At 37.0% G+C, this 144,179-nt stretch overlaps 2 protein-coding genes across 2 annotated transcripts; one reads left to right on the forward strand and one right to left on the reverse strand.

The window, feature by feature from the left end:
* Window positions 1–6,895: 6,895 nt before the first annotated feature.
* Window positions 6,896–31,565, reverse strand: AP5M1 (adaptor related protein complex 5 subunit mu 1). Its single transcript, XM_082649103.1, has 9 exons — window positions 31,213–31,565; window positions 24,115–24,760; window positions 19,241–19,468; window positions 18,522–18,661; window positions 17,711–17,796; window positions 17,502–17,620; window positions 14,545–14,641; window positions 12,025–12,103; window positions 6,896–9,918 (listed from the first exon to the last, which is right to left on the reverse strand). The coding sequence occupies exons 1-9, from the start codon at window positions 31,284–31,286 to the stop codon at window positions 9,900–9,902; spliced, it is 1,488 nt and encodes a 495-aa protein (XP_082505229.1). The 5' UTR covers window positions 31,287–31,565; the 3' UTR covers window positions 6,896–9,899.
* Window positions 31,566–31,759: 194 nt separating this feature from the next.
* EXOC5 (exocyst complex component 5) lies at window positions 31,760–79,543 on the forward strand. Its single transcript, XM_082647963.1, has 18 exons — window positions 31,760–31,994; window positions 42,234–42,328; window positions 42,954–43,101; window positions 44,073–44,267; window positions 47,884–47,948; window positions 50,212–50,240; window positions 53,609–53,718; window positions 54,227–54,271; window positions 54,376–54,516; window positions 55,504–55,586; window positions 56,908–57,117; window positions 58,411–58,558; window positions 68,657–68,765; window positions 72,283–72,403; window positions 73,637–73,723; window positions 75,947–76,055; window positions 76,252–76,467; window positions 77,103–79,543. The coding sequence occupies exons 1-18, from the start codon at window positions 31,968–31,970 to the stop codon at window positions 77,289–77,291; spliced, it is 2,127 nt and encodes a 708-aa protein (XP_082504089.1). The 5' UTR covers window positions 31,760–31,967; the 3' UTR covers window positions 77,292–79,543.
* Window positions 79,544–144,179: the final 64,636 nt, after the last annotated feature.

Genomic DNA, 144,179 nt, shown 5'->3' on the forward strand with positions numbered 1-144,179 from the left:
TTTTCAAAAAGGCTCAAGGTAACTTTTGTGTACCCATTTGAGCTTCAACTTTTCTGTTGCCAAATAGTACCTGAACTATTATTTACTCTATATTTTGCCTTATATGTATTCATTTAAAATTTATCAATAGAGGAAAATTTATACTATTAAAAATGTACAACCAGCATGTTTGCTAGAAATAGAAACATAAAGAGAAATAACTATTAATAGCTGTGAGTTTATGTGGCCTCTAGGAAGCTCTCAGGCACCATCAACTGGGCATCCCGAGGGAAGCCTCTGGTGCAGGACTGGGAAGTTAGGAAGCTCCTCCCTCCCTGGGTGTGGGGAGTGGTCCTCAACACGAGTTTCCTGAGGGTCACACACAGGCCTCGATGGTTTTATCATGCCATTCACTTTTCCACTTTCAGATATCAGACAGTCTTCGCGTTGTGGTAGGGACTCAGGCCTAGAGAAGATGAAGGAGTATGTCCACTGCTATTAGAAATCTGTAGCTGCAGCTCAGAGTACTTTATTCAATAGAACTAATTTGGGCAAAAGTGCTGGTAGAATAAAAAAACAAAATGTTCCTATTCTGTTAAAAGAGAACAAATTATTTTCAACTCTTTTTAGCATTACTAAGATTTAAGTGCCCTGATCCAAAACTTCAGATGTCTAGGAAGCTAAATTTGACGATTCAAATGTTTCATTAAATCAATAAATCAAGCAATCTGCGTTTTTTTTTTTTTTTGCAGGGGGCGGGGATCGCGGGGTTCGCGGGCCTCTCACTGCTGTGGCCTCTCCCGTTGCGGAGCACAGGCTCCGGACGCGCAGGCTCAGCGGCCATGGCTCACGGGCCCAACCGCTCCACGGCATGTGGGATCTTCCCAGACCGGGGCACGAACCCATGTCCCCTGCATTGGCAGGCGGACTCTCAACCACTGCGCCACCAGGGAAGCCCAAGCAATCTGCCATTTAAAAAAATTATGTTGTCAATTAAATCACTTTTTTCTATTATTTTTAAGAAAAAAATTTCAAGAAAATTCAAGAGATAAGAGTTGGTACTTAAAGCATTTCTTTCTTTCAGATTGTAAATTCTGGGAAAGCAAGCACTTTGTTTAATCTTTACCTTTAATCTTTACCTTTTTTTCCCTAGAGTCTAGTACCATATATTACATAATAAATAATGTGTCAGAATATTCTGAATGTATTTATTTCCTTACCAGGTTTAATCAGTTGTTCATCTTATGAAGAAATGATTCCCACACGTAGCAATTAGTTATGAATGGTACAGACTTAATCTTGGACATTATAAAGAAAAGCCTTCCAGAAGTTAATTGAGCTCTGTTAATAGTTTGTGGGTTATTACTGCATTTGTTCAATGTTCCTGTGGATGAATTTTATTTTCGCTCAATCCCACTTTTGGCAGAATATGACTGTTAGGTCACCTTATAATATGTGAGTTTTGCGTAAATGTCTTTCCATGAATAATGATGAATTGTTAAACTTTAGCAAACTTTATATAAACACTTAAACCCACTCAGTTCTACGGCCATTTTATTAACTCCCAAAGACCCATTCAAGCAATGGAGTAGGCATTCCTGCAATACAATATACAGCTGAACATTCAAAACCAAGGCCAAATGGACAATTCATATAATTTTGATAGTCTGAAGGCATAACCGTCTAATAACTAGTTGCATGAAAAGGCCATTTTTAATCTTTGATGTAGAAGGGAATGAACACTAATCAAATACCTATGTACTAAGAACTTTGTATCATTCAATGCTCACAATACCCTATGAAGCTTTGAGGAAAGAGAAGACCACAGACGTTAAGTAATTTATCCAAGACCACCCAGCTTGTAAATGGCAGAGCTGGGATTTGAAATCAGGCCTGTATGACTTCAAAGATTATATATTTCCTCTACATCATTCTGCCTTTATGATAAATGGAAATTTTCAAAATAATCACTTGGAATTCTTGGATACTGGCAACTCTACTTCATCAGTATATGGGACTCACCGAAAGCTGTGACTTTATGAGGTGAGGGGAGTCATAGCATACCAGGTCATATTATATTGAACAAAACGAGGATTGACTCTGGTGAATAGTGGGGAGCTCACAAAGCCATTGTAGAGTAAGTTCCAGAAGGGAATTTCTAAGATGAGAGTGCCAAATGCTTTAGGGTTTACGGAAGCATAACTGCAAAGAATGTGTCCTATGATGGGTAACAACTGCAGGCCTCCACTGTTGCTAGTCTAACAGGTTGAGCCAAAACGCTGCACACTGTGTCTGAAGAGCAGTATCACAGACGGTGACAAACCCTCCAAATAGTGTTAGAGATGGCAATCACAGGGTAGAAACCACCTGTGCTGAATGTGAATGGAACTACTGTTTGCCCAATGGACTTTTTATACACACATGCAAAACCATAATCACTCGACATCATTGATTTGTCTCAGGTGGGAGGACAATCTGCTTTATTTCATATTTAACATTTCATTGTGTTAGTGAAGCAAGGCTAAGCTTCTGTTTCTAGTGGCACTGGGAATACAAAGATGCAAAGATGAATGTCATTGTCCTCAAGGAGTTCAAAATATTGGTGAGGAAAGTGGGGTAAAGTTTGCAAACTAATACATAAGAGCAGTGCTCTAGAGCTTGCATTTTTGTTTTACTTACACACATATGCACAGTCTTGTATATATGTATGTATATATATACTCAAATGAAACAAGGTTAAGAATGTATTCCACAGTTCTACTGGATGTGAACTAAAAAATTTAGTTTTTTAATTTACCTGTCCATTGACAGATGAATGGATAAAGAAGATGTGGCACATGGGCTTCCCTGGTGGCGCAGTGGTTGAGAGTCTGCCTGCCGATGCGGGGTACACGGATTCGTGCCCCGGTCCGGGAAGATTCCACATGCCGCAGAGCGGCTGGGCCCGTGGGCCATGGCCGCTGAGCCTGCGCGTCCGGAGCCTGTGCTCCGCAACGGGAGGCCACAGCCACAGCAGTGAGAGGCCCGCGTACCGCAAAAAAAAAAAAAAAAGAAGATGTGGCACATATATACAATGGAATATTACTCAGCCATAAAAAGAAATAGAATTGAGTTATTTGTAGTGAGGTGGATGGACCTAGAGTCTGTCATACAGGGTGAAGTAAGTCAGAAAGAAAAAACAAATTCTGTATGCTAACACATACACATGGAATCTAAAACAAAAAACAAAAAAACAACGGTACTGATGAACCTAGTGGCAGGTCAGGAATAAAGACGAAGACACAGATGGACTTGAGGACACGGCGGGAGGGGGAAGCTGGGGCAAAGTGACAGTAGCATCAAAATATATACACTACCAAATGTAAAACAGATAGCTAGTGGGAAGCAGCTGCATAGCACAGGGAGCTCAGCTCGGTGCTTTGCCAAGGACCTAGAGGGGTGGAATAAGGAGGGTGGAAGGGAGGCTCAAGAGGGAGGGGATATGGGGATAATTGTATGCATATAGCTGATTCACTTTGTTGTACAACAGAAACTAACACAGTATTGTGAAGCAAGTATACTCCAATAAAGATCTATTAAAAAAATAAAAATGCTAAAAAGCTATGACTTTTTAGACCATGGCATTTTAGATTGGCATTAACTCTGCTTCATGACTTCTTGCATTATCCACTTGCAGTGGGTAATGACAAAAATACAGAAGTTATATTATAAATAAATATCTGGGTGTACCAAAAAAAAATTTAGTTTATCAACTGACTGAGTACAACGTATATTAGCATATCAACAAATTATATAACAGCTCTTCACTTATATATTTTCTGTATAATCCTATTTATACATCATTACATTTTCTTCATTGATAATGCAGAGGTAAGTCTCATACGAGCACATGTGAACATTCATTCAAAATTAGCAAGGAAGGGAGGCAGAGAGGGGAGACAGAGTGTGTGAGTGTATATTTGAGTCTTTAGGAATGCGTTAGTATGTCTGTATATTAAGGTGGAAATTAAATATAGTAATTCCTTTAGAAGTTTATATTTATCTAAATATCAAACATCTGGAAGCAAAAAATATTCCCTTGCAATGTATATACTTACTATATTAGATGTTTCTGGGTTTCTGGGATTTTCTTTTTGGAGAGACAGACCTCCAGGCATATGACATTGTCCCTGGGATGCCCTTCTTTCCTTTGTCTGCCTGGTGAACGTCAACCATCACACCTCTTTGGACAATTTCTGTACAAACAATATATAGAAGTAGTCTTCCATATTACAGTGCTAACACATTGCAGGAGTTATTATGTACCATTCAAAATCAGGTACTATTTTTTGTCTAGTTCTGGAATGGTATATAATAGGAGCACAGTAAAAGTTTAATATTAATTATGAGTTTTTATTGACTAAACTAAGTTCTCAATTTCAACTGGATTACTCAGCAGTTTTTAAATCCAAATCATATGTTATGTTCAACTTTGTTTAGGCCTTTAACATTAAATTAAATGACTTACTATTTTAGTATGAGGGAAATACTTTAATTATGGGCCTGAAGCCACTTATATTCTCCTTAGTTAAAAAGTCCTCTTGCTGCTACCAGTTAACAAGCTGTAGGCATTATTAACCACTTCTCCCGGTGATTTCCTTAGCAAAAGTGGAGTTAGAAGCTTGGCATTTGCTTTATTTTAGATTCAAAAAAACTTTTTTAAGATTATGAACAAAGACTGAAGTTCCTTAGAAAAATGTTAAATAAGATATTCATTTTAAATATAAAATATCCAGGTTAACGCAAATGAAATATTTTTTATCAATTATTTCTATACTTTATATGATGCTCTGTAAATACTACAGAAATGGTAAATAATAAAATATCTGGCAAAGAGGTTCTCAAGAGCCTGTAGCATAGGCTAATAATCTTTGCTAAGTGTGATAGAAAGATTTTTAGGCTGAAATACAGAAGACTGACAACTGGTCATCTTGGTGAATCTAAGAAGACAATTCTTCAAAAATTACTTAATTCATAAGAGATTACAGAATACTGAATTGTATTCAGTAACACCTGCAAGGGACCAAGTAAAATATGGTATTTAAACCCCTATTAAACACTACACTTCCAAAATATAAAAGTGATTTAGATTGTTCATTTTCCACAGATGAAAGCTAAAATTCTGAATTTTTAATTATTGACTTTCCCCCAATTTTAGCAGTACATATAATACTTATTAAATTTTTAAATGTCAGATTGGTATGCCTGCTTCCAATTGCTGTCTTGTTTAATTCTCAACTTTTTCTTATTAAGTAGCTCAAGATAAATGTAGCTCAAAAAAGCTCTCATAATTATCAAGCTATTTTTCCAATGCACATATTATATATTCAATTACACACTCAAGTAATTTCACAATTGTTTTCATTTAAAAAATTATTTTCAGTTGATTATTTCTTATGCATTGTAGATTCTGGGAGGAAAGTTACATAAAGCATTTGAAAATAATTCAAAGGTGTATTCAAGTGAATGAGGTTTTTTTTTTAATAGGATACTTTTCCTAGTGATAATAATCTTTAAAAGAGAAAGTATTAATACCTCAATATTTTGAAGTAAGATAGCTCAGAAACACAAGTTAAATGCTATTTATTTACTTTTCTAAAATGTACAAATGACTCATTTTTATTATCACTCATGCACTGTAATAGCTGGGAGAACAGCAGGTTGCTTGAAGATGTAACAAATATTCTTTGAACACTTCAATAAACAGAATGTAAACATTCACTTTAATAATGTTTCCTTTGTTAATGCAAAACTGAGTGCATTTTTTCCTTGTCTCTGGTTGAGTCATGACTAGCTGAGTAGCAACAGCAGAGCGCTGAAAGAATTTTTCAACAGCAATTTGCTTGTTCTAATTTACTTTTCAAGGTTGATGATCAGGATCATTATGTGGCTTGCAGAACTATTTCTATTAACTTGATCCAGTCATTCCTCTTGTTCTCATCATATTTAGTTGCCCTGGCAGCTTTAAGTGAATCAGAAGTGCCACTGGTGCTCCAGTTCTATAGTTTCATATACAAAATGAATTCCTATATCCTTTAGAAACAAATCTGTCATACTCATTGAGAAAGTATGGGTTCTTTGAAATGAGTGACTCAGATACGAAACCTTTGCCTTTTGTTCTTCAAATAGAAATACTCTTTCTGGTTAGTGGACCTATGCAACAATAATACCAAAGCATTATCTGTTCAACCTTAACTTTGTTTAAAGAAATTCTAAGTAGCCTCGTGTTTTGAGCTTGAACACAATCATCACTCATCAACAAGATTAAGAAATAAAACTCATGTAATTTTTAAAATTTACATGATGCATACTGGAAAAGGCTTATTTTATTTCAATGTATAATATTCTAATAATGTAATGGGAAATAATCAAGTTATTCTCCTCATTTTCAATAAATTTCAAAATCGCTGAATGTTTTCCCAATCTGCTTTCTGTGAGGGAATGTGTATTACTATAGTTCTAACATTTAAAGAGTGCCAGCTAAGTGATTTGGAAAATTCAATGGTATTACATTCTTCACACTAAACAAAACTATAAAACTGGCAAAGAAAAGAAACTCTTACTTCAATCACTGGCAAATTAACAAAGTTAACAATATAAGTAAAATGGATCACACTTACCAGGCTTTGCTTCTAAAAGGGAAAAATCACAGGGTTTAAAAATATAGTCATTAGTTATCTCTTTATATAACCTGCAGAGGGCACTAAAGTCCCTTGAAAGAAAAAGTAAAAAATTTAAGAGGGATAACAATAATTTTTCATTTTTATTTATTAGTAGTATGTTAACTAAATAACCTTTTTTTTTTCCACAGAAACTATCATTTAAAGAGAAGACATTTAAAGGAAACATAGTTTGATTTTAAATGTTTAATGGAGTATTAAGATATACAAATTTTCACGTCCTACTGGAAGAACAATTCAGCAGGTGGTTTCCACCCCAGGGCATCCGTCACTATGTAAATGCTGTGCATCATATATTAACACCACACTACCAACAATTACACAGATTGGCCAGGGCCTGAGAAAAGTCAACCTGGACCTCAAAGTAACCTGCTTACAAAGCAGTAAATTAGTAATACAGATAAGGCATTGCATTGCTCCAGGCTATATACAGACGATAATGTTATCATATCCATAAAACAGTTGTTGAAAAAAAACCTAGAAGCTAGCTGAAAAGCTTTCAACTCATAAGAGTTTTAACCATTTTATAAGAGTAACCTCAAGAGTTCTTTGGTAATATTCATTTTATGCACCTCCTCATTACTACTGACTAACATTGTGTTTGCAGGGAGGACATTTGAATATTTAACTTTAAATATTCTTCTTCCTCTGACATAATGAAATATTTCATAGGGAAACCCACCAAGTTGTACACACTAACATAAAACATTATATAAATACCCACACACATACATCTATGCTTTACATAAATATATTTTCTCTGATAGCATATTTCAAGATATATTGCAACATTTTATTAACTAAAAATTTACTGCACAGAGTAAGTTAATTATTAAAAATACTAGTTTCTTAGCAACATGGCCAGGGGATCCTGCCTTCCATCTTATATTTTTTCTGATCCTCAATTTTACCATGGTTAAGTAACTTGCTATCAAAAGATATTTAGAAACATTTTGGTTACTAAATTCAAACTAGAGATGTTCATTTGGCATAAACATAAGTTAGATATGCATTTATTTGAGTCACTGTTTCAATTTAGAAATTGGATCACAAAAAGTTTGAGCCAAAAAAAAGGTATAAGAAAATTATCCAAATACATAACTTGCAAACTGATACTAGAATAATGAACAATTACAAAGCATTAAAAAATGCTGTCTATAATAATAAAACTAGTCAAGAAACACATCTTACAATTTTATTCTTCAAATATTGTGCAAAATTTCATAGAATGTTTCAAACTTTAAAGTTATGGAGGAAGAGTACCCGGTTAAATGAGAAAAAGGCAGAAAAAAATAGTAAACAGTACTGTCGAAATGGTTATTTTGATAACTTAAAATAATCAGTTTGAAGTATTTTTGTAATGGTACTTTTATGAAAAAAATCTTGATTCATCATGGGAACAAAACAAGCTCTTTTTCAAGAAAGGACAAAGTTAAATAAAGCTTTGAAATCACAAGTCTTATGAATAATTGTGTACTGCGACATGTTTTCCCAAATTGGATTTCTTTACCACATACCATGACATTTTTTAATGGAGGCGGATGGGGAGAAACTGTGCAGTTGAATAAAATAGAAGCATTTTCTCAGCGTAAGTTGTAGCTTTGATTTTTGGGCTATCTCAGGGCCAATAAATATACACTCTAGTATATGAAACAAAACTAGAAGATATACTTAAACTGTAGTCTTTGTTTCTTCAAAGCCTATGTTTTCTAAAATCATTGTTAGGCAAAGTAAAAAGAAATGTTTGTTCTATTACATAAGAACTAAACTTCATTTGGTATTCAATTGACTTTCTAACTTAGCAGACAGGACTTTTACATCTTCAAATACTGAAAATAAATTGCATTCTTGGCCCTTGCTTTAAAAGGTTATAGAGAATAAACGCACACCCTGGTAGTGTTCTAGTGATCTCCCTAATCTCAGTTGCACTTTGTCAGAACGAGGTAACTGGTAGTTAAGTGAAATACCCTAGATCAAAGGGGGATTAATCACCAACTGAATCCTTGCTGAATAAACCTGTCATTCAAGAAAATTATTTCCACTGAACTTAGCAGAGGATTGAAGGTATTTGCATAACAGGGACCTACGTACTTCAGCCAGGTTAAAAGGTTCAGAATTCATCCCATGTTTAGCTTTTTGCCTCCTTTTCCTTTCAGCAGCCTGGTACAATGGTTTCTAATCTGATAATACAGCTAACTATCTAAATGATGTCAGAACAGGAAAGTATTGCAAAGTTTGGATGAGGGATGGATCAATTTCACTTTCAGTAACTCCTAAATCTGATTTGTTGGAATTTAAGATGTAATCCTAAAAAAGTCCCTTAAACCTGAGAACTGTTTATTAACATCCCTTTTCTGACCTTTGTCTTAGAAACAACCATTCTGCTGTGGCAGCGGTCCCTGCAGAGACTCTGGATGATAACTCGACCTACCTTCCTCCCAGGGGTGGTGCAGGAGTCCATGAATATCTATAAAGGATTCTGAAATACTATAATAAAAACTAGAAGAAAAATACTAGTAGTTGTTCTATGTATTAAATTGTGCTTTGAAATATCTTAAATCATACAATGTATATATAAAACCACAATTTTAACTCACTGAAAATATTGAGTTGGTGTGAAAAAATTAATTTTGTAAGACTAATGCTTAATTAAAAATTTTTAAAAAAATTTAAGAATTCCTGATAAGGCTATTTACTTCAAACCTGACATTTGAATCAATTATTTAAAAAGTAAAAGGTAAAAAATGCCCACCACTGTAAGGGGATTGTCTTACACTGTTAAGGGTACAGCTGACTTTAAAAAGTTTGAGTACATTTTCAGAAATGTAACACTTTTTGTACATTTTGGATCTACTGAAGAATAATTACCCATATGATAGACATCAGATTTCATAATCATATTTTGGCACTAAAGGGAATTTAGCAATTTTGCATCCAGCGGTCTGACACCATCCAAACCTTTAACTGGAAGTAGGTGCTCATATTCAGTGCAAACACACAGCATCTTTCAAGTTAAAAAATGCAAAGAATAGTTATCAAAGAAAATGAATAAAATCCATAGCGAGATAATATTTTAGAAAATGATTGAAGTTTTAACCCAAGAAAGGACTCTTAGAGTGTCTTATAGCTTAGAATAAGAACATGTCAATCACGATTAAGCTTCTGGAATTGGAATCCCTTTGAAATGCAGCTGTTTCTTCTTTAATTGTGGCAGCGGACTCTGAAGAAAAGAAAGGTCCAGCCTTAAAGATGAGTAAGGAATACAAAATAGCTCAGGATTAGTTGTGGAGTTCAAAGGTCGCTAATTACACTAAGGAGTTCCCAGACACAGAGAAAACATTAAACAGGTCACCTACCAAACGGGAAACAGACTTTGTCTTCAGAAATTATCCTGAAGTGACAGGTTTCTAGACAAAATCAAAGCATCACAGTGTGCCCAGCTGATCTCAACAGGATGAAAACATGAGTTAGTTTTAGTTCTGTAGCGTTATGTTAGAATGCAATGGCAACAGATGGCATCAGGTTCCCCATTGTCCCTACACTTTTCCAGTACTCCTTAGATTTTCCTCAGGTTTCTAGAAATGTCAGATCAAAGATTCATTGGTTTTTACGACTGCTTATAAAGTTTTGCCTAGGGGATTATTATACTGAATCTCAGCCTACTCACTAGATAAATGCCTCTTCCCTATTTTAGTATACTTTGCTAAACACTTATACAATCAAGATGTACAAATGGCTCCGTTAATATAAGTGAAATGTTAAGCTTTCCTTGAGTTTAAGAGAGATCAAAAAACTTAAAGGGAATGATTTTTTTCTTTTTTCAAAAGGAACGTTTTTACTACTGATTATCTATGATTAACCTAGAATAACAAGCTAAAGTCCTGGTCTGGAAGTTACTCTGTTTTCTTCATTACTTGGGATAATTTTGAACATAGAACATTATGCCATGATAATGTCTTGCAGAAAATGAGTTTATGAGTAGGATTGACCTTAATTTTAAAAAATTACATTTCAAATCCTAAATTTCTATGCAATCTCCTTTCAAACTACCATAGCTCTCTTTCAAGAAGTTAGCAGCTTTTTCTAAGCTTTTCCTTAAGAGACTCATAAAAAAAAGAAACCAAGATATAATTTAATTGAATATTAATCTGTAATGCGTATTTTTTTTATATAACTCTTCTAATTCTGTTCTGTAAAAAGAAACTTGACATGGAATAGGTTTTGAGGTTCTTGAGATTTCATCTTTTCTTGAATGGTCATTTAAAGTCCAACTTGACAATGAACTACTTTGAAAACAGAATGTGACAAATAATTGTAAAGACAGGTAGACTGTATGACTGGATGGTTCCTGAAGAAACCCAGAGCATGCCAATAAGGAAGCAAGGGTGACAAATTTAAAGAAAATGTGCTACATGAAACTGAAATAAGATTTAAGTGATACTCTCTACCCATAAAATAGCTTTTGATTTTTACCTGAATTCATTCATTAATGAATTATAATAAAACAGGAAAAGACCGTTATTGTATCTAAATTTATATTTAAAAATTTGGCTGCAGATATTCAGTAATCACAAAACACTATGCTCATCTTCTGAAGGTATCCCACTCCTCTTAATATGCTTACTAACAAAATGTTATTGTGGCAGATTAATAAGCTTGCCTGAAAAGTAACTCCAGAACAGAGATAAACAAAATAGAATTATGCAGATTCTTTATTAGTCAGTAGGATAGTTCTGATTAAAAACAGGTTACTATTTAAACAATTTTCTTTCATTTTCATCAGCTGTTTTCTCAAGAGATTTACAAAGTTGTTTCTAATGTGGTCTATGGTATTCTGTAACAACACATCGTACTAGCACTTAGCACTTAGGTTTGGAAGAGCAAATAGTTTTTTATCTTGCACGTCATCTACAATCTATTGGGAGTAGCTGCCTGCAGCTCTGCACTGAGGAGCCTAAGCCCATATCCAGGAAGGCTCAGTGGAGAAAGAGGACTGTGACTGATTAGCCATGTCTGCCACAGGGGCAGGAAGAAACATGTATGGCAGGGTAACCCAAGACTAGTCTACAATAAGCTGAAAGTGAATGACTACATTTTATGCTCTGAAATCATACTTGAGTAAAATCAAAGGGTAATGAAATTGGATACATTAGTCTTTAAAATGTTCTTTCACACTAGATCAGACTAAAAACATTGAACAAGAGCATTTTGTAATTAAATCAATGATTTTCACTCATAGGTTATATGCATACACCTTAAAAATAAAAGACTGTGATTTAATTTATGTTACTATTGTATAAATCCCATTTAAACATGAGACAATTACAGTAATAATGATCCATATGTTACTGGAGCAGGAGCTTTAGAATTCCAGATGTAATAGTCAGAAGAAATTAGTTTCCGGTCTAAAAAAAAAAAATGATAAGATTATATTATCTTAAAAATTCAATGAGAAAGCAAAGTCATGATATTTAAAATTGTGGAACACAATTATTTCAAGGAAGGCAATACTTTGAGATATCCATTTCAATTCAATTTTTATCAAGGCATTATTATAACTTTCACCACTTTAAAAATATGGCTTCATTAAATACATGAATAATCCACCTTTTAGCTTATACATGCCAAAATCCCTCATGCCAAATCTGCTAATTTTTTTCTCACATCTTCCCTAAATTCTTTTTATTATAGACCATTACTTCAGCTACAAAAACATTAAAAATAGTTTTATTGTTACCCTTCTGTAACCTCTTCACTACAGTTCTGATTCTGATCTTGCTATTCTTTATGCATTCAAAGTTTCAGAGATGGAAATACACACCCAACTTTCTAGTAACGTTTTAAAAAGGTTGCTTCAGTGGTTTCTCATTGTTCTGATCAAATTTAAGGTTTCTGTTTTAAGAGCTTTGGACAAATGAAAACCTCTTTAAAGTTTTCTGATATGTAAAACTGAGATGATAATGCTCATTTGGAGCTACACATGTGTAAGTTCTTATTCCATACATCTCTATGTATCCAATTCTGCCTTTTATACCTTCTTCATAATGAAAAGGATAGAGGTAGGATGTATTACTGCATTGCCTTTTTGTTGTTGTTTGTTCAGTTTGAGAACCTAGTAACATTGAGAGGCAACATAGCATATTGGTTAAGACATTGAGAGGCAACATAGCATACTGGTTAAGTGGTCAGGGTCTAGAGACAGACTGCTTGGCTTTGAGTCCAGTTCTGCCATTTACTAGCTATGTGACCCTACTCTCTCTGTTCCGTCAACATCCTCATCTGTAAAATGGAGATAACAACACTTACGTAGGGTGCTGTAAGGATTAATGAGTTAGCACACATTACATACTCAGAACTGTGCCTGGCACATAGTAAGCAGTAAACATCAGCTATTATTATTTAAATTAAGATTATTAGCATTATTAAACTATTTTCAGAACTAAGTTGTATATTATGAATATAGATTTTATTGTCAAGATGATGGCAAAATAAAGGTTTTTACATAGTTGCACGAAGTGATAGTTATGCTCTGAAACTAATAGAAGAAGGAAATAAAAGATTGGTCATAATTATGCATTTAAAGTGACCTCTTTCATTCATATATTAAGAAGCAGGTGAATTACTGAAACATCCCATTCTGTATTATAATCTCTGAAAATTACTACAATATGTTTAGTTAATATTAATAAGATACAATATTTTAAACATTATCTAAAGAGACAACATATTTCCCATAGACAACCTAAAATACTGGTCTGTTTGCATTTAGACAAAACTGCTGGTTTGTCCAAACTAACAACTGTATTGTGCCTTCATTTAAAAAAAAAAAAAAAAAGCATTATGAAGACTCTTCCATATACATGAATTTCTCTAAAAAGCAATGAAAAAATGATGTAGGAGAAAGCACAGGGATGTATGGAGGTAAAGAATATGGCTTATTCTGGTTATATTACATAGAATATATTATTGCCATTCACAGGTAATTCCTTAGAATTCAGTAGTTCTGAGTTCTGTAATTCTTTAGAAACTTTCAAGTACAAAGTCTTGTCTTATCCTTCCTAGGGACCCTAACCCTTAGTTTAAGAAATACTTACCTAAATAGCTTTATTCCCCTTAATATATGAGGCAAAAATGTTGCTGCTTACGTTTATCTAACTCTACCTCATTCTAGCTACTTTTTTGTTCTATGCCACATATCTATATTTGATCTGAATTAAATAATTTTGAATTCATCTACAAATTGCTCTGTTTCCCCTCCCTATATTTCCATTTGTACTATATGTGTGTGTGTGTGTGTATACACACACACACACACACACACATTTCTCTTACCCTCCTTTTGGTAAAACAGAGTACTAAATAATGCTCATTGACTACAACATTTGCTAAAAATATTTAAAATTTTAAGTAATAATCATACTTAACATTTATTGAATCCATCCCACATGCTAAGCATTAATGCTAAGTGCATGGTTGATATGATTTTATTTAAACCTCCTAACAACCCTGAGGTAAATACTACTACTAATTCCGTTTTATATATGAGGAAACTAAATAAGAAGTTCACTAACTTGCCCAGAAGTAAATTATAAGCAGAGCAAAGCAAATCCAACTTTAGACTAGAGCCCACCTCTATGTCAATCCTTGCTCATCCAGACCACTTTACAAATAGGAGAAGGCAGAGGGCAATGTACATAAACTGTTACACAGGATGGATTAGGCCAGAATTTTTATAAATCGGTATTATTCTCTGATCTTTTTCTGTCATATTTTAATTTTATCTTAGTTAATAATAACATAACACCACTTTAGTTACCTTAAGTTAGTTTGAATCTGTACAACTTACATGTACTTATTTTTGGTTTTCCTGATGCAAAAACTTGAACTGAATGCTGATCCGCATAACACCCAGTGAGTGTATAATCTAAGATCCTAAAATGAAGCTAGAACAAGAAGAGAAATGTACCAAATTAAGGTGATTATTTGGTAAAAATGATGGTCACATTTTTTTCCCTTGACACAAGTTTAGGAATTTATTTCACAGAGTTCACAAAATAAAAATCACAAATAATACTGTGTGTGTTTGCGTGCGAGTGCACATGTTCACACATATATACTCACCTTTCCCTTCTGCATTAGGGTCGTTTCTTTGTAAGGCTGCCATTATGAAGTGCTTAACACATACCAGGCCCTTCACTAATATAAACTCTAATCTGCACTGCAAGGTATCCCTATTTTACACATGAGGGAACTGAGGTTCAGAGATGGAAACACTTAGCGTCCCAGTAGGTAAGTAGTAGAGCTGGCATTTGAACTCAGACCTGCCTGACTACAAAAGCTGGTGCTCCTTCCCCTATGGTGTTTGGTGTTCTGTATGTTCTCTCCTATCTCTAAGGCTATGTGGCTGTGATAGATTTCAGATCATAATTCTTTTATACACCTTTTAGCAGAACACAATAAAATAATTACTAAAACAGAAACACCAGTTTATCTGGTGTTTGGAGGGAATGAAACGCTCTGCTTAATTTTTCAGAAAACTAAAATTTAACTTTTACATAACTAACCTTTCTAAAATGTAATGAATGAATGTAAGTTCCTGGATTTAATTGATAATGTGGTGATATCAGTATAAATGCCAATTAATATATTGGGCTATAATAGAGAGGGCCATTAGTACCTTCTCTGAAGGCATAGTGTTGGGCTGTCTCTGAGCCACAATGATATTCACATGAACCATGAAAGGTCTATTCTTACAGAACTCCTGCCTCCTTTTGCTGTGATTCTCATCTTTGCTGCTAAAAGCTTTTGATTTGGCAATATCCTGATAGCTTTTCTATACTTTTTTTCTTCCTTCTCCCTTCCCTGCAAATTTCTCTCTTTTCCTATCTTTCTCCTTTTGATTGCCAAACTAACTGATCACAGGCATAGATGTAATTTTCAGATCTTCTCAGCAATTTCTTCCCTATTGCAACTCAAATTATCTAATAGTAAAGGGCTTTTGCTTGCTTGTTTGGTATAATTCTGGATGCTGGAAGTTATGACAAGGTTGATTTCCACACAACTAGATATTATAAAAATAAATCTATTCATTGAACACAAATACGTACTACACGCTTTTGATGCGGCTATAACTGGTTAGGTGATGAAAATGAATAAAAGAGTCATAATCCCTACCTTTGAAAAACATATAGTATAGTAACATCTCACTTTTTTTTCTGAAAAACATCTGGAAGAGGGAATTTCTATAATAATCATTGAAACAAAGCTCATGGACATAGTTGAAGCCAATACAGAAGAAATGAATATCACTAGTGTACTTCTGACTTCACTACCATTTCCCCTAGTTGCTTTTACATATAGATTTCAATCTCTCTTTGATTTCTTTGATACTACTCTATTTAGGTTTTCCTGCTACCTTTCTGATCGCATTTTCACTTTCCCTCACTGATTCTTTTGAACCTTCCTCCTATTTTCTCTTATCTTTTTCTGACCTTATTCATTTCTACTGCCTCAACTATTTCTTCTCCATGGATAACTCCTAGATCCTAAGAACAGTTGAGCTTTCTCTTGAGAATCAAGCTTTGGGTTTTAAGCCACCTACTGGACACCTATACTGGGGTAAATTGCTATTACCAGCAACATATGTGATATGAAGCCCACTCCCTCCCAAATTTCTCCACATTTCTTCTAAGATACAGAACTTTCTTCTAAGTATGTACATCCATTCATCAAATATTTATGCGCTAGGTACTGAACTAGATGTTGGGAATAAAACAATGAATGAATGAGATTCACACAGTCTTTGCCCTCCTGGAGCTTCAAGTCTGGTCTAAGTCACAATTTTTTAATGACATCATCTTTGACTTAAAACTATTTCTTATCTTTCTACTTAATTACTGAGATTAAAGGCTATACCTTTATCACAGCTCTATTCCTTTTTCTCCCTTCCTTTCTCTTTCTGTGACACTACACTAGTTCAGCATTATTAACTTACTACCTTTCAGATGAAATACTAATATAGCTAAAAAATAGTTTCTTTGTCTCTAGTTTTTTTCTTCACTCACCTTCCTCACATCCATTTCAGATTGATCCTCATAAAGTATCGCTTTCTGGAGGACCACTCCCGTACTCAAAGAAAGTATAACATTTTCTAACAAAGCAATGAAAGCCAGATTCAAATTCTCTACAATCCAGACCTAGATCACTTATTCAGACTTCTGTGTGACTACTGTTTCTAGCACTGGTTCCTAAACATGCCTTGTTATCCTTCATTCCTGTGATTAAGTCATTTCTTCACCTATACAAACGAGAGTTAATATTCAAGGCTTCATATCGATGCTTACCTGAGCCTCAGAGTTTTGCCTAAACTCCATCTCTACTACAAAGCTTTCCTTGATCACTTTGGTTGGAAGTGCTCAGTCTTTTTTTTGAAAGACCAAAAGCAGTCAGTCCTGATCAGTTACTGACATGCATCATTGAAAAATCCCTAGAGGGCAAAGACTACATCTTACATTCTTTTTACACAAATCTAAAATGTGATATCTAAGAGCTGTGTAGAACTAGGTTAAGTTGAGGTATTTAGGTTTTACATAATTCTTTCACCTTAAAAATTTTAAAGTATTAAGTGAAATAGAAAGTGATTACTAAACAAAAAGAATCTTACTAAAATCTAACAGAGGACTTAGACAAAAAGAACAGAACTCCAAAAACAAAAAAATGTTAAGAAACATTAAAAATCAATTATATGCAATTTGGAACAAAAGGAAAGGCTTCTAATGTAGTGAGCCATATAAATATATTTACCTTTAAATACGCTGTGCCTCCAATGCAAATCTGGTCAAATGGCTGCTTTTCATGGCTCTTGGCTCCAAAAGTTACAGTTCCAGAAAGACTAATTTCCATTGATTTTGGGAACTTCTGTCCTAAAAACAGAAATACATCAATCAACTATTATAAATTAAATAGATTCTACAGCAAATGAATGAAAAAAAAATAAACAAAACCTAGTTTACCAATATTCCAGATCAATAAGCTTTTCTCTCGAAATACTTCAAGCTGGCCAAAACTAACTTTGTATTCCACATGTGTGACTGGACCTCTTTAAAAAAGAAATGGACAAAATGGAAAGAAAAAAATAATCATAGATATAACAGTTTAAAGAGATTTAAGTCAAATCTTGCTACTGTTACTTAATACAAGGACAACATAAAAGCAGATCTGTATTCAAGTTTGCAGAATAGAGTAGAATAAATAATGAATATTATATCTCAGAAAACACAGAAACACAATAAACATTTTTTTAGTGATGCTATACATTTCATTATTAATTCTAAAGATAACTACAAAGTCATGCAGAATGTATTAATACAGGCACATAGATTGACGTAACATTAAAACTGTGATTTTACTATATATTTATGTATCCTTTGAAAAGAACTATTCTGTAGGACAAACTTAAAAGTAGAACTGATAAGGAAGTAATCTTATGATATTAATTCACCAGGTTTTCTAGTTGGGCTTGATCTGTATGTTGAGTACAGAAAATTGTTAGAAATAAAGCCAGTAGTAAAATAAACCCTGAAGAAGCTACACTGGCTGAAGTTTATAATTTACTAGCAAGTAGTTTAACCAGAAAAATGACGATATTTAAAAATAAAGAGATTATTTTTATGACAATGTTTTGGTTAAGAATCAGCATACATTTGAATAACATAAAATTTTTAGATCTTAAAAATAAGGTAAAAACCAAGACAATTTATTATAGGGCAGTGGGAATGTACTAAAGAAGGCAGAGATCATGGCATTATGTTACTTTATTCCTACCTGTTGTAAAAAGGTATACGAGCTTCACAGAATTCAAAACTATTTTTCACACTTTCATGAAGTTTTAAATTAACTGTTATTTTTAGTTGTACTTCTTCCTCTTTTACTTGATAAAAACCCAAAATTGGTGGCACAGGGACCTGGAAACAAACATAAACACATTTTTATATAATTCTCAGGTTAATGGGTCTAAAATATCAGTGGTGATGGAGAAAAAAGCCTTGCAGTAATATAGTCATTACATACAGATATGACTTTAATGACTAATGGGTTACTCCAAGTTATTTTGATAATAGATGATGAAGCTACATTCCTTCTAAGGTCAGGGATTCTTGCATCTCTTTCTATTTCCAGAGGTGAGAAAGGTGCCTTACAGAGGTGTGTGATACATTCTTTTTCCTACTCCTGCTTGTTCAGATTCCCTTCCTCCAGGGTCTCTATAACCTGCAACACAGAACGTGCACTAGACATACTGATCACTGACACCCGCCCACAGTTTCTGCTGCCCTGCTTGTATCTTGACTCCCCAACCCTCCCAGATCAGCAGTAGCTTAATGGGTCATCAATAACTGATCGGAGCGAAACAATCTGAATCTTCTGGTAAATAACTCATGAAAAGTTCTTGTTTGGACCAAAAGTTCTTGTTTGGATGATTTGCTCACAACAGAATTCATAAATATGAAGATTAGCAAAGTCCCAACTTCTCCAAGGTTGTTTACCTGAGAAGTGTAGTAGCATAAGTTGAATGACTCTAAAGGTGGAGTGAGTGGAAATTTGTAAGGCCCACTAAATGCAGAATCATCTGCTGCATCAATGCTACTAGAAGTCAGAATGGCAGAGTCGAGAGATGTCACACAAGGATGAACCAGAATATCCTGAAGTGGAGATCCATTGGTGGGGAGACTCAAGCTGATGGTAACATTTGGCATACTTCCTTCTAAATCACACTGCAACACAAACAAACAGATATTACCAAGATTTTTGAAGCATACATCTTTTGAATGAGGCCTTTCTTAATTTATCTGAGTCACTTTCCACAACTTAATTCACTTTTCTCTCAAGGTATTATTCTCATTGCTTTCTGTGTTCTGGTTAATGATTCTATCATGCTCTCAGACACCCAAGCCAGAGACCAGGAGAGCCTTCCTAGAGCCCTCTGCTTACATTTAAAACCCTTAAAAAGCAACTTTTCTTCATTCCTGTTACACTGGTACAGGCCCTTACAATTTCTGTCATAGCCCTCTAAGTGTATCTAGACTCACTTTCCTCTAATCAATCCATCCTTCATCAATGCTAGAGCTATCTTAATAAAACATAATTCTAATTATATTGTATCCATGTCAAAACCTCTCAATAGTTCCCCCTCAGTTTTGTATTACTTTTAAAGCCTTTTGCTGTTTGGTTCCCATCTACATCTTTAATCATTTTCTACCCTGCAAGTAATGCTGGAGACACATTGGGGACTGTCAGAGGATCAGAGACTTATTCTCCCAGCTCCTCTTATCCGTGAGTAAGCCCTCATTCCTATACTAAACACCTTTACTCCCATAAATCTGTAGTGGCTCTTTTTCTGACCCAGCCAGACTGATATACCTTACTTGGGTATGTGCTGGGGGCCGGGGGGGGGGGGGGGCGGCGGTGGGCGGTCAGGCTCTTCCTTTATAACTCAAACTTGACATTTACCTCTATTAAAGCACCCAATTACAACTGTCCAATTGAGGCATATAAGGCTTACTGATAAGTTTTGTTTGGCTAGACTTGTACAATATTTTAAGAGTTGGTGGAACTCAGTAGGTATAATGCTTAGCTCCAAATGCAAGCAGCTAGTTCCACTATCATATACATAGTCTGCATTATGCATTAACTGCCCGCTCTCTAGAGGTGAGATCAAATGTCTGTGCCCCTGTTTGTTTCCTTCTTTAAGCTTTAAGTTTTTGAAAGCAAGAATTATTATATTTTTCTTTGTATCTCTAGTGCCCAGTACATTGCTAAGTATAAGAGATACTCCAGGGACTTCCCTTGTGGTGAAGTGGTTAAGAATCCGCCTGCCAATGCAGGGGACATGAGTTCGAGCCCTGGTCTGGGAAGGTCCCACATGCCGCGGAGCAACTAAGCCCGTGTGGCACAACTACTGAGCCTGCACTCTAGAGCTCGTGAGACACAACTACTGAAGCCCACAAGCCATGACTACTGAAGCCCGCGTGCCACAACTACTGAAGCCCGCACGCCTAGAGCTCGTGCTCCACAACAACAGAAGCCACCGTGAGGAGAAGCCCACGCACCGCAACGAAGAGTAGGTCCCGCCCTCTGCAACAAGAGAAAGCCCATGTGCAGCAACAAAGACCCAACGCAGCCAGAGATACTCCAATAATGTTTGCTGAATGGATATCTTTTTATAATTATGAACCGTACCTTTGGTTCGCAATTTTAATAGGAAATGTTTTATATTTTTAATCTACCACTTGACATATGTGTGAATTCATGAATATATCTGCTGTATAATGCAAGCATTTAGAGAGCAGGCAGGCATTATGAACAGTACCATGTATAATTAGTGACTTATAAAGGTCTTTCAGTGATAGTTAGAATAACGTCAATCCCATTTGATAATAAAAATGCCAAATAACTACTATGAAACTTAAGAACATTTTAGTATTTTCAACTTTAAATCATCTGCTACTTCACTCTCTATATGTGGATAGCAAGAATTAAAGAAAAAAGTTTTATTTTTTGGCAGATATTTATGGAGATAATATATGAACAAATATTAGTAGCAAATAGTATCAACATTTTAAAATATTCGGTTTATACTTATTATCCTCTAACACTCTAACATAATTAAAGGAATCAGAGAAACAGCAACCATTATGGAAATAACCAAGAAATTATCTGCTGTCTAGGCATCTGAAATACCAGAGCACTAGCCATTCACTACGGGATGAGGACATCCATTCTAGAAGAAATCTGTATACTACCTTTTAAACCAATCTGGCATATGTAGATCTGGACTTTTAATTAGGAATTATACAAACAGAAGCAACCTAGGTCCTTATCTAATTTTAAAAATGAGAAAAGAGGGCTTCCCTGGTGGCGAAGTGGTTGAGAGTCCGCCTGCTGATGCAGGGGACAGGGGTTCGTGCCCCGGTCTGGGAAGATCCCACCTGCCGTGGAGTGGCTAGGCCCATGAGCCATGGCCGCTGAGCCTGCGCGTCCGGAGCCTGTGCTCCGCAACGGGAGAGGCCACAACAGTGAGAGGCCCGCGTACCGCAAAAAAAAAAAAAAAAAAAGAGAAAAGATTGAAAAAATTGTGTAAGTCTTCCAAAGAGACAGAGAAATTAGTGGTGGAATGAGGATTAGAACTTCAGTCCACTGGCTTTTGGTTCACCAGGTTTCCTACTAGGATTGAGATAAAATGAAGATAATTATTTCCATTTACAATAGGCTTCATAATAAAACTCCTTTAAATACTTTAAAAATGGTTTGGCTAACAGTTATACTATTTACATACAACCCTAAAGAAACATTTAGTTCATGAGTTTCAGTATACCCTCACTATTTTTATTTTTAGAAAAAAGTTTTTTAAAGATGAAAGTTTCCCATAATGATCATTTGTATTAGACCAAGAATAGGAGCCAATCTAAAATTCCCAGAAGCAATAAACTAGGGTCAGCCTATCAATGAGCTGAGATATTTAAATAGCATAATATTAATTAGTATTAAATTATATATAACATATTCCCTGTTCATTACTACAGAATGAAAAACAGAGACAGTGAATTTTCCTACTTGTATTTTACAGAACTTACAAGAAACGTAGATTCAACTGCTTTAAGAGGTATGAATGACATAATCTGTAAACACCTTAATTTTGGAGACATTTATGATAATTATTTCTATTAAAATTAATAACTGGAATGTATTTTTTTCTTTTTTCGGTACGCAGGCCTCTCACTGTTGTGGCCTCTCCCGTTGCGGAGCACAGGCTCTGGATGCGCAGGCTCAGCGGCCATGGCTCACGGGCCCAGCCGCTCCGCGGCATGTGGGATCTTCCCGGACCGGGGCACGAACCCGTGTCCCCTGCATCGGCAGGCGGACTCTCAACCACTGTGTCACCAAGGAAGCCCTGGAATGTATTTTTGATCGTAATAGAAGTGAGTTTAAAACAGGCACATAAATTTTTAGGTCACTTTAAGGTTAAAAAGGAAAAAAAAAGACCCAATTTGTCTGCCAGGACTCTTCTCATTCTCTGTTCTTGAAATCTACTTTTATCTATTGGATTTGCAGTTAACTACTCAACATTGATATGATATATAAAAAGTTTATATTAATAAGTGCAGAAAATAAAGGAAGATAACAGAAAAACAGACACCTGAGAATATTAATATGTACTTGTAGACATTCTCTTGGAGGGGCTCTATTTTTGATCATTATTGAATGTGGCACTGATCACTGCTAACTGTATTGTTATTTTCATTGCTTTTTCCTATTACCTAACCTTAAACCACAGAACCCTATATTAACCTAGTGACTTGTTTAAATAAAACGTGAGCCCTTGAAAATGGCTTCAGATATTAAGTCAGAGATTTGTCAATTTCACCCCCTCTAGGAAAAATGGAAAGTAGGTATGGTGACTTTAAAATATTTTCACAAATTCTCTGACCCTACTCTTTTCAAAAGATGGAGTCTCATCCCACTCCCCTTGAACGTGGACCAGACAAAGTGACCTGCTTCTGATGAACAGAAAGTGGCAGAAGTGATACTATGTGACCTTTCAGCCTAGGTAATAAAAAGAATAGCTTTCACTTGTGCCTCATGTGGCTGGCTGTCTGTATGATCATTTGATCAAAGGGAAGGCAGTCACCAAGTTGTGAGAATATTCTTAAGCAGCCTGTTGAGAAGTCCACATGGAAAGAAACTGAGGTCTCCTACCAATAATCAGCACCAACTTGCCAGCCATGTGACTGAGTCACCTTGCAAGTAGAACTTCCAGCTCCAGTCATACCTTCAGGTGACTATAGCCCCAGCTGAACTCTTGACTGTGACAGACTTCCACACTAGAAGTTCCCAGCTAAGTTGCTCTTGAAGTCCTGACCTACAGAAACTACGAGTATAATAAATGTTTATTGGTTGTGGTAACAGGTCAATTCATTACACAGCAATGCAGTCGACCCTTGAACAATGCGAGGGTTAGGGGCACTGACCCTCTGTTCAGTCAAAATCCATGTATAAACTTTACAGTCAGCACTCTGTGTCCGAGGTTCCGCATCTGTGGATTTAGCCAACTGTAGATTCAGCCAACTGCAGATACTATAGTACCGAATGCAGTATGTATTTAGTGAAAAAAAGCCACGTAGAAGTAGACCCACGCAGTTCAAATCTGTATTGTTCAAGGGTCAAATGCATATAGCCAGTATAATTAGTAAGAAATGCAAAAAGATAACATTATAAAATTTCACGTGAACATAACATTTAATGACTGCTGTTTATAAGAATCAAGAATGTCACATTATGATGTAAAATAAGGTCGGCAAATTTTACTTTTCTCCATAAATGTTAAGTGCTATGATAAAACAAGTACCAGAGAAAATCTCACCTTGCAAGTGACAACTCCAATGACTTGCCATGTATCTGCTATATCCTGTTTATCATATTGCATGGATTTTACCTTTTCAGTGATAGAAATAGAAACCTGTGGTTTTCCTTTGTATGTTCCAGCTTTCCAGGTCGGCTGTTTTTGTGGATGAGTAACAGAAGCAAAATTAATACTATCCAATGAATTCTGTAAGTTGGCATCTAACAAAGTGCCAAAGGGACAAGCCTGTAGAAGCAAGTCAGGCAACTGGCTCAATTTTGTATTTAGCTCACTGTCATTTTTTTGACCTGAGTAAAGAAAACCCTGTACCCCAAAAAGAAGTTCAAAGCCTTGTGAAATTCCACTAATGCTAATTAATGGTGGACGAGGGGATAAAGTTTGTTCAACCAGTGGAACACAAGCGTATATCATGCCATTCTTCATGAAAGCAACAACTGGCCAGAGATCTTCACCTCCTATCGGGAGTGCATAAATGGATGTTTTATTGATGTGTGAACAGCTATCACGACTCTCCGAAAAGTGCTTATCATCACGCAATAATCTCAGTTCGAAAAGCAGTGCTTTAAGGAAGGGACCATCTTCAGGAACAGGCACATAACTTGCTCCATTGAAGACTTTGGCTCTTTTTTCAACAGTTGGATACCGTCTGTATTAATGGAAACAAAACCATAATTAATTCCTGCAAGTAAAATAAAACTGCAAGTTCAAAACCTAAAAACAAACACAAAACATAGGCAAACACTAATAACAACAAAACACACAATAACAAATACACACACCAACAAACAAAAACCACAACCAAAAAAATATTATATTACATGTTAAATTCTTTCTAAAACAATTACCTGTTGTGTACTTGATATATCTCAAATGATAAAGTATCATTATCTATTATCTAAAAAAATTCAATTTAGTTAATTTTTTAAATAGGTATCATAGAGTACCTGGTTCTAATTCAAAATCCTAGCCTTTGGCCGCTCAGATTCACACTTAAGCAAGGTGTGTATACCTGTATACATTTTAGGCATCTATAAGGACTTTTTTTTCTTTCTTATCTTTTTAAAAAAAATTTATTTTATTTCCTCCTTTCCTTTGTTTTTTAATCACAAGGAACATCTTTCTCCCCACTCAATCCTACCTCCAGGAGTAACCACTGCCAAGGGTTTACTGTTTCATCCTTCTAGAGGGTTTTCAATGCTTTTAAAGCATAAACATAAACACACTGTCATTTTAAAAAAACAGAATGATACATTTTGCAGTGAAACTTACTTTTTACACTTTCCAAGTTAGGTCATGTAAAGCTACAGCTGCACAGTATTCCATTGGGTTAAGGACCTGCAATCTATCTGGACCCCCATTGGTAGAAACATCACTTCTTTTGTTGTTACAGATAAGGCTGCAAAGAAGATTTTCTTGTCTTGTCTTTCCTTTCCCCTTCCTCCCTCTCCTCCCACCCCCACTTTCTAATTGAGGTATAATTTAGATATAACATTATATCATTAGGTTGTTCAAAAAGTTCATTTGTTTTTTTCCATAAGGTGGCTCTAGTAGTGCTTAGTTGTCTTTAACTTCAGTGTTCATTTAAAAAAAAAATCAAAATTGGAGAATTTCTGTGTGGCCATTTTAATATTGAAAAAGAAAGAAAAAGCAACATTTTTAGCATATTATGCTTTATTATTTCAAGAAAGGTAAAAACACAATTAAAACGCAAAAAACAAGATTTGTGCAGTGTATGGAGAAGGTGCTGTGACTGATAGAACGTGTCAAAAATGGTTTGCAAAGTTTCATGCTAGAGATTTCCTGCTGGACGATGCTCCACCATTGGGTAGACCAGTTGAAGTGGATAGCAATCAAATCGAGACATTAACGGAGAACAGTCAATGTTATAGCACACTGGAGACAGCCGACATACTCAAAATATCCAAATCAAGTCTTGAAAATCATTTGTACCAGCTTGGTAATGTTAATCGCTTTGGTATTTGGGTTCCACGTAATTTAAGTGAAAAAAACCTTCTTGACCGTATTTCCGCATGCGATTCTCTACTGAAACATATCAAAAACGTTCTGTATTTGAAACAAATTGTGATGGGTGATGAAAAGTTGATACTGTACAATAGTGTGGAATGGAAGAGATCGTGGGGCAACTGAAATGAACCACCACCAGCCACACCAAAGGCCGGTCTTCATGCAAAGAAGGTGATGTTATATATAGTGGGACTGGAAGGGAGTCCTCTATTATGAGCTCCTTCTGGAAAACCAAACAATTAATTCCAACAAGTACTGTTCCCAATTAGACCAACTGAAAGCAGCACTCCACAAAAAGCATCCAGAATTAGTCAACAGAAAACGCATAATCTTCCATCAGGATAACGCAAGACCGCGTGTTTCTTTGATGACCAGGAAAAAACTGTTATAGCTTGGCTGGGAAGTTCCGATTCATCCGCCGTATTCACCAGACATTTCCAGGATTTCCATTTATTTCCGTCTTTACAAAATTCTCTTAATGGAAAAAATTTAAATTCCCTGGAAGACTGTAAAAGGCTCCTGGAACAGTTCTTTGCTCAAAAAGATAAAAAGTTTTGGGAAGATGGAATTATGAAGCTGCTTGAAAAATGGCAGAAGGTAGTGGAACAAAACAGTGAATACCTTGTTCAATAAAGTTCTTGGTGAAAATGAAAAATGTGTCTTTTATTTTTACTTAAAAACCTAAGGAACTTTTTGGCCAACCCAATAGTTTCAGGTATGTAACATAATGATTTGATATTTGTATACATTGCAAAATGATCACCACTGTAAGTCTAGTTAACATCTATCACCTTACATAGTTACAAAATTTTTTTTTTTTTGTGATGAAAACTTTTAAGACTTCCTGTTGGGGCTTCCTTGGTGGTGCAGTGGTTAAGAACCTGCCTGCTAATACAGGGGACACAGATTTGAACCCTGGTCTGGGAAGATCCCACATGCCGCAGAGCAACTAAGCCCGTGTGCCAGAACTACTGAGCCTGCGCTCTAGAGCCCGGGAGCCAGAACTACTGAGCCTACGCACCACAACTACTGAAGCCCGCGCGCTTACAGCCCGTGCTCCACAACAAGGGAAGCCACCACAACGAGAAGCCCGTGCACCGCAATGAAGAGTAGCCGCAATGAAGTGCGCGCAGCAACGAAGAACCAACACAGCCAAAAATAAATAAATTAAATAAATTTAAAAAAAAAGACTTCCTGTCTTAGCAACTTCCAAATATGCAATACAGTATAATTCAACTATAGTCACCATGCTGTATATTACATCCCTATGACTTATTTATTTTATAACTGAAAGAGTATACCTTTTGACCCTCTTCATAAATTTCTCCCACCCCACCACAGGACTTTTTTTTCTGATTCCATCTTAGTAGAGTATGATGGAAAAAAGTGGTTCAATTTAATCCTCCACATTGTGGGTTCACTAGAATCCTGAGTACACTTGGTACCCTGAGTCTTCTTGCCAACCCCTACAAAAACATGTAAGAGCATCTTAGTAATAGTGGTTTATCTCTATGGACCTGGAAGATACTATGAGGTAACAAAAAGAATAAAATGAATAATCTTTTATGGTTTGCATGCTCTATCCTGAACAGTAAGTTACTAATTCATCCTTTTTTTGGGGAAACAGAAATTTACAAAAATGTTAGATCACATCTTCTTAATTAAAAAAGTACTTTCCCAATTCCTTATCTCTCCACTCCAAAGTCCACAACAAAGTCATTTATTTGCTATTAACTTCTGTGTAAATTGCCTAACTTCCCTAAGTCTGTCTTCTTATTTGTAAAATAAGGGAGTGGCTAAAGAACATATAAGCAATTCTCATCAAGAATCAAGAACAGACCTAGCCAAATAATGTTTTTCTACTAATTCACTAATACTACTAATAATTCTAAAAAAGAAAAATAAGAATGTATTCAAAGTTATCCATGTATTAGTGAACCTCATTCATTTACATTCTGATGCATTTTCTTGATTGAGGAAAGGGAAGAATTAGCTAGCCCTCCAGTAATGGCCTAGCAGGTGAATGCCACTTCTTCCTCTTAGTCTTTGGATAAGGATAGTTAAAAACTCTGGACTGAACTCTAGCCCAGACTATTATCCTCTAGAGGATAATTCAAGTTCTCTTAAGTGTAAGAATTTCATGATTGAAATTGCAAAAATAAGTTTGTCTGGGATCTTATTACAGAATGTCTCAATATATGTTCAATAAATACTTTGCCGGATGACTCAACCTGTCATTTCAGAGTTATTCTAGGCCTTTTCTAAAACAGGACTTGAACTTTAAATGGCCCTGCAACTATAGGGAACAATACCAACCTAAGCTAGACTTAAGCTGGTACTGTTACTATCTATCCAGACAGCAAATCTCTAAACCAGAATCTAAATCAAGTTCTGTTGTGGGGAAAAAGTAGCTAGATAGAGGAAAGATCATTTGCATTCTTAAATCTTAAGTGATGGCCATCACCCTTTGGCAAATATGTGGATAAAAGGCCAGTGCATATCTGTTTAGCTCTAACTCTGGCCCCAGGAGGTCAGAAAACAGAAAAAAAAATAAAACCTAACTAATTCGTTCAATGATACAGGATTAAATAAGTGGCAGATGAATTATCTGAACCCAAGTTGCTGCCTTCATAGAGATGTTGAAAAGTCCACCCAAACAAAAAGAATTTTTCTTTTGAAATATTCTAAGCACAGTGGGAAAGAACTCTGAAAACAAGCACAACTTCTTCAAGAAACTTATTATTGTACACAGTACAAAAATCTTACCTCTACGAAATATTAAAATAAGCTACAAAGCCACAGATATAAATACACTATGGTACTGGCAAAGAACAAAGTAATAGAACTGAGACAGACCAATGTTTATATGGGAGACATAATAAACTACTACCAACAGGCCCAGAAATCAATGAAAAAAATACATACTGTTTGGAAGATGATGTCAGGAAAACTGCCCCACAGCATAGAGAAAAACAAAATGAGAATACTACTTAACACCACATCCAGAGATGGACTACAGACGGATTAAAGGCCTAAATATAATAGAGAAAATGATAAAGTCAAGAGGAAATAATGTAGTAAGATATCTTCGGGAAATAAAGGTAGGAAAAGACTTCAACAAATTCCCCCAAAGGGCTAACTACTTTGACTGCAACAAAACTAGGGATTTCTGTTTAACCGAGGGTAATGAAAAGTTAATTGACAATGACAATAAGTTAAGATAAAATATCTATAATAGCTAAAAATGACATAGGACTAATATCAAGATTACGCAATGAACTCCTACAAGTTAACAGGAAAAAACCAGCAACTCTTGCAGAAAAAAACAGACAACTGATATATACAGGCAATTCACATAAGAGGAAACCCAAAGGCCATTGCTACACAGAGAAATGCAAATGAAAGTAAGGTATTCTTTACACCAGTACTGGCAAATAGTGGAGTAAGTGTTAGGAAAGAATAGATACTGCTGATGAGAGTCTAGACTGGTCAAAGAATTCTGAGGAGCTAATTATTGGTAATATTTAGTCAAAATCAGTATAGATATGCCCCCATGTAACTGTCTGAGGTTATCTACTGCAGCACCGTTTTGATAGCTGAGTCGGGGGCAATCTGGGAGATCATCACCAGGGGAAGGGGAGATGTAAAATGTGACAGATGTAAACCATGGAGTACTACAGAGCAAGTAGATTCAATGGCCTAGATCTGCACTATCCAGTATAGTAGCTGCTAGCCATACATGGCTATTTAAACTTAAAATGAAACACAATTAAAAACTGAGTTCCTCAGTTACAATAACCACATTTCAAAAACTCAACAGCTACATGTGGCCAGTAGCTGCAATATTAGACAGTATAGATTTAGAACATCTCCCATTTCCATCACTGAAGAAAATTCTACTGGACAGTGCTGCCCTAGATGAACACAAAGTAAACTGGATGTTTCCTAAAAATAGTGCTGAGAAATCTGACAAGCGTAAGAAAAGGGAATGACATCTATAGCACACTTAATTGTATAATTTGAAAAATACATACACAAACACACAAACAAAAGGATAAAGATACCAAAGGGAATATATAAGTAAAGCAGGAGTACCTAGGATGGATGGACCAATAAGGCTGATGAACCATATTGAAGATTATTAACCTCCTGAGGTACAACAAGAAGAACAACAAATGTAAGCCAGGTATCCCAGAGAAAATGGTAAACTCCAAGGCTGGATGCCTTCAGTAACAAAAATTGTTAAGGTAGGAAAGAGGGAATTTTTCATATCCACATTGCCTACCACTTTTCCTTAAAATTACACTCATCTTTGTCAGCCTCAATCTGGATTCAGAACTAGCTACTTCACTATAGAGCTTTTCTCAGGGAAGAATGAATGTTTGCAAGAAAGAACTGTCCACCACTGAGAACAAAAGGTGAAACAGATCACTCAATTGCCACCCATATTTTACAGTGAGTTACTGTATATTCTCTTCACAGAGCTAGTTTGATAAAACGCGGCAAATTCTAAAAGTGGAACCAGATCAGCTCACACCATTTTAAAAAAGTGAATTCAGTTTAATTTTTTGTACTTTTTCAATTTTCTTCAACAATTAGGAACTTTAAAGTAAACTATCTGAGAATTTCTGGGAATGAAAAGTAATTATAAGCTGAAAGTAACAGCCTGATACTGCTCAGCAAGAACTTTCCATAAAAATGAGTTAAAATGTCCTTGAATGATTTTTTTTTTCCTTGAATGATTTTTATTAAAGTAGAAAAATGTGAAACATGTTTATTGCTCAGGAAGTTTCCTTTCCTTTCGTCATCTCTACATCAATCTTACGTAGGTGGAGTTACGATACAGTAACATTAATATAAGAAAATACATAATACTTAAAATGTGCCAGGCATCAACTCATTTAATTCTCACAACACTATGAGGCAGTATTATTACAATCTCCACTTAACAGATGAAACAAATGTTAAGTAACTTGCCCAGGTGTCGGACCAGGGATACACAGCATCACAAAACTATGCTACACCATCCATCTGTCCGATCCATCACGCCTGAGGATTTAGATTTGCGTTTACCTGGAGAATCTGACGGTGCCACAAAGTGGACTTCCCGGTTCGTGGCTTATGAGCCACACTGCCCGCTGGGCCATGATAAGCCACTAAGACATCAGCTCTTCGCTAAGGTGGCCACCGAAGAAGAGCGCAGACCGGCTTTCTCAGGCGTTTTCTTTTACCAGAAGCCCCGAGGCTCACGCAACTAGAGCCACATTCTGCCCCACCACAGACAGGTCGGGCTCAGCAGAGAAGCTAACTCCTTCAGGTGAAGTCACTAAAACCTCTGAGTCCGCGCTGGACAACACACGCCACAAAAAGTTCTGTGAATCCGCCCTTAAAACCTCCGGAAATCTATTTCTCCCCACCAACCCTGCTACTTTCTTCCCCTCGAGTCCACTTCCGGGACGGTAGCCCGCAAGGATCATGATGCCTCACTCGCCCGCGCGGGGAGCCTCTTCGCGGTTCGCCCGCTGCTCTTCCCCCTCGCCGGCCCCTCCCAACAGCCACCCGGGCGCGCGCAGCTCCACTTCCGGCGTACGAGGCGGTGACAATGGGAGCGGCGCGGGCGGCGCCGGGAGGCAGCTGACAGGCGTCTGCGGCTTCGCTTCATGGCCGCTTTCCCGCCCCGCCTGGGCTCTGCGGGGAGCGGGGCGGCCCGCGGCGGCCGGGAGCCGGAGCTGGCGAGCCGAGCAGAGACCTGTGCGCGGCGCCGCTGAGGCGCAGCATGTGAAGAAGAGACGGCATCCAGTACGAGGCGAGCCTCTCAGCCGGCCGGGATGGCCACGACGGCCGAGCTGTTCGAGGTGGGTCTCCGCAGCTCTTCAGGGAGTGGCGGGCCCGGGGTGCGAGCAGCGAGGTGGGCGGGCAGAGGAGCGGGCGTTCGCGGCTGCGGGAGCAGCCCTGGGGAAGGAAGGTGAGAAGGGGAAGGGGTGGGGTGGTGGCTCCCGTGTCGGCGCGGGCGGAGCGTGAAAGGGGGGAGGGGTGGCTTGGGGACCGGGGTGGGGAGGTGGGCAGGGGAGCAATCCCGGAGTCCCAGCGGAGGAGCATTGGTTTTGTCCGCACGGCTGGAAGGGAGCCTCGGGGTTTGGGCGTTGGAAGATGAACTCGGGATGAGAGTTCGGAAGGGCTGACTTGGGGCGCGGAAAGAGGATCCTGATCCAGGTCTGGCGAGCCCCGTCTTGTCGCCTGGATCCCCGCGTGATATTCTAGGCCCCCCCCCCCCCGCCTTGAGATTGGGACGACTAGGCGCTTTTGGTGGTTGAGTAATGACTACGTTAGCCAGTGTTGGAAGCGGCGCTCACTTGCCTACCAGTTTACCCTTCCATTTGAAAAGGCTGTAGTATTTTTTACGACGATAAAGGCCTACTAAGCCCTTTCCGACTGAAGGAAGTCAAAACTAAAATTAACATTTGTGTTCGGGTCTTGAGGAATTGAAGTGTATTATAACCCCCCTCAGCTCGGTGCTTTGTGACCACCTAGAGGGGTGGGATAGGGAGGGTGGGAGGGAGACGCAAGAGGGAGGGGATATGGGGATGTATGTATATGTATAGCTGATTCACTTTATTATACAACAGCAACTAACACACTGTTGTAAAGCAATTACACTCCAATAAAGATGTAAAAAAATAAAAAGAATCCTTACGCGTGAGACAGTGAGATTCTAATGTGTTTCTTGGACCGTTTTCAGTCTCTAAAACTTAAAATTCAGTTTAGGGGAATCCTGTGTGAGAATCTGTGATGCTTGAGGTAATAGAATAGGAAAATTTTAATTAGACCACCTAACAACGTGTAAGGGATCTTCTTTTGTGACAGAAATGAAAACTGAGATGTGAAGGAAGGGGAAGGAAGAACCTTTTTGATGTGTGCTTGTGTTTCATATTGAATAATAAAAGTGTAAGAAATAATTAAGAAGACTGAAGTTGACAATAGACAATTTCTCCATAAGTGAAAATTGGATCCTTTTTTCTGCGTGAGATTCAGCAGGTTTTGTTTGGTTTTTTTTGGCTTAAAATTTGAATGCCACAGTTTCTATAACAACTGGGAACTTTTCATTTGTTAGCTAACTATATTTTGGGTTTCTATCAGCTTTTGGATAGATAATGCATTTATTGAGGAATAGTACATGCCATTTTTATAATAAGTTGTAATAAGATAGTAATTTATGAGTGAAGAAATATAATTGTAAGAAAGAATTGGGAAATATTAATTACATTTCCTCGGATTTAAGTGTAGGGATATATTTTACATTAATTTCTCTTAACTCCAAAATTGTGCCATCTGTTTATTGATTGACACAGGAGCAGGGAGACATTCTTTTTGCTACAAGCTTTTACTGTGTGTTCCTGAGCAAGATACTAAGTAATTCTGTAGTTCCTTGTTTTATTTTCACATTTTTGTAAAGGTAGAAAACAATTTATGAACTTGAAGCCTTTAATATAATGAAATATGGGACCAGCCAGCTATTAATAGAAAACTGTTATTTTGTCATACAGTTCAGAAGGCCTTTGGGCTTATGGATCCTGCTTGACATTCCCAGTTGTCTTTTTTTTCTTTGAATGTTTGATCCCATGAGTCCACATATACTTCCTTGAAAATATATTTGATTTCTGTTTCCCCTGCCCCCACCACGGGGGAAGGAGAGGAGGTAGAGAAATATCTGTAGTATATTTAGCTTTCTAGGGTCTTGCCATTTAGTAAAGTAGTTAAACTAAATTAGGGTTTAAGTTAACTCAGTGACTCCAGTTATGATAGCAGGTAATATTCACTTACCAGTGATGATAGAGACAGACTAGTCCTGTGTCCACAGCGTTCATAGAACGACCTTGAACATGCTTATGGATCTTAACTCATGTGACTTTCTCTTTCCTGACCATATGTAGTATGTTGTTTCATCAAAATTAAAAGCGTATTACCTTAGGGACTTTCCTGGTGGTGCAGTGGTTGAGAATCTGCCTGCCAATGCAGGGGACACGGGTTCAAGCCCTGGTCCGGGAAGATCCCACATGCTGTGGAGCAACTAAGCCCGTGCGCCACAACTACTGAGCCTGCGCATCTGGAGCCTGTGCTCCGCAACAAGAGAAGCCACCGCAGTGAGAAGCCCTTGCACTGCAACGAAGAGTAGCCCCCGCTCGCCGCAGCTAGAGAAAGCCCGCGTGCAGCAACGAAGACCCAAGGCAGCCAAAAATAAATAAATAAATAAATAAAATTTTTTAAAAAGCATATTACTTTAATAGTTACAATTAAAGGTAAATAGTCATGATTAAGAAGTGTATTTATCTTTTCATCCCTACAGTGGATTCTACTCTTGAATAAGTTTTCATCCCTAAGTGAAAAGTTGGTCTCTTGCTTTAGAGGGAGAAGGAAAAAAAGAAAACAAAAACCAAACTTCGTTTGTCACCGCCATTTCCTGTTGCTTTTGCCTTAGGACCTAGGTTGTAGGAAAGTCAGGAGTTCTTCTCTTGCTTCCCTTTCCTAGTCACAGCTGGAGAACTGTGGAAAACAGAGGTCAGGATGTAGTCAAGGATATTTAGTTTTTGCATCCTGGCTTTAATGCACCAATAAACTGAGTTGTGTTTTAATTTTTTCACATTGAAAAACAAGTTAAATCAATACAAAATTATGTTTTGAATCCATGAAATTTCATAAGTGTTAATCCTGTTTCTTTTAAAATCTTATTGGTCCTGTGAGACTTCCTTTTTAACAAACACCTTCATACAACAAAATCAAACTACCGGATATTTCCTCAATTGACAGAAATAGTTTAAAAGTTCTGTCTGCAGTGTTTCTAAATGATCACCTCAGGTTGGACATTCTAAACAGGAATTCCTATGTGGTTTGGATTATGTCCTCTTTATAAAAAGTGGCGGAGATAGTAAATTTTTTCTTTGTTGTCATAAGTATTCCTCTCTTTTCACTGCACTACTGAGAACATTGTACTCCCTTCTCACTTGCTATTTTTCTCTCCTGTCATTCTTCTGGAGACAATGATTATTCTTCTGCTTGGGCAAGCTACCTTTATGGGAAAGTTCTTTGTTAAGTAGGGTCCGTTACCCATTCATTCAACAACTATTTGTTGAGTACCTACTAAGTTAATGAGGCTGCATGTCTCAAAGGGTGTGCTGTATACATATTAATCCTATGAGATGTGCTGCAAAAAACCCAAATGGTTCAGAGCCCAAGGAAGTTTGGGGTATGGGCATGCTTTGTTTCATTAGAGATTTACAATATACCTTAGTATGTTAAATATTCTAAGAAGTTCATTTCCCAAACTTCTTTGACCATGAGCCTGTTTTACTTTCTACTGTTAGTTTTGTGAATTCTATGGAACATACTTTGCAAAATGTTGAATTATATATAGAACTCGCCCTTACTGTTAAATAAGGGAAGAGAAGATAGATATATAACTATATATATATATGTATAAAGCAGACAAGACGATAAAAGTCCAGATATAAAGGGAGGTAACTGTAGACCCCAGAGACAAGGGAAGAGTTCATTTTAGCTGAAATATATAGCATGCATGAAGAAGAAGAGTGCTATGTAAGGTAATCGGGGTTTAATTGTAGAGGTCCTAAATGCCAGGATTAGGAATTTGATTTTTTTTTTCTTTCTTGTAAACGTAGATGCCTTGATAATAGTGTTTGAGGTCATGTAATTTGAGTGTGGTGACAATGGCTATTTGACTTCCAGATTAGAATTTGAATAGCTAAGAACACGTTTGTGTAAAAACATATTTATGTCTCTTAGATTTACAAACTAAGTAACAAAAGCTATTTAAACAGACTTATTGAAAAAGACTTATTCTCTTGTTCAATTAACTATTTAAATATGCTTAATGAACATGAGATATACAAGTAAGGACCACTCCTTTACCTTCAGGGTGCTGAAATGCTACTTGTTTTAGACATATTAGCTATTAAACAAGTGTTTGTGGAACCTCGCCACCAATTACAGTATCATGTATATGAGAAAATGTATTCATTCAGTAAACATTTAGCTTACCTTACTTTACCTACCCTAGGCCAGAAATCCTTCCAGGTCCTGGAGTTAAAGATGGTTTGAGTTAAAAATCTAGTTGGGGGAGTCAAAGAAAAAAAAAAGAACTCTTTCTTCTCTCAACATTCTACCACTACTCTCAGTATTACTTCATTTCTGACACCAGATGTGTGGGGATTTTCTTCCACAACAATTCAGTTCAATTTTCCAATAGACACTGACTGGGTGTCCTACAATTCACTCTAATTCTGATACTGTTTACCTGGAGTTAGCATCAGATCCCACAAGTTAAGGGCTCAGTCCCACAAAAATGCCTCCAGTTCAGATACCAATTGCAGTCCAGGTTGTCACCTGTGTTTCTGACTGACAGCTACAAATTGGAGGGTCTCATGACCCCCTCTTAGAGATTCAGTAATTTGCTAGAACGGCTCACAGAACTCAGGAAAACAGTTTGCTAACTAGATTACTGGTTTATTATAAAAAGCTAAAACTCAGGAACAACCAGATGGAAGAGGTACATAAGACAAGATATGGGGAAGGAGTGCAGCACTTCCCTTCTCTTGGGTGCTGCCACCCTTCCAGCACCTTGATGTGTTCAGCAACCTGGAAGCTCTCTGAACCCCACACTTTAGGGATTTTTATGGAGGTCTCATCATGTAGGGATAATCATTAACTCAATCTCTAGCCCTTCTCCCCTTCCCAGAGTATAAGGGGTGAGGCTGAAAGTTCCAGGCTTCTAATCATGCTTATCTTTCTGGTGACCAGTCCCCATACAGGAGCCCACCAAGAGTTGCTTTAGTAGGACAAAAGATGCTCCTATTACCCAGGAGATTCCAAGGGATTTAGGAGTTCTGTGTAAACCACTCCTATCACCTTTGTCACTCCGGAAATTACAAGAGTTTTAGGAGGTCTGTGTGAGGAGCCAGGATTGAAGACCACTGGAACAAAAGATGCTCCTAGTACGCTTATCACTTAGTCCCTTAGTTGTCTTGTGTGTGCTTTCTTTCTACCTTTCCATGGGTAGGATGAATCCCATTTTGCTAGTCTGAAACGAAACGAAACGTTTGTAGTGCTTTTCAAAAGAATCAATGTTCAATAAATGTAATTCATTTAAATCCACCATGAAACACATAGTCTCATGAAAATCAAATCAAATGTGGTTAAAAGGAGAGCGAAATGTGATAAAATTCATTTAGTTCCAGTGCCAGAATTGCATAAAGTTCATATTTGGTTTCTGGTAGAATCTTGGATTTATAACACCATAGAATGCCTATTTTTTTATTTCTGGAGTGGAGGGTGGTGGTCCTGCCTTTTTGGTTTTGGATCTATGAAGCAAGTTTTGATTTTCAAGATCCTGTGCAGGGGATTTGGCCGTGGCCCCGATAACAAGTGGTTTGATTTATTGTGCATCTATGGTGTGCTCAACATTGTTCTATTGACCACAGCTGGAAAGCAAGAGAAGTGTATGACAAATCCTGACTTTGCTTTCAATTTAATTGTGGAGAAGAGAAAAACTTACAAATGTTACTATAAAACAATAAATGACAAAATGGCAGTAATATATTGTTTTGTGTTGGCATTTGAATTTTTAAGCCTCATAGGGGTTAAGAGTAAAGCAATCAGTGGAGATCATCTAGGGAAAGAACCTTTTCCCCATAAGTATCCTTGTAGGTTGAGTTACCTGGTCACAGGTAAGGAAGCAGAAGTAGCATGGGTTTGAAAAGAAGACTAGAGGAGGCTGCTGGTAGTGTACCTGTTCATTTTGGGGTGCAAAGAAATTTGATTAGGTAGTGTAATATAAGAACTTCAAGGGCAGACTTAAGAGTGTAAACTTCATAGTTTAGGAATTGCATAGGGAAGTTTCTGACTAAAAGGGAATATAGTGTTTTAAAGATTAGTTTGGCAGTGGTCTGCACAATGAATTTAAGAAAAGCACCTTATATAGGAAGTACTTGAACCCACCTGTTAGTTGGTTTAGTAGGACACAGAAATACTTCTCTCTGAAATCCTCTGAGCCTTATTTTTATTTTTATGCGGTACGCAGGCCTCTCACTGTTGTGGGCTCTCCCGTTGCGGAGCACAGGCTCCGGACGCGCAGGCTCAGCGGCTATGGCTCACGGACCCAGCCGCTCTGCGGCATGTGGGATCCTCCCGGACCGGGGCACGAACCCGTGTCCCCTGCATCAGCAGGCGGACTGTCAAACACTGTGCCACCAGGGAAGCCCTGAGCCTTATTTTTTAATCCAAGCAAGCGAAAATATTATAGGTTCTTTGAGTTTGTGGGTGGCTGTAACATATTTTATTGAATCTATTTTTGGGAAAGCTACTATAAGAAAATATAAACGGTTGGATTTTCTCAAGGAAACAATGTTAAATTAGGGATTTATTTTCCTGTCCAAGGGCTTGAGGTCTTAATTTTTAATAGAAATGACCACAAACTCCAAGTTTTTATTACAATTGGTAGCATTTGTAAAGAATAGGAAATCAGCTTAATAGATCAACACAGTAATCAATTATGTAAAGTTGAATTTAATATGATAGTATCTTTGTAGTACACACTTAGATTTTTGTTTTTGTTTTGGCTGTTTGCTTTTAATTACTACAGAAAAATAGAGATTAAGATATACCTTTGTCAGGTTCACGAAATTCTAAAAGATTTTTGGGGTAATAGTTTACAGGTATCTTTGAGAATCCTCTTAGGAGGACTTGGTCATTTGGAGGTCTTGGAGAATTTGTTAATTTGACTATCTTTTTCTCATTGTAAATGCCTTTGCAGCAATGCTAAGTATTAGAAAGTAAATTATTGGGATTTATTTGGTTTTATAAGCAGCAAAGGTTTTGTTTTGTTTTTTGGAACTTCCATTCCATTGGAATCAGTAGTTGATTTATCTTAAACCCTTGTTGATAGTTTGATTGCTTCTGCAGATGAAACCTGAACTTTGCTTCCAGGATGCTGTTGTCTCCTAAGTTTTCCTCCTGCTTTACTGGTCCCCCTTACTTTGTCTTTTGTTGGATCCCTTTCCTCCTCCTATCTCCACATGTTGGCATGCCCTTCTTCCTCCTAGATGATCTCATCCTGTTCTGAGGTTTTAAGTAACTCCAAGATTATGTCTAATGCCAGTTTCTTCCCTGTAATGCAAACTTATTTTTCTGACTCTGTCTTCTGCATATTCACTTGTATATCTAATTGGCATCTTCAACATATCATATGCAGAATAGAACTCTTACATCCCTACTCCCTTTTCCATCTCTTTCCCCAGTCTCACTAAATGGCACCATTTACCATTCATACAGTTGTTCAGGCTGCAGACGTCTATGAGTAATCATGATTCCTTTTTAAAATTTCTCCCACATCCAATTCATCAGCACTTTGTATGAGTACAGTCTTCAAAATGTCATGAACCGGGCCACATCACAGTACCCCCTCTACTGCCACTTTCATCAGAGTCATTAGCATCTCTTGACTAGACTAGTACAGTGTTGCAGGTTTTCCCAGAGAAGCAGACTTTGAGACAGAGTTTAGTGTGCAGAATATTTATTAGAAAGTACGCTTGGAATAAACACATGTGAAAGGACAGGGTAGAGAAGCAAGATTGGGCCTTAGGAGAAGTAGCAGTACAATGCTGGCCCAGTGACAATGGTGATGATCCCTGTGGGAAGATCTGGAACTAAAATTACGTATCAGAGTTGTTCTGCTTTTTACCAAAGTGGTCAGGCCTTTATATCCCCATCTTATTTAGTCATTGGATATAGACCACATTGAGAAAAGTATGACATTGAGTGAGGTGGCTCTCTGCAGCTGAATGGATCCCTGAAAATACTGCCAGGTGAAGGTTCTGTGCTGACAGCACTGCTAGCAGTTAGAGCAAGACTCTTCTTGAAGGGAGATCTGGATGACACGTGTCCACCGCAGATCACCCCTGTGCCACTAGACTCTATGTCTTCACATACATTTGGGGGGTACCTCCTCTAGACTCCAGTTGGGGTTCTTATCCTGGAGGAAAATTAGAAGGTGGTTAGTGGGATGAACTATGGCCCCTACTGTTGCATGTGGTCTCAGGTTGCAACTTGATATCACTTTCCATTTTTTACTCTCCATTCTAACTCCCTCTCACCTTCAGCTAGTATGTCTGCTGCTTTAGGTGGCTTAACTGGTTGCCATACTCTTCTTAGGCCGGGGCTGCGCACATGTCCGTGTACTTTCAGAATTGGTCAAGGGAGTATCACAAGATCCTTACAAGGAGATCTGTGTGTCAAACATATTGTTCCCTGCCCCCTCTGTATAGTAGCCACCCTGCCTCCCTCTGATGATGTCAGTTGCCCTGCCAAAGATGGTCACTCCTCTTCTTGTTTTTTATTCGCTGGATAAAAGCAGCCAAATGCCCAGGCAGCACTTGCAGTTATAGGTTATTGGGACTCTTAATTATGTTCCCATACAAAAGTATTCCCCCTTTGGAGATTAAGACCTCTAACCCTGTAGACCTTAGAATTGCAGGAATAGCAAGAACAAATTGGGAGTCATGATGAGCAGGGCCACTTCTGATTTTATTCCTTGTTCCCAGGCTCATGTGTTTTTTCTGTTGGGGACACAGCATCATATAAAGGTTTTCAATTCAGAATGTATACTGCATTTTGGCGGATAGTGCTCCATCTTTATAGAGTATTGTCTCTGAACTGGTAGTTCAGTTATACCTTCAGCAGACTCTTCCAGTGCTCTATCAGACTGGCAGCTTCTGGGTGGTATGGTTTATGATATGACCAGTTGATTCCATGGTCACCCCCTTTGCTGTTAAATGGGTCCCATGGTCTGATATGTGAGATCCTATGCCAGGAGAACAAACACTTCCTCTGAGGGTAGGCAAACTCAATTTGGAATGTTTCTATTCCTGTTAGAATGAATGACTCTTCCAGCATGGAAAAAGCCCAGTGTAGTCAACTTGCTACCACATGGCTGATTAGCCTACTTGAAGGATGGGGCTGTTTTAGGAGCTCAGAGTTGGTCTCTGTCACTCTTAAACTAGATCTTTGGCTTTGACACTAGATGGATCAGCCTTGCTTGTGGCACACAGGCTTCAGTAGTTGTGGCTCGCGGGCTCTAAATGCGGGCTTCAGTAGTTGTGGCTCACGGGCTCTAGAGCACAGGCTCAGTAGTTGTGGCGCACGGGCTTAGTTGTTCTGTGGCATATGGGATCTTCCCCGACCAGGGCTCAAACCTGTGTGCCCTGCATTGGCAGCCAGACTCTTAACCACGGCGCCACCAGGGAAGTCCTATCCTGCTTTTTTAATATCAGATATTATACATGAGCATTTTTTTCTCATTTCATTAAATTTTTTTACAACATGATTTTAATAGGAAAATAATTGTTTTATCCTGTAAGTTTACTATAATTTTTCAATAATGATTTTGTTGAATATTTGTGTAATAATTTTTCAGAGTTATATATAATACAAAAATTTTGTGTTCATATCTGCTTTTTCCCTTAGAATTTTAAAAGTAGAATTACTGGGGTTAAAGGGTATGAGCATTTGTAGTACTTTGATGTTACCAAAATGTTACCTACTGTCCTCCAAAAATACTGTACCTTTTAACATTTCTAACAATAATGAGAGTGAATTTTAGCTTACCCTCTCTTGTATGCATATTATAATTAAGGAAAAAGAAAAACTTTGTCAGTTTGTGAGGCAAAAAGAAGAAAAAAAAAGTGATAACTTGACCTTATTTGATTACTAGTGAAGCTGTATATATTTCATGTTTCTTGGCCATTTTTATTTCTTCTATAAATTGTTTGTGTCCCTTGCTCATTTTTCCTTTGGTATGTTCCTGCTCATAATACTCTTTAATATTTTAATATACTAATTTTCATTAAGTAATTTGTTTATTGAAGATTTTTTAAATTGAAAAAGCCTGTACATTTTAATAATACAGATATATTTAATTAGTAATTTAATTTTAAGTTCTCACATGGTACAAACTGTTTCATATTTGTAAGCAGTATTAAGTCATGGCCTGTGAAACTTTTTAAAGGAACATTTATTTTGTAAACTAGGAGCCTTTTGTGGCAGATGAGTATATTGAACGTCTTGTATGGAGAACCCCAGGAGGAGGCTCTAGAGGGGGACCTGAAGCTTTTGATCCTAAAAGGTGAAGTAAAAAATTTTGTTTCATAGACCCAATCTAGTACAAATTTGTATCTGGAATAGAGGTGACTGTTGGAATTCCTTTCAACATTCATGTAAAGGGAGTTAACAACTGGCCAATAAAAAGAAGAAGCATTAGAAGTTTGAGATTTATTTTTTTCCTTTTATGTTTCTTTTATTTTAGAGAAGGACTTTAAATGATATGAGGGAAGGGATTTTATTGCATTATGAGAATTTAATATTTTCTCCAATTAGTAATAAATTAGAAATGGCTGGCTATACCTCTAAAATAAAACATGTTGAATATGTTGTTTTAAGTATCGTAAATTGGGGGAACAAAAATTCACCATACCCTGGAATGCACAGTATTATTTTTATATAGTACGATTTACCTTTTTAACTATTTCTATAAAATTGGTTTCAATTCTGGGGGTTAATGGAGATTCCATATGAGGTTTTCATTTATGTCAGAGATAATCCCTAACAGGATGCTGAAGAGAAAATTAACATGTTCATCCTTACCTCAAGGAATGCTCACTAATACTTTATTTACAATTATAAGTGAACTGGTCACTTCCTAGTGATCAGTTATAGATGGATTGATACATATTCTAATTTTCCTTTGTTAGATTATTAGAAGAATTTGTAAATCATATTCAAGAACTCCAGATAATGGATGAAAGGATTCAAAGGAAAGTAGAGAAACTAGAGCAACAGTGTCAGAAAGAAGCTAAGGAATTTGCCAGGAAGGTACAAGATCTCCAGAAAAGCAATCAGGTAAACAGTTAGTTAAATAATGAGTAGTTTATACAGGCTTTAATATCTTTATTTCCTTTCAGTTTTCAGTTTTTTAAAAAAATCTAATGCAACAGAATTGTTGAGGTTTCTTTATACTGCTCCCATCTCATGGGATAAAATGTTAATGAATTGTTATCAGGCACTCTTGGTGCACTTGCTTGCCTACTGAGTGTTGGTTTGGGATCACAGTACTCCCTTAGGATGGGGTGGTATCCATTACAGTGTGGTCCTTGCTTTCTCTTTAACAGTGCAAACTTTTAAGAATGATAATTCAGTAGACCTGTATTTTTAGGGGATCATGATTAGCTTGGATATTTAGGTATTTATTTGCATTCTCATTTAATCATAAAGCAAAATAATAATACCAGACCAACTATTGCCTGGATGAAGTTTTTCCCTAGAGGAAACCTGGTCTGGGAAGCTTCACAAAAGTCATGAGGTATATACCCTAATGAGAATGCTGGTGTAACTGGGAAAAGCATGTGCAGAACTCTTCCTCAGTCCATTTGGGAGTAAAACTAGATCTCTAGACTGACTCTGGGGTAAGTAGGCCAAGCTTCTTAGCCATTCTTAGGCCCTAAACTTAATCTGGAACCTCTGAACCTCTTTCACAGCCTGGACCTGATGTGGAACTTGATTGCCCTTTGTAAATGTAGTTAGAAGAGCATGTTTAGCATTGCTGCCTCCCAGGGGCTGTTTGTTCTTTAGTGTTAGGGGTTAGAAAGCTGATTTCTGCTCAGATTTCATATATTTAGATTCCTTCACTTAAGCATGTATAACTGTTAGAAAATAATAAAGTCAGTAATTTACATAAGATAATGTGTTTTTAAGTAGTTAAGGTGATAGATTCCAAATACTTCTAATGCAGATTCCCCTTGGTAATAATGATAGTATTTGTAGTTAATCTGGGTTCTCTGATTGTATTTTATGCTTGTTCACATTTTTCCTAGGTTGCCTTCCAACATTTCCAGGAACTAGATGAGCACATCAGCTATGTAGCAACCAAGGTCTGTCACCTTGGAGACCAGTTGGAGGGGGTAAACACACCCAGACAACGGGCAGTAGAGGCTCAGAAATTGATGAAATACTTTAATGAATTTCTAGATGGAGAATTGAAATCTGATGTTTTTACAAATTCTGAAAAGGTGAGCACTGTCAGAAGGATAAAAGCAAATTATAGCATTAATAACAATGCCCTAATTATGAACTGCAGTTATTACTTTCCAGAGTCAGACTTCAAATCACTGAGTAGGTGACTTATTAAAAGTTTTTATTCTGAAATGTACACTTATCTACAGATTACTAATCAACTATATATATTCAGATTTTTAGTTGGATTGCCTGGCCTTTTTGTTTATGAAATTTGTATCGTTTAGAAATGTTGAGGTAACTATTTTAATAAATATTTCTTTCTCATAATTGACTTTTAATATTAACAGAATTTGATAGGCACATTCCATTGGGTGAGGGGGTGGGCTGACCTAAATCATTGACAAGCTGAAGTATCTTTCTGTGCAAGGAATTCAGAGCTTCTAGTTTTTGTTACTTGTTACAAAGAATTAAAACATACTTTGGATCAAAGAGAATAGAAAAATCTGAATTAATTGTTCATGTTAATCTTTTTCATAGCACTAGTCACTTAATCCTGGTCTAAGGTTGCATGGTGTTGGCTGCTCTACAATCTTGGAAGAGGTTATTTAGCTCACTTTCTTCCCCTCGGGGGAAAAAATCAAAATGCATGAAAAAATAGACATTCTTATGGATGGTATATGCACATAGTGACATTGTCCACTAATACGTTGAATACAGTCTTCCAGAATTTTTCTGAGTGTACTCCATGGGATATCTCAGATAGTGAAATTTTAAAAACTAAGTAGTACTGAAGTTCACTTTGAATTAAGCAACACATTTTTTTGTGAGTAGGAACTATATAGGGGTATAGAATTTATAAGTTTTAGAGATCTTTAAAAGGAATGGTTACATATGTAGAGATAACTCCTCTAAAGAAAAGGCAGTATTTTAAATAATGAGTTTCAGGAATTATATTTGTAATATAAAGTAGAACTGATAAGATTAACATCAAGAACATTATCATACTTAAACACTTGTAAAATACTGGCAATATCTAGCTTTTATATATTCACGTGATTTTTATGTATAATAGTGTATACACACACACACACACACACACACACATACACACACACGGCTTGAACACTGAACTGTTTTTCAGGATACCTTATGGAATGCTTTTATTTTATGTTTCCTAAATATAAACATACATATTTCTAATGTATTATGAAAGTACATATTTATACATATAAAAAATTTATATATATATAACGGTATATAATTCAAGTCTTATGCCTTGGGTTACCTTGGATTATACCTTTTGGACTGTAGAGTATATTTATGTTTTGTTATAAAGAAAATGCCGATATTTTACCCAGTGTGAGTTGGTCTGTTTATTTGATGCAGCTCAAGGCAGCCATTTAGAACCTAGAGAAAAATAAATATTTTAAAATTGAATGATTACACATATTTTTATCCTGATTTGTATTGCTTGTAATGTTTTGCATAATGAAATTATGTTTTTTACACTTTTCTTTAAACATTTTAATTATCAAGTAATTGTGTAGTTCATGGTATTACTATTGTCTCTTAATTTTTAAGATTTTGATTGAAAGAAGAAGAAAAAATCTTCATATTCTTGCTACTTCATTCACTTGGTCGTTAGCTGTCTGTAATTTTTGAAGAGCAAGTAGAGCTAACAGTGCTTAAGCTACTTCCTCTTATTTTCTCTCCTTTGCTTCACTCTCTACCATATCCCATTTTCTTTCATCTTTTTCCTTTTTTCTTATACTCTAGTCCTCTTTTCCCAATTGTCTTGTTTTTCTCTCATATCTCCCATAAGTTTTGGGTTACTGTTGAATCATTACTTTTGGCCTGGTACTATCACAGTTAACTACACTTAGGAACATCATATATGGTATTAGATTGCTAATTATTAGATAAACTTCTAAGTATCTCAATTTCTGCGCTGTGTGCCAGCCACCTTCCCAATGGAAAGAAAAGGAAAATCACCCATGTAGTTAGGGAGGTGTGTGATTTTGGAAGGAATTAGAATGCGAAAAGATAACAACCATCTTTTTCCTTTTTCTTCCTGCTCCAAAGTCATTTTTGCTTTTTTTAAATCTTTGCTTCTCAGAATCTTCTAATTTTCTTCTCTGGGAAAAAAAACCCATTTTATGACCATAGTATATATTCCCTCTTACCTCTGTCATTACAGAGTATGTTAGTTGTTTGTCTTCTTAGCATCACAACTTAATGTTCTTCATGTAGATAATGCCTGATGGCCCTGATTATCTTTAACCTGTTAGCATGGGTGGTCTCTCACCTTACCCTAACATCAGTAGCAGATATAAGCAAGTTATTAGATTGTGGTTTTGAAAGCTTCTGTACTTTTATAGTGTATTTCAACTGATGGATGACCTTAAGAGCTACTTGTGCTTGAAACAATTTTTATAAAATAATTACCTATGGGAATTCCATAAAATCAAGTGTTATTTACTCTGCTGTACTTCTTACTATATTAAGTGAAGTTTGCAAACACTTCCATCTCTTGAAACAACAAGAACAAACTCCTGATAGGAACATAAAACATGTATGTAGGTCCTTTCTGAAGGGAGTATCGGTGAGGAGAAAAGGGTGGACATTGCTAGTATAACCAAATGGCATGGTGAAAAGAGATAATGCAGTGGTATCTGTGCCCATGTTCAGTAGAATAGAGTGAACATCTGGTAACTGAAAATGACAGTGACATGCTGACTAGGAGAGAAGAGATAACTGAAGCAGAAATGCTATCTGTATTCACTATTGTTGGGCAAAACAACAATATCGTTTGGTCCTGCTTTTGTTTTCCATAGTTGCTTGCCAGACTTCACACGAGTACTCGGTTAGAAAGATCTTTGTTAATGTTCTCAGCTCTTCCTTCACGTTTGTATGAGTCTCTCTCTTCTTTTTTTTTTTAGTGTAAAAGAAAGTGAATGATCATAAAATCATTTACTTAAAGGTGTGCCAAAATAAAACTCAATACTTACTTGAAATTTGTTTTAAAAAGTAAACATTATATAACTCCCCTATACATTTAGTGTGAATAAGCACAAATGTCTGCATTTTAAGAATTTTGGACCCCTTGCCTAAATCCTTCAGTTCCACAACTTGAATAAGTACAAACATTTCTTTACCATATTACATTCTAGAAACTTCATATTAAACGTAATCTTTGCTTTTATAACAAGTTTTATAACTTGATATGTTCATTAAATGACAGGCATTTTGTTGTTATTTTCTTCACTTAAAATGGGATTTATACAGCAGTATGATCTGAATTTTTATAAATCTTGTTTATCATTTCACAAACTCAGAAGATACTTAAACTTGCTTTCAGCAATCAGTGATTTGAATTTATTCGGAGTAAACTTGAACTGCAGGTTTCTTTGGGAAGGGATTGTGGCATTATAAAATCACAAGATTTCAGTACAATAATGACAAATATTTATGTTTTATTGTCTCATTATTGGTGATACCCCAGATGTATTCCTGTTGCTCATAAGATTTTATTTGTTGTGTTTTTTAAAGAAAATTGTTTGGGTGAGGGTCTGTGGGCATACATAGAAGAATATTACTATTTTTAAATATAAAATTATTTTTTGATATGTATAAAGGTTTTGTAAAATTATTGCTTTTGTTTTTTAATAGATAAAGGAGGCAGCAGACATCATTCAGAAGTTGCACCTAATTGCCCAAGAGTTACCTTTTGATAGGCAAGTTTATTTCTCAAGAGCTAATTTGGGTATATGGTGTAGTGTATAGAATAAAATTGTACTTTTTCCTGTATGATTTTGCTCATTAATTCAACAAGAACTTATTGAGGACTGCCTTTGTACAGGTACAGTATGTAATAGCTGATTGAAAAAAATGTGGTATCTTAACAACTAAATTTAATGATATATCTTGAAATAATTTCAGTCTTATGTTTTTCTTTTGAAAAAAATTGATGGAGAATTTTGAAATTGGAGTAAGATTTTGAATTTTCTTTTTTTTTTGGACTTTGATCAACAGACTAGAAGGGGACAGAGAAAGCTTAAACATGGGTCTCTTGAGCTCCTTTTTCTTCTGTCTACATGAGAATTCTTAAGCTTTTAGGGGTCTTGGACACCTTTGAAAAGCTGGTGAAAGCTATGAAATTTCCTTAAAAAAATCAGGTACACAGGCCGTTGTATACAATTTCATGGAGTTTTAGACCCTTTAGCCTATCTGTAGGCTCCTTCCTAGGGACTTCAGGTTAAGAAGTCCTGTTTTAGATCCAAGGCCCTGGGGCCATTGCTAAGTTAGGTATTAATGGTTTCATCCTAAAAGAACTTCACTGAGAAGGAAATTCTTTCATGATTTCCTTTAGTTCATGGAATGTCAGACTCTATAATAAAATCTTGTTAACAGTGGTTCTCCCATTTAAATATCTGGAAAAAATGTCTTCCCTTTTAACAGATAATATACGTATTTTATTCTTTTGGTAATACTTGAAAATCCTGAGGTACAGGTAGAATGTAAATGTATTGCTATACTTAAAGCTTGTCCATTATGTCCCAAACATAGAGTGAAAGTGAATTCCCTACCCCCAAATATATCTTATTTTACTCTGAACTTTGTATCATCATAAAGGATTAGCAGTAATCATCATCTGTCATTTAGCTATTATTAATAATTTCATACTTGTCCAGCATTATGAGCAATGATTTTTAATGTCACCCACAAAAAACCTCTCTTTAACTTTATTTCAGAGTTAAACGATTTTCTTAAATGGGTAAAATGTGTGGCTCACAATAACTGCATCATAATTGTTGGCTTCATCTGTCTCCCACCCCTACAAACACAGAGGCATATACTCATCTTCTCCTGCTTCTCAATTACATGCTTCTCTTACAGTTTTGTTTTAGCCTATCAGGCCTTAGAATTGAATATATAGCCTAATCAAGTTTAATTTTTTCACAAAGATCAGTATGACCTATCATACTTTGTGATCCACTGTGACTTTGATATCAATTTTGTATAGATCTTTAAATTATTAGCTTCTTCATCTGTCTTTGGCATCTCTTTTGCCAGCCACTGTCCTGTCTCTTCAAACTAATCACATAAGATCTCTCAACATTAATTTTCCATGTTGTGCATTCCCCCTGGATACTTATGATTTGAAAAAAGTTCTAGTGTATGGTAGTGTATGATATTTTAGTTTTTGAATTTGCAGAGGTTGAATGCTAGGCACATTGCTGGGTCCTCTTTATGGCTTCTATTTTATTTTTCTAGTTTTAAAATAACTCATTTGTATATGCTTATTTTATAGTTGTTTTTCTTTAAGTAACAATAGTGGAACGTCATATGAGGAAATCCCAGCTGAGGGGAAAACACAAATACCAAGTGAATTTAAAATGCCAGTGAATATGAGTAGGGACAGTAACCCAGTTGTTGGGGCTTTCTGGGTTGTTAATGCCTCATACAGAATTCCTCCCTTTAAAAGGGAATTGGTGGGACTTCCCTGGTACTTCAGTGGTTAAGACTTCGCCTTCTAATGCAGGGGGTGCAGGTTTGATCCCTGGTTGGAGCTAAAGATCCCACATGGCTCTGGGCCAAAAAACCAAAACATAGAAGCAATATTATAGCAAATTCAATAAAGACTTTAAAAAAAATGGTCCACATCAAAAAATAAATTAAAAAATTTAAAAAACGGTGTGGGGGAATTGGTTGTTCAATGTGAATTTCCTCAGTGAGAACCAGAGACCCCATCTGGATTGCCCACATTCAGTTTTGTTACATGGCATGCTTCCTACTATCAGTACTCTCTCACCTCTGGCTTTGTCTTTCCCTCCCCTCCCTCCCTCCCCCTGCTTCCTTCCTTTTTTTTCTGACAATATTTAGTATAGAGGGTTCCTATGTACCCCAAAAACCAGTTTCCCCTTTTATTAACATCTTAAATTACTATGGTACATTTGTCACAAATAATGAACCTCATCATTGGTTTTTATCTTTCAGATTTTCAGAAGTTAAATCCAAAATTGCAAGTAAGTGGGGTTCTATTTATTTAACTGTTTTGGATAGGTAATCAAACTACTTGTATAAAAAAAAGAAAATAGTAAAAGAAGAGAGTGGGAACAATGTCATCCTCCCACCCCATCCCTGAGTTTGATTCCTTTTCCTTGAAACAATTGTTATCAATTTCTTGAGTATTCTTCCAGAATATTCTATGGATATACAAGCATAAGACATAGATCATGTATATAATGTGTAGAATTTAGTTCTGCTGTCCGCATTTATTTTAAAATAATTGGTGGCATGCTATACAAATAGCTTCCATACCTTGTGTTCTTGGCATACTATACAAATAGCTTCCATACCTTGTGTTTTTAATTTAACAATGTATCTTGGGGATTGTTTTTGTATTCATACATACAGACCTAATGTAGGTTCTCTTTTTTTAAAGCTAGCTCGTAATGACCATTTCGGTACCTATTTAACTTCTTACATGATAGCTTGATTCTTGATCTTTGGATTGTATTTTAAGCAGATCATTCTGAATTTCTTTAAAATCTGCTATATTTACAGGCTCCCGTGGTAGTCTAAGTCACTGTTTTGGGAAGTCATTGAAGTTCAGAGACCACCTGTTTTCCCAAAAGTGTACCGTAATAGCCTCAAGAATGTAGTGAATCAAATACCACATATTGTCTTAAGGTGTACCTTGGTATTGAATCTGCCATTGTAGTAAAGGCATCTGAACTCTAGTAAAGTGTTTTATAATTCTGCTCACCCTTTCCATAAATTCAGGTTTAAGATTTTTCCTGTCTCTTGCTATCACAAATGACATCCAGAAGGCTTTTCCCAGGCAGCTGCTTTTTTTTTTTTTAACATCTTTATTGGAGTATAATTGCTTTACAATGGTGTGTTAAGTTTCTGCTTTATAACAAAGTGAATCAGCTATACATATACACATATCCCCATATCTCTTGCCTATTGCGTCTCCTTCCCACCCTCCCTATCCCACCCCTCTAGGTGGTCACAGAGGACTGAACTTATCTCCCTGTGCTATGCAGCTGCTTCCCACTAGCTATCTGTTTTACATTTGGTACTGTATATATGTCAGTGTTACTCTCTCACTTCATCCCAACTTAACCTTGCCCCTCCCCATGTCCTCAAGTCCATTCTCTATGCCTGTGTCTTTATTCCTGTCCTGCCCCTAGGTTCATCAGAACCATTTTTTTTTTTTTTTAGCTTCCACAGATACGTGTTAGCATACAGTATTTGTTTTTCTCTTTCAGACTTAATTCACTCTGTATGACTGACTCTAGGTCCATCCACCTCACTACAAATAACTCAATTTCGTTTCTTTTTATGGCTGAGTAATATTCCATTGTATATATGTGCCACATCTTTATCCACTCATCTCTTGATGGACACTTAGGTTGCTTCCATGTCCTGGCTATTGTAAACAGAGCTGCAATGAACACTGTGGTACATGACTCTTTGAATTACGGTTTTCTCAGGGTATATGCCCAGTAGTAGGATTGCTGGGTAGTATGGTAGTTCTATTTTTAGTTTTTTAAGGAACCTCCATACTGTTCTCCATAGTGGCTGTACCAATTCACATTCCCACCAGCAGTGCAAGAGGGTTCCCTTTTCTCCACACCCTCTCTAGCATTTATTGTTTGTAGATTTTTTGATGATGGCCATTCTGACTGGTGTGAGGTGATACCTCATTGTAGTCTTGATTTGCATTTCTCTAATGATTAGTGATGTTGAGCATCCTTTCATGTGTTTGTTGGCAATCTGTATATCCTCTTTGGAGAAATGTCTATTTAGGTCTTCTACCCATTTTGGGATTGGGTTGTTTGTTTTTTTGATATTGAGCTGCTTGTAAATTTTGGAGATGAATCCTTTGTCAGTCGCTTCATTTGCAAATATTTTCTCCCATTCTGAGGATTGTCTTTTTGTCTTGTTTATGGTTTCCTTTGTTGTGCAAAAGCTTTTAAGTTTCATTAGGTCCCATTTGTTTATTTTTGTTTTTATTTCCATTTCTCTAGGAGGTGGGTCAAAAAGGATCTTGCTGTGATTTATGTCATAGAGTGTTCTGCCTATGTTTTCCTCTAAGAGTTTTATAGTGTCTGGCCTTACATTTAGGTGTTTAGTCCAGTTTGAGTTTATTTTTGTGTATGGTGTTAGGGAGTGTTCTAATTTCATTCTTTTACATGTAGCTGTCCAGTTTTCCCAGCACCACTTATTGAAGAGGCTGTCTTTTCTCCACTGTATATTCTTGTCTTCTTTATCAAAAATAAGGTGACCATATGTGCGTGGGTTTATCTCTGGGCTGTCTATCCTGTTCCATTGATCTATATTTCTGTTTTTGTGCCAGTACCATACCGCCTTGATTACTGTAGCTTTGTAGCATAGTCTGAAGCCTGGGAGCCTGATTCCTCCAGCTCTGTTTTTCTTTCTCAAGATTGCTTTTGCTATTCGGGGTCTTTTGTGTTTCCATACAAATTGTGAAATTTTTTGTTCTAGTTCTGTGAAAAATGCCATTGGTAGTTTGATAGGGATTGCATTGAATCTGTAGATTGCTTTGGGTAGTATAGTCATTTTCACATTGTTGATTCTTGCAATCCAAGAACATGGTATATGTCTCCAGTTGTTTGTATCATCTTTAGTTTCTTTCATCAGTGTCTTATAGTTTTCTGCATACAGGTCTTTTGTCTCGCTAGGTAGGTTTATTCCTAGGTATTTTATTCTTTTTGTTGCATTGGTAAATGGATATGTTTCCTTAATTTCTCTTTTAGATTTTTCATCATTAGTGTATAGGAATGCGAGAGATTTCTGTGCATTAATTTTGTATCCTGCTACTTTACCAGATTCATTGATTAGCTCTAGTAGTTTTCTGGTAACATCTTTAGGATTCTCTATGTATAGTATCATGTCATCTGCAAACAGTGACAGCTTTACTACTTCTTTTCTGATTTGGAATCCTTTTATTTCTTTTTCTTCTCTGATTGCTCTGGCTAAAACTTCCAAAACTATGTTGAATAGTGGTGGGTGTGGACAACCTTGTCTTGTTCCTGATCTTAGAGGAAATGGTTTCAGTTTTTCACCATTGAGAACGATATTGCCAGCCAGCTGCTTTTTTACATAGCAGTGATAAATGGCAGTCACACTGTAGGAGCTCACCTGTTTTACCAGTTGGGAAGATTTTTTGGTTTTGAAAATACATATTTATATACCACAGTATATTGCCGGGTTTTGATCCACTACCTATAATCTCATATCGTTTTTGCAATTCTTTTAAAAGAAAACTAGATTCCTAGTCATTATCTTTATAAAGAAACCATATACTCATAAAAACTTGGATACTTTGTCTCATTGTAGCTGAATGACTTTCTATTTTTAGGTAAATACCATGACTTAGAATGCCAACTGATACAGGAGTTTACTGGTGCTCAAAGAAGAGGTGAAATCTCCAGAATGAGAGAAGTAGCAGCTGTTTTACTCCATTTTAAGGTAAATAGTAAAAGTTTAAAATGCAGATTAGTCTTAAAGAGTACAGAGGTTATATGAATTCTATATATTATAGTCTCTGTTTTTCCCCAGTTGTATGAGTCACTGATAATTTTCATTATTTGGAATAATTTGAATGTACATTTGTATCTTTCTCCAGAAATGATATTAAATTTTAGGTAATATTATTTAAATAAGGATCTTATATTCAATAATATTAATATTTTATCACTGAATTTTTATGTAGTTTGACATAGAAAATCGTATTGTCTGCCTTCTGGGTATTTAATGTATTTTTTTTTTCAGTCAAACATTTGATGAAATAATTCAAAAGCAAGAAGGATTGACTTTAAGTTTGGAATATAGGAACCAGAGAGTAGCTATTACCGTTGGCCATTTATTGAGGCATAGACATAGCTTTATTACATATAATACCTCTTTTATTGACATTGTTGTTATTATTGTTATAATTGAACCAAAAGAGTGATATGTATTTCTTTCTTTTTCCTAGGGTTATTCCCATTGTGTTGATGTTTATATAAAGCAGTGCCAGGAGGTAACATAACAGTACACTTTATTGTATTTTATTTTATGCTAATTTGTATTTTTAAAAAGCATTTTAAAATTATATATTCAATGTAAATTTCCTCTGCTGTTTAGGGTGCTTACTTGAGAAATGATATATTTGAAGACGCAGCAATACTCTGTCAACGGGTGAACAAACAAGTTGGAGATATCTTTAGTAATCCAGAAACAGTGCTGGCTAAACTTATTCAAAATGTATTTGAAATCAAACTACAGGTAATTTTAAACAATGACTAAGTACTTAAGGCAATATGTGATTTTTTTCCTCTATGTTTTAAAAGTTTTTAAAGTTTAGTTTGTATAATATCCTTAGGCATAGTAATCCACTTATTAAGTGTAGGAGAAAGGAATGACAGTGTCATGCTTTAAAAAAAAAAATGTTTTGTTGTTTACTAAGAAAAAAGGTGCTAATCACTCAGTGTCATCAGAGGATGTGTTTGAAATTACATATGTATCAGGTTGTGTGGTAGGTTAGCCTCAGTTTTAATTTTTATTGGTTTCTTACCTTAACCAATAGATGGCATTTTGAAATTGAACAGGAATTACAAGCTCAATCTGTAGAATTTTTTATAATATGGTACTAAGATTAAAAGAAAACAGGAATTTCATTTACAACCTTGACTTCCATAGCTCTGTACTTTAAGGCAACATTTCCTAAACTATGTTTACCAATGGATTGAGCAACATTAAATAAGTGTTGTCTTTACAACACAATTCAAGACTTTTAATAGCCTTTAAAGATACTAATATGTATTGTGATTCTCTAGAAGTGGAGATGTAATGTACAGCATTTCCCAATTTTACAGTAGTGTCTCAAAGGACACTAGTGTTACTTACACTACAGTTTGGGAAAAGCTGCTTTAAGGAATTGACCATATTGATATAGCTTCAGGTTTTGTTTTTTGGGATTTTTTTTTTTTTCCCCAATGTACCCATGAGGCAGGATAGGCAGATTTCAAAAGACAAGGTATTTGAGATTCTTAATGCTTATTCCCAACACTGATAAGATGTATGAGTAAATATGAGAAGCAGTAAAAATTAAAAACCTATTTTTTTTATATTGGTCTCTTTTCTATGCATTGCCTTTTCCACTGGATTTTAAGTTAGAACAGTTCAAGAATGTGGAGTAATTCTAGAGAAAAAAATATTGACTATATAATTTAATATTTACTTAATTGACAGAATGTTGACTTTTTGTTTTAGAGCTTTGTGAAAGACCAGTTAGAAGAATGTAGGAAGTCCGATGCAGAGCAGTATCTCAAAAGTCTCTACGATTTATATACAAGGTATATTTTTAATTATTAGAAAATAGTAATATCTCACATTTTCTTTTTTTCAAATAGAAAATGGGGAAGTATTCAGGTATTTTTGAATAACAGTTTGTCAGATAGCAATATACCTTTTAGCATTAAATACTCGGCTGTATAGACTAGTATTGTACAAGAGCAGCATTCTTAGCATGTTAACTTAAGGAATTGGATATTATGCTTTATATTAATGTACTTTAATGAAATACAAAACCTTGTTTAAGACTTGAGAATTTTGTTTCTGATTTTAATTGTAAGCTAGTTCATTATTCTTTAATTCTTTTCTTTAAGAACTAGTATTATTACATTTATCTTCAGTTAAAACTTTAAAAGTTGAGAAAGGGAGTGACAAACTCTCTTTTAAATTTATTTATTTTATTTTTATTTATTTTTGGCTGTGTTGGGTCTTTGTTGCTGCGTGCAGGCTTTCTCTAGTTGCGGCGAATGGGGGCTGTTCTTTGTTGTGGTGCCCGGGCTTCTCGTTGCAGTGGCTTCTCTTGTTGTGGAGCACGGGCTCTAGAGCGCAGGCTCAGTAGTTGTGGTGCATGGGCTTATTTGCTTTGCGGCATGTGGGATCTTTCCGGACCAGGGCTCAAACGCGTGTCCCCTGCATTGGCAGGCGGATTCTTAACCACTGCGCCACCAGGGAAGCCCCCAGAGTGACAAACTCTTATATGACAATTTCAGACTTAAGTCTGATGTGAAAATTTGTCTTGTGCTTTTGTAAATGGCAGTGTTATACTTTGTAGAAGCTTCATGTGGAGTTTTTTTTCCAACTCTATTGCTTTTCTTTATTGTCATCGCTTTGAGAAGAGGGTTTTCAAAAGTAACTATAATCAGGAAGTCCATCTCAGCAACAGCACTATTGTGAACCTATCTTCAACAGTGAGAAACAGAAAATTAGAGGAAAGTCCAGGGACAAAGACTAAAGAGAATGAACAGCGCATAGACTTCTCAATATTTTGACTTTGGTACCATATCATGAATGTGGCATACTTGAAGCCATTCTGCCACTGTTGCCATTTCTAGTCTGGTTGGTTGCCTTAGTTTCCTCTCCTGAGTCATCTCTAGGAGTTTATGGTAGTTTTCAAAACCATGATGTTGTTTGTAATATTCATTCTACTTAATATATATAACCCTGTACAGTCGCTGTCTGCATCCTGAGTAACCTCCCAGGGTTTAAGAAACAGTGGTGTAACATAAGTTATTAAAAAGTCACGTTATAAAAATATGTATTTCTTAAATATTGTTACTATACCTAAAGATACATTCATCTTTTTTCTCCCTTTTGCATGAAAAGAACCACAAATCTTTCCAGCAAGTTGATGGAGTTTAACTTAGGTACTGATAAACAGACTTTCTTGTCTAAGCTTATCAAGTCCATTTTCATTTCCTATTTGGAGAACTATATTGAAGTGGAGACTGGATATTTGAAAAGCAGAAGTGCTATGATCCTACAGCGCTATTATGATTCAAAAAACCATCAAAAGAGATCGATTGGCACAGGAGGGTAAGTGTTTTTGTTAAATGTTATAGTTAAAACTAAAGATATTAAAAGCTATTATATTTGGACAAACTTGTGAAATATTGATAGTCATTAGAATTTTCTGTGAAGAATTTTTTTAATTCAGTTTGTTTACACCATTCATCAAATCCTGTCCTTCAAGCCACATGTTGAAATGTTCCTACATAACATTATTAAAATGTAAAGCAGAATACTAGTACCGTAAAGAGTTCCTCCCTCGCGCCCTTCCTGCCTGCCTTCCTTCCTTCCTTTTTTTAGACTGAGTAAATTATTCCAGGTTATTGACTAGGAAGCACATTGTTTTATTGCTGCTACTGCAGGTGTGGTTAAAAAAAAAATGCAGATCACAATTTTGTACCCTGAGCTTTTTCATGACTTGGGCATAAAATTATTTAAGTAATACATTAAAACGTGAATGTACTTACCTACTAGAATAAAATTAAATGATTTGCTGTAAGAACTGGTGGCAACTCAGTTATCTAGATCTCAACTATCTGGAATTGAGTTGATTTTTGGATGAATCAGAATGACTTCTGTGGAGCCATATAATCAGAGTTGACAGTTCACATAATGCACACCCAAATCATTTTCTTGTTTCCCAGTTTGTCATATATTAAATAATGATCATGGAGAGATTATAATTAGGAATAAGAAGTGACATCTCAAAGACAGTAGCAAGTAAAAGAGAAAACCTAAAAAACAATCATAAGAATTTTTTGAAAAATTAGTTCACAGTCTGGAGCTATATATTCTAGGACCAAAAAATAAAGTAATTTTCTAAAGATACTATCATGTAATAAAAGTTCTTAATGACCCTCAGTCATTGAGAAAAGCTAAATTATGTTTAATAATAATGAAATGTACAGTATGTTTAAAGGGTTAATATGTTTAAAAATCTTTAAAATTTTAAAGTTTGTTTTAAGCAGGACCATTTAGTTATCTGGAATATTAACTTATTTGGAAAAGCCCACTTCCCAAGGAAACCAGACAAGGAGTTTTGGGCTACTGAGTGAGAATTGTAGAGTTGAAAGAGACTTTAGAGATAATAACTCCAAATCTACTCATTTTTCAGACGAACATCTTCTGTTTAGAGATTAATGCTTGCTTCACTTTACAGAACTACTTACTGAAATTAGAAGTTTTAGGTTTCCTGGCTGTTGGTCTATTTTTCTTTCTTCTTTCTTTTTCTTAGTTCATGTATACTAAGTTTGAGAGTATTTGAAATTGAAATATATGTATAGTAGTGTTCTTTTTTCATTTGTTGGTATTATGCACTAGTATTCAAGATTTGAAAGAGAGAATTAGACAGCGTACCAACTTACCACTGGGACCAAGTATCGATACTCATGGAGAGACTTTCCTATCCCAAGAAGTGGTGGTTAATCTTTTACAAGAAACCAAGCAAGCCTTTGAAAGATGTCATAGGGTAAGAGTAATTGTAAATTTATTTTATTTGTATATAGTTGTGTATTTTAATTTTTCTCTGGTTAGGAACAATTGTTTATTGTAATAAAAAAATAGGATTTTTGCTTGGGGAACAGAATTATTTTATTTATTTATTTTTTTAAAGATTTATTTTATTTATTTTTGGCTGAGTTGGGTCTTTGTTGCTGCATGCGGGCTTTCTCTAGTTGCAGCGAGCGGGGGCTACTCTTCATTGCTGAGCCAGGGCTTCTCATTGCGGTGGCTTCTCTTGCTGCGGAGCATGGGCTCTAGGCGCGTGGGCTTCAGTAGTTGTGGCTCACGGGCTCTAGAGCGCAGGCTCAGAAGTTGTGGCGCACGGGCTTAGTTGCTCCGCGGCATGTGGGATCTTCCCGGACAAGGGCTCGAACCCGTGTCCCCTGCATTGGCAGGCGGATTCTTAACCACTGCGCCACCAGGGAAGCCCGGAACAGAATTATTTTTAAGTTATTTAGAAGTATATTTTAACATAATTTTAAAATTGAGCGTGTCAAATTTTCCTTAGTGAGATATTAAATCAAGATATGAAAGGGAAAGTTAGACCTATCTTATAAAGAAATAGAGCATTAGGGAGAGAAGGACGTTTAAGAACACAGATATCAAAGGAAAGGAAAAGTTGACTCCATTAAAATTTAGAATTTCTGGGCTTCCCTGGTGGCGCAGTGGTTGAGAGTCCGCCTGCTGATGCAGGGGACACGGGTTCGTGCCCCGGTCCGGGAAAATCCCACATGCCGCGGAGCGGCTGGGCCCGTGAGCCATGGCCGCTGAGCCTGCACGTCTGGAGCCTGTGCTCCGCAACGGGAGAGGCCACAACAGCGAGAGGCCCACTTACCGCAAAAAAAAAAAAATTAGAATTTTTTCCACAAACATACTTTAACAAAGTAACAAATAAGTCACAGCCTCTGAGAAGGTATTTGCAACCAATATGACTAGCAGAAGATTTTTTTTTTTTTAAATGTTGAGCCTTCTTTTAATTTTTAATTTTTACTTTTGGCTGCGTTGGGTCTTCATTTCTGTGCAAGGGCTTACTCTAGTTGTGGCAAGCGGGGGCCACTCTTCATCGCTGTGCTCAGGCCTCTCACTGTCGTGGCCTCTCTTGTTGCAGAGCACAGGCTGCAGACACGCAGGCTAAGTAGTTGTGGCTCACGGGCCTAGTTGCTCCGCGGCATGTGGGATTCTCCCAGACCAGGGCAGGAACCCGTGTACCCTGCATTAGCAGGCAGATTCTCAACCACTGCACCACCAGGGAAGCCCACTAGCAGAAGATTTATAAAACAAATATTAGTGGTTAATAATTGTATACCACATACTATGTTCCAGGCACTATTCCAAGCAGTTTAGGTATGTTATTAACTCATTTAATCATTGTAACATTTCTGTGAGTTTATTATTCCTGTTTTACAGAGGAAGAAACTGAGGTACATACTTCTTAAGTATGAAGTTGAGAGTTGAGGCAGTCTTAATTTTTTATTTGTACTGATGTATATTGTCTATATACTTATATTGATAGATAGTAAATCAATATAAATTATACATATAAATATAAATCAATAGAAAACAAGTCAAAGGCTACACATAAATACAGAAAATATAAATTATCAATAAGATATTCAGTCTCACTAGTGGGGAAATGAAACTTAAAACAGGGAAAATACTGTCATTCTCAATAGGTTGGCAAAAATTAAGAAGTCTGTTGATACTAAGTATTGGTAAGGGTGTGGAGCAATAGAAGTTCTCATACACTGCCAATGGAAGTAAAAATTGGTATACTTTGGAGAGTAATTTGTTAATTCCTTAGAGAAATTTGTAGGTGCACATGACATGTCTAACATCATAAGCTATGTTGTTTGTTGTGGTGAAAAATTAGAAACAAAGTGTGCTGTAAAGAGGATTGATAAACTAACATTGTTCATATACTAGAAAACTATATACCAATTTAAATGACTAAACTAGAGTTACGTGTATCATCAGCATGAATAAATCTCAAAAATGCAATGTTTAGTGAAAAGAGCAAAATGGGGAAAAGATATATTCAGTATACCACAACATAAAATTTTAAAAAGTAAAACAATACTTTATATTATTCAGGAGCATACATAAGCATGGGTGTGATAAACAACTTCAGAGTAGTGGTTGCCTTGGGAGGAATACCCAAGGGACGTTATCTATATGTATAATGTTGGACAACTCCTGCCCCCCAAAAGGAAGAAAATCTGAAGTACATTTGGAGAAATGTTAAGATATGACACATCTGGGTAGGTGATGGGTATATTTGGTACAGTAATATCTGTACTTTTCTGAATACTGGAAATATATTAAAATGTTTCTAAAGCATCGGATCATCAAACATGAAGCCTTTAACATATTTATTTGAATCACAGCAACTAGGTCTAAATCATGACCTTGTCTGGAAAGTCATGAGATTGAAAATCAGTTTAATTCATTGCAGTCTGATCCAACAAACATTATTTTGTGTTTACTTTGTACCATCTGCCATGTTAGGCATTGAGGTTATAAATATAAGACATTTACATTACTTTTGAATAGTGTGGAGAAAAGAGGTAGACATATAAAGAATTAGTGCAAGGTAGGTAAACACTGCTGGGACCAAAGAGGAAACAACCAGCTCTGCCTGGTTAAGGAGTTGAGAAAGAGTATCAGGAAAGATTTTAAAACAGAGGAGACATTTGAGGTCTGGATCTTGAAAGCTAAATAGGATATCTTCAAGAGGATGATTCTGGCAGGCTGTTTCAGGAATAGAGAAAATTACGTACACAGAGACATACAGATATCAATCACGCAGTATGAAATGCTTGAACTAAAAAAGGATATGGGGAGAGTAATAAGTCAGGAGGTTGAAAATGTAGACAAAAACTCTTTGTATGCCATACTTAGAAATTTGGACTTGACCTTGTTAGGTGATGCTGGAAACTTTAAAGGATATTAAAAAGAGCAGTGTAATGAGCAGATTGGTGTTTTTTTCCTTTCTTTTTAAAAAACGTAGTAACTTTGAGATATAATTGACATTCAATAAGCTGCATGTATTTGAACTGTACAATTTGATAACTTTGGTAAATTATGTGTACATTTGTGAAACTGTAACGCAGTCAAGATAATGAACAGATCCATCACCTCCAAAAGTTTCCTTCTGCCCTTTTAAAATCTCCCTTTCGCCTCTATTTCTGTCCTTGGGCAACTGCTGATCTGCTTCACTGTAGATTAGTTTTCAAAAAGAAGGGGATGCTTCAGTACTGAGTCTTGAAAGCTAAATAGGATTTTTCAAGAAATTGATTAATTTTCTAGAATTTTTAATAAATGGGGTTATAGTATATTATAGTGTATACATGTGTTTCTGGATTCTTTAACTCGGCATAAATATTTTGAAATTCATTCATTTGTGTGTATTAATTAGTATGTTCTTCTATTGCTGAGTAGTATTTTATTTAATGAATATGCCATAATTTGTTTATCCATTTACCTATTGATGGCAGTTTAGATTGGCTCCAGTGTTTGACTATTACAAATGAAGTTGCTGTGAATATTCATGCATATGTCTTTATGCAGACATATGCTTTCATTTCTGCTGAGTAGCTATATGATGTGATACGGTAATTCTTTTTACGAAACTGCCAAACTGTTTTTCAAAGTTGTTTCGTTTGACATTCTTACCAGCAGTATATGAGAGAGTTGCATTTGTTCCACATGATTTCCAACATTTGGTATGATCAGTCTTTATTTTAGAGTCTAATAAGGTATGTAATGATACCTTATTATGGTTTTAGTTGGCATTTTCCTAATGACTAAAGATGAGCATCTTTTCTTGCATTTATTTGCCATTCATGTATATTATTTGGTGTATTTTGCGTGCGTTTTTTAAAATTGGGTTGTCTGTTTTATTTTTTGACAGTTGTATATCTGGTTAAAATTCATTTATTCGATATATGATTTACAATTGTTTTCTTTCAGTCTGTGGCTTGTCTTTTTCATATCTAAAGAGTATTTCAAAGAATGGAAGTTATTAATTTTGATGATATCCAATTTAACACTTTTCTGTTATGGGAGGTATTTTTGGTATCATATTTAAGGAATCTTTGCCTAACCTAAGGTCACAAAGATTTCCTTTTATATTTTCTTTCTTTTGTTTATTTTCTTAAGTTTTCTTTCTTTTTAAAAAAAATACATATTTTTAAAAGTTTTCAACAATTTTGAAAGGTTACTTTCCATTTACAGTTATTAGAAAATATTGGCTATATTCCCTTGAGCCTATCTTACCCCAGTGGTTTCTGCCTGCCACTCCCCAACCCTTACATTGCCCCCTGCCCCCCTGCTCTGTAACCACTAGTTTGTTCTCTGCATCTGTGAGTCTGCTTCTTTTTTGTTGTATCATTAGTCCGTTGCATTTTTTTAGATTCCACATATAAGTGATATCATACAGTATTTGTCTTTTTCTGTATGACTTATTTCACTTAGCATAATGCCCTTGGAGTCCATCCATGTTGCTGCAAATGGCAAAATTTCATTTTTTTTAATGGCTGAGTAGTATTCCCATGTATATATATATACCACATCTTCTTTATTCATTCATCTGCTGATGGACACGTAGGTTGCTTCTGTATCTTGGCAGTTGTAAATAATGCTGCTCTGACTAATGGGGTGCATGTATCTTTTGGAATTAGTGTTTTTGTTTTTTTCGGATATATACCCAGGTATGGAATTGCTGGGTCATATGGTAGTTCTATTTTCAGTTTTTTGAGGAACCTCCATACTGTTTTTCATAGTGGCTGTGCCAGTAGGAATGTTTACATTCCTACTAACATTGTACAGGGTTCTTTTTCTTCACATCCTTGCCAACATTTGTTGTTTGTAGACTTGATAGCCATTCTGTATGGGGTGTGACATGGTATCTCATTGTGATTTTGATTTGCATTTCTCTGATGATCAGTGATGTTGAGCATCTTTTCATCTGCCTGTTGGCCATCTGTTTGTCTCCTTTGGAAAAATGTCTGTTCAGATTCTCTGCCCATTTTTTAATCAGGTTTTTTTTTGGATATTGAGTTGTATGAGTTTTTTTATATATTTTGGATATTAACCCCTTATCTTGCATATCATTTGCAAATATCTTTTCCCATTCAATATGTTGCCTTTTTGTTTTGTTGATGGTTTCCTTCGTTGTGCAAAAGCTTTTAAGTTTGATTGTGTCCCGTTTGTTTATTTTTGCTTTTGTTTCCCTTTCCTGAGGAGACAGATCCAAAAAAATATCGCTAAGACCTATGTACTGCCTATGTTTTCTTCTGGAAGTTTAATACTACACTGTTTTGATCACTGTAACTATAAATCTTGAATAAGGTAGTGTGAGTCCTCTAACATTACCATAGAAAGCGTTTTCATATAAGTCTGATAATCAATTTTTCATTTTCTGGGGAAAAAAAAGTTTGGGATTTTGACTGGAGTTGCTTTGAATCTATAGTTCTGTTTGTGGAGAATTGACGTCTTAGCAATATTGAGTTCTCAAATACAGTTGATTTTTATATGTTGATTTTGTACCTGCAACCTGACTAAACTCGCTTATTCTAATAGCATTTTTTGTAGATTCCACAGGATTTTCTGTATAGAATATCATGTTTTCTGCCAATAAAGTCAGTTTTACTTATTCCTTTCAATATAGATGCCTGTTGTTTTGTCTCTTGCCTTATTGCCCTGGTGAGAACCTCCAATACAATGCTGACTATAAGTGGCGAGAACATACACCTTGCATTATTCTTTTTGTTTGTTTGTTTTTTAATCTTTTTTTTAAACATCTTTATTGGAGTATAATTGCTTTACACTGGTGTGTTAGTTTCTGCCATATAACAAAGTGAATCAGCTATACGTATACATATATCCACATATCCCCTCCCTCTTGCTTCTCCCTCCCACCCTCCCTATACCCTGCATTATTCTTGTCTTTATCATTAATATGATGCTAACTGTAGGTTTTTCTTTTTTTAAATTTTTTTTTATTGACGTATAGGTTTTTTAAATTAATTAATTAATTAATTTATTTATTTATTTTTGGTTGTGTTGGGTCTTCGTTGCTGTGCACGGGCTTTCTCTAGTTGTGGCGAGCAGGGGCTACTCTTCGTTGAGGTGCACAGCCTTCTCATTGTGGTGGCTTCTCTTGTTGCGGAGCATGGGCTCTAGGCGCGCGGGCTTCAGTAGTTGTGGCTCGAGGGCTCTAGAGCCCAGGCTCAGTAGTTGTGGTGCGTGGGCTTAGTTGCTCCGTGGCATGTGGGATCTTCCCAGACCAGGGCTTGAACCCTGTCCCTTGCACTGGCAGGCAGATTCTTGACCACTGCACCACCATGGAAGCCCCTATTGACATATAGTTGATTTACAATATCGTGTAACTTTCAGGTGTACAGCACAGCAATATATATACATATAAATATGTAACCTCATAGGTTATTACTTAATATTGAATATAGTTCCCTGTGCTATACAGTAGGTCCTTGTTGGTTATCTGTTGTTGTTTTTTTTTTGTGGTATGCGGACCTCTCACTGTTGTGGCCTCTCCTGTTGCGGAGCACAGGCTCCGGATGCACAGGCTCAGCAGCCATGGCTCACGGGCCTAGCCGCTCCACAGCATGTGGGATCTTCCTGAACTGGGGCACGAACCCGTGTCCCATGCATCGGCAGGCAGACTCTCAACCACTGCGCCACCAGGGAAGCCCAGGTTATCTGTTTTATACATAGTAGTGTGTATATGTTAATCCCAGCCTCCTAATTTATCCCTCTCGCATCCCGCTTTCCCCTTCGGTAACCATAAGCTTGTTTTCTGTGTCTGTGAGTCTCTTTCTGTTTTGGAAATAAGTTCGTTTGTGTCGTTTCTTTTTCTTTTAGATTCCACATATAAGGTATATCATATGAGATTTGTCTTTCTCTAATAATTAACGATGTCGAGCATCTTTTCATGTGCCTCTTGGCCATCTGTCTTCTTTGGAGAAATGTCTATTTAGGTCATCTGCCCATGTTTTGATTAGGTTGTTGGTTTTTTTGTTATTGAGCTTTATGAACTGTTTGTATATTTTGGAAATTAATCCCTTGTTAGTCGCATCATTTGTAAATGTTTTCTCCCATTCTGTAGGTTGTCTTTTAGTTTTGTTTATGGTTTCCTTTGCTGTGCAAAATCTTTTAAGTTTAATTAGGTCCCATTTGTTTTTCATAGATGCTGTTTATCAGATTGATGAAATTCTTTTATTCCTAGTTTTCTGGGTGTTTTTATAAGGATTAGATGTTAGACTTTGTCAAATGCTTTTGTTGTTGTTGTTCTGTTAATGTGGTTGGATTACATTGATTTCCAAATGTTAACCTTGCATTCCTTTGATAAACCCCATTGGTCATCACGTATTATCCTATTTATGTATGGTTGGATTAGGTTTGCTAAACTTTTGTTAAGAATTTTTGTGTTTGCCTTCAAGAGGGATATTGATGTGTACATATTTTTTTCTCGTAATGTCTTTGTGTAGTTTTGGTATCAGGGTAATGTTTGCCTCATAGAATAAGTTGGAAAGTGTTCCTTCCTCCTCAATATTCTGGAAGAGTTTATCTAAAATTGGTGTTATATTTTCCTTAAATATTTGGTAGAACTCACTAGTGAAGTCATTTGGGCCTGCAGTTTTTAACTTTGTGAGGGTTTTAAACTACAAATTAACTTCTCTAGTAGATATGGAGCTATTTTAGTTACCTGTTTCTTTTTAAGTGAGTTTTGGTAGTTTGTGTCTTTTAGGATTTGTATATTTCACACAAATTGTTGAATTTATTGGGATTAAGATGTTCATGGTATTGCCTTACTATCTTTTTTTTATGGTCAATTGATTTTGTGTGTGTGTGTGTGGTTTTTAATTGAAGTATAATTTGTTTACAGTGTTAAGTTTCTGGTGTATAGCAAAGTGATTCAGTTATATATACATAATATATATAATATATATATTCTTTTTCAATATAGGTTATTATAAGATATTGAATATAGTTCCCTTTGCTTTACAGTAGGACCTTGTTGTTTATTTTATATATAGTAGCTTATTATCTTTTTAACGTTTGTAGAATCTTTAGCGATGTCGCTTATTCATTTTTGATGATTGGTATTTTTGTGTGTGTGATCATTCTGGCTGGAGGTTTATCAGTTTTATTGGTTTCCCCAGAGAATCAGCTTTTGGTATCATTGACTTTTCTGTTTTCTGTTTTGTATTTCACTCTTTATTTTCCACTCTTTATTACGTCTTTTCCACTCTTTATTACGTCTTTTCTTTCTGCTTACTTGGGTTTCATTTCCCCTTCTTTTTCTAGTTTTTTAAGGTGGAGGTGAGACATTGATTAGAGACCTTTCTTATTTTCTAATATAGGCATTTAGTCTTATAAATTTCCCTTTAAGGTACTGCTTTAGCTGCATACCACAAATTTTAATTTGTTGTATTTATTTTCATTCAGTTCAAAATACTTTTAAATTTCCCTTTTGATTTCTTTTGGCCCAAGAGTGGCTTAGAAGTGTGTTATTTCATTTCCAGATATTAGGGGATTTTTTAGATGTCTTTCTGTTATTGATTTAAATTTGATTCCGTTGTGGTTAGAGGACATACTTTGTGTGATATGAATCCATTTTAAATTTATCAAGACTTGTTTTTTAGCCCAGAATATGATCCATCTTGGTAAGTGTTTTATGAATACTTAAAGAAAATGTATATCCTGATGTTGTTGGATAGCGTATTCTATGAATGTCAGTTAGGTCCAGTTGATTAACAGTGTTGTTTATGTCTTTTATATCCTTACACATATTCAGTCTACCTCTTCAATGAGTTATGCATGAATGTACGGATGTAGAGAGGAGGAATGTGAAAAATTAAATTTATTCTTTGTGGCTTGCTAAGGGCATTTGTTAAGCATCAGTGAGCAAAGAAGGAAGGTGAGGGTTGTGGTAGAGAGACTGATGAAGGGTAAAGGTTAGGATTGTATTAAGACCAGGAAGGGAATTGAGTAATACCAAATTAGTATTTACAATCAGTAGAGATTTAGGGAATTTAAAGTGGGTTATGCACTTCAGTGCCCATTACTCTGAGAGTGGATCACAAATGGAGACTACAAGTAGGCAACAATCAATTGATAAATAATATAGGAAGCAGTTATAAGAAGTTGAGAGGTAATTTTCTACCTTTTAAAGAGGGATTTAATTTTCTCAGCATAATTACTAATAATTCCTTTACTAAGTAGTTAATCAGCAGCAGCAACATCAACATCAAAATGAAAATTTATTATTGTGAACCTATTATATGCCAAACACTGAGCTAAAAATACCTTACGTGCATTTTCATACTTTATTTTCACCTCAAGGCTAGGATATAAGTACTATTAATATTATTCCTACCTTACAGATGAAGAAATTGAGGCTTGGTGGGGTTAAATAACATCTCAAGGGTTCACTCAACCAGGAAGTGATGAAAGTGGGATTTGAGTCTATCGTATTTTATAGTGTGTCTGTTATTGATTTCCCATCCCCACCCTCCAATAAAATAAAGAATCCTTTTTGTTCTGAGTTTTACTAGAATAGCATTTGTTCATTTGGTGTCTCTCAAAATTCTTTTACTGTGACTCACAATAAAAAAGGCACTTTACCTGGCAGTTGAGTGTACATTTATTATATGTATTTATGTGTGTGTGTGTTATGTTTATATGTGTTTATTTCATTAAAACATATTTGGTTTTAATGTGTACTTTAGACATTATTTTCTATTGGTTCTCTCTTCTTTTCTCTCTTTCTTTCTTGTCACAGTCCACTAATGGGTTACAATCCAGGTCAGAAAAACATTGATCTAGTCTAAGCCAGGAGAGTTGTAGACAGACACGGAGCATTGTAACTGTATGTATATGAGAAAGGCATTTTGGGTGGGCAGGAGGAGTTTTAAGTTATCATTTTGATACCTGAATACTGACTATGTCTTATACAAAGTTGATTGCTAAAAAAAAAAAAAAAGTATTGCCTTTTTTTAAAGGTAAACTTGAGGAATGATCTATTTGGTTTTTGTTTTTAAAGCTCTCTGATCCTTCTGATTTACCAAGGAATGCCTTTAGAATTTTTACCATTCTTGTGGAATTTTTATGTATTGAACATATTGATTATGCCTTGGAAACAGGACTTGCTGGTAAGTATATTTATTTGTGTTATACTTCGTGTTAAATTCCTTTGATCCTATTTGGTTAAACTATGCATAATGTTGTTTTATATATATACAACTCTATCTGTCAAATGCAGTTCAGTGCAACAAAATGCTTTTTGAGCTTCTGTAACAAGGATTTGTCATATGCTAGAAGCTATAGAAAGACACAGTTCTCATATTGCTTACATTGACCAGGGCTACATGGTCACTACAGTGAATGGAAGAATATAATACAATGCTGTAAGCTATGAAATGCCAAAGGAGCAGAAATGGAAGTGACAGCAATTCTGGTTGAGACAGTTGAGTAAAGTAAGATTTAGAAAGGAAAGTAAGCCTTTTCAAAATAAGCCTGGAGAGGAATAGATTCATATAAAATTTTTTCTTTTATTTTTGGTCTTCTGGGTTTACTGGTATTAATAGGATAATAATGACTTCTTCCCTAAATTCCAGTCCCATTAATTCAGTTGCCTCGACCTCTCTCACCTGTTCTGTGTGCATCTCAAATTTAATATATCCCAAATGAAACTCTTTATCTTCCACCTAAACTTCCTTTCCCCTTCTTTTCCATGTCTTTAAAAGGCATTACTATTTACTGTTTGCTCAAGGCCCAAACCCCGGAGTTATCATAATTCTTCTTTTCATCAAACCTGATAGCCAGTCTATCAGCAAATCCTGTCTGTATACTGCGAAACATAACTCAAATTCGTCTACTTTTCTCCATTTTTGCTGATGCCACCCTGATTTAAAGATCATCATCTCTATCCATTCCTAACTGGTCTCTTTGTGTACATTCTTACCTTTCCAAATAACTGACTCCATGTAACAGTTATGTTATAAATTCAAGGGTCTTACAATTTCTTGCTTAAGACCCTTTAGTGGTTTCCTGTTACTGTTAGGGGAAAAACAACAAAAAACTCTTTATGAAAGTATAGCTTTTTATCTGGCCTCCTCTTATATATTCATCTTCATCTCATATTGCATTTCCCCTCACTACCCCAGCCCCTTTGGCCTTCATTCATTTTCCTCACTCAGGTTCTTTGCACTTGGTATCTCCCTACCCCCCAATCCTTTTCCTTCAGCTCTTCTCATGTCTGGCTTTTCACCCTTCTGATCTTAGCTAAGGGGCTACCTTCTTAGAGAGGCCTTTGCTGATCGACCTAGCTAAAGTGACACCCCTTTCCCAGCCTAGTTACGCGTTATTTCATCATTGAATTAACTTTTTTCATAGCACTTGTTACAATGAAATTTTCACTTGTTAATATCTGCCTCACTCACCAGAATTCATTCATTGAACACATGCTTATTAAGTCCTTAACCTTGTACTCATGCAGCTTACATTCTTGTGGAAAAGATAGACAAATGACTAGTAAGTGCAATGAATAAAAATAAAATTGAGTAAGGAATAGAGAATAGTAATGGGAGGTAGGATGGGGAATTCAGGGGCAGAGGGCTTTTTTAGAAAGGCTGGTCAGAAAAGGCCTCTCTGAGGAGACATGAACCGGAGAGCTGAATGAAGTGAAGGAGTAAATTGAATATTTGGAGAAAGAGTATTTTAAGTAGAGAGAACAGCATGTAAGTTCTCTTGAATAGTGAACTTCACGGGAATCTTACCTGTCTTAAGAATCTTATCTGTCTTAATTGCCATTATAGGCTAGCACCTAGAAAGCACATAGCACATGCTCAAAAATGTTTGTATATAACTTCATTCCATAAAGTTTCTAAGGTTGAAGCAGAATTACCCATAATTCAGTAACCTTGTGGTTTATTCTTACCCTTTTTTTTTTTTTTAACCTGCAGGACATAGATAAGCATTTGTAGCCTGCTTCCCCCCTACTCCACCCAATACAGCAGAAACTTGACATCAAGTATTTAACATTTGCCATTTACAAATAAGCTAATGTGGTTATTTGTATTGGGATAATAATATCCACCTCAAAGATGTGAAGATTAAAGAAGATAATAAAAAAGTAACATGAATTTGATTCTATATGGTATGAAGGAGTTGTTCTTTACCTAGTATGGAAGCCTAGCTTATTCATTTTAATAGCAGTATTCATAATTTGGAAGGGCTTAAAAAATTTCCCGGTAGGATGAGAATGTCCTTTATACTCATAAACATTTTCCATGCAGCTATTTAGTTAGTACATACTGCTGTTATTTCTAATGATTTTATAAAATTCTGTCGTGCATATATATTATAAAGTTAACCACCCCCTATTATTAGACATCTTGGATCTTTTTAGCAATTTAGTAGTATAAATAATGCTACAGTGAACAATTGTAGAGCTTAAAGTGTTTTCCTTATTTTGAATTATTTTCTTTGGATAAAATTCTGGAAGTGAAATTACCAGATCAAAGTGTATTGCAAATTAAAAAAATTTTTATATGTATAAACGATTTTCCTAAGGGGTTTTTCCCCACTAATCTATACTGCTGCTGGCATGTATGATTATTCCAGCTTTTCTGCACACCACTGAATATTCTTTAAAAACTTTAATAATTTAGTGGTTAAAAATGTACATCACTATTGCCTTTTCATGTCTTTCATTAATAGCAAGGATTAGTATTTTCTACATGTGTATTGACTTTATTTTTTTCTCTTGTAAATTTGTGTTGGAGCCTTTAATTTTCTTATCAGTTGGTGATTTTGTCGTTTATGGGAAAATAAAACACCTTTATTTTCCATTTTTAAAACTTTGAAAAAAAATCCTCCTCCTGTAAAGAACTTTAGGTATTAAACTTTTGTTTTCTCATTTTCTGTGAGTATTTTTCCTAGCCCCTTATGTCTTTGAACTTTAGCTAGAAACATAAATGTCTGTGGTTAGTAGGGACCTTAGAGTTTAACTATTACTCTCTTACAAGAGAGGAAACAAATCTGGAGAGACCAGCTGTCTGTTTTGGGGTCAGAATGTGAAGTGGCTTGAATACAGTGCTGAAAATCTGGAATTTATTATTTTGACAGTGAGGAGACTGACTTATTTTTGAGGAAATAGTAGAGAACATGGTGAGTGAAATATGTTAAATACATTATTATGGCAACAATATATAGCATAAAAGATGAGATTTGAACCAGGATACTAATAAGAAAATTATTTTAACTGTTATCAGAGGTAAAGAGGCCTGGTTATAAGAAAAATGGTTATAAGAAAAATGATAGAAGTGTATTCATGGCTCATGAATCATTGCGCATAAGAGGGCAGAAAAGGGAAGGAGAAGGTATAGTCCAAGATGATTCATTTATTGATTGATTTATTTTTTATTTATCTCCACAAATAATGAAGACGAGTAGATAGTGAAAATTTGGGTGTAAAAACTTTGGATGAATTTTATTAAATTATTAACAAGCTTAATTTTACTCTTCTGTCCACAAAAACTATTGCTGATTTAATGAAACAGCAGTTACTTTTATGCATGTTGTATATATAAAACCACATTCTTTTTTCTGTTGCTTACATGAATTTCTTTAATATGATTCTAACATATACATGCCTTCCAACTTTAGGAATTCCTTCTTCAGATTCTAGGAATGCAAATCTCTATTTTTTGGATGTTGTGCACCAGGCCAATACTATTTTTCATCTTTTTGACAAGCAGTTTAATGATCACCTTATGCCACTAATAAGGTTAGTCAAATTGTCTGATTTTCATTGGTGTTTCAATGAATATTATAGTATTCTACTTCTTGTTAAAATTTAAAAATAATAGATGTTTGTTAAAACATAAACAGGAACAGGAGGGTGTGAAATAAGTAAAAGCCCTTTTCCTCTTCCTTGCCTTCCTGTTTTCCTTCTGTGGTATTAATTTTGGTTTACTGAATGTGTCATAAACCTAAATCTGATATGAAAGACAACATCTAGCTTGTTCCCACTTATTATAATAAAAAGATGTACAATAACAATTTTATGAGATTAATAGGACAGGTTTTGATGAGGCATTAAATGAGGTTTGGTTTATATCTTCCTATCAATTTATGTGAACTTTTAAAGCATGTGAGGATTAAATAAGGTAGTATATATGTGAACGTGATTTTTAAAATTGTATGTGTAGTACTATAATTAAAGAGGAAGAATATTCATATAGAAGATAAAATTCTAGACATTTTGTATAAGCGTTGATATGCCAAGAAATAATTAGTCTAGAAATGATCTCAAAGATAAAGATTACTTGTGATCCCTGAATCACATTTTGAAAGGAAATTTACTTTTTAAAGAGCTCTAATGTCACATAACAAAGAATTCACGTAATTATTAGGGTTGCATATTCTTTAATATTTTGGGTGTTTTTTGACATTTAGGTAATATTATTCAGAAGGTAAATATGGCTACCAAGTTGGTTTTGTTTTTCGTTTTTTTTAATATAGGAAAGCTAAATACAATTGAATTGGGTGTTAGTCTGCAAATTTTAATTAGTATAATTTGCTATATTCTCAAGACTTTGTGATTTTTCTTACTGAAATACCAGAAATTTAATTAAAAAGGAAACCAAATAATTTCAGAATATCAAAATCACATATTTATATTCTAAAGGGATGTCTCCTCCAGATGAAAGTAATAAATCTAAATCCTCCTCTTCCTTCTCTTTTAACGGGTTAATTTTTCCTAGCATGACTATTGTAATGAATTGGGCATAGTGAATACTAAATAATTACTTTACTATTTATATGCTTCTTGGATTGGGGAGCAAATTATAATGTGTGTGTGTGTGTGTGTGTGTGTGTGTGTGTGTGTGTGTGTGTGTGTGTGTGTGTGTGTGTGTGTGTGTGTGTAGGTATATAGCTATACACATATGCCTATGAAAAACTGTTAGAATTGTAAGGCTACTAATGTGATCTTTTTCCCCCTTTAAACATTCAATAGCTCTTCTCCTAAGTTATCTGAATGCCTTCAGAAGAAAAAAGAAATAATTGAACAGATGGAGATGAAATTAGATACTGGCATTGACAGGCAAGTTGTTAGTTTTACTATTTCTCTTGCATTTTTGTTGTTGTGTTTATTTTTTTATTTAAAAAAATTTTTAACCTCTTTATTGGAGTATAATTGCTTTACAATGTTGTGTTAGTTTCTACTGTATAACAGAGTAAATCAGTTATATGTATACGTATATCCCAATATCCTCTCCCTCTTGTACCTCCCTCCCACCCTCCCTATCCCACCCCTCTAGGTGGTCACAAAAAGCACCGAGCTGATCTCCCTGTGCTATCTCTTGCGTTTTTTTTAAATTGTAAAAACACCATGAAAATGATTTTCAGAGAAGAATAAAGTCTATTTTAATTCCACCATCCTGCTATAACGTTTGATTTTATTTTTACATATTGCTTTCATCTTTATTAGAATGTTGTTTTTATTGCCTTCCAGGTTTATTATTTATGGAAGTCAGTATGTTTAGACTTACTTTTAAAGCAGATTCTATTTAATATATTTTTTTGTAGATGCCCCCTCCTACACATACACACACACACCCTCTCGCTCTCCCTCTCTCCAAACTCCTTAAAAATGGTATGTAACATAGAAGATTTTATTTTCAGTTAGAACTGTCAGGCTAATATCTGAAATGCTTTAAATAAATTTACTGATTTTCTAAAAGTAACTTCCATTAAGTGAATGCAGACTCTATATTCAAAAAAATTTTTGTAATGTTTATTGTAGTTAATTACCTGTTCATAATATGGAGCAGTGAATCTCTGTCTTTTGAGATGGTAGTGGGCATTTATTTATTGATGATGATAATAGCTACTATTTGGTTTGGCCAGAAAGTTTGTTCGGGTTTTTGTAACATGAAAAACCCGAACGAACTTTTTGGCCAACTCAATATTTATCAAGAATTTGCGGACTTCCCTGGTGGCACAGTGGTTAAGAATCTGCCTGCCAACTCAGGGGACACAGGTTTGAGCCCTGGTCCGGGAAGATCCCACATGCCGCGGAGCAATGAAGCTTGTGCGCCACAACTACTGAGCCTGCGAGCCACAACTACTGAGCCCGCGTGCCACAACTACTGAAGCCCGCGCGCCTAGATCCCGTGCTCCACAACAAGAGAAGCCACCGCAATGAGAAGCCCATGCACCACAATGAAGAGTAGCCCCTGCTCACCGCAACTAAAGAAAGCCCATGCACAGCAATGAAGACGCAATGCAGCCAAAAATAAATAAATGAATAGATAAATAAATAAATTTATTAAAAAAAGAAAAGAATTTGCTATGTGCCGGGCACAGTACAAGGATCTTTACCTGTATAATTTCATTTATTAAGTAGGAAATACTATTCCCATTTTACAGGTGAGGAAATGAAAGCTAAAGAAATGAGGTAGTTTGCTCAAGATCATAATGCTGGATATTTGGGACTCAAATTCTAAAGCCCACGCTACTAGGTTTGGGCATATTTTTATTTATTGTAATTCTCCTCCTTTCTATTCAAGAAAACATATTTGAATATAAGTTAGTTACAGGAACTCTAGCCCTTAATATCTTTGTCTTTTGCCTATCTATTATCCTTTCCCAGCTTTATTTTATTCATTGTTGTGCTTAGATTGCTTGGTCCATCTCTTTAATTACTCCCTCATAATTACCCTAAAATTTATTTCCTTTAACCATAATTATCTTACAGATCCTAAAATCTGGATTAATGCAGACTCTTTTATTCCCATAACCGGACGGCTGATTGCTGTTGGAGAGTGCCACATAACTCAAACATTATTCGTGCCATTACAAACACATACTCTCATTTCTCAACTGGGTCTTCAGTACCACTTGTTCAGCCTCCTGCTTGTCCTTAGACTGTGAAACTCGGGTTCTTCTCACCTGTTCTTCTAAACTTTGGCCATTCCTCATAAGCCCCTCTATCTTACTGCCTTCCTAAGCATTCTCCAAATATAGTTGTTAAGGAAACAAATTAGTGACAGTCTTCTAAGATCTTTAAGATTTCCTTAAATAGAGTAATGGGCAAATGAATCTTTGCCCTGTGTTTTGAGCAGGAAGCTAATAAAACTAAGAGGTCTTTGATGTCAAGACCTAGAATTTACTTTTTTGAAATCTAAAGTATACCCATAGTAAAATAGTATCATGGTGACATGAAATGAAATAATTTAAATTTAATTTATTATAAATAATATAAATAAAAGTAAAAATAAAGTAAATTAAATGGATCAAATACATGGTGTTCTCAATTCTCTAGGACATTAAATTGTATGATTGGACAAATGAAGCATATCTTGGCTGCAGAACAAAAGAAAACAGATTTTAAGCCAGAAGATGAAAACAATGTTTTGATTCAGTATACTAATGTGAGTAAAATGATTCAGTATGCTACTAAGAATATCTGCTTTGTTTGTACTTTTGTTAACATTTCATTGATGTATCTTATTATGCTCCACGTTTTTTTATTTTATACTTAGAGATTAATGAGAAACTATATGTGTTTTCTCCTTAGCTAAGCTGATACACATTTCTATGTAATAAGTATAGAAAAAATTTTTACAGGCCTGTGTTAAAGTCTGTGCTTATGTAAGAAAACAAGTGGAGAAGATTAAAAATTCCATGGATGGGAAGAATGTGGATACAGTTTTGATGGAACTTGGAGTACGTTTTCATCGACTTATTTATGAGCATCTTCAACAATATTCCTATAGTTGTATGGGTGGCATGTTAGCAATTTGTGATGTTGCTGAATATAGGAAGTGTGCCAAAGACTTCAAGGTATGTATTCACAAATACCAAACTTGTAAATAGGTTCAAGAACATAAGTCAGATCATAAAAAATGTGTACTGACTTATAATCATCAGTGAAAAATTTATAACTTTTGTTGACATGGTAGTGAAACAGATCTAACACTTCCTAACTGAAAAAGTATTGCTGCAGTCATATTTTCAATATTAACACATTTTTGCTTTGAGCTTTATTTTAGACAAGGCCATATTTCAGTTCCATAGTCCGAATGACCTTATTAAATAACGCCCATGACTAATGCTGCATATATCAGATATCAGGAAAATATGTTCTTTCTTCATGTACATCTCTCTGAAATCAGTTTCCCTTAATGTTTAAATTATTTAAGAAACCTGCTAAATCAATGATAACTAATCCTAGTTTACAAAAGTATAAATGATTATTACTATTTAAGAAAATTGGCATAATATGAATCTTTTCAAAAAGATTATAGTGAGTTTTATAATGTCTGAAATATTTGAGTTTTAACGCTTCAGGAACTTTAAAAAATTCTAACATTGAACTGAATAACAGTATGTAAGTGAGGAGAATTTACAAACTGATTGTAAAACTAAACATTATCTTGTTTCAATGTTATTTTTTTCCTTCCCTTATCTCAATTCAGATTCCTCTGGTATTACAGCTTTTTGATACTCTGCATGCACTTTGCAATCTTCTGGTAGTAAACCCAGATAATTTAAAGCAAGTCTGCTCAGGAGAACAACTTGCTAATCTGGACAAGAACATTCTTCACTCCTTCGTACAACTTCGTGCTGACTATAGATCTGCCCGCCTTGCTCGACATTTCAGCTGAGGTTGAATTTACAAGGGCAGTGTGTTGTACTTCAGCAGGCCTTGGTTGATAGAAAGCACAGGCGGTTTCTTATGACACAGCCAACATTTTATTGATAAATGACTGTTTAGAAAAACAGCAGCCATACTTACCCTTGAGATTTTATTTGAAATTTGGACACTACTAAGCATATTTTGCTCTTTTCCCTTAAGTTGGATTTTAATTCCGTTTTTGAACTTATAAATTTCAAACTCTGTAAAGCTATATGTCATTGTTTTCATCCTGGAAAATGTTAGTGTCAGAAGGCAAATGAGATGTTACCAGTGTTCTGGTTCATGTTCTTTAACATAGTCCATTGGGAAATTTCACCATCCTGTTTTGCACTAAAGATGGGTAAAATCCAGCAAAACTACATTTATTATTTATCAATTTTCAGTGACCTTTTCAGCACTGGTAATTGTGAATCAGGTTATTTTAGGTTTTCCTAGAGAACTTTCTGCTTCTTTCAGAAGGTTAATTAACAATTGGGCATAATTTTTGTAGTTGGTTGATTGGATTTTTCTGAGGTACAACAATAATACTATTCCAAGAAAAATGTTATAAACAAAACTAAAATGATGAAATGTTTTATGTAGGTATTAGCAGTGGATCAGAATACATCTGCTTTCTGGGTAAAAAAAAAAACTTAAATGTTTACAATTTCTTATTTGGTAAACAGATTTTTAAGCCAATACTAGCAAGAAATTAATAAAATTACCTTATTTTATATTTTGCTTAAGATAAGGTGGAGGATCTTAATTAAAGGACCATATTTATTCATTATTTTAATATTACAAGGGAAGTAAAAAAATGAGGTGTGGTCTAAATGGTGCATATGAGAAGTATTGACAGTGTTTAGCAACAATGCAGTCCTTTAAGATTTCTACCTTTATGCAAAACTGGAATAAGATGGAATGGCTAAACATGCAGGTAGTCTTCTATTTTAAGAGGAATTGGGAATTGATAGTTAGCATTATATTCTAAGTCTCAAAATAAACTTTGCAAGGACTAGTTGCTTTTTAAATCTATAGTTTCTGTCATTACCTTTTTCAGGGCATTTCTGAAGCGATTCCTACTGAATGTAGTTAATTGAATTGGCTTAATATGGTGGCAGAATAAATCACTTATAAAATTTTAAACATCAAGCAGAAATTTAGAAATATCTTTACTCTAAAAACTATAAACTTGCTCTGTGAGAATGCATTCTTAGCTATATGTAGTGTTTCAGCTTTCATTGTGTTTTTCATAGTCTTCAGGAACAGATAAACTTTAATGTTCAACTCATTCTTGACTTTTCTTTTTCCTTTAATGTAGGCTTTTTGGCCTAATTTTGGAAAACTAATTTTAAGAATATGTTTCTGGGGCTTCCCTGGTGGCGCAGTGGTTGACAGTCCGCCTGCCGATGCAGGGGACACGGGTTCGTGCCCCAGTCTGCCACAGAGCGGCTGGGCCCGTGAGCCATGGCCGCTGAGCCTGCGTGTCCGGAGCCTGTGCTCCGCAACGGGAGAGGCCACAACAGTGAGAGGCCCGCGTACCGAAGAAAAAAAAAAAAAAAGAAAAAGAAATATGTTTCTGAATGTTCATCAGCTTTACCCAAACTTCCAGGTCCAGAGCGAGCTAGCTACTGTTTAAGTTACTATTGACTGAATTTTCTTCATTTTCTATTTAGCCCAGTGTTATCAGGGTAAGCAAGAGAAATGAAGCATGCCAACTTTTGTCAAAGCATTTTAGGAAATTGTGGCAGCTTTAGAAGGCTGTCTAATTTTCTATTCCTTAGCCAAAGGAAAGCCAGAACAGGTTTTGGTTACTAGAGAAAGTCATATGCTTGTACTATTGCCGTTTTAGAAAGCTCTGATGTGAATTCAAATTATACCTCTGTTACTTAAAGCCAACAATTTTAAAGCAGTAGTTTTACTGGCCACTTGAACTCTTTGTACACAGTGTCAATTTGTAAAAAAATAAAAAAGGGAAAAAAATATCAAATAAAACATGAGAGAACACTTTAAGACTTCCAAATCAGAAAAGTGCTTCAAATTATTTTGTTTGGATTAATTTTTTAAATGTAAAACATATATTTGTTGCTTAGATATTTTGTTAATTATTATTTCCATGTTTGAGTTCTGTGCAATATTTTCCATTATGTCCATTGACAGGACAGTAACAAAGAAAACTCATAAGTGACTACTTAATTTAGAAGTGTTAACATTAATGCTCAATAAACAAATTCCCTGCAATTGTTTTTTTTTATTTCACTCCATTTTTACATTTTGAGGACATACATACTGAATTTTATAAATTATTTTTTATTTAAATTTTTAAGATGTTTCTTATTTTTCATAGCATAGGTCTTCCTTTTTAAGCAGAAAAATACTTGACTATATAATCAAAATTAGAAACAGATTGTCTTTCTCTAAGAAAAAAAATTTGTTATATAAAGCAGTATGCATTCTTTGCATTCATTGTATTTCATTTTGAAAGTATTTTTCATATTAATGGACACTACAAAATTCTCAAAATATATGGCTCAAAAGAGATGGTCAATAAGTAAAATGTTTTTCATATGCACATGGTAAAATTTTAGGTAGCGATAATGGAACTTTGTATATCAGTAACTTTAGTCAACATTTGAATAAGGAAAATCTTTATAATTTTCTGTAGTTTCACATGAGCTAACATGCAATGTTTAGATAATGTTTTGAAATTGAAAATAGACTCTTAAACACTGCATTTTTAGAAAATGCAGAAACACTCGATAAAAAGCTTGAGTGTATTATGTTTTCATAACACAGAAAGTGAAATATAGAACACAGGTTTAAGAAGGAAGTGTAACTTCTATAAGTTATGATATTGAAAATGACAGCTAACCAAAGTAGCTGAATACTTCTTATGAGGAATTGTTAAATAATGGCTGGTTGCATCTTTAGACAGTTGGTTATCTGACTATTTCAAGACAGTTATTAGTAGCCTCATTTTGAATATCCCCATGTTTGCAAGTCCCTAGCACCTTTCTTGTTTTAAAAAGAGCTTCTAAGTAAGTTAATTCATGGTATATTTTAGACCATCCCTTTCCTTTCACTTTAAATATATCACTCTGAATATCAGCCTTCTCACTCACCATAAAATAATTTAATTAGCCAGTAGATCGACTCAAAGTGGAGAATTTACTGCTTCCTTAAAATGCCTTTTTCTCATCTATGATGGTGAAATATTTACATCTATCTAGATAAAGAGATTTTTGTTCTTGAAATGCCACAAAACCCATTAAGGTGGTCATGTTTATGAAGTAGTGCTTAAGGCATGCTTGAACTGCACGTGAGAGTAAGTAAGGTTCCCTGGGTGCATAATTTGTTAGTGACTTTAAAAGCTCAGATTTGGGAGTTTAATTTTTTTTTTAAATACAAAAATATTCTATGTATTACCGTTTATTGCCCATTGACTCAGAAGTATGACATATTTTCTAGAAGCATAGTGATTTCTAGTGGAGAATTTGACATATGAAGCATTCTGAGCTTTCATCCAATTAGTTTAACTATATTCAGTCCCTGTAGTACTTCTCTCTGCTTGAAGAAGTCTGTCCTGAAATACGTTGTGTACTTTGGAGGAAAAGACCAGTCCATATTGTTACTGTAAATAATTCTACATAAAGTAAAAATAGCATTTAAAAATTTTTGATGCGTAATAAAGTATAGCTATATTTATTGACTTTAGTCCCATGCACTGTGCTAAGCCCTTTACATATATTATCTCATTTGGTTTCAAAGGAGCCCTAGGAGTAGGGTACTGTTATCTCCATTTGACAGACCCTGTGCACAGAAAGTTTTAAGTAGATCTGCTCAAGGTCTACAGCTAAGTAAAAGACTCAGATAGAAACCTGAATGTTTCTCACACTTTATCTTCTATACACTGTTCTCCTTATGCAACATAAAATATTGTTTGATAGGCTCATTAGTTTTGCTTAGTCTAATTTTCTTTTCATCCAATGTTTGGTTCTCGTTGTAGTGTTTAGATTATGAAGTTGAGATACAGGGCTAATATCTGATTTACTGTTAGACTTTTTCGTAATGTGTCCGGTGTGTGGTCATACTTTTATAAAATTTGGTTTTTAAAATTTTATAAGTGGTCATGAAATTTTAATTGAATATTAAGTGTGTACCTACTAGAAATCTTTCCATCAAAAAGTTCTTTAGTGAGTTATTTTGCATAATCATAATACTGTTTGAGTAATTTTTGCAACAGAAAGACTTCAGGTATTTTGTACCATATTTTGTAACATGGGAGTGAATGACAACTCTACCTTGAAAGATATGAAGAAATCAGTATTTCTACCTTCAAAAACAGACTATTTTAATGTCACAAGTTTGCCAATTCTGTTGTTTATTTAGTGCATTGGTAGTTTTAAATGGCTAATGCTGGAGTGAAAACATGGAGAAAAATGTACTCTATGTATTAGCAATAGGGGTCATTTTTATGTAATCAAATATTGCATATTTAATCTTTTTAAAATTGCCTTAACTCTTAACTTTTATTCTTACCACTGATCAATCTTTCTCTTTCCAAATTTAGGGGAGAAACAATCCTCAAGTGTATATAGGAGAGAAACCTGACACATTAGAGAGTAAGAATTTTAATTGGTGATTTGAAGCAGCTGGGTTGATAACCCTGGGCTTAACAAGACTGATATTTTTAAACTAGGCCCTGTATACTTTAACATTGTTATCTGGGAGGTAACACTAAACTTCAGTTCTTGTGATTAATAACACTTTTGTGGCGGAGAGACAGGTAATTAACTATACTTGCTCATTTTCTAAGTGGTTTAGAAGGTTGCAGTCTGCCTCACCATACAAAGCTAATTTAAATATGAATATATAACAGTCATACTCCAAACAGCAAACAAGCTCAGAGGAAAGTCATTTATTCAGAAGGCATAGATTTGCACTAGACAGCAGTGATGCATTACAAATATATAATTATTTTTACTAATATTTGAGCAGGTGGAATGGATTAGAACATGGTCAACATTATGCTGCTGCTAACATGTATTTTCCTATATTAATATGTACTGTGCACCATGTATTAAAATTGTCAATAATTCATTTTAGCCAAGACACTATATTACTGTGTTGAAGAGACAGTATCCAACTGAGCCACTTTTAATTTAAAAGTCTGAAACTGGAATTAAGTTTACTTTCAAAAACCACTTAAATTACTTTATAATCACTGGAAGGTCAATAAAACATAGAATTATCAGTGACTGGTCACTTAATAGGAAGACGTATGGAGGGGTAAGAATAGGGATAAGAATCTGGAATGAGTTAATTTATACTCAGATGAGTGACTTCTTTTGTTTTCACCATTGGCAATCTTAAATGAAGGAAAATGTCTTTCTTCCAGAGTATCTTCATATTAATAAACTAAGTTTGAAGATTGGATGGAACCAACTCCAAGGAATTAATCTCCAATGGTGGACTTTCAGATTTTTTAGATTAAACTTTGAGAGGTAGGAATCCTTCTTGATGCCCCTGTAATCTTAAATAGGCAGGTGCCTTGGAATGGGGCCATCCCTTTTTACCTGCGTGTCATTTTAATCTTTATACTGTGGGTAAATTTGGTTTCTTTGAACTCTGGCATTTTGTTGTGGCAGTCTATCAAACCTGCAGCTTTTTGCTATAGAGAATATTATCCAAATAGAATCTGGACAATGCTGAACTAAAGCAAACTGTGAAACTACCTCTTAAATATATTGTTTGCAAATGCTGTGTGCTAGAGGATTCACATAAAATTATATGAAAATACTTTATAACGAATAATACTAAGTGCCTCTATATTAGGATTCTTCAGAATGTATTTTCAATTTTTGCCACAAGGGGGAGAAGTTATTTTTATAGTAATACTTACAAACATTTTTGTTTGATAAAAATAGAACTCACAGAGCTTCTCTCTACTGAACAGCACCTATGAACATGTCGCTATCCTAACTAACAGGAAGAGTGTGTGAGTGTGTGTGTGTTTAAGATTCTGAAAGTCATGTGTGAGAAGAATTTCTGGGTGAATTAATGACACAAAACTAAAACAGTTTTGAAGAACATATATGTGCACAGTGGACCCAGGAACTGGACAGACTTCGTCATTAAAATTGTTTTTTTAATCATTGAATTCCTTTATCAGCTCTTTAAGAATAATAATCTATTGATTCATTTTTTTGCTTTCTGCTTTTTAAAGAAAAATTTTCGAAACAATTTCTAACTTACAGAAAGGTTGTAAATATGGTACAAATAAAATTTTTCCACTTTGAGAGTAAGTTGCTGTCATGATGCCCCATCACCCTGCAATACTTTTGTATTTCCAAAGAGAAGAAATTCTCCTATATAGCCACAATACAACCATCAAAATCAGGAAATTAACATTGATATATTACTCCCATCTAATCCTAAGACCCCATTCAGGTTTCACCAGTTGTCCCAATAATGTTTTATAAGGATCCACTTCAAAATCATGTGTTGTCTTAGGTTGTAGTGTCTCTAGTTTCTTTCACTCTGGAATGGTTCCTCAGTCTTTCCTTGACTTTTACTACCCTTGGCACTTTTGTAGATTATAAGCCAGTTATTATGTAAAATGTCCCTAAATTTGGTTTATCTGTTTCCTCGTGAATAGATTCCAGTTGCTTTTTTGGCAGGGGTATTACAAAAGCAATTCTGTGTTCTCATTGCATCCTATGAGGTAGTGCACAATTTCAGTGCACTATTTCTGATGATACTCATTTTGATCACTTGCTTAAGGTACTACCTATCAGGCTTCTTCACTGTAAAGTTACTTCCTCCCTTTGTAAGTATTTTGTGAGGAGGTAGTTTGAAGCTATGTATATATCCTGCTCCTAATCAAAATTTCAGGTTATTAATATCTATGAATTCACGGTTTTCTAGTCAATGGATTATAATCTGTTATTTATTTTGAATCTCAAATCATCCCCCATTTGGTCAATGGGAGCCCTTTCAAGTTGGCTCCTCTGTCCTTTGACAAGTTGCCATCATTTTTTAAGTACTTTCTTACATTTGGGCACACAGGTTTCTCCAAACTTACCTTGTACTTGCCTGCCCCATCTTTGGAATCAGCTGTTTCTCTGCCTTTTAGTGGAAATTGGTATTTAGAAACTATAATTTGTGCATGAGATGTGCTTATAATTGAGATATCGGTGCCACACTCCTCGGTGGATGGTGCTCTAGGGCTTTATGTGTGTATATACGTGTATAATGTTTTAAATTTACATACACACACACTTTACTGTGTGACACCCTTTTCACCTCATTTGAGCTCCAGTACCCCACATTGTATTTCTCTCCTCCCCCATGCAGGAGGGGGACTTCCTCACTCCACTCAGCGTCTGAGGCTTTGGCTTTAGGACAGGTTGGGGGAATGAAAACAGTCATTACAGAAAACATGTAAAGATTTTAAAAATCTAAATAAAAATTACTCATAATTTCATCATTCAGAAACAACTTTTTTTTTTGGTGTATTTTCTTTTATTGTAGTGATCAAATTAATAAAGCTGAATTGAGAAGGGTAAAGTGTTTATGCCAAAAACACGAGGCTTATATTTTAAGGAATTAAATTTGAAATCATATCATATGTTTTTCTATAATACGTGGCCTTGCTACTATGAGTAGTTGTTACTTAATGATAGAGTACATCAGAGAAACTGATTCTGAGAAAGGAAATCTGACCATTAAGGACTAAATACCAATAGGATATTGGTACTCTATTGCTAATAAAATTCAAAGAAAAAATGATCATAAAATTGTTTTGTAGGCCAGCAAATAAAAATATATTTAAGTAAGATCAGCTTTATATGAGAAAGGAGTCTGTATCTAGACTGGATTTAATACATCTTAAACTTCGTTTGAAATAGGAGTCTATATATGGGCAAAGTACTTAATCCTCAGTTTCCTTGTTAGTGCTCTCTGATCACTGCTAAGGCTAAAATTCTGTAATTCCAAATGCAGGCATTCTGTTGAGAATGTATAGTGATGTCAGAAATGGATTAGCTTAAGAAGTCATGTCTGAGCCCACTGAGAGTATCTGAGAGCTAGATCCTCCTCCAGTGCTGCCAGCTTTCAGTGACCGTATACCACTTTGATTAAGAGCTAAGGCTCTTGAATCAGACAAATGGCAGATGTGCATCTTGGCTTTGTCACTTGCTAATTATGTGACCTTGTGCGAGTGTTGTAAAGTGGGGAGAAAAGACATTTGTGGTTTTCATCCTCACCACTTCTATCAGCTTTTTGAAGGTATTTCCAGTCCTATGTGGGATCACCTCATTGGCTCATTTTTCATCTGACCAACATTTATTGAAATGTTGTCCTTTGTCCGGTACTGTATTAGAAGTTAGGGATATTAAGATTAAGTAATAAGATCCTGCCCTAAAGAGTGTAGCCTAGTGAGAAAGTTAATGTATGCAGCCAATGATAGTATTCTATAAGTGCTATAACAGTAGCATGGAACCAAGTACTGTGAGAATCCACAAGGAGCTGTTACTAAATTGTGGGCTGGTGGGGAGGGTAGATAATTAAAACTATTAAAGTTACCTTTTATTAAACACCTATTATGTGTCAGACACCTTGCTAATAATACATTTGTTATTGTGCTTAATACAGTGGGAGGTAGGTACTGTTTTTATCCCCATTTTACATATGAGGGAACTGAGGCACAGAGAAGTTAGATAACTTGACAGAGGTTAAATATCTAAGAAATAATAGAGTCAGAATTCACACTATAACCACAGGCTTCCAGAGCCAGTGATTTAACCACTTTGTTCTGTTATCTCCAAGAAGATTTCACACTAGACTTTTAAAAGTCAAGGAGCATTTCAGGAAATAGAACAGGTAGAGGGGCATTCCAGGTAGATGTGACTCACACTTGCAAAGGTGTGGTGCATGAGTCACTGGTGTATTCACTGAATGTGAGTAGAGCTTAGGGTATGTGGTCTGTCAGAAAGGCAAGTAAAGCCTGGAATATTTGGGTCAGGGTTAGTTTATTAAGAGTTTTAAATGCTATGCTAATTGTTTAGGCTTTATCATAAAAATAATAGAGAACCAACCATTAATGATTAAGTAGGTGAATGACATGAACAACTCTTTAAAAAGGTGGCTGATAGGAATGTGTGCCGTGGGTGAGAGGGCAGAAGAGAGCAGAAGCTAGGCTACTGCATTAATCTGGATGCTGAGGGCCTGAACTGGGGGAGTAGCACAGGAATGAAGAGGAAGTGATGGACTCAGGAAACACTTGGAAGATTAAACCAATGGGACTTATCTATTGTTGATTATTGGATGTGGAGGGCAAGGAAGAGAGGGAATCAAATATGATTCCAAGATTCTTAGCTTACATATCTTGTTGAATACCAACATTACTTACTTACATTATATACATTAGCAAAAGTACGTTTAGGGGGAATGTCAGTGAGTGCTGGAAGAACATCTATTTTCTCACCAAGAGAACTTGGTTAAGGTCATGTAAAACTTTTAAACTTTTTAATCATCATCTTTTCAGAAATACTAGAAATGGTGGGAGAAGAAAAACATCCCTTCTTTATGGCTTTGAAACAGAGGAATGATTTTGAAATTTTAATAATACTTTGATAATGTATAGTTGTTGAGTTTTTGTTTTTAAAGCAAAAAAGAAAGCTTTCTAGCATTTTAGTGTATGGATATAATGGGTAGACTCAAATGGCATGACTCCAGTCCTCTAGAAAATTTAAGCTGTGAAGTATGACTTCCTATAGTTGGACTGTTTATATGCTAGGAATGCTTCCCGATTCTGAACCAGAATTTTAACCTTTAACCTTGAGGATGTCAAGTATCTTCTTATGGGAAGACACTGCAGATCTATAACACAGTTCTTAGCCATCATATTTAACTGTAATCCCAAAGAAAGCATGTTTATCTCATTAAGGTTAACAAATGACTCCTTGGCAGTAGTATGTGTAAAGTATAATTGCAAATTATGGATATACCACAAATTAATTGTATTTGATGGATTTCAGACATGTTTTGAAGGCAAATTTTTGGATCTTTTGGAAGTATGACATAACTGAGTTGTCTTAAGCAGGGTAATAGTTAACCAAAGGATTAGCAAAATCCTTTAGAGGTAATTTATTTCTGAATCTGATTTAAAAAAACCCCAAAACTCACACATTGTCATCCTTTTATCAGATGCCTTTTACTCTGCTTTAGCAATTTTTTAACACAATGAAATAAAATTATTTTCATTGTGATTACTAATGGCTTTGATCAAAAGAGATCATTTACAGAATATTGAATATTTTTGTTTAAGAAAATTGTGGATACAAATTTCATTAAAATTTTGTGATTATATTTAGTAAATATTTTAATTTTAATACACATTTAACTTTCATCAGTACAGAGAAATGTGTTTTTAAAATAGATTGTAATATTTTGATTTTTCTGTAAAGGAGATTATAAAAAAGTAAATGATAGTCATACATAACCACAGAATACATATTCATTTCAAGTGCACATGGAAATTTAGAAAATGGGCTATGTGCTAGGTCTATAATGTCCTAACAATTTTCAAAAATTTGGAATTATTCAGAGTATGTTTTATGACTGTAGTGGAATAAAGTTAGAAATAAGAGTTTACTAAATTTTCATACACTTGAAAAATAAACTATTTCTAAATAACTCAGGAGTCAAAAAAATTACACTGGAAATTAGAAAATATTTGAACTGACTGGTAAAAATACAACTTATCAAAACTTGTGAGATGCAGCCAAAGCAGTGCATAGAGAAACACTTAAAGACTTAAATGTGAATGTATTTAAAAGAAGAAAAGCAGAAAACAACTATTTAAATCTATTTCAAAAAGTTAGAATAAAGCATCAAATTAAACACATAGGAAAGTAGGAAGGAAAATAACAGAAAATAAAATATAAAACAGAGGATCAACAAAAACAAAAATTGGCTTTATTGTAAAGACTAATGAAACATAAACCTCTGCAAGACTGATCAAGTAGAAAAAGAGCACGAATATTATCTCAGGAAAGACGAGGGAAACTTCTGTACATATTCTGAAGACATTAAAAAGAAAACTGAAGCGGGACTTCCCCTGTGGTCCTGTGGTAAAGAATCCACCTTCCAATGCAGGGGATGCGGGTTCAATCCCTGGTTGGGGAACTAAGATCCGACATGCCGCGGGGCAACTAAGCCCGCGTGCCACAACTACTGAGCTTGCACGCCACAACTAGAGAGCCCACACGCCCACATGCCACAACTAGAGAGAGAAAACCCTCACACCGCAACTAGAAAGAAGCCCACGCACCGTGACAAAGATCCCGCGTGCAGCAACTAAGACCCAACGCAGCCAAAAAAACTTAACAAAAAAAAGAATAATACCAACTCTTTGCTAATAAACTTTAAAAAATAGATTAAGGTTATTCTTCAAAAAACTTTAAAAACACTGATACAAGATAAAATAGAAAATATTAACAATTCTATATCTATTAAAAATAGCTATTCTTTAATTAAAGTCTTTCCTGTGAAGAAAGCAGGCTTAGATGACTTCCTTGATTAGTAATGGTAAAAGTTTTGAAAGCTATCTTCCTGAGATCTGTAAATGCTTGCTATCACCACTTCTGTTTAACATCATAATGGAGATCCTAGCCAATACAGTAATGCAAAAAACTTATTTTATATGTATATATATATATGTATGTATGTATGTATAAAGCAGAAGGGAAGAAATAAAACTCATTATTGGCCGATACTGTGATTATGTACATAGAAAGTCAAAGAGTACAGATAAGTTATCATAAGTGAATTTAGCAAGGTTACAAAATCTGTATACTACAGATTAACTATAGAAATTATTCTTTATACCAGTAAACAATTTGAAGATAATTTTGAAATGTTATCTGTTACAAAAACATCAAATACCTAAGAATGAAACTAGTGAAAGACATGTAAGACCTCTATGCATAAGACTCTAAAACATTATAGAGAGAAATTAAAGGGAGTGAAAGGCCATGTTTATTGATCAGAACTCAACATTATAAATCAGTTCTCCACAAAGTGATCTATAGATTTAATAAAATCCTAATCAAAATCCCAGCTCATTTGTTGTGGAAATTGACAGAATGACTCTGAAATTCATATGGAAATGCAAAGGTCCAACAATAGCCAAATATTCTTAGAGAAAAAAAATTTGGAGAACTTTCACCACTAGATACCAACACTTATTAAAAAGTTACAGTAATTAAGACAGTGTGATATTGACAAAAGGGTAGAAAAATAGACCAATAGAGCAGAATAAAGGGTTCAGAAATAGACTGACACATACATAGATACTTGATTTATGATAAAATTGGTGCTGAGGAGTAGTATATTTATGAATCTCCATCCCTCCTCCCTGCTTAATACCATACACAAATTCTTGGTGGTTTATGCACCCAAATGTGAAAGATAAAACAATAAAGCTTCTGAAAAATAACAGGCAAATATATTTGTAATAGAATAGGAAAAACTATCTTTGCAAGTGACAGAAGTAACTCTAACTTGAATTACATATAAATTAGGAACTCCCAGTCATGCTAAGGCAGAAAATGAATAGACTTTGCAGTCAGGTGTGAGAGGGTCAGGACAAAGAGCCTCTGAATCTCTGGAGGCTAGAGATTGGGGAACTGGATTTAAAAGCATGAAGATTCTTGAAGAAATTTGTTGGTGGGAGTTAAGAAGTTGAAAAGACCAAAGAGAGTAGGGAAAATATTTGCAATATGCATAATTGACAAAAGATTAGTGTCCAAAACATATGAATAACTTCTATAAATCATTAAGAAAAGGACATTTCAATAGAAAAATTGGCAAAAGATTTGAATCACAGTACACAAAAGAGGATATTCAGCACCCAATAGATATAAAGATTCTCAACCTTATTGGTTATCAGGGAATTGCAAATTAAAACCACAATGAGATACTATTACACATTCCACAGAATGGCAAAAATTAAGAAGCCTTGACAATTCCATGTATTGGCAAATGTGAAGCAAGTGGGATTTGTATACAATTCTGGTAGGAACAGATATATTGCTCTTTGGGTAACTTTGCTATTTTCTACTGCATATGCATACCCAGCAACTCCACTCCCTTCCTTTGAAGGGAAGGAAAGGTAGTGTCTGAGGAGGTGGCTCAAGAGCTTAGGTCCTGGGGTATTGTTTTATTTCTTGATCAGGGGACAGTTACATGAGTGTGTTCACTTTGTAATAATTCATAGAAAAGTACATTTACAGTTTGTGCACTTTTCTGAATTTAAGTTATATTCTAATTAAGTGGTTATTTAAAGTAATTGAAACAGAACTACTTTGGTTTTGCATTCATAGCCATTAATGGTACTGTTAAAAATAATGTAAAATCTAAAGGCACATTTTCTAGAACTTGCTGGATATAATACACCTCCTGGCTTGTGCTGTTTGTTGAATAATTTATATCATATGACCTCAGAGGATAAGACCTACTAGAGTAATGCCTGTGTAGGTGGATTAAAACCCATGTGTGTATATATAATATTTTTTCTCTTTTCTCATTCTAAAGTAATATATACATGCTCTAAATACTCCAGACATTACAGAAATATACAATGCAGCATAACCAGAAATATCTAGGTAGTGTACCCCTGCTTTATTGGCTTGGTCTACAAAAGGTCAGTTTTTTAAAAATACTAAAATTCTAAGAATTCCAATCCAACACCTAGAATTCCCCCAAACCTAAGGTTGTAGAGGTTAATAAAGCTTTACTGCATGCTTGGGGGATAACCAAAGAACAGCAGCAAAAGTGATTTACTCTGCCATTGGCAGTGATTTTTCTCAGGCTCATGTGCCCTGAATTCAATATCAGGGACCCCATGGACTTTCTATCAGGCTCCCAGATGTTGAGGCTAATTTAACGCCCATCAACAAAACTCTCCAAGAACTTTCATGTGCCAAATCCAGACTCAAAGAGGCTCTGTCTGCCCCATGCCCACACTCCTGATTCCAAGGCCCGTTCATTTTTCTGCTTTAAAATGATTTGAGAGAGGGACTAGATGGTAAGTCACAGTAGAGTGGATTTCTCAAAGCCCAAGTTAGTTCATTTTAATAACACCACAGAGGAACACTGAGAGTCCTATCTAAATATACATATAGGAAAGCATTTCTCCAGTGCTTCAAGAGCCCAGCACAGCCAACACCACATCTGGTTGCTAAACAGAACTCCTCATGATGATAGCTAACACTCAATGGAACATTTACTTTATGTCAGATGTTATTTTAATGACTTTATATTCAATCTACACAAAAACTCTATGAGGTAGATACTAATATTGTCATTATTTTATGGTTAAAAGAGTGGAGGCGTGGAGAAACCTAAAGCAAGTTCACCCAGGTAGGGGAAGTTAGAACCAGGATTGAACATGGGCAGTCAGCAATTGGTACCTGTACTCCTAACCACCACCATGTTACATTTCTTGGAAAATAAGCTGCTCAGATGATAACATCTGGCTTTGGACTTCTGACGACTTCACATGCTTCTCCAAGATTAACTGATGAACTTTTACTTTCATATAACAAGAGACTATTCTGAATAATTTTCCCCAAACAAAGGGTACATCTCAGAATATAATGGATTTATCAACTACCAGGAACCCAAACTATCCAGCAACTCCCCAAAGCCAGATCCTTTCACAAAACAAACCAGTACATTTAAAAAGTGGAAAATCCCTGTAATCCTGCTCAGTGCTCAACTCTGTTAGTAGACATGTTATGAATTTTGATTTGGGTAGCTTCTCAAACTTGTTCTTAACTCTTAAAGAAATCCATACCTTTCACATTTAAATATGCAGCAAGTTGAACATTGATGTGACCCTTCATAGCACAAGCAGAGGATAAAAGTACCTGAACCAACATGAAGAGTTTAGGGAGTAAGCCTTTCCTTTGTTATTTAGAGCCAGTGGGTGAGAATTCATAGGCCAGTTAGTAATAATGTTGCCTAAGTGTTGGGCTAGGCCAGACCCAAAGCCTGATCCACATTCAAAGATGGGCAATAAAAACGACTTGAACTCATTTTAAGATTACTCTGATCCAATTTACAAACCTGCAAAAGAGCAGCAATACAAGTGTGTGAGTGGAGAGGCCTCAGTGTCTCCTTTGCTCTTCATGGAAGGGTGCCCAAAGTTCAGAAGTCAACATGGCATGTTTCCAGTAATGAATCACTGCACAACTCTACCTCAGAGTCTTATTAGCCTAGGATAAAGGCCCTATCAGCACTCAGGGGTTTATCATTCACTCAATTCAATATTTACTGAACACCTATGTGCTGGGCTTTGGTCTAGGCACATGGGATACATCAGTGAACAAAGTCCCAGATGTTGTTGAGCTTACCTTTTAGCAGCAGAAGCAAATCAATACAATTAGTCAGTAAAGTCTGCAGTACATTAGAAAGCGATAAGTGCTTTGGGGGAAAAAAACAGATCAGGGTATAAAGAAAAAGAGTTGGCAGGGAAGAGCTTCTCTTTTCAATATGGTAGGATCAGCTTTATATGTGTGCAGTCTGTGCAGTTACACAAGGCCCATACTCAGAAGGGATTGCACTTGGTTTAGTGCTCTGCTGACATCATCTTGAAATTCTTAATAATTTTGTCTTTGAACTTATGTGTTGGGTTTTTTTTATAAATTTATTTATTTGGTTTTGGCTGCATTGGATCTTCCTTGCTGCTCTTGGGCTTTCTCTATTTGCGGTGAGAGGGGGCTACTCTTTGTTGCGGTATGCGGGCTTCTCGTTGCGGTGACTTCTCTTTGTTGCAGAGCACGAGCTCTAGGCGCATGGGCTTCAGTAGTTGTGGCACGCGGGCTCAGTAGTTGTGGCTCACAGGCTCTAGAGCGCAGGCTCAGTAGTTCTGGTGCATGGGCTTAGTTTCTTCACAGCATGTGGGATCTTGCCTGTCCAGGGCTCGAACCCGTGTCCCCTGCATTGGCAGGCGGATTCCTAACCACTGTGTCACCAGGAAAGCCCCTAAACTTACGTTTTTTAAGTGAAGTCTGATGGGACAATGGAGTATGTGTATAAGCAGAGGAGGTATGCATAATTTGCATGTCTGCCATGTCTGTTGAGATTCTAATTGAAAACTGCACTACATTGGTGTATTAATTTGGCATTTTTAGTTTATTAAGTTCTTTCCATTCAAGAAGATGGTATGCTTTTCTATCTGTTTTTATGTCCTCTGGTGATATTATATAGATATTTTCTATTTAGGGCCAGCACATTTCTTTTTTATTTAAATTCTATTTTAATTTATTCCTGGACCTTTTCTGGAGAGACAGCAGTTTCGATGCAACGCACATTTTTTTCATATTAAAAATCAGCATTTTGTCTTTTGACTTAAAATCATAGGAGAAGGGAGAAAGTTCCGGAGAAACACACAACTAGGAACAAAATAGTCTTTTTGTTTCCTGGCATGTTGTATTTCTGGCCATCCTTTGCTTGCAAGTTTATTCTTCTCCTTCAGACCCATTGAAATTGGGTAAATAATCCTTTTGGGGGGAAAATACAGGGATCAGTGAGTCTCAAAGTTAGAGTAGTAGTGGATGAGACAAAGCCTGTACTGGCCATGAGAACAGACTGCTCTGTGTGGTTACTTGTTGGGATAACCATGGCTGTCAGCAAGACCAAAGAGAAGTAGACAGAGAGGTCAGTGACCCCATGGCCTCTTGGGTGGGGTCTACATATGTACCTTTGACACCAGTGGCCACTGAGGACTAAATGCAAAGAGCAACACAAGCAGGGACCACAGGGGCTGATGTGATGTGTGGCCAGGCCTGATTTGTGCAAACCAAGGAAAATGAAGCTCATCCCAGATCAAGAAGGCTGTAAATGTTATTGTAAACCTCAACGGACCCATTTAGTCAGCAGAAATATTTTCACCAGCAGTGTAGGATGTGCAAATGCATAGAGATGGAGCAGCTAGATGAAAAATAAGAGCAAAATCTTAAAAGTAGCAACAGTATCATGGCAGAAAGCGGTGAACATTCTAGACTAAAGTGGACACAGAGATGTTTTGGTATGCAACCAGAACCCAGCAGCATACTGCTGGAGACATTGTGACTCATGGAGGGCAATCAGCCCAGCAAGGACAAGCATGGACCCAAGAGGAAATGAGGCAGAGAGAAGAGGTACCAGACTAGGTCTGAGACAGCTTCTGTTTGCTTTGGGCTATAGGAAAATACCTGGCCTTAGGATAAAGGCCATTTACAGTGGCCAAGAGAGACCTTCATTTAGGTGTTAAAACAGAACAGAAACAAGAGTCTTTTGCACCCAGCTACATTTAGAAACCAATAAGCCATGATATTGGTTCCTACCAGAACAGTTAATTGTCAGGCATCAGTTTCATCTACCACTGCTCTTTTGAGGTTCCTGGAAGGCAGAATGGGAGGCTATTATTAGGATCCAGTATGGCAACACTACTCTTGAACGTTCATTTTTCAGCTGAGCATTGTGAGAACCACAGGCAGGGAAAGGGTTAAGTATGTCAAACTGCATACACAAAAAAGAGGGAGAAAGAAATGTTACCAGCATATTTTTAAACAATAGACATGAAAATGCGGGCTCTTCTCGGTATGGAAAAAAATTTCCTTTTCATACATATTGACAGCCAGAGGGGGTTATTATTGAGAACATGGGTGAAGTTACTGCCAGTTTCTACTGGTACTCATGTTTAAAAAGAAACTATGGAAACCAGGAGAAGGAATATTAATTAAGTTCAAATTTGGAATGTCTTTGCCAGGAGTAGATGAATGAATTCAATGAAGCAACCTGTTGGGTTGTAATTCAGTGTTTTGTTAGCAATTTAATAGAATGTTGAACTTTTCATAAATTAACACTTTGTTTTAATAATCTTATTAAAAGGTTGTTTCTTGATAAGGTTAGTCCTGGAATGTCATTTTGTTTTAAATTTAAAGAACCAGTATATATTTTTTTCTTTTTCACAATTTTAAATAACCGCATTATTGGTTATTTATAAAAATATTTAATAAATTTCTATGTTAAAAATAAAAAGCACAAAATAGTATAGACAAGTAAATGTCTTTCCCACTTCAGACTCTGTCTCCCTGCTACCCCTAACTAAAGAAACCTGTTATTAGTTTCTTGTGTATACTTTAGAGATATTATTTGTACATCTCTTTCATACAAATTCACAAAATCTGTTGTTTGTTAGACCTATTATAACTCTTTTTAAAAGTTCCCTATTATATTTATATTCAAGGCCCTTTGATGATCACATCTTTGGGGTTATTATTTTCTAAGAACACATGCCTTTTAAAAGAAAATATTTTCTAATAATGAAAGTAATATGTCTGGAGAAGATAATGCTAATGAGAAAATACAAAATGGGAAAACTTATTCACCTGAATAAACCTGGAGAGTTTACAAGTAAGGCTTCACTGGTCACTGTAGGGTTTAAAGGAAGTTTCCACTTTACAATGTGAATATGTTGTGGTCGTCTTAGTCCTTAGACTAATTTGCTTCTTTCTGGTGGGGAGGATAGCAATGTGGAGAAAACACTGACTAAACCGAAAATCAGCTCCATTTAAATGTGAAGCTGCGTTCTAGACACAAGCAGACTCTGCTGAAGGACTCTGAACATTAAGCTGCATGCCTTGCTGAGTTTTATTCCAAATAGACAACAGCAGATGGTAACAATGCACTTCTCATAGATGGTAGGAGGGAGGCAGTCTTGTTTCAAGTAATACTATTTCTGGGCGATAATCCAAAATGTGCAGTAGGCAGAAGTTAAAAGGAAGCGCTTGCTTTTAGGTTTTTAAAATATATCCCTTAATCCTGGGTGATGATTGACAATCATGATTTAGAGTATGAGGGGCCTCTCTTTAATCTGGCAAGTTTGATGTTATTTGCGTATCTAGTAGGGCTTTTATTCAACTAAAAGTAAGTGGAAGCCTATGCAATTGATGCTGCATTTCAGAATTGATTCCTGGCCTGATACTCTATTTACAGATTAGTAAGTACACAGGATCCATCCTCCTCCTCATCTTTTTGAAATTTAAAGGCTCTAAAAGACACATTTACAATTAAAATGTTTCTTGCTGTGTAAGACTATGACCAGGAGATGACGTTTTTTCCCTGTAATTTAATTTCTTGAGAAAAGAAGCAGTCTATAAGATTATATTATAATCCCGATTTGATTCTTAAAGTATAATATTAGCCATTGGTATTTCCAAATGATTAAAATGTTGTCATTTCTGGCATTGTGTGGTTTGTTATAAGTTCTTGGGAGAAATTTTAGTGAATTACCTCCAAGTCTACTGCGCCTATTACAAGGTTTCTGGGGAAGCTTTCGTAAGAAAAAGATCAGTGTTCAGCCATTGTATTCCTACTGTTTTATCATTTGTGACAATAAATTGATTTAAAAACACACATTACTAAAATATAATTAAGTAATAAATTCCAACACATGATACAGCTAAGAAAAGGAAATGAACAGAAATGAAATTTAACAGATGAATTTGACAACAGTAACAATAAATGTGGTTTTTATTGAGGCACTTAATGACTAATGTTAATGTCTCTGTCACAATTGAATTAAACAAAGCAAAATGGGCTTAAGGGAAGAGAGAGAGCTATATGTGAAGCCCAAGTGATTTAGTGTTTGACCTGTGTTCTCATTATGATGTTTTAAATTATGTAATTTGGGGGAAATTTTTAAGAAGTAAAACACATTCATTACAGAAAATTGGAAAATACAGAAAAGTATAAAAAGAAAATAAATATTACACTCAACTCCAATTTTCAGAGACAATCACTGTCTTGTAAAGTCAGCTTTTTCCCCTTATCTTGGTTTAATCCAGATTTAAGTATAAAATGTACCTCCCAGGAGTCATTCTGGCTGCTGGGAGCGTGCAGAAGTGTTCAGAAAGGGTCCCTTGCAGCTTCTGGATCCGGGGTAAGTGACACAGAGCACTACAGGTTTGGTCTGTGTTTTGTAGCTGCGCTAGCAGTGCTTTCTTCCTATAGAAACCCCAGTGATGAGAACCTTTGTGTTTAGAATATATTCTAACCTAATAAGTGAATGTTGATAATACTTCTTTCTGTTAACACTTCAAAAGCCCATTTTTGCTGCAGAATCATGTGTTTGATATTTAAAGGCTAATAAAATAAATCCAAATAATAGAAAAATAGTATGAAAATCATATTGGCATATCCATTGCAAACAGTTATTAAACCCAAATTTCCTTTTTGCCTTTGGACCTTCAGTTTCTTGCCAGTAAATGATTGAGTGATTGCAAAAATGAAAACACTACTTGCCTACAGCTTTGCTCAATTTATTCATAAGGATTGCATAGGTTAACTCATCAAATCTTAATGAGGATTTTCTGAGAAGTATAATAGGTAGACCTAAGTCTACAGGCTCAAAAATTAAATCCCAAACCCTCAGAATGCCAAATCTGGGGAAAAGTCAAGGACCTTCCTCTCCAGTCAGCGATGGCCATCATCCCAGCAACCTATCCTGTCACATGGTTTTCCCTCTCCCCAGCATGCTATTCCCCTCCCTCCCTCACACCCTCACGTTACTGGCTGCACTCTTCCTTGGAGATGCTGCTCGGATGTCTCCTGTGCCCTGAAACCTTTGTCTCCTGCCCCTGGCAAGGTTCCTGGCACCTCCCTCCACACTGACAGGGCCCTTCACACACACACAAACCTCCACTGCAGCTCTCATCACCTCCGGTTTCCACCATTTATTTACTATCTGTCTCCTCCTTACCTGTGAGCTCCCACAGCCTAGCACAGCATTAAAAAATGATTTGTTGATGCATTGACTTACTAAATAGATGAATAAACAAATGGATGGATGAATTTACTCATAAGATAAAGGTGAAAAAAAAAAAAAGATAAAGGTGTCTAGCACCCAGCCTAGCAGCACAGTTAGTATGCATAGTAGTGATAATAGTTTCTGATGCTATGACTTTTACTGAATAGTTATCAGATTTTGTGTTCAGTCCTTTAATGAATTACTCTTTTATGGTGATATTATTATCCTTATTCTACAGAGGAGGAAACTCTGAGGCTTAGAAGGAATAAATCACTTATCCAAAGGCAGACAGCCAATATCTCATGGGGAGGGGACTCAAATTCATGCTGTCTCATTCCAAAGCCTGTGTACTTACCAATATCAAATACTACCTTTTACATGTTGAATGAATCAATGAATAAATGAACGGGTACTCTCCTTACATGTGAGAAGTTTGGGTGAGAAGCATGTAAGAAGTTGAAGTGAGACTTAGCATCAGGTGTATAATAAGTGCTCAAGAAATGGCAGTGCCATTGGCTTTATTTTGTCATATGTTCTATGTAGCAGCAAACAACCCAAATAGCATCAGTGAAAATCTGACTTGAAATTAGGGCTGGATTGATATATGTGAACACCATGGATGTCAAATATACTTGTTCAAGATTTGTTTAGTGGGGAGGGGTCAACACTGGCAAGAATGCTTCCTTTTCCCCCCTTTCAATTTCCTCTAAAAGCTTATGTATTTCAGTAGAAATGGGACCATGTTACATTTTGCCCTTTACGTTAGGAGGCATGTATAGAGACCCCAGTTCACTGTCAACACATTTTGTGGTATTTTTAGCACTTCTAATATATTGGTACCACAGACATTGGTCTGGTTGGTCCACTCCATAATCTGACTCTGTATAAAGAGAGATATTATTATGAAATGTGCCAAAAGATGTCACAAGTTCCAGGTTGATCTCCATGGCTCAGCGATTCTCAACCCTAGTTAGTTTTGAATCAACGCATTTGAAGAGTTTTAAAAGCCTTCCGATTCCTAGCACCCAATCTCAGAGTTTCTGATTAAGGAGACCCAAGGAGTTGTAGTTGACATATGTACTTTTAGGAAGCTCAGCACTGTGGATTGGGATGTGCAGCCCATGTCCAGAACTGATGAAACAAAGTATGTAAAGACTTTGACTATAAATATAAACTTTCCTTACCCTGAACCCTCCTAAGCAGGATGGCAGACAAAAAGGGAATAAGGATTTATTTCCAGCCAGGTCTGAGGAGGAAGGGGCTCTGACGTGGATGTGCTAATTGGATTAACAGATACAGTTCAGTGGTTCACAAAGTTGACTTTTCTTTGCACTCACCCCGGGGCAGTTTTAAAAAATAACCTGAGTTCACTGGCAACACATTTCTGTGGTATTTTTAGAACTAATATATTGATGCCATGGGCTCCCACCCCTAGAGGCACTGATCTAGTTTTTGACCTAGGTCTCAGGATTTTTTAAAGCTAGCAGGTGATTCTAATGTGCAGAAGTGTTTGAGAACCACTGGTCTAGTTGAGGAAACTACATCAGGTGTCAGGTAATTGACTCTTTGCAATATCTCCTCAACGAGGGTATTCTCTTGGATTGATCCTTCTGCCACTCCCCAAATCTAATGCACAGAAAGCAGGTCTCTGTTTCAAAGGAAAGGAGAAGGAGAGACAGTGAGTATGGCTAAAACATAGGAATCTCTGGTTTTCTAGAGTTTCTAGGTAGGGTCTCAGGAAACATATTGTGGAGGCACTTTTTTGTTACGTACCTTTGCTCTACCTTTATTCTCAGTAAGAAAGTTCTTGACTTTAATTAAATTTCCTAAGCTAAGGTATAAGCTAGCCAACAGGAGTAGTCCCATCTGGCAATCAAAGATCTCAGTAAGAATGAATATGTTGGCGTTATGGTTTGTGTATGAGCCGCCTCATGAAGGCCTGATCACTCTCAGGTGCAATGATAAGACTGGTGCAGAGCCCACCAAGCTGAGAACCAGACCCAGCTTTCTTGGTGATCCTACCAAACTGCCACCCCATGAGACTTGTGCAGAAAGAGACGTCTTTTTCATTTTAAGTCCGTCTCTTTACAGGAAGACCCAGGAAACATCCCACAGCATTTACCATGTTGAATACATTGGGGCCTCTTACTCCCTTAGCTGAATGCTGGAAATCACGGGCAGGTATTTGACTTGGGTCTAAGAAGAAAAATAATCCGACAGCTTGGAGACAAAATAGAGATAACTGAAGGGTCTAAGTGCAGGCATGAACACCAAAGGGCAGTGTCTCCGAGAAGTAGACCATGAGACAGAAAAATCCTAAGCCAAATACACATGTTCAAAGGACCCTCCAATGTCCAGTTCCATGAAACTCGCTAGTGGAGATGAGAACCATAGGAGGCTGGGGGCAATTTCAACACAGGGCTCTTCTCTCTTTCCAATTCTCCCTCTACCCTGCATCAGTCTTGTGGCCTGCCTGAAAATCTCACAATTTAGGCTTTGTTATTTGGTATAAAATACAACTATCTCCAGAAAGTGCAATAAGCCTCCCCATTAATGTCTATACAGTGATTCTCAACCCTTGCTACATGTTAGAATCACTTGGAAGGTTTTTTAGTTCTGCTTTTTAAATACTGAAGCCAGGGCTTCATTGTCAGAGATTCTGATTCAGTTGGTCTAGGGTAAGGCCTAGGCATTAGTATATGTTTTTTTAAAAATGAAAGGTAATTTTAATGTGCAGTCAAAGTTGGCAATCACTGGTCTAGAGTGTGAAAAATTTGATCATATCATTTCTGGAGGGCAGATTTTGATTGGGAAGGAAAGAAAACTGAATCCTTGGGCAAGGGGAGGTAGGAAGAAGTACCTGGGGTTTTTACAGGAAGATGGGGACAATGGAAATTAAGAATGAGGAGGTGGCACTGAAAATAAACTTCTATTTGTCAATTTTGCCTAGGGCTGGCTCTGACCCAGGACATAAGAGAGATAAGAAGCGAGGAGGAGAGTGAGTTTATGAGAAAAGTGCATCTTCATGAATACATATTTAAAAACTGTCTTAACAAGCATTCTCAACATCACTGGGTTTCGGAAATTGACCACCTCTAACAAAGCACTTTTAATTCCTGTAGTACTGATCCTTCCTGGAAAATCCTAAAATAAAAACTAGCACAAAATTGAGTATTAAAATATCTATGGGAGTAGTGGTAAGTGAGGTGTTTGCTTAAGGATCCCTCAAGACAGTTTATATAAGATCCTTGAAGTGTGCCCTCAGAGAAATAAGTCATATTTTGTTATTGTAAAATCACTGTGTAAATGTCCTTTTTTAAAACACCAATCCAATTTTATCTTGCTTTAGTTTGCTTCTCCATCATTTGCCAGCCAAACAGCTTGCCCCTTGACCCCATTCACTTGTCACTTTACTTGACATGAAGAATTTTAATTAGTTTTGTTGGTTGTCCTCCTGACTTTTGTTTAGAACATTTTCCAGGGCTGCTACGTTACCTCTAATCCACAGCCTCTGAGAGGCAGTGTGGCATCATGCACTGAAGTTGTGCATCCTGGGTTTGAATCTCAAGTCTTTGACCTTGGGCAAATCTTGTTGATTTCCTTTTCCTAATCTGTAAAATGGGAACGATGCTAATACACTGGCAGAATTATGAGCATTGAGTGACAATACATGTGAAAATTGCTTTATAAACTATATATCATGCTGTGTAAAGGATTCTTTCCCCTTCCATGGCCCTCTCACAGGGAGGGCCTGTTAAAGCTCTTCAGGATAGGATGAAAGGGGATGGATTATTGGGGGATATTTTTAAGACATCTGCTCTTGGTCTATCGATCATTTCAGAACAAATGTGCTGAGATCATCCTCTGGCCTTCCTGAGGCCACGGCTCAAGAGTCATCATCACCAGCCTCTGGGCACATCACTCATTGGGTGCTCTGCCCCAGAATCTGACATCAGAGAGATTTGTATGGACTGTTGGGTTGGTAGATTTGACCTCAGGTAGGGCTCTTCAGTTTGTGATAATCAGAGTGAGCCACGTGGCTTTGAAGGTACAGGACCAGAGTTTCCTCTGAAGATTATCATTTTAGCTTTGGGTCCACCAATCTCTAAGCCCTTAAAGGGCCCCTTTGTGGTCTGTAATTCCTTGGGGTTGTGAGAATCTCCTATAACATCAATCCAAGACACTCTCTTAGAACTTTATTGATAGGACTTGTGGTTGTTCATCAGTGTCGTATGGTGGAATCTGCTATGCAAATACAATTCAATAGGAAATATTGGGGCTTGTTTATCCTTTCCTGTTCTAGGCTGTCCTTGTCTTGATCTAGGACAGTGGTTCTCAATGTGTGATCCCCAGACCACCAGCAGCAGCATCACCAGGGGAACTTGTTAAAAATGCAGATAAATCATCAGCTCCACCCCAGATCTTCTGAATTAGAAACTCTGGGGGTAAGACCCAGCAATCTGTGTTATAAGAAGCCCTCCAGGTGATTGTGATTCACTAAAGTTTGAGAACCACTGATGTAGAAGGCAGCTACCTAGGAAGCTGTGACCACCTGTGTTCTCTCCTGGGTTCTACTTCATTGGAAGTAGAAATGAGGATCTTCAGGTGCTTCTCTTAGGTACCTTATTGTAGTCACCCAGTGAAGGAGCCATTATCAGTGGCCCTGTGCTCTGAAAGCAGCCTGACTGGCTGGCATTGGGTTCTCCATCCAGCTAACTGCTCTCTCAGAGCTTTGCTTCATCAACTTCCTGGATTCAGCTGCCTTTACTTTCAGGCCGAACAATTTTGGGAAGAAAAGTGTATGATTTCTCTTCCTGGGTAAATGTGCATTTTGTTATCTGACCTCAAGAAATAGCATGAAATTAACTTATTTCCCCTACCCTTGGTTAAAAGAAATGTAATTTTGTTCTGTGGCTCTTCACACATTTGGTGATATCTGACCATAAATAGTTTTAGGACTAGAGAGGGTCAAGCAAATAAAACAGCCTTGCCCATAGGCTGGGGAAAAAAATTCTGCCCAACAAATTTAAATTGCCTTTCCTTTGATCATAACACATATTGGTGGCCTGAAGGAGGATAGTACCAGTGAGCTGAAGGCTAAAATTTCCGTTTCTATCGTTTTTTCTTTACCTACCGGAGTGGCTATCTGAGGGACTGTTGGTCATACTCACTCTCTAAGTAGGGTTTTGTGTCAGTTTCTGCTTTCAAAATGTGCTGGAGATCTGAGTAAATTTTTTACCACTAGCCAGTGTCATATATTTTCTTGTTTTGCATATGATCACCACTATGGTTTTAATATCTGAGTAGTAACATTAGGGGGACATGGGAAAAATATTTTCCTTATCTTATTTTTGGTCTTGAGCCCTAAAAGTTTGTTTCTCAGAAGATTCTAATTGAAAAGGCCCATTCAGGACCTACAAATTTAATGGTGGTTTCTGTTATTCAACTCTATAGGATTCACTGAGATACGCCCATATTAAATAAGATCCCCTCTTCATTTGGTCACAAATTCAAGATTCTACTGTGTAGCAATGAGCCCTTCACCAGAGCTTTACCATTAAAGCCAATATGCTAGATTCTTTCGTTTTCTCACCAAATACTTCAGGGGAGAGCCAGTGATCTTTGACTTTCACTCCCACTTTATTAAGCTAATTTTTGTCATCATTACTCATCATAAGGTGACAAATGAGGGCTGAAAAAATAAACTGGCTGAGATGTGAGTCACAGTGTTCCAAGGAAATGGCCAGGGCAAGCTTGTTCAACTAGCTGCTGGGTTCTGGGTAAAAATGAAACATCCAAATCCATCCCTTTCCCAACTTTGGTTGGCACCACCTGTGGTGATATTTCACTCTGGCTTATATATCAATGGGGATAATTCTGGGTCTTGTAGCTCTCTGGGACTAACAAGACTATGATAACAATTCCAAAAATTTTCCAGATAATTACCTTTCCTTGCATTGACCCAATGGTGGGAGATTGGGCTGGGAGGATATACGGTTATGAGGTCCCACTCTCTGCTTCCCAGCTTCCCAATGTTTTCCCCTGAAGCCTCAGCCTCTCCCCACAAAAGGTTAGAACTTTAACCAGCCCCATTTGAGAACGAGGACTGGGAGAAAACAGGAGTCAATTGCAAATCTTGATACATCCAAACTAATTGGGGCTTTCTGTATTAAGATTGTTGGCACACTTGAGGTAAGAAGATGTTCAATTTCTGTTTGATGACTTGAATTGAAAATACAGGTAGTATACCCCTGGGAGAAAAAGTTAATCTTTATTAAATCTTTAATGTTTTAAGAGTTATTCTTTATCTTCTACCTCATTTTATTTCTGCAGTTTTGCATTCTGATAGGTTGGGACTTCTTTCATGATCTACATTTTTCAGATGAGGAAACTGAGGCACAGAGCAGGCAGGTCTAAAATCACACAGCTTTGACAGAAGTGGGGATGAGACTCAAATCAGTTCTTGCGATGTCCAGCCCAAACCCTGTTCTACCTCCCTTGAAGCAATGAGTGTTAGTGTGGCAGTTATATACCTGAGATGCTGCAAACTTTGTTCTCCTTCCCCTCAACCAAAAGAGTAATCCAAACAATAGTCTAGCATCGATAAAACAAACACCTTTTGAAAATTGACTAAAATGAACAAAATGAGAACCAGACTCAAAAAGGACGACTGTTTTTGGGGGGTTTTTTCCTCAAAAGAGAACAGTTTTAATACATGTGCCCAAGGTTTTGGAGATGGTTTTATATACAGACATGAATCCAGCACATACTTTATTAACTTCCCATGCTCTGCTTCTTCACCTCTGGTACAGTGTGAACTTGGGAAGCTCCCTTTACGTCCTCCTTAAGTTCACAGGTAAAAGTGTGTTTATTTGGTTCATTGTGCATGTTTTACAATTATTTTTTGTGTTTAGAAGAGAGTTTAGAAACCACTAACTTACAGACCTATCTCATTATTACACAGTCAAATGCTATTTAAATAATTATTTAAATTAAATTAAATTTATTTCATATTTTAAATTAAATTAAATTAATTTAAATTAGTTGGAAGCAATATTTTTTTCCCTCTAACGAGAAATGAAACTTTATCACTGTTTCCCCAACTCTTTTTTCTTTACCTCCAAAGAAATGGAGATCTTATATTAACCCTATGAGTTGCACTTTTTTCAGTTATTCTTCATTATTTAAGTCAGCCAGGCAAATATGTTCTCATTCTAGTCTGAGATTGTGTGAATAAAGAATGATGATTTTATTTTATAACTTGAGTACCCCCTGGAGAAAGTAACTGGCAAAATGTCTTGGTATTTAAGTTCAAGGTTGGGTTTTTAATGATTTGAGTGTGAAGCATATGAATTAAAAAATTAGCCATTTGGAACCGTCTGTCCTGAATTCAGACATCAGATATGGTGTTATTGTTAGTCTTAGAGTGGACCTATCAAGAGGCTACATTTTTGTTGTTGCAGAACTATTCATATAAGCTGTCCTGTGTTATTCCTCTAGGCCAGGGGGTCATCAAACTCTTTCTGTAAAGGGTCAGAAGGGTCATAAAGCATATATCTCAGGTCTTGCGGGTGTGGTATGATAAGAAATATATTTGGTCTTTGTACCAGTTCCTGGCAGAGAGCTCCTACAACCTTTGTAATTTCCTGAATGATAGGGGTGCTAGGAGCATCCTTTGTTCTAATATTTGGTCTTTGACTCAAGTTCCTGATACAAGAGCTTCTAAGATCCTTGAAATCCCTGGAGTGGTATGAGTGTCTTTTTGTATGCTAATGAGATGGCCGGTGGCTGGGGGCCTCTAGATAGCTTCAGGATGGGGGCTGATCACCAGAAAGACCAAGCCATGATTAGAAGCTTGGAACTTTCAGCCCCACCCTCCATCCTCTGGGGCTGGAAATGGAGTTAATACTCTATCACGCCTAAACGATGAAAACTCCATAAAAATCTCTAAACTACAGGGTTTGGAGAGTTTCCGTGTTGGTGAACACCCCCACAAGCTGGGAGGGTGTTACACCTCAACTTCATGAGGACAGAAGCTCCTGTACTTGAGACCTTTCAGACCTCACCATATGTACCTCTTTATCTAGCTGTTCATCTGTATCCTTTATTATATAATAAACTAGTAGATCTAAGTGTTTCTCTGAGTTCTATGAGCCATTATAGCAAGTTGTCAAACCTGAGGAAGGGTTTGCAGGAACCCCCAATTTATAACCTGTTGGTCAGAAGCATAGGTAACAACCTGAGACTTGTGATTGACATCTGAAGTGATGGAAGTCTCCTGAGACCGAGCCCTTACCCCGGGGGTCTGCACTAACTCTGGGTAGTTAGTGATAGAACTGAATTGTGGTACACCCCGTTGGTGTTTGGAGAGTTGGAGAACTGGTTGGTGTGGGGAAGTGGTGTCAGAAGTTGTTATGAGTAGAAAAGGGAAACAGTTTTTCCCTTAGCGGGTCGTGTAATTTCTGTCACAAGTACTTAACTCAGCCACTGTAGAGTGAAAGTAGCTGTAGACAGTATGTAAACAAATGTGGCTGTGTTCCAATAAAACTTTATTTACAAAAACAGGCAGTGGGCTAGAATTTGGCCCATGGACTGTGGTTTGCTGACCTCTGATCTAGAGGCTTCTTGGAATAAATTTGTTATTCTGAACTGTAGAAGATTATATCAGATAAAAAATAAAAAGGTCAGTTAGTTGTAGACAAGCTTTATGATTCTGACTCCTATGATTTAGGCTCCAGAATTATACCTTTAAATGAGGGACTTCCTGTCCTCACATCAGGAATTAGGCTGAGCAATTAAGAGAATTTAATTTAATTGCTTCATGTTAAAATACAACTTTTAAATGAGGTATATTCCTCATGGAAATATATATGTGTATGTTTGTATATATATCCATATATTGCATCTATGTATCTGATATATCTATACTTATATCTAGCATGCTGTGAAACCCTACAACACCTTTTTCAAACTTTATTTATTTATTTTTTACGCGGGCCTCTCACTGTTGTGGCCTCTCCCCTTGTGGAGCACAGGCTCCGGACGCACAGCCTCAGCGGCCATGGCTCACGGGCCCAGCCGCTCCGCGGCATGTGGGATCTTCCCGGACCGGGGCACGAACCCGTGTCTCCTGCATCAGCAGGCGGACTCTCAACCACTGCGCCACCAGGGAAGCCCCAAACTTTACTTTTAGTAGCTACTTTCACAAAGAACAAGACTGGGTCCCTCCTTGTCATTCTCTAGACTCCAAGTGAAACAAGCATCCCAATCCACCATATGTCTGTTAGTAATTGCAGGGTTGGTCTGTTCCAGGTGAGAGCTGTCCATGGGGCAGTGTATGGCTCTTGGGCTGCCCTGTGCCAAAGTCGCTGTTTGCCAGGTTGTTTGACCAAGGTAAAGAGAGATGGTAATCAGAGCCCAGGTTGCAAAGACAAAGGTTGGAATTGGCAGGTTAGGTAGATAGGCTAGGTTTAGAGCACTGAAAGAGATGGTGTAAAACAGGCAAGAAGGCACTTTGGAGGCAAATTCTATGAACCCTGGGCATCTGCTGGGATGTCCCTTCTCAAGGGCAGCCTGGCACCTTTTGTTGGCTGGGGGCCAATTTTAACAGTGAATGAACTCTGTAGGCTACTTAGTGACCCATTCTAGGGATTTGTAGAGTTCTGAAGGGTCAGTTCATCTTGGATCCCACAGCATAAAGTTGACTAGTCAGAAAGAAGACCAGTAAGACTGTCATCAAACCGGTATTAGACACAGAATCCCCTTTCATTGTTAGTGGCATTTTCAACATGAGTTAGGGCTTTAGATATCCTTGGAGGCAGTCAAGGGCTCTGAAGTTCAACTGTCAGGTTTCAACATCAGCTTCACCGCTTATTAGCTGATAATGGTGCTGTGTAAAATAACCTAATCTGTCTAAAATTGTTGACTCTGGAAGATAATCTATTTTTCTTTCTGAAATGGTGGGAGCTCCTGCCTGCTTCCTCAGCTGCCCCCCCCCATATTTTTCTCGGGCTGCTGCAAATTGTTGGATGGAATCATATGAATTCTAAATTACTTTTTAAAATTGACATTACTTTGCTGCAAGCCAACTACTTCATAAGCTGTGTCAGCTAAAGGTCTCCCTACCAGTTAGTCTGAAGAAGTTTTTGCTGTCATATCTGTCCTGTTAATTTAAGCAGAAACTGTAATTAGATGTAAATGGTCCTGTTCCCACAGAAATGAATGGCAGCATCTGTAGAGAGACAACCGTTCCAAACCCTTTTGGCTACCAGTGCTCTACAAGTTAGCAGTGTGGAGTAAGGCCCAGATCCAGACTTCTGTCGGCCTAATTTTATATCTGTGGATACACAACACTAAATCCAATATTTCTAATGCCTTGCTGTGATGGGTGCAAAGCCAAGCACATTCCAGACTTTTGTGCTGGTGACTCCTTCCGAGAAGGACACTATGTGTGTCTGTGTTTGTGTGTTTTCTATTTTTCTTGATCACTAAGCAAAAATAGGAAAAAATAAATAGCCATTTGATAAGTAGCTATGTTCAAAACCAGAAAAAGTAGAAAGTTGTGTTTATAACTGAACACTGGAATCCAACGATATTTTGAATAAAGATACTTCATTCCTTTGTTTACTTCTCTGATAAAGGAATGAGCTGCTTGTATCCTGAAAGTCTGGCCAATGATAGAGTCAAGTGCCAGGGCCTCCTATGTATGTAAGGATGTATTTGCAGGAAGAGTATCTATGGTAGACAAGTAAGAAATCTATATTGAGACAGTTCATACTGTACTAAAGCTTCAGCAATGCAATAAAACTGGCAGTTGTTCAGTATCTAACCCTCATCTGTACCACACTAGAACTTGTGGCGTATATAAGAGTGATAGAAAACATGATTCCTTTTCTCAGTGAGCTTGCAATTTGGCTGGGGGTTCAAATACACAAACTCAAAGATAACTGGATGATAAAATTGAGTACAATAATAAGTAGAGTAAAACTCTCTTCGTGATGAGAGAAGCGTGTTCCAACAAATTCATTTGCTTAAAACCTGGTGTCATATTGCAAGATTAATGAAATGACCAGAGTGAGGTTGCCCAACTAGCCATCTGGGAGTTACAGGGGTCTTTGCCATCTAAATCCGCCCTGGTCCTGGCCGCAGTTTGGTGCCACCTGGTGGCAGTTGTCCACTCCAGTTTAAATATACCTGGAATGATTCTGGGCCCTGTGGTTGATGGGACTTCCAGGAAAGAGGCAGCAATTCCAGGAATCTCCCAGAAAGTTGGCACCCGTTTCATTAGCTCAATCCAGGGAAATTGGGGACGTGGTGACCACCTTGGCTTCCCTGCTTCCTGATGGGGTTACCTGCATAGTTCCTCTTTTCCTTCCAAGCAGCCTGTCTTCCCACCCTCCAGCATTTTTGAGAACAGGGCTGGGCAGGCAATGGCAGCCAATCATTACTTTTGTCATATTCAAATTTACCTTTTATTGTTCTTTAAAATTTTTTGTTATTTTTTTATTTCACAAACTTGGAGAGTAGTTATTCCAGTGTATGTTGTAGCAGCAAAGGTTTCTTGAAAGATGTTAGGCTTGCACCTTTTGTGGAAATGTGAAATATAGTTAGTCAGGAAAGACAAACTTTACAAGATCAAGTAAGGAATATTCTCCTAGCTGATTTTGCAGTTTTCTGGAAAACCTGTACCTGATTTAGAATGTATTTGACCAAATAAGGTACATTTTGGGAACTTTGGGATCTTTTGGGTGATAGTAAGGGACAAGAGTCTGTATTGGTACCTTTTTTTTGGCCACATGCACAGCCTGTGGGATCTTAGTTCCCCACCAGGGATTGAACCCGTGTCCACTGCAGTGGAAGCACGGAGTCCTAACCACTGGACTGCCAGGGAATTCCCGCCCCTAAGCACTTTTGGCACTAGAGAAAAGGGCCTTTTTTACAGATAGATATTTATCTGTACTAATGCATTACTTAAAACACCATCAACCGTGACATGTTTGAATGTAAAGATCAACACATGAGAGAGAGAGAGAGAGATGGAGAGAAAGAGAAAAAGTGCTCTAATGTTCACCTAAGAATTAAGTTACCCTGCATTTTTCTAATTTAAAAAATGGGCTTGCCCGTTATATAAACACAGCAGCCTTGCCTGGAAATTTGATTTTAGTTAAGTCTCAATCAGGCAAACTACAGATACTCCAGGGATCAAGACAGGAAATTTAAGTTTATATCAATTGTGTAGCTCATTCTTAGCAAAGGCTTACCTTCTGGTTGGTTCACTTGCCATTACCTCTTCCCTTGGTAATTTTCCTATTCTGCCCTATGGTTAATGCTTTGCCTTTTTTATGAAGTGCATTTTAATCTTTAAAGTGCTATGCAGGCAAGAATTAATCTCTGGTAGAATTTTTCCATTTTGTAGATGGAGGAGATATAGATAGATTGTCTGGGACTTCAAAGTGGAATGTTTTCAGAGCTGGGATTTGGTGAGCAGTCCAAGCCCTAGAAATCCTGAGGCAGCTTTAAATTATCTGTTTGCCCCTGGACTGTAGATCCTCTTGAACCACATTTGTGAGTATATGTGTTTGTATGTTGATAGGGGGAGGGGGTGACAGGCGACCAATGGGAAGAGTTAAATGATACGTTTTCAACTGGTCCAATTAAATAAAAAATACATCCAAACAAGAAAACTGCTGATGGCCTTAGATATAATAGAAAGAGCTCTGGGCAATTACTTTATCCCTTTGGGGTGCAGTGCCCTCCTCTATAAAAACAGAAACAATGACAAAAATATTTACTGAGCAGCTGTACATTACCATATGCCTGAAACTGAGTTAGGTATATTCATAATGGTCACTGAATTTCCCAAAGTCCAGTTTCTTAGAAAAAGGAAACACAGAGAGATGCAGTGTCTTGTTCAAGATTTGTCTAGTTCATTTAACTATGAACAGAAGGGTCTAGTCCCTGGACCTAGATCCAGTGCTCTTTCTGTCACATCACAGCTGCCTCAAAAGTGGGCAAGACTAGCTGGTCTTGCAGGTCCTGTATGGCTGTAATGTAACATGGTCCCATGATGATGAGAGGGTACAATTCAATGAGTCTGAGTGGAAGATAGAAATGATTCAAGAGTGATCATCATTGTGATGACTCACCGAGTCTAGAAGAGTGATTCTCAATCTTGACTTCACATCAGCATCACCTCGTGAACTTTAAAAAAACTTCTAATACTTAGGTCTATCCCCAGACACATGAAATCATGGGGAAGGGGTCCAGGCATCAGTCTTTTCAAATCTCCCCCAGTGATTACAATGTGCAGCGAAGGTAGAATACAACTGCTTTAGACTTAGGAATTCGTACCAGTAAAACTTCCTTTCTTGAAGTTGTTTGATACACTCCTGTCTCTCCTCTCTCCTGCATCTCATCTCTCTTTGCTCTTGCAAACCAGTGGAAGGAGAGCAACCTTCAGCTTCCTTGTTAGTTTCCATTTACAACAGAGTGTGATTGCTGTAGGGGAGGGGAAGAAAGAAAATTAATAACAACACCCATGAACAACAAACACTGTCAACAGGTCCGTTCCCAACAAAGACTTAGCAGTGCATAACCATGACAAGCCAAACCATTAGCAAGGAAACTACTCACGCCTGACTTGCTCAGGTGGCTTTGCCAGCAGATAACAACGGGCTCTTGGGAGTAGCTTCCACCCAGTGCAGCTCCTCACATAAAGGAGGGTGTTGTGGCTTTCCTGTAGGGGGAGAAACAAAAGTGACATGCAGCGTCAAAGTATTCCCAAGGTCAAAACGACCCAACACCATATGGGATTCTATGAGCTAGAAAATAGTTGATTAAAATTTTAACCCTCTTCACAGACCAAAAGGGATTTTATCCCCAAATCTGGCATACTTAGACTGTGGCTGCTTCTAGAGCTGGATTATATCCTTATGGAAAAATGGGTCTTAACAATTTCCATGGGTTCTTGTTCATTTAGGCCTGTTTTGGAATCTGACTTCAAATTCTAACAGATGGAAATCCACACTTCTTGAAATAATAAACATGGGAGAGTTATAAGCAAATATCTAGATGACCTTATTAAGGTAAAAAAATACATGCATTTCAATAGTGAAGTGACAGTAATGGGGCTGGGTAGTATTTGGTAAGGATTTCCAGGATTTTCTTCAATTTAATTTTATTATATTTTAATAAAAAAAATTTTTTTTGGTCATGCGGCATGCAGGATCTTAATTCCCCGACCAGGGTGACCAGGGATCAAACCCGTCCCCCCTGCAGTGGAAGCGCAGAGTCTTAACCACAGACTGCTGGGGAAGTCCTTTTCAATTTTACATGTGTAAAGAGTAGTTTTAAAATGAGTCAGTCTTTTTCTGGTGTTCTCAACTGTGTGAGAGAGGAACAGTGAAAGTGAAAATCTAGGTGTTTCCAAATTTAAGAGTGGTTCCCTCAAGTCTCAGATTATCAAAGAGAATAAAAGTGCCCTTTCATTTTCCCCAGCATTTTGAGTTGTTTCAATTATTAGTGACCAACACAGTGGTAGGAAATGCTTTTAATAATTTTTAGCCTTTTTGTTGTGAAATACACAGACACACACACACACACACACATCAGAAAACTGCAAAAATAAATAATGTTTAACCCAATGATCCACCACCAGGCCAAGGAATAGAATGTGGCAAGCCTTCCTATAGTAAATTTTCTCAGGTAGAAAAAGGTCATCATTTTGAAATTCTATCTTTCTTCCTGGAAAAGTAAGAAACATTTGAACCTGGTTTTTGAAAGATTTCTAATGGGGGAAAAAAAGGAAAGAATGTCAGTGGGAAGTGTTGAGTTCATCTTTGTGCCAGCTAGAACTTTCCTTGTTGCCTGAACATATTTCTGTGCCTTTGCCCCTGCTCTTCCTTTTGTGCGGAGAGCCTTCACCCTGTGGACTGTAAAAAGGAGTTGATAATACCTTTCTAACCAGAGGCTTATAATTATGTAACTTAAATATTAACTAAGGCCCAATTAACCTAGTCTCCGTGAGGCGTTATATTCTGGGAAGCCCAGCAACCACAGGAAATTAAAAGAACTCTAATTCTTAACTAAATCACTTAAAGAGCATTTTAGGGGGTATATTTCGTATCCCACAGTGACAAAAATCCCTTCTCCCCTTCTCTCTTCTTCCATACCCCACAGCAGTTCTAAAGACTCTCACTTACCAACCCTACCCCAGAAATAATTTCTAGATGCTACATACTGTGGTATTTTCTCTCTCTGTACCTCCTCCTTTCCTCTGTTCTTTACTGTGTAGACCAATTAAACTGTTCATGCTTCTTTTTAAAAAAAAATTCCTTTCTGCTTTTCCCATCCCCTAGATTTTTTACAACAAAGGACAGCAATGGAGGTGGCCCTACTAGCAAGATTCTTCCCCATTTTCCTCTTTCTTTTGGGTCCTTTTTCTGTCTACTCATTCCTCAAATTCTGTCTCTCAAAGAGCCCAAACTGGTTTGGCAAATGCCGGAATATGCTTAGAGGATGAGAGAGTGGGGAGAAGTGGACTACATTCTTTCAGCTGGTAGGGGTGATGTGTGTGTGTGTGTGTGTGTGTGTGTGTGCATGGGTGGGAGAGTGTGGGTGGAGACTGGGAATACTCATGTTAATAAGGCTTATCCCAGAAATGATTAATTGAGCTGAATTTTTTAAAAAACAACATAAATTGAACATGGGTAGGGGTTAGGGATGCTACATCTTAACATCAAAAAATGAGTAGGACAGCCTATTAAAGGGTTAAAAGTATTGAAAGACTGCCCGATGTGGGCCAGAGTTGCCAAAAGCACTGCTTTGACCCTGGGAGATTCCTGAAGACTTGGGTGGTGGTAGTTAGGGGTGGAATGGGGAGAGATGGATGTGAAAGGAAGGAAAAGGCTAAGTTATATGCTTGGATGGGGGTAGTCTTCCTCATGGTTCTTTGCTGAGATCTTCTTTTTTCCTCTGCTGAAATCTGCAGGGACCATATCCAGAGCTGCCTCATGTAGGGCAAAGCTGGAGGAGACTGTGAGATCAATTAGACCAGCAGGACTGAGGCCGTGAAAGTAAAATGGTCAGTGTGCGGCCACCCAGCCATTGACTGTGACCACCTGGGTGGTGGGCCAATGTGATGAGAAACAAAAAGTGACCAGTCAAGTCCTAGACCTACAGCCAAAGACGGTGCTTAGTTCCTTTTTCTAAAGGGTTCGACAACCTTAGAGAAAAATGTATCTTCAATATAAAATGTAGAAACATGAAGATGAGGGCAACAGAGCCCACATAATGTAAGACAATGCACAGATGCAGAGGCTACTTAAGAGAAAAAGAAGTGATTTTCAGAGTACAGTAACAAGAAAGATCTAGATGTTTTATGTAGTAAAATTTGCTTCTAAAAAGCCCCTGGTGTGATTCAGAAATTCTGAGATAATGCCCATGTTTCTGAAATTTCTATTAAAGAACTACTCTGGAATTATCCATAGTAGAAATACCTAAATCTAATTCCACCCAACAGAGCATCTGTTCATCCTAGTCATTGGCCATCAGGGACTGCTATACTAGTGGTGTCCTGATGGGGCTGATGCCCAAGGATATCCTTCTGCTATTCCTGACTAATGGTACTGATTCTGATTTTGTAGCTCCTCAGTTTATGACTTCAAGTTGATGACTGATTGCAACTACCCAAACTCACCAGGCTTTATGACAGGATAGATAAGATTCAGGTTATTCTCTTCAACTTCCCTCTTCTTGTCAGTGGGACCACCAGGTTCATAATCTTTTTTTTTTTTTAAGGTCAACATGATTAGTTAATTTTTTAATATTATTGAACAGTAGCAAGGCATGGCAAATATACTAATCATTTTAAAACATAATTTATTTTATTTTTGGCTGTGTTGGGTCTTTGTTGCTGTGCGCGGGCTTTCTTTAATTGTGGCGAGCTGGGGCTACTCTTTGTTGTGGTGCGCGGGCTTCTCATTGCGGTGGCTTCTCTTGTTGTGGAGCATGGGCTCTAGGCACGCGGGCTTCAGTAGTTGTGGCATGTGGGCTCCGTAGCTGTGGCTCACAGGCTAGAGCGCAGGCTCAGTAGTTGTGGCACACGGGCTTAGCTGCTCCGCAGCATGTGGGATCTTCCCAGACCAGGGATCAAACCCGTGTCCCCTGCATTGGCAGGCAGATTCTTAACCACTGCACCACCAGGGAAGTCCCACTAATCATTTTCTTAACCTACAGATATGGAGAAAACTACATGAAATCTACATAATATTATTCAAAGGCACTATGCATATATTCAAAATGCTACTCTCTCTAAAGAAGTTTCCAAAAGAATGAGTTTCGATTTTTTTTTTTTTTTAGTTGGGGTATAGTTGTTTTACAATGTTGTGTTAGTTTCTACTGTACAGTGAAGTGGAGTTCCCTGTGCTACACAGCAGGTTGTTATCTATTTTATACATAGTAGTGTATATATGTCAATCCCAATCTCCCAACTCATCCCACCCCCCACCCCACCTCCCTCATAATCTTTTTTATTCTTATTGTCTTTATTTCCTTTGCTCCCCGTACCCTGTATCCTATAGCTCCCCCATATCTTTCTTTTCAATGTCTCTGGAATCCAGGACTGCCTCTTAACATTTGAGGGACCCAGAGCAAGAGTAAAATAATAGTGGCCCATGTACCCTGTGTCTAAATACTTGAAAGTTATAAAAAAATTGAGCTCACAAACTATTGAACAAAATGTTCTCTTTTGCCTGGACAAATAATACCTTCCTAACGACACAATAGAAAAGTGTGAGTGAAGCTATGGTTTATTTGTGACTGAAAGTTGGCAAAATGTCAAAAGCAACTGACATTGCTTTTGTGCATTAATTATAATTGCACATATCTGGGTGTATTGTTGACGGGCTGGCAATGTTTAGGTGAGTAATAAAGATACACATATTTCATAAACTATTATGTATATATTTATTAAAATTTTTGTCTTCTTTTCAGCAAAATCACCAATTATGTTGTTATAATGAAGATTTTCACGTAATTTGTTTTCTATGAACAGGGATGATCTAAAGGACTGAAAAATAAAATGCATTCAAGTGTACAAATTTTGAATATGTTTTCAGCAAAAATATAACTTAAAGTAAAAATAAGCATTGAAACATTTAAGTTAGTTTGACAAATCGGAATTGTTTTAATAGGTCTTCCAAAAAGTTATTTTCTTCTAAAATATTTAAATTTATGTATTAAAGTTTAAAAGATAAAATACAAATAGTAATGAATTTCCATATTTTAAAGCAAAATTATTTAGATAAAGCTAACCTTTTAAATTTAATTTTTAAAAATGAATTCAATTTCATTAACTATGCTTGTCAAAATGAAACTATTAGCAGCAGTGAAAGATCTTTTTTACGAAGGTGTTGTATTTAGATCCTCAAATTTAAGAGTAAGTGAATTGTTGAATATAGCAAAATGTTCGTCAGCTTCTATGTGCAATTGTTTTCAATATACACTAATTTATGAGGACTCTGAAACCACAAACTGGGACACAAAGAGAAGCAAGAAAATGGATGCTCAACTCTATTAGGAAAAGATATTTCTCTATGCAAGAATCTGTGGCATTCATGCTGGGAGGAAGGCTTTGTAAGTTTTTGTCTTCTCTTGAATCTAAGCAGTCCTGCTGCTGAAGCCCTCCTGTGCTCCAAATCAGTGTCTGTCTCTAGGAGGGCGGCCTCAGCTGCACAGCCGACCACCCTCATGGTACTGGACACAGGTGCCTGAACACCACTGCATTCTGTTTTAAGGGTATGGGGCAAGAAAGGTGGAAAAGCATTTTCCTGGGGCCTAAGTGGTGTTAGTTGGCAGTGTGAATGTTTAGAGCTATGGGTTGTGCCATGCTGGTGCAGAGCATTGGATCCAGAAAGACGTGTCCATGTGCTTTTCACTAAATTTAATTTTTTTGAATTTTGTGATACGTAGAACCCTCTAAAGCTTGGAATCCCAGCCGTCTTGCCTGGGTCTAAGGATGGAACTGTCCTGATGTGTCTCTTTCCCTCCATTTCTTAGTCCTGGTTCTAGTTATCTTGTATCTTCATATTGAAGTAGCTCTAACCACCTATGAATTTTTCTCCTGCCACGTCATCTACATCATCTGTAAGGTGAATTTTTCTTAAATTCTGTGACCTACCGAGTCATTTCTTGCCTTAGAACTTACAGTAGTTACCTGATGCCTACTGAATCAAATCCTAAATATTAAGACTATCTCACCTCATCAATTAATTTCCTCTTTTTACTGATAAATACCCTTTGCTCTCTTATACCCCCTAAACTTGTAGTTCTCGTTCTTTGTTGAGTAACTTTGCTCACAAACATCCTCACTTTTTTTTATCCATATAACCTTGACTAAGGTAATAGTAAACATCTTTTGGCTTATGTACATCAGCTTCTGTTAGGTGGCCTGTGGATTTTTTCCAGCTGGATTATATTTTGTCTTTCTAAGTATTAGTTGTATAAAAGTAATTTTATTCTTCTTTGTTCTTTTAAGGCTATAGTCATATTTCAATTACGAGAATAAATATTTATGTTTTAAATAAAAATTTAGAAGTATATTAAGGAAAATGTCACTCTCTTCATCACTTCCACTCTCATTCCCCTGGAGAAAGCCCTATCAATAATTTAGTTTGTTGTTTCAGCCTTTTTCATCTATACAAATGTTTACGAACATTTTTGTATACACCTTTTGTAAAAGCAAAGAAGGTAGTAATGATCTTAAATATTCATTTTTATGATTTTCTTTATTTGCATAACACCATATCACAGATGACTTTCCATGTCAGCCCATCAGACTATCTCATTCTTTAAAAGCTGCATATAATGAATATTATATGAATATAAAATCCCAACTGTAAATGAGAATAAGAATAGTATGTATTTCAAAGAGTTATGGTGGGGATTAAAAATGTTAAGACAGTTGGGGCTTCCCTGGTGGCACAGTGGTTGAGAGTCCGCCTGCCGATGCAGGGGACACGGGTTCGTGCCCCAGTCCGGGAAGATCCCACATGCCGCTGAGCGGCTGGAAAGGTGAGCCATGGCCGCTAAGCCTGCACGTCCGGAGCCTATGCTCCGCAACGGGAGAGGCCACAACAGTGAGAGGCCCGTGTACCGCAAAAAAAAAAAATGTTAAGACATTTGAAGTGCTCAGAACTGTGTCTAGCACATGGTAAGGATAAATACATGTAACCTGTTTAATAATAAAAACAACCATTTAATACTATTATTATTAATTTATTTTCTGCTAATAGACTTTTTTTCTTTTTTTAACCATACTATTTTTTTTTAATTTTTAAAATTTTTTAACATCTTTATTGGAGTATAATTTCTTTACAATGGTATGTTAGTTTCTGCTTTATAACAAAGTGAATCAGTTATACATATACATATATCCCCATATCTCCTCCTCCTTGTGTCTCACTCCCACCCTCCCTATCCCACCCTTCCTTGTGGTCACAAAGCACCGAGCTGATCTCCCTGTGCTATGCGGCTGCTTCCCACTAGCTATCTATTTTATGTTTCACAGTGTATATATGTCCATGCCACTCTCTCGCTTTGTCACAGCTTACCCTCTCCCCTCCCCATATCCTCAAGTCCATTCTCTAGTAGGTCTGTGTCTTGTATTCCTGTCTTGCCCCTATGTTCTTCATGACCTTTTTGTTTTTTTTCCTAAGATTCCATATATATGTGTTAGTATACGGTATTTGTTTTTCTCCTTCTGACTTACTTCACTCTGTATGACAGTCTCTAGGTCCATCCACCTCACTACAAACAACTCAATTTCGTTTCTTTTTATGGCTGAGTAATATTCCATTGTATATATGTGCCACATCTTCTTTATCCATTCATCTGTTGATGGACACTTAGGTTGTTTCCATGTCCTGGCTATTGTAAATAGAGCTGCAATGAACATTTTGGTACATGACTCTTTTTGAATTATGGTTTTCAAAGGGTATATGCCCAGTATTGGGATTACTGAGTCATATGGTAGTTCTATTTGTAGTTTTTTAAGGAAACTTCCATACTGATCTCCATAGTGGCTGTATCAATTTACATTCCCACCAACAGTGCAAGAGTGTTCCCTTTTCTCCACACCCTCTCCAGCATTTATTGTTTCTAGATTTTTTGATGATGGCCATTCTGACTGATGTGAGATGATATCTCATTGTAGTTTTGATTTGCATTTCCTAATGATTAATGAGGTTGAGCATTCTTTCATGTGTTTGTTGGCAATCTGTATATCTTCTTTGGAGAAATGTCTATGTAGGTCTTCTGCCCAATTTTGGATTGGGTAGTTTGTTTTTTTCATATTGAGCTGCATGAGCTGCTTGTAAATTTTGGAGATTAATCCTTTGTCAGCGGCTTCATTTGCAAATATTTTCTCCCATTCTGAGGGTTGTCTTTTCATCTTGTTTATGGTTCCTTTGCTGTGCAAAAGCTTTTAAGTTTCATTAAGTCCCATTTGTTTACTTTTGTTTTTATTTCCATTTCTCTAGGAGGTGGGTCAAAAAGGATCTTGCTGTGATTTATACCATAGAGTGTTCTGCCTATGTTTTCTTCTAAGAGTTTGATAGTGTCTGGCCTTACATTTAGGTCTTAAATCCATTTTGAGTTTATTTTTTTATATGGTGTTAGGGAGTGTTCTAATTTCATACTTTTACATGTAGCTGTTCAGTTTTCCCAGCACCACTTATTGAAGAGGCTGTCTTTTCTCCACTGTATATTCTTGCCTCCTTTATCAAAGATAAGGAGAACATATGTGCGTGGGTTTATCTCTGGGCTTTCTATCCTGTTCTATTGATCTATGTTTCTGTTTTTGTGCCAGTACCGTACTGTCTTGATTACTGTAGCTTTGTAGTATAGTCTGAAGTTAGGGAGCCTGATTCCTCCAGCACTGTTTTGCTTTCTCAAGATTGCTTTGGCTATTCAGGGTCTTTTGTGTTTCCATACAAATTGTGAAATTTTTTGTTCTAGTTCTGTGAAAAATGCCAGTGGTAGTTTGAAAGGAATTGCATTGAATCTGTAGGTTGCTTTGGGTAGTATAGTCATTTTCACAGTGTTGATTCTTCCAATCCAAGAACATGATATATCTCTCCATCTATTTGTATCATCTTTAATTTCTTTCATCAGTGTCTTATAATTTTCTGCATACAGGTCTTTTATCTCCTTAGGTAGGTTTATTCCTAGATATTTTATTCATTTTGCTGCAATGGTAAATGGGAGTGTTTTCTTGATTTCACTTTCAGATTTTTCATCATTAGTGTATAGGAATGCTAGAGATTTCTGTGTATTAATTTTGTATCCTGCTACTTTACCAAATTCATTGATTAGCTCTAGTAGTTTTCTGGTAGCATCTTTAGGATTCTCTATGTATAGTATCATGTCATCTGCAAACAGTGACCGCTTTACTTCTTCTTTTCCAATTTGTATTCCTTTTATTTCTTTTTCTTCTCTGATTGCTGTAGCTAAACTATGATGTATCCAAAACTGTGTTGAATAATAGTGGTGAGAGTGGGCAATCTTGTCTTGTTCCTGATCTTAGTGGAAATTGTTTCAGTTTTTCACCATTGAGGACAATGTTGGCTATGGGTTTGTTATATATGGCCTTTATTATGTTGAGGAAAGTTCCCTCTATGCCTACTTTCTGCAGGGTTTTTATCATAAATGGGTGTGGAATTTTGTCAAAAGCTTTCTCTGCATCTATTGAGATGATCATATAGTTTTTCTCCTTCAGTTTGTTAATATGGTGTATCACATTGATTGATTTGCATATATTGAAGAATCCTTGCCTTCCTGGGATAAACCCCACTTGATCATGGTGTATGATCCTCTTAATGTGCCATTGGATTCTGTTTGCTAGTATGTTGTTGAGGAATTTTGCATCTATGTTCATCAGTGATATTGGCCTATAGTTTTCTTTCTTGGTGACATCTTTGTCTGGTTTTGGTATCAGGGTGATGGTGGCCTCGTAGAATGAGTTTGGGAGTGTGCCTCCCTCTGCTATATTTTGGAAGAGTTTGAGAAGGATAGGTGTTAGCTCTTCTCTAAATGTTTCATAGAATTCTCCTGTGAAGCCATCTGGTCCTGGGCTTTTGTTTATTGGAAGGTTTTTAATCACAGTTTCAATTTCAGTGCTTGTGATTGGTCTGTTCATATTTTCTATTTCTTCCTGGTTCAGTCTCGGAAGGTTGTGCATTTCTAAGAATGTGTCCATTTCTTCCAGATTGTCCATTTTATTGGCATAGAGTTGCTTGTAGTAATCTCTCATGATCCTTTGTATTTCTGCAGTGTCAGTTGTTACTTCTCCTTTTTCATTTCTTATTCTATTGATTTGAGTCTTCTCCCTTTTTTTCTTGATGAGTTTGGCTAATGGTTTATCTATTTTGTTTATCTTCTCAAAGAACCAGTTTTTAGTTTTATTGATCTTTGCTATCATTTCCTTCATTTCTTTTTCCTTTATTTCTGGTCTGATCTTTATGATTTCTTTCCTTCTGCTAACTTTGGGGGTTTTTTTGTTCTTCTTTCTCTAATTGCTTTAGGTGTAGGGTTAGGTTGTTTATTTGAGATGGTTCTTGTTTCTTAAGGTAGGATTGTATTGCTATAAACTTCCCTCTTAGAACTGCTTTTGCTACATCCCATAGGTTTTGGGTCGTCGTGTTTTCACTGTCATTTGTTTCTAGGTATTTTTGACTTCCTCTTTGATTTCTTCAGTGATCTCTTGGTTATTTAGTAGTGTATTGTTTAGCCTCCATGTGTTTGTATTTTTTACAGATCTTTTCCTGTAATTGATATCTAGTCTCATAGCGTGTGGTCAGAAAAGATACTTGATATGATTTCAATTTTCTTAAATTTACCAAGGCTTGCTTTGTGACCCAAGATATTATCTATCCTGGAGAATGTTCCATAAGCACTTGAGAAGAAAGTGTATTCTGTTGTTTTTGGATGGAATGTCCTATAAATATCAATTAAGTCCATCTTGTTTAATGTATCATTTAAAGCTTGTGTTTCCTTATTTATTTTCATTTTGGATGATCTGTCCATTGGTGAAACTGGGGTGTTAAATTCCCCTACTATGATTGTGTTACTGTCAATTTCCCCTTTTATGGCTATTAGTGTTTGCCTTATGTATTGAGGTGCTCCTATGTTGATTGCATAAATATTTACAATTGTTATATCTTCTTCTTGGATCAATCCCTTGATCATTATGTAGTGTCCCTCTTTGTCTCTTGTAATACTTTCTATTTTAAAGTCTATTTTGTCTCATATGAGAATTGCTACTCCAGCTTTGTTTTGATTTCCATTTGCATGGAATATCTTTTTCCATCCCCTCACTATCAGTCTGTATGTGTCCCTAGGTTTGAAGTGGGTCTCCTGTAGACAGCATATATACGGGTCTTGTTTTTGTATCCATTCAGCCAGTCTATGTTGTTTGGTTGAAGCATTTAATCCATTTACATTTAAGGTAATTATCGATATGTATGTTCCTATTACCATTTTCTTAATTGTTTTGGGTTTGTTATTGTAGGTCTTTTCCTTCTCTTGTGTTTCCTGCCTAGAGAAGTTCCTTTAGCATTTGTTGTAAAGCTGGTTTGGTGGTGCTGAATTCTCTCAGCTTTTGCTTGTCTGTACGGTTTTAATTTCTCCATTGAATCTGAATGAGATCCTTTCTGGGTAGAGTAATCTTGGTTGTAGGTTTTTCTCCTTCATTACTTTAAACATGTCCTGCCACTCCCTTCTGGCTCTGCAGAGTTTCTGCTGAAAGATCAGCTGTTAACCTTATGGGGATTACCTTGTGTGTTATTTGTTGTTTTTCCCTTGCTGCTTTTAATATTTTTTCTTTGTGTTTAATTTTTGATAGTTTGATTAATATGTGTCTTGGCGTGTTTCTCCTTGGATTTATCCTGTATGGGACTCTCTGTGCTTCCTGGACTTGATTAACTATCTCCTTTCCCATATTAGGGAAGATTTCAACTATAATCTCTTCAAATATTTTCTCAGTCCCTTTCTTTTTCTCTTCTTCTTCTGGGACCCCTATAATTTGAATGTTGGTGCATTTAATGTTGTCCCAGAGGTCTCTGAGACTGTCCTCAATTCTTTTCATTCTTTTGTCTTTATTCTGCTCTGCAGTAGTTATTTCCACTATTTTATCTTCCAGGTCACGTATCCATTCTTCTGCCTCAGTTATTCTGCTACTGATCCCTTCTAGAGAATTTTTTATTTCATTTATTGTGTTGTTCATCACTGTTTGTTTTCTCTTTAGTTCTTCTAGGTCCTTGTTAAACGTTTCTTGTATTTTGTTCCTTCTATTTCCAAGATTTTGGATCATCTTTACTATCATTGCTCTGAATTCTTTTTCAGGTAGACTTCCGATTTCCTCTTTATTTGTTAGTTCTGGTGGATTTTTATCTTGCTCCTTCATCTGCTGTGTTTTTTTCTGTCTTCTCATTTTGCTTATCTTACTGTGTTTGGGGTGTCCTTTTTGCAGGCTGCAGGTTCGTAGTTCCCGTTGTTTTTGGTGTCTGTCCCCAGTGGCTAAGGTTGGTTCAGTGGGTTGTGTAGGCTTCCTGGTGGAGGGGACTAGTGCCTGTTTTCTGTTGGATGAGGCTGGAACTTGTCTTTCTGGTGGGCAGGTCCACGTCTGGTGGTGTGCTTTGGTGTGTCTGTGGCCTTATTATGATTTTAGGCAGTCTCTCTGCTAATGGGCAGGGTTGTGTTCCTGTCTTGCTAGTTGTTTGGCATAGGGTGTCCAGCACTATAGCTTGCTGGTCATTGAGTGAAGCTGGGTCTTGGCATTGAGATGAAGATCTCTTGAAGTTTTTCGCCATTTGATATTATGTGGAGCTGGGAGGTCTCTTGTGGACCAGTGTCGTGAACTTGGCTCTCCCACCTCAGAGGCATAGCCCTGATGCCTGGCTGCAGCACCAAGAGCCTTTCATCCACACAGCTTAATCTAGTCCCCAAATCTCCACGAGGCACAGAAAACAAAATAAAATAAAACAAAAACTCTTTTACAATGCATAGGCAATGAAGTCAATCCTCCTCACATAGGTCTTCTTAAAATTAGGTCACCTAGGCTTCATTGTCACAGAAGGTCAGAAAAGCCTACCCCAGGAAAGGAAAGAAGCCATCTGCAGCCTTGCCCCTCCTCAAACTAGAAGATAGCTTGCTAATAGACTTTTGTTTTCTCTAATTTTTTACTTTTACAAATAATTCTTCAATGACCATCCTTACATATACCCTTGCACACTAAACAATACTAATTCATCTTTCCACCAATAGAGTGTAAGAATCCAGTGTGGCAATTTTTAAATGTTTCTTGTATTGCTTTTTTTTTTTTAATTTTTTTTGATTGTTGTAAAAGTCACGCAATATAAAAGTTAAATATGGGTAAAATAGTATGTTTTACTTTTGTTGTATTTCTAATTATAAAAGTAATACATGCTCATTGCAGAGAATTTGGAAAATATCAAAAATGTCAAAGCCCTACCATTCAGAGATAAAATCACTTAACATTTTAATGCATTTCTTGGGAATCATTTTATTTTTATCGTATAAGTGTATGTAGTTGTTTTTCACTCAATACACATTATAGAGAAAGCACTTGCCCATGATATATAATATTCTGTCACATGAATACACCATCATTTACTTAACTGTTCTCTATTTGTTGGATATTTAAGTTATTCCTAATTTTTCACCATATGAATACGTCTACAGTTAGCTTTTGAGCATAAGTTTTTGCCCACGTTTCAGTTTTACTTAAAACGTGAAGGATACAGACTTTTGATTGCCAAGGTGCTTTCCAGGAAGGTTCTCAGCAACATAAGAGAGTGCCTGTTCCAGGAATGGCCTTCAGAAGTCAGCCTCCACTTTTCCAATCTGGAAGCATCCACTGGTTCACTGCTTCTTCATCTTTCCCAGGGCCAGATGGAGCCTGGCAATCTCAGCCACAGATAACATGCTAGATATTCTATTCTGTCTTTAAGACTCTGATGGTCCGTATGCTGGATTCTTGCTCTGTATTCAGGGCTTATCTAATATCATTTCTTGCTCTTCATAATCTTTCTTTCAAATTCTTTATGGCAACACTTCATCCTCTTTTTGGATATCCCTTCTGTGAACCATAGAAGATTAGAATCTCAGCAAATCTAAATTCTATTTTCTGCTCCTGCAGGGACTAGCTGTGTGACATTAGGAAGTGATTTATCCTCTCTGTGTCTCAGTGTCCTCATCAGTAAACTAGAGGTGTGTGTAATATGGTATTTATGGCATTCTTGTAGTGAATAAAATCAAAGGAAGGTAGAAATTCACATGCACACCTGCCTATAATGACAACATACAGCTCATAATTTTATTGTCCTTCCAAAGGCGAGGTCCAGTGTGTTGATCAAGCTGATTTTAACATTTCTTTGGGCTCTGAAGGAGACATCTGGCACTGCCTTTACTCTATGGGGTAACCAGGTAATGAGGTAGGCAATGATAAGGGTGTGAAAGTAGAGAGGGGACCGGCAGATAATGACAAGGAGCTTGAAGCACAGTCTGCCTGTCAGGTGTGTTGATAGCTTTGGTCAAGAATTCACATACCAGGAAGTCAGGTACAAAATACCACAATTTCTTTAGCCACAGGCATAGAGTTTGTCGGCTCCTTTCTTCCTGCTTTCATCCATATGCAAGCAAGTGATAACATGTACTAAGTTAAATAATGCATGGTACTTCAACTATTCTTACTTCCTATCCTTTGGTTATTGTAATTACATGTAATTTTGTGACGGATTTTCTATTTTTTAAGAAATCGCACTTTTGTAGTTGATCCAGCTAACAGGATTTTCTTACATTACTTCATAAAGAGACCATCTTTTAAACTTCTAATGTTATTTCTTATTCATTAGTACATTTGCCTATGGGGTATGTTCATAAATGGGTTAAAGTTACAAAGTTATGCTTATAAAAGCTCATGGTAATTTGGAGTATCAGGAGGATTTATTAATTTTGAAATCTTAAAAGAGCAAAAGCTAAAATGAGATTGGATTAAGTATATTCTTACATGCAGTTATTCTAAACACCCTTAAGGACCAAAGACTAACTTACAGAGGACATTATGCAAATGCGAATATATCTCTAAGTGCCTCGTAGGCTTGCTGATATAATATTTTACATGGTTAGTTAAGTACATCAAGTAAAAGGTTTGACCTTGATAGAGTAGAAAGGTGCTTACTTCAAAAAAACTCAGTTGTTTTCCAGGCCATTGCGGAGCAATCAACATAAAGTGAATGTAATCTAGAATCTAATCATTGATATCTTAGTCAGCTAAGTATCTACTTCACAGGAAACCAAATATATGCTTTCTAGTACACCCATATCTCCTGTATTCATGTCTGTCATCTAAATACATGTGCTTGAATACGTCTTAGGGACTGTATTGTTGCAATTTGAAGAAATTGTTTGTAGACATGGCTGACACCAAGAAAGGAAGTTAAAAAAATTTTAGATCCCCAGCTGTCACGATGACTTAATTAGATTTTGGGGGGAAGGTGGCCCCAAGAATCAAGAGCTTTTAAAAAAAGTTTCCCTACATGAATCCCATGATTAGGAACAATCAGAGGCCTCCTGAACTGTAATTTGACAGCCCGATGTGGTATTTTCGTATCTTTCCTTTTGCCACATTATATCTCAGTATAAGTTACTCAGTATAAGTAAGGAATAGATATGGTTTCCTGGGATTTATAGTTTCTATATTAATATGAGAAGAAGAAAGTTTTAATGGGGATACTATGACTTAAGCTCTAGAAACTTGGAACAAAGGGGCCATTCTGGCACACTTTGGCTCATCCATTATTAATTGTCATCTACTGTGGTGCCCATATCTAGGGTTGGTTGAAAGTAAGGAAGGAATTTAGGGAAGAGGAGACAAGAGAATGTTACAAAGAAACCTAAACATTCATTACCTTACCTCTGCCTCAAGTGGAGTTTTTCCCAAAAAGCACTTAAATAAATACATTCATTGATCATTAATCACTAATTGATCACTAATTTATATAGGTACTTTAAAAAATTTAGTCAACAAATATTTACTGAACATTTATAGGATATAGAGTTCTGTGCTTGCCAAAGGGTCAGTGGTTTTAGGAACTTTCCAAATATTCTCTACCCTGTTCATTAGCAATGGGCAAGGGGAAATGAGAATAAAAATCTGATTGACAATCTTATGTTAGAAGAAATTATTCCAAATGTGTGTGGACCATGAGGGATGCAAATTTCTCATTTTGAGCTAATTGCATTCTTCCTCATCTTAATAAGAAATGTTGTTATTTCTTTCTGATCATTTTAAGCATCACTAATGCCCCAGCAGACTGAAATGGGGACAGTTGTCAGGCGGAGAAAACGGATGATGGTAGAAGCAAAATGTAATTCCTTCCACTGTAATTCTCCACAAGTTGTGTAAACTTTCCTCAGTTAAACAAACATTTTTAAAGACAAAGATTTTACATTTTCATCTAAACACTGCTGGTAACAGCTGCTCACTTTCACTCTTTTGAAGCCTTCCCAAACAGCTAGGAGATTTGTGTTTTCTTTAATAGTCTCAGCAGTATGCTTTCTTCTAAAAAAGAGAAAAATGAAAACCTTGCATTTCCCTGAATGCTGACTAAAGTAACATGACTGTGTTCCAGGTGGTCTAGTGAATAAATATGTAATTATTATTATTTAAAAAATTTTTTATTGACTTATGCAGCAAATTTACCAAGCATTTGAACTTCGCACACCACCATTTAAAATGTGTCATACGTGCATACCAACAAGACCCTGAGCTGACCATTCACTATAGTCACTGGATCACTGATCACGTTCTCAATTTGGAGTCAGTGGGGCAAATCCTACAGCTAGAGTCAGTGAAAATTTGAAAGAAGTGCACATGCATAGAATATGGATGTTTATTTTTGTGGAGGTCTGTGGATTTCTAAATTTCACACTTTTTAAAAGGGAAATAGAATCTCTAAAGAGAATAAATGTAGATATTTAATTTCTCCTTGGGAAATATCAGTCACATACCTGAAATGAAGGCCCCAAATGAGCAAAGTGCAAAGGAGAGGAATGGATTATGAGTGACAATGTGGATAATTATATCATCCCAACATGTTGGTGAGCATCAGTGTGGTTCAATATGGACTTCAAATCTCAGTTCTATTATCAACTGGCTGTGTGTCTTTGGACAAGTCACTTAACAACTCTGTGCCTCATTTTCCCCATCTAAAAATAGGGATACTATGTGAGGATAAAATAACGTGTGTATAGTGTTTAGAATAGTGCAGAACACGTTGTAAATGCTCAATAAGCCCTAGTGATTAATTGCTATCATATAACCTAGCTTTATGACACATTTTCAAGAGACCACTAATATGTAACCATGCCCAATTATATTATTCTGGTTGGCCTGCCCAGTTATTTAATTCCCACCCACGATTCTCACTCCCCAGAGACATTCTCCAGGTAGCGCCCCATATCTCCAGGGTAAGAACTTGCACAGCCTTGGGCTTGCCATATGGTGGTCCTCAAAGTTGATCCCGTGTGGTTCTTTTATTCCATCTGTATGTCAGCCTCTTGGGGTGGCATGAAAGCTGCCACTCTGTGGAAGTATCTGTACTCCCACAAATATCACCCTTCCTGCCCATGCCTTTTCTACTTCTATTGTTCCTTATTCCCTTAACTGAGCGTCTACCAGAACATGGATACATAGGAGCTTCCCAGTCCATACTTACTGACTGGTTAGCTGGTAAACTATGATTAAGAAAAATTAAGGCAAAATTAGCATTAGGTGAAATTTTGAGAGTAATTTTAAAGATAAAGAACAGTGAGGAATGCCTAGAAGGAGGCTAAGTGGCTCCAGAATAGTTTTTCGTTAGTATCAGATTGTGTCTGTATGTTCTTTATATATGAGTATGCCTTAGGCTACAGGTGTCCTCAGCATCAAAATTCAGACTAGACGTTGAGGCCACCCTATACAGATCTAATTATGAGGGGAGTCCTTTGTCTAGTTCACAGCACATCCCAACTCAAAGTTCTCTACTCTTTGGCATATGTTTTTGTTTTGCTGATTGGTTTTATGTCAGTGAACAGTGAATAGTAATGAAACCCTCAATTTGACTCCATAGTAGCCATAATGAGCTTATTGGAACATCCAATGGCATGTTCACTCTATTTGAAGGGAAATTAAAAGTTAAAAAAAAAAAACAGTTTAGGAAGATTAGGGGAGCAGGGGTCACACGGCAAAGGGTAATTTCTTTAAGATCACAATGACAGTCAGTGGCAGAATCTAGATATACTGGCTCCCAGAGAGTGAGCCTTCACCATGGGCTGGCACAACTATTAGAAAATAGTCAGTACTCTTGTTCTTAAAGGTAATTCCCTAAGAAGTGAGCAACTCAGGGCCCAGATATTCATAGTAGCCAGTTAAGGACTTCTGTTGGATGCCCTGTTGATGGGACTCTTCTGGGTGTGATAAAAGAGGCTATCCTATGAATATAAAATGCTGGAAATTCAGAGACCTATTACAAATGGAATTAGCATAATTTTATGTGGAGCTCATTTCTCTGGCTCTCAGCTAGAATTGACAACCTGACTTGTAGTTTCCGACTGAGAATCCCTGCCTACCGGCAAATAGCTTCTGTTCTAGGTTCCTAAAACAGGAGAACTGGATGGAGCCAGGGAGAGGACTGAAATGGACTCTTTGGTTGCAATCAACAGAACTCCAATTTCAGTTAGATTAAACACAAATGCAAATCCATTAACTCATGTTACCTGGAGGTCAGGCATTGCTGGATCCAGGACCTCAGGAATGAGGTCTGTTCTGTCTCTCTCTGTCTCTTGACTTTGTGCATTTATTTCTTCTTCTCTTTATATGATATATTCGTCTTACTCTTTCCTGCTGCAGAGAAATTCTTGCCATGTGGAGGGAAAGAAGTCTACTAGCAACCAAGTACTATCTCTTGGACCAGTCTGTCTGGTCACGGCCAAAGGATACCATAATTGGCCAAGTCTGAGTCACACATTCAGCTCTGTGGCCAAAAGCAGAGTGATTTACTGTGATGAAGAACTCTACTAAAAATCATTTGAAATCAACAAGGAAATAGGGGTGCTTTTCCGAGGAAGGAAGGAGGAGAGAAAAAAATACAGAGCAGATCAAAACAGGAGTTCCAAGAGCCACTCAGAATGTTTTGGAATAAAAGTTGGCAGCTTAGCGGTGGGGTGGGATCCCAAGGTCTGTGCATCTTTGACTCAGTGATCCATATTGCATCTAGTTGTAGGCATTCAATGGCACTAAACTACTGTCTTTTCTAGCCCAGCACAACTCAGTCTGTTGATTGCTTCTTCTCCCCATGCATACCGCTTTCCGTGAGCCTACTGATGAACGTTTGAGTTAGTGAGGTGAAGTGCATGAGAGAAGCACAGGGCAGGCTGGCTTCCTTGTGGGCATGTATGGGAATGCCTTTGGTTGGCCATGGCACAAATTCTGTCTCTCAGAATGGAAAGTATTCTGGTCTGTGATAAGCCATAAAGTCAGCAAGCTCCCTTGCCTTTGCATAGGCTGGTTTTGACTCAGGATGCCCTTTATTCATTCATTCATTCAGTAATTATTTCTTGAATTCCTACCACGTGTCTGGCATTTTGATACGAGTTGTTACATTGCTCTTGCCCCATGGAGATTACAGTCTATTAGAGAGTATAGACACTAACCAAAGAATTACCCAGTTACCCTCTCAGTTTTGTCATCGTTTCAACTCTTCCTCCCTTACCCATACTCCAAATGTAGCCAAACTGATGTTTTTTAACAGACTATATCAAATTACATAATTTCCCTGCTTAAAATCCTTCAATGACTTTTTATTTCTCTGTGAATAAAATCTTTCTTTTTTATTGTAATAATTTTTTTCCAACTTTAGACATATAATTGGCATATAACATTGTATAAGTTTAAGGTGTACAAGGTGTTGACTTGATACATATATATTATAAATTGATTACCACCACAATGGTAGTTAACACCTCCATCACACCACATAATCACGAGTTCTTTTTTGTGGTGAGAACATTTAAGACCTACACTTTCAAGTATATAATACAGTGTTGTTAGCAAGAATCACCATACTGTATATTAGAACCCCAGAATTTATTCGTCTTGTACCTGGAAATGTGTACCCTTTGACCAACATCTCCCCATATCTCTCACCCTCCAGCCCCTGGTTACCACCATTCTACTTTCTGTTTCTATGGGTTCAGCTTTTTTAGATTCCACATATAAAATCACACAGTATTTGTCTTCTTCTGTCTGACTTATTTCACTAAGAATAATGCCCATGTTGTTGCAAATGGCAGGATTTCCTTCTTTCTCATGGCTGAGTAATATTCCATTACACACACACACACACACCCCACATCTTCTTTATCCATTCATCTGTTAATGAACACTTTGGTGGTTTCCATATCTTGGCTATTATAAATAGTACTGCTATGAGCAATGGAGGGCAGATGTGTTGTCAAGATCCTATTTTCATTTCCTTTGAATACATGTCCAGAAGTGGAATTGATGGATCATATGACAGTTCTATTTTTTTTTAAGTTTTTTTTTTAATATGATATCTGTGTTAACATGTAATGGGCTTACTATATTTCTTTTTATTTATTTATTTATTTTTATTTTTGGCTGTATTGGGTCTTCGTTTCTGTGCGAGGGCTTTCTCTAGTTGCGGCGAGTGGGGGCCACTCTTCATCGCGGTGCACGGGCCTCTCACTATCGCGGCCCCTCTTGTTGCGGAGCACAGGCTCCAGACGCGCAGGCTCAGTAGTTATGGCTCACGGGCCCAGTTGCTCCGCGGCATGTGGGATCTTCCCAAACCAGGGCTCAAACCCGTGTCCTCTGCATTGGCAGGCAGACTCTCAACCACTGCGCCACCAGGGAAGCCCAACAGTTCTATTTTTAATTGTTTGAGAAATATCAAAAAGTTATCCATGAATTATCCACAGTGGCTGCACCAATTTACATTCCCAACAACAGTACCCAAGGGTTCCTTTTTCTTCACATCCTCACCAAATTTTGTTACCTCTTATCTCTTTGGTGATAGCCTTCCTAACAGGTGTGATGTGATACCTCATTGTGGTTTTGTTTTGCATTTCTGGGAGTAAAATCCAAACATTTGCTACGTCCTCGAAAGCTCTCTGGGACCTGGCTCCAGCTGAACTCCCCATTTTCTCTGCCTTGCTGTACTGGCAACACTGTCTCTCTGCTCCTTGCCTTCTCCAGCCCCTCTCTGGGCCTGGCACTTGCCCTCCGCTTAGCTTTGCGCGTGATGAGCTCCTTGTCATCCTTCACGTGTCAACTCAAATGTCATCTCCTTAGAGAGGCCTTCTCTGACCAGCCATATAAAGGAGTTCCCTTCCTTATGTCATCTCTATCATTAGTCCCTTCACAGCACTGATCACGATTATTTGCAATGAAAAATCCTTTTTGTTCTCTTCCTTAGTGTTTGCTCCCTCCTAGCAGAATGAATTCAGGGACCATGGTGGTCTTATTCAGTGCTTTATCTCTGGTCTGAGCAATTGGTGAACTTGCATGTCTGCGAGGCGATCTCTTTAAGAGCCACCTCCTCCTCCATGAAGCCTGCCTTGGGCAGAACTGATTTCTGTCTCCACGGTGCCTCACACACACCTTGGTGACAGCACTTGCTATACTAGGCTATATAGTTGCTTCTCTCCATGCCTGGCTTCTCTGCTAGCGTATAGCTCCGTGAGGTCAGGGACCAAGACTTATCTCTGTATATCCAAAGCTGAGCAGTGGTCCCCGGCCCATAGCAGGGGCTCTGCTGCTTAGTGATGGAATGAAAGCAACTCCAATTAATCAGCAATCTGTATCTGCGTGTTTGTGTATTCATCAGGGAGTGGAGGGGTGGAGAACTACAGAAAGGACTGCGGTCCTTTCAGCTTTATTTGCTATATTGATGGGGTAGGAGTGAAGGAAAAGCTTTATGAACTGATGATGGGAAACAAGCAAACTTGCAAAGAAAGAAAACCTATTGTCATGCATTTTAGATTCAATTAATAGCCGCTGGTGGGTTAAAAAAAGAGAAAACTACTAGGGGAGAACCAGAAGACAGGTACTTGACAGTATTCCTTTAATGCTTTGCCTGTTCCTTGATGCATTGTCTTCTTGTGGAAGTATCACTGTTGTGTGTAGACAAGGGGAAAAGCATCATCTTCAAACTGTAATGAATCTAAAATGAAAACGAGCCACACAGTTGGCCAACACTGCTTTTAAATTGCATATCAAGAACACTCCCAGTGACAAACACTTTCAAGGCAAACAAACCAAACAGAAATTAAAAAATCTCTGTGGGGTATAAATATGTAATTACACTCACGCAGGGAGCATTTTATCAGGTAAACCATCCCACTTTGTTAATTGAAATCCTCCAGCACTGGGCTTTTTTGACAAAGCATCTGAATATGTATGGGTAGGGTGTAGACATGCTGCTTCCCCGGGCTCTTCCTAGCTGGGGTTAACCGTCTCAAAGCCATTTTCCCATGCAGCTGGGAGGTCAGTTCTTAAGCCTTCCTTTTGTCTATTGCTTCTGTTTCCATCTAGCTGAATGTCACCAGGATGCAAACTGGTGTGGAATTCTTAATATCTATGCGAAACACAGCTATTTTCAAAATCAAGACTAATATTTTACTTTCATATAGCTCATTTGAAATACATAGATAAGTAATCCTCTGTGGTAACTTAGAAATGTTAAGACGACCAAAAAAAGAGGTTCCAGGATTATACATTAGTATGGTGAAGAATGTTGGGCTAGAATTCCTGCTTCTGGGTTCTGCTTCAGGCTCTGCTCCAACTAGGTATATGGCCATAGGCCATCAAGACATTGCCACCTCAATTTTCTCATCAAAAATAAAGGTTAGTTTATGATTGTTAAAAATTCCTTTCCACTCCAGCAAGGCCTATCATTCATTATCTGATAGTACTGCCTTTTTCTTTTTTTTTTAAAGCATTATTATTTATTTATAAATTTATTTATTTAGTTAGTTTTGGTTGCGTTGAGTCTTCATTGCTGCTCGCTGGCTTTCTCTAGTTGGCGGCGAGCGGGGGCTACTCTTCATTGCAGTGCGCGGGCTTCTCATAGCGGTGGCTTGTCTTTGTTGTGGAGCACAGGCTCTAGGCACTTGGGTTCAGTAGTTGTGGCATGCAGGGGCTCAGTAGTTGTGGCGCATGGGCTTAGTTGCTTCACGACATGAGGGATCTTCCTGGACCAGGGCTTGAACCTGCGCCATCGACAGGTGGATTCTTAACCACTGCACCACCAGAGAAGTCCCAGTACTGCCTTTTCTTGAGGTTTGTTTTGGTTTTTTGAACAGTTGGATTATTAATTCAATAAAATCTTTAAGTGTTGGAAAATTCACCCAAATGAGGCTCTGTTTCCCTCCTCTGGGGTGTCTAGTGCTCTGGCCTTTCTTTAGGCCCTGGCTTGGCCAACACTGCGCCACAGGCATCAGAGGCAGCTGCAAATTTACTGGGTGACCTCAATGCCCTCCCTATGAGCATGCTGCTGAGGTCATCTGCAAAGGGGGAGACACAGGGTGGTGTCTGGGAATGGCTGGAGTAGAAATCCAAGTCCCAACACATAGATCTTACAGTAGAGGGAGAACCATCTCTGGATTTTCCAGTTCCCAGAAGTATTAGTTTTCCAGGAGTGCTATAACAAGTCACCACAAGCTGGTGGCATAAAACCACAGAAATTTATTCTCTCACAGTTCCGAAGGCAAGAGGTCTGAAATCGAGGGCTCTAGGGAGATTCTGTCCCTAGCCTTTTCCAGCTTCTGCTGGCCCCAAGCATCTTGCCTTACAGCTGTATCATTCCAGTCTCTGCCGCCCCCTCCCCATTACATTGCCTCCTCCTCTTCGGTCTCTCTGTGACTTCTCTTTTTTTGTCTCTTATAGGACACTTGTCATTAGATTTAGGGTCCACCCTGGTAATCCAAGATCGTTTCATCTCAACATCTTTAACTTAAGTACATCTGCACGGATCCTTTTTCCAAATAAGGTAACATTTATAGGTTCTGGGGATTTGGAAGTGAGCATACCTGTTTAGGGCCACAATTTAACCTACTACACATTAATCCCTGTTCCAAGATTTCTAAAGCAGTGGCATAGAAAGTCTGGGTTTAATGATGAAGCATATACATAAATGATTAACATATGATTCATCCCCAAATCACCTTAGCCCATAATTTATTTATGAGGAACTGCTGGAAAGTAGCAGAAATAAGACATGAATGCTTTTGGGACTTAATCAGCATGAGAGGAGAGGACAGGCATTAAGTCTGGTATTGAGCACTTCATGATCTCTGCAAGGCACCAGGGGTGCCACAAAGGTGTACAGAGATGGCCCTACCCTTGAGCAACTCACAGTGTAGTAGAATGAAAAGACAAGAGAACCAGGGACATGGAGAAAAAGAAAAGTGAGATATAGTTCCTAATGAGATAGGCTAGCAATTAGGTTTTGCCTCAGCGCTCAAATATTTCTTCTGAAACACACTTTGGAAATGCACTGCTTTTCACGGGTGGTGAGTGAGTAGAGAGGCAACTAGAGCATATCTTCTCTCCTCTAAAGGTGACCTGATCCGATCCTGTCACAGTGGAATTCCCTGGGAAGCAGAATCTGAAATGGAGATTAGCATGCAGGATGTTTATTAGGAGAGCTCTTGGGATTAACAACTGAGGAAGGGAAGGGCAAGGGTTGTGCAGAAGGAGAAGCTGAGCTGTCATACAGACTCAGTCCAGGTCTCAGTTCGCCTTCAGGGAGCTCTGGAGTGAGGATGGTCCTTCAGAGTTTCCCCTCGATGGGGCAGGGTCTTTGAACCGCACATCCGTCAGTCATTGGGTATGTGCTGCCCATGTAGAGCTCTCTTTAGCCAGGATATTCCCAGAGGATGCTGTGTCCCAGCAACTGGGGGACTCAGTTCTTCAGTCCTGAAGGAGGACGTGGGCTGGCACATCATGGCATCCACTACAGATCCTTGCTCAGGCTTCACCATCCCCAAACTCCATGGCGCCATCCCACAAGCTTTACAATTTTTTGAAGATAAATCTTACCCCAAAAGTTGGTGCTATCCACATAAATTCTTCTGTCTGGTTACATTCATAAGTTTGTTATTAGAGAAGAGAGCAGGACCAGTGCTGTAGAACAGAGCTATGACCAGCCAAAGGGATTCAAGGGAAAAAGAGGCTTGGCCTCAGACTTCTCATTGCACACATGTGAGGCAGTGATGGCTCTGCTGTGCGAGCAGATGGGACAGTGCCTCTGGGCAGCTCCACAGTTGTACACTGCTTTCTTTGTGTGACTCTCTCTCTCTAGATAAATGGGCATATGATTGAGAAACATCCTCAACCTGGGGAGAAGGAGGGGAATTCTAATAAGTTCTGTCTCTGTGTCACAATGTAGTGGAAGGAACATGGGGTGTGAGGTCAGGTGGATGCTCAGTAAATCTGACCTCATCCTTTTCATCCACCCCCTCTTATCTCTATATTCTGGGAGCAACTTCACCGGCTCCTCCCAGCTTCCCAGTGTAATCCCGCAGGCCTTGAAGTTTTGTATTTTGCAACATAGCTGTCTTCAGAGTCTGTGCTCTTCCAGGAAAATCTTTGTCTGCCAGACTGCTTGGGTCCTGGGTCCACAGCGTCATCCTGGTTCTACCATTTATACAGTCATTGTAGGCAAATTAGCTCACTCCTCTGAAAGAGCTCCTTCTTGTAAAATGGTGACAATAATAATTGTATTCTATACATGTATATATACATATATACACATACTTATCGTTACAGTATATACTTATGGATGTTAATATATTGTCAGACACTTAGCACCATTCCTGGCTCAAAGTAAGTGCCCCATGTTAGCCATCATCAATGTCATTGTTTTATTTTCACAATTATCATGTTGTCCTTAGGTGTCATCCTCTGTGAGGCTGACGAGGTCCCTGTTCCCTTATCTTTTCTTGCCCTTTGTCGTTACCTCTTCTTGGGCTAGGTTTTCCACCCTCCTTTGTGGAGACTCCCTTGACTTCCCCAGCATACAGACCTCTTCCCCACCTCTGCACTCCGATAGGACTTCCAGAGTTTATCTCCTGTGTTCTGTCATTAGTCCTGTGCACTTTTTGTTCTCTCCTGGATCGAGGAACATGGTCATTGTCAGATTGGAAGGGAGATCAAACACTGACCATGATAAGCTGAAACCTATTATATTGAGATGACTCTAAAGAACAGGTCACTGTTTGCAGTAAAGAAGGTCTCCCAGCCTAGATTAATTATGTACCAATAGCTCTGCTCTCTGGGTCATTCTCTTTCTTGCTTTTTCCACCAGAGCACCCCACCTCCTGGACAAAATTTCCCAGAGACCGTTTGTTTTTTTCCCTCCTTCTCTTCTTCTCACTCTAGCTCCCTTTCTCCTCCAACCCTCTCCCTCTTTCCTTCATTTCTTTCTTTCACAGATATTGATTGAGCCACTTCCATGTGCAGGGCACTGGAGACCAATGGTGAGTGAGCAAGATGAGTAAGACACTTAACAGTTCAACAGGGAAGGCCAAGTGCTAGGCAGTGTGCTTTGAAAGGAGGTTTGGGAAGGCGTGGGAGCAAGTGGCTGGGACACTTGCCTGTATACAGAAGGTATACAGGTAAGGGAGAGTTTTCTCAAATACCCTTTGCCTGTATACAGAAAATAAGAAATGAGAAAAACTGGAGACATAGTGGGTGGAGATAAAAGGAACATCTCCAGGACTCTTCCTGGTTTCTGTTTTCCTATTCTTGACCTTTCTTCCATCACTCTTAACCACTTGGTACCTGCCTCTGGCTCATTCAACAAATACCCATTGAATGACTGTTGCGTGTCAGGTACTGCACTAGCAGCAGGGAATAGACCAGTGAATAAGACACAGTCGGTTTCCTGCCCTTATGTAGCTGACAGTTCTATCCTAGGCCTTAGGACCAGACCTGAATTTGGTGATTTATGGGACAGTATGCGAGCTCCAAACATTTCACATGTATTAAGTAATCTAATCCTTGAACTAGCCCTATGTGGTAAGTACCATTACCATCCTCATTTTACAGTTAAGAAGACCAAGGCACAAAGAGGTCCAGTCACTTGCTCAAGGTCCCATAGCTAGCGTGAATCTGGACTCTGCCACTTAGAAGTTATGTGAGCTTGGCCACCTTACTTAATCTTTACAACAACCTTATAAGGTAGGGATTATTATTATCATCCACATTTTATAGGTGAGAAAACTGAGGCTCAAAAAGATTGTTAGTTAATCAATGTAAAACACTTAGCATGGTGCCTAGCAATGGCTGCTATGATGATTATTGAGAAAAAAGAGTGGGAGAAATGGAGCAGTTACAGAGGTCTGGAGATGAGCCAATGTGACTCCAAATTTTCATAACTGTGTGATTCTACCACTGTAACCTGATGAGCTGACATAGGTACTGGGTAAGAATCTGTTACTCTTGGCTGAAAGAATTATTCGTGAATCATTGAAGAGGTAGTGTTGAGCACTTTGCTCTTTCTCACATATCATTAGGTATGTTAGCCATAGCTTCACAGCAGCATATGAAGGGAGAAATGTAGAGATTTTGATTGATGGTAGGCAGTCTGTTCAGGTTGCCATATCAAAATACCACAGACTGGGTGGCTTAAATGACATTTATTTTCTCACAGTTCTGAAGGTTGGAAGTCCATAATCACGGTGCCAGCAAACTCAGTTTCTGGTGAAGCCTTTTTTTCTGGCTTGCATGTGGCCACCTTCCCATTGCATCCTCACATTGCCTTTCCTCTGTGGCATGGAGGAGGAACAAGAGAGAGGAGAGAGAGAGAGACAGAGAGAAGTGGTCTGACTTCCTCTTCTCATAAAGACACCAATCCTATCACATTAGGACCCAACCCCTGTAACCTCATTTAACATTCATTATCTCTTCAAATATAGTCACATTGGGGGGTGAAGCCTTCAATATATGAATTTTGGAGGGACACAGTTCAGTCCATAGCATGCAACATTAGTCATCAGTGTGACATAGCTACAGGAAACACCAACCTATATATTATGTTAATAGAAGTGCCCCCAAATGATCTATTTCATCTCATTTAGTATGTGAGCCTCGCTTAAAGATGGAAAACAAACATTTATTAAGCATATACTACATTTGATACTTTATTTAGTCCTTAGGACAACCTTTTAAGTTGTTGCTATTATGGTTCCCACTTGAAAAAATTGATGAGCAATCTGTTACTTAAAACGACACTCATTATGGTACGGAGGTCCACCAGCTAAGGGAGTGGGGAAGCTGGGGTTTGAACCCAAACGAGAGTTATGGGAATAGGGGGTCTTGAAAAGAGAAACTATGAGAAAATATTGAAGATATTGTGGATGATTATCCTGGGAAAAGCAAATTTTAATAGCCTCCTTCAATGTGATTCCAGAAGACAGTGCATAAATAAATTGGAAATTATAAGGAAAAAGGTTTGGATTTAATATATGTAAAAATAATTTTTTTAAACTACAACTCTCCACAATAGAATAGGTTATCTTAGGAGCTGCTCACTATTGGAAGTGTTCTAAAGCTAGAAACTCTTGTGGGAGGCAGATGGATTGGAATGGAGAATGGGCTTTTATGTTCTCCATTATTCCAAGTTTGGTGAAATATTCTATTATCATAGAAGGAATTCCCCAAGAGCAGTTTTGAAGGTATATGAAATCCTAAATGCTTTAACCTTTGCGCAGTAAAGTAGTTCAAGAAATTTATCTGATGCACAATTGCTGCTAATTGGTTTCTAAATATTTTTATATATGAAAATGCAGTCAGTTCAATAGGAATCTATTTGAATTAAGTTATTAGAATTTAAAAAATCATGAGAATCATTTCTCTTTATGACAGCTGGTAACCATCTCCCAAGAATGCCCTTGTAATTACATTTAGAGTTGCTTATCTAGGGCACATCAAAGAATTAGATGCAAGTGGTCATTGCACTAATGAAATGCTTATCTTCCTGAGCTCATCATGCTGAAGAGCTTTTAGGAATGGCTGATATTTAGACTCTTCTTCCATTATTAATTAATTGAATGGGCATAAGGGCTCCCAAGCTCTATTAAATGAGGCAAGACCTAGATTAATGTGGTTTCTATACAATAAGTACGTTTGAATGCTAACAATTTTCAACATGATCATAAAATAGATCCAGGTTGGGATGCATCAAAGAATGGCACTCCTCCCTTCAGAGATGCCTATTTTGTAAATAGTAAAAGCAAAAAATGCCTTGAGACTTTGTTTTCTTAGGGAATCTGAAATTAAACTTACATCATTGCCTTTAAAATAAGTATCTTCTACAAACCTGAAACATATTTGGATTATTACAATTCTCTAGATACACCCACACCTCATATTCTAATTTTGAATGTATTTAGGACTGACAGCTCTTGGTTAAAATCTATTGCGAAGCAAAAATACTCTTGGCTGCTTTGGCTGTTCCACCCATCCAAGTGGTTCTGGCAAATAAGCTCAATGGGCAAAAGCTAATATCCCCCAAATCTCCTGGCCTGTGGAAACTTCTGCCAAAACTTTATTTGTACTTAGTATCAAAATAAGCACTGACTTTAGTAAGAAAGATCACTGCAAGCTTTCCCAATTGGAGAGCACTAGCAAATAAAACATAATTTTCAACTGAACTAGAAAATGGTTGGATCACTAAAAGACACTTGGATGGAGCAAAACTTTTAATTATTCACAGGAAACTTTGGCTTCATATGGCCTTTCAGTGTGTTTGGGACCTTGAGACCAACTTTTGTTTTCTTAGCTCTGCTTTATAATATGTCGGAAAAATTCCAGCCTCTTTTCTCAACCTGTATCTCAAGCCTCCTCTCCCTGCCCATCAGCCCATTTCTTTATGCAGAAGAAAGCTTCAAGCATCTCGTCTAGCAGAACACTGCAGGGATCGCTCTGCATGGGAAATAATTATTTTAAACCACATTTGTTTGTTGTGTTTTGCCTGCTGGGGTGAGCCTCGCTTCCCAAGCAAGTTGCCACAGGCCAACTTTCGCTTGGAATTCAAACACGTGTTGGTTCCACCATAACCCGAAAACTTAGTGAGGGGAGCGTGTTTCCACGTTTAATGTTACCACCACATTGCAAACCACACATGATGTCAGGTTTTGACAGTTTCCTTTTTTTAAAAAAATGTTTTATTTATTTATTTGGCTGCATCGGGTCTTAGTTGCGGCACGCAGGATCTTCGTTGCGGCAAGTGGGAACTTTTTTTGCAGCGCACAGGCTCTTCATTGCGGTGCGCGGGCTTCTATCTAGTTACGGCGCATGGGCTCCAGGGCATGCAGGCTCAGTAGTTGCAGCATGTGAGCTCTCTAGTTGTGGCAGATGGCTCTAGAGTGCGTGGGCTCAGTAGTTGCAGCATGCAGGTTCTCTGGTTGTGGCACGTGGGCTCTAGAGTGTGTGGGCTCAGTAGTCATGGCACATGGGCTTAGTTGCCCCGCGGCATGTGGGATCTTAATTCCCCGACCAGGGATCAAACCTGCATCCCCTGCATTGGAAGGCAGATTCTTAACTACTGGACCACCAGGGAAGTCCCTCAATAAATATTTTTGATTGAAGTAGTATTGTAGACCAATTTTGATATAAAGGTTAGATAAGCTAGACAGAATTCTTAAGAGATGATTTATTTAGATATCTAAAACTGAAAGATGCTCCCTTAAAAACTCAAAATCAGTCTTTTAAAAATATCTAATTCTCTATTACAAACTTACCTAAAAATACAGATGTCTATTGCTGCATATCACCCCAAAATTTAGTCGCTTAGAACAATGAACATTTATTATCACACAGGATCTGTAGGTCAGGAATCTGGGTGAGGCTAAGTGGCTCTGGCTTAAGGTCTCTCATGAGGTTTGACAGTTTCCTTTGAAGAAATTAACCTTTGACTGAACTTAGAGGGGAAAATTTATACTCAGTTGAGTAACTTGTTGCTGACTAGAGTGGTGAGAATATCGTTGACATGTGAATAATTTGAGAGATGCTAGAGGGCTCTATGTTTTACTTTCAGAAACTCTCAGGTTGGGTCAAGTGTACAGGCTGACTACTTCCTGGTCAGGAGGCAGTGAAACCTGATATACAAATACACCTGCAATTTGATAGACGCCAGGTATAATCTTTACAAGCAAATTGCTTCTTCAGAACTGTTGTGTGAAATGGCTTTTATCTACTTTTCTTTTGGGATGCTGGGCTGAGTGAGAAATCAATAATCATGGTGTTCTGTTTGGGTAGCCTGTGGACCAAGTCTATGAAGTAAGCAGTTGTGTTGTGACTTTTGAGGGGCTCTGAAACTTCCTTTATGCTCCCAGTTCCCCACAAACATATCCCTCGCTAATTCTGTGAGGGCCTGAAATAGTTTGACTTATGACTCTCAGGGTTGGAAGGAATCTTCTACCCTGAGAGGTAGGTAGAAGGTGATGAACTGACACTGAGGAATCTCAATGAAGGGATCTCCTCTACAACAACTTCACTCAGTTACCCAAATTTCATATCCAACGTTGCCAAATATTTAGAGCAATTGTTGTTACTGTCCCTGAATTTGCCCATGGCAAACATTATCAATCTTGATCCTCTTTCCAGCTGAACCAGACCCAGGTCTTTAGAATCCTTTCTAAGACAATTCTCTATGCAGCCACCATCCATCCTTTGGTGTTGGGGGAAAAGAAGAGATGTATTTTCCATTCTGGTTTCAGAATGAATCCTTCACCTGCATCTGCTTTTCCGACATGCGTCTAGTGGGCCTAGAGATAAGGTTAACAGGACGTGGATTTCCCTTTCAGTATTTTTTTGACTAAAGCTTTGTTTTCAGAGTAGAGAACAAACTTATGGTTACTGGGGGGAGGGATGGGGGGATGGGAGGGATAGATTGGGAGTTTGGGATTGACATGTACACACTGCTATATTTAAAATAGATAACCAACAAGGACTTACTGTATAGCACAGGGAACTCTGCTCAATATTCTGTAATAACCTAAATGGGAAAAGAATTCGAAAAAGAATAGACATATGCATATGTATAACTGAATCACTTTGCTGTACACCTGAAATTAACACAACATTGTTAATCAACTATACTCCAATATAAAATAAAAATTAAAAAAATAAAGTTTTGTTTCTTTTTTATATAGTCATCATCATAACATATGCACCAGTTTTTGTGTTCTATTTTTATTATGAAAAGTATATTTTAATTTTATTATAAACACTCAATACATATATTAAATGAATGTGTAATATTTCATATAATCTGTATTATTATTTTCATAACTATTTCCTAATGTTGGATATTAGTTTCCCTCTGGTGCTTTGCTCTTATAAATAATTGATAGGACTATGACAGAATTAATTTTTACATGTACAGATCTTGCCACATTTGGGATTATTTCCTTAGGTTTTCAGAAGTGGATTATTGGGTCATGAGCATTTTACACCATTTAAGACATTTAAGATTACCCAACTGCTTTCCAATGGAGTATATCAATTTACACTCCCAAATACTATTTCACCTACCCCCTACCAATTTTGCATATATTTTAAAATTTATAGGGACTACTGTTCATAGCATTTAAGTTGCTTTTCTAGGATTCCTGGTATCTGCTTTGTGGTATGGTGTGCTCATTGCTCTGCTGCCATGCTCTGTCTTCTGCTAGGGGGCTGTCAAGATTGCCCAGGCCTCTGGGATATTTATAGCTTCACCCAAGTTCCCTAGGCATTGGCCTGTGAATTCCCCTGTTTCATCGGCCAGAGACTACAGTTCTCTTGGCAATATTTATAATTAACAGCTTGGTTCTCTGCTCCCAACCTCCTCCATTCTAACCCTTAATAGTAAGAACAACAACTACTCT

The sequence above is a fragment of the Grampus griseus genome, assembly GCF_964374135.1.
Source record: "Grampus griseus genome assembly, chromosome: 2".
Taxonomy (NCBI): domain Eukaryota; kingdom Metazoa; phylum Chordata; class Mammalia; order Artiodactyla; family Delphinidae; genus Grampus; species Grampus griseus.

Excerpts from the sequence above, each read along its gene's own strand:
- AP5M1 (XM_082649103.1), bottom strand. The coding sequence starts at position 31,286 with ATGGCCCAGCGGGCAGTGTGGCTCATAAGCCACGAACCGGGAAGTCCA. Across the intron at positions 18,662-19,240 it reads TATGCTACTACACTTCTCAG|GTCCCTGTGCCACCAATTTT; the intron begins GTAAACAACCTT and ends GTTTGTTTCCAG. Across the intron at positions 12,104-14,544 it reads AAAACCAAAAATAAGTACAT|ACCGGAAACTAATTTCTTCT; the intron begins GTAAGTTGTACA and ends TTTTTTTTTTAG.
- EXOC5 (XM_082647963.1), top strand. The coding sequence starts at position 31,968 with ATGGCCACGACGGCCGAGCTGTTCGAG. Across the intron at positions 47,949-50,211 it reads CAAGAGTTACCTTTTGATAG|ATTTTCAGAAGTTAAATCCA; the intron begins GCAAGTTTATTT and ends TTTATCTTTCAG. Across the intron at positions 54,272-54,375 it reads ATATAAAGCAGTGCCAGGAG|GGTGCTTACTTGAGAAATGA; the intron begins GTAACATAACAG and ends TCTGCTGTTTAG.